Here is a 123,275-nt window from a genome sequence, read left to right as displayed (position 1 = left end):
ATTTATCTGGATACATATAGACAGATGTGAATCGTTTGTAATATGGTTAGTTCTTGATTGAAGATAATTTATCATAAATCTAACCTCCATAGTGTAGCTTCTAACAATAGAGAATGCAGGAACCTTTTGAATAAACTAACATCATTCTTCAACTTGTTTGGATAGAAGATTATTAATCCATTTTAAACTTCTGAAAAAAACTGCAATCATTGCAAAATCTTCATGGAGCTTTAACGCCTTTTACGGACAGTAAGTGGAAAAAGTCAAGGATCGTAAAACGATAAGTATTCAGACTGAGTAAAGTACCTACTTAAGACGCAAACACAGAAAGTACTAAAAATATTTGTTCAGACATTTATTCCCTTGTCTACAGGAGATCCCGCCGCATAAATTATTAAAAGCTTGTAAATAATTTTTAATAAATATAAATATTCATGCGTTTTTATATTTATTAAAACAACATCATGTACGGTTCCACGAGCGAAGAAGACGGCGGTTTATTCTCCGCTGGTTTTCCGTTTATGACCGTGCCGTACAACCAGTTAATAATTTTCACAAGTCAAAACGCCACCAAACGAAATATGGCCGACCGTGTTGCTTGTCATACAACGATTTTACTACATGGGCATTAATGCTGTTTATGTTATCGACAGCCGGCATGCAGGCTTCATCAATATCTCATCTACTTGCTGACTAATATCTCCTCTACCTAAAACACCATGCTGCTATAACACAAACAACCAGAAATTAACTTTAATCTTCCAGGAATATATAGACCCTTACCGTTAATGAAGTTAAATCTAGTACATGGTGGGTACTCGAAACTTGTTTGTCCCAACTAGTTTGGAAGCTATTAGAGTTCAGATGTATTATGTGCAACAATACGTAAAATTTAGGGTAAAACAGGTGGTAACGGTTAAACTTCCTCCATTGTTGCGGTTACATTATTGAGTTGGGCACATTTTAATGGGAAAATTATTGCCCGGTCACTCCTGTTGCAACCTCCTACGGATAATCCATAAAAAAAGTCATTTTTCGCAACACTAGCAGGACGTCTGAGGGTTTTGGGTCGGGCTTCTGCTGAGCCGTCTCATCTCCCGCAGTCATTAGACTGCGTGTTTTTTCAACGTTTTATTAACTTGCCTTACCAATTCTGATTTTGCATTATTGATTTACTATTGACCGGTCTGTAGTCTGTTATTATTACTTTTATTTTTGGTTTTTAATCGTTGTAGGTCAAAATAAAAAATTGGTCTTCTTTGTGATGTTGCATTCTTTTGTCAAGACCCAAGATCGAGAAAAAATCATATTTGTACAGGGTGCTGCATTTTCGATAGTTTTACGGGGTACAGAGAAAACGATAATAGATAGAAAAAAAGTAGCATACGTGTTCTGATCTCTTTTTCTGAGCTGAGATGACTGGCGAAGAGTGGGCAGCGCAAACTTCTTTTGTTTCAAAGATACGGGGGGCTTTTGAAAATTGGTCATTTTGGAACCTCTTCTGTATTTCATTTGCTATTAGAGTTATCAAAAAAGGAAAAACGGTTTCCGGTAGAAGTTTTGAAGTAGAATCCAATGGCGTAGTCAGTTTTTTTTCTATTACGTTTAGTTTCTGACATATGACAGTAAGTTATATTTTTTTAAATGGAACACCCTATAAATTTTTAGTTCATTTAATTCTGTTGATTTTTACTTTTTTAACGGTGTATTAAAACATATAAGTTTGTAAACGTTAATCTTGGTAATTAGAAAAAAAGCGTGTCCTTAACAAAAAAGTGCTAAATAATATGTATAAAAATACCCACAGTCGAAACAAAATTTGGCTATGTTTATATTAACATGTTACATGTCGTTAATAAACAGTTTTTTCAACTTCTACCTTAAAAATAGTAGATAATAGAAATGGCCACTTTTCTTATTAAAGTGACGGTAGAACTGTTTGTAACTTAGATTTTTAACAAGATTTATTAAAAATATTTAATTTTCTGATGTGTTAGTTTATTTTATTTTCGATTTTGTTTGGTATTTTAGATATCAGCATATTTTTTTAGCTTAGCAAAGGTCTTTTTTTAAAATAACAGGATTAACCTCTACAAACTTATATGAATACACCGTTGAAAAGGTAAAAATCAACAGAATTAAATGACGTAAAAATATATAGGATGTTGGTGGAACAAAAGAAGTTTGCGCCGCCCACTTTTCACCAGTCATCTCAGCTCAGAAAAAGAGATCAGAACACGTATGCTACTTTTTTTCTATCTATTACCGTTTTCTTTGTACCCCGTAAAACCATCGAAAATGTGGCACCCTGTACAATTACAAATATTCCGTTATAGAGACATTCTATCGTCAAAACTAACTCCATAAAAGCACTATCGGAAAGTTATCTGGAGGTCATCGTCAAAGATCTAATCACAGATACGACCCTTTCTCCCGGTCGATTTCGCAAAGTTATAGGAATCCCATCAAGATTCTCCACCTTTAAAATAAGTAAATTTCCCTAGGTTAGTTTAGTAACGACAGCGGCAAGGAAATTGAATCTTTGACACCCAAAATAAATTTGTTCTCGGTGACCCAACTCTCATAGGTCGTTCGTCACTCTACTTTAGGGTCAGGACATTCTGAAATAGATCACCTGGACGATATTAGCACCATAGATCGTTTTTAATGATATTGTTTCACAACTAGTTGATTAAACTAACTTTTTGGAATTCTCTAAAAAATACCAGCTTCCGAATACTGTCAGTATTGTTGCACGTTGACTAGGCTACCGTGTTTTTCTTACATTTACTGCTACTATCGATATTATTGTTCAAGATCTAACCTATAAACTATCCGGGAACAAAGACACATTCCATTTGCATAGTTGCAAAAGCAACTTGGCGACGAGTGATTACGATCAATGCAGCACAAATAAATATAAATGCTCGCAATGTTTCGTGTAAGTCTTTAGTTTTGGCACCTGATGCCTACAGGGTGTAACGAAGCATGTGGCAAGTGTGTATCTACATCGTGCGTTGCACTGGCCCTTTTTTTTGTAACAAGACTTAACTAAATCCGGTTTGTAAAAGCGGATTTTTTAGTTGATTTTGTTAAAACATTTTGAGTGCACTTTTAGTCCGTTCCTCACGTCTTTTAGTGGAACAGAACATTGAAATTGGAAAGATGTTTAGGAAGTTCCATTGTTCGTTTTATCTTTTTAGCAGACATATGCATAATGCAAACGTCGAAAATTGATACTTTTATTTTCTCATTCTCAAAGGCGAGCGCCGGAGATTATGATTCCGGGATTTCGTTTTTCGCATCAAAAAGAGAATCTCAGCCGGAAGCAAAAAATATTTTATTAAAAAGTTCCATCTCGCTGTTCGCGCAAGCAATAATAGAATCTTTTAAAAAGTGGCCCCGGTGCCAGCTTTGTTTCTTTCGGGCTGTTCATTTTTAATAACGATTTATTCTCTTTTAATTTCTTCGCTTGGAAAGTCACTTCATCAGTCACCCCTCTCGCCATGTTGATACATTTTCTTTATGACGGTTTGAAACGTATAATTTCATTCTTTTTGATAATAGCTGAATAGCAATTTGCGGAGCAAATTAACGAGCAGAAACTGTCAAGTTGTCACCGTATTTTCATAAATAGTGACCAAACAACACAACAATTACCCATTAATACTAAATATGGATGTGTCAGAAATAATTAAAGGGGGACCTCATTTCCAGTCGGGCGCGCTTCGGCGCCTGTCGAAACCATGCGGGCGTAACGTATCTGTTATCATGTCACTTAAATCTTATCTCAGAATCTGGTCTCGATTAAATCCGTCCACAGCTGCTGACGAAATTAATTTATATACTTACAGTAACCCAGTATTGTGCGACATCTGATCCTCTTCCACCTTTTTCCTCAACCACCCTTGCCGCGCAGAGGAGAAATATTCAAAATTCGTTACTTATTACTAGAATTCTACTAAATGAAAATTTGTACATTAGAAATATTAAAATTTCATTTATTATGTACAAGGTGTTTGAAATTCTATGGGTATTATTAGTATGTATTTCAGCAATTTGGAAATGTTCAGACAAATAATAATGATTGCAATTTCAATATATTATCTTATTTTTTTGTCGTTTGAAAATTGAGCTCCCTGTAACTCGGTTATTTTTGAGTAAACTAAATCAATTCTGCAGAAGTAATAGTAGCAATAGTATGACCAACCAATCAAAGTTCATATACCGTTAGAAAATCCATTTTGCTAGTTTATTTTTAAAACTTGTATCAATAATCTTATCTAACCTAACCTAACCTAACCTAACCTTCCTCTTTAAATCCTAAATTAACATTCTATTAAAAACATGGTTTACCTATTATTCTTCGCCCTCATTACTGTTGTTTTAGGCGAAAAAAACGCTTCAAACCTGAACATTTTTATGGGACTAGAACATTACTTGATTTAAAAATTCCATGCATTTAAAATAAGTTATTTTTCTACTCCTACACGGATATTAGTTAATTCCTTAACAGTTTAGAGAACGGATAAGTAGACAATTACTCCCGGCTGAACTAACATGGACATCAATTGTTAGATATGAAATAGACTAGTGACAGGCAATTTTCAGCGTGCGATATGAAATCGACCAATTACAGCTAATTTTGAACGTAAACAAAATAATTCTTTTGATTGTCATCCTCATTGACAGTTGGCAGCAGAACATTGCATTTTCGTTTATATTTCAGTTAGTACTCAATTAAAATCGTAAGAAATAGGTTTACACATTTAAATTCAGCAACCATTACTAAGGTTAAGAGAGAAAGGTTTACCTTCCAATTTTGCCTTTTGTACTTCCTTCTTACCTGCAATAGTTTAGGTGGTTCAACCACTTAAAAAAACCGTTATGAGCTCCTCTTTCTAGAGGTGTAAAGTAAAAAATTCTATCTTAAAAAATTCGTACAGTGTGACAAAAATAGTGAACCACCATACTTTTCTTGCGCACCCTGTATACTTGAAGCAAAAACGGTCCTGCAAACTTACGGTGTTAAGGAGTTGATTAGGAACATTTTTGGTCTCTTGCAATTTTTTTGTAACTTTTACCATTTTTGAGTTATTTGGGAATACCTAGTTTGGTGAAACAAATTTGTAAAATTTAAATTAGTAAAATTATGAAATATGAACACTGTTTAAAGGCCAGAATCGCTTGTAAAACCCACTTGAAGTGACCGAATCATGTTTTGAAGCACATTTTTGGAATCCTTATTAAATTTCCTATCTAATGACATAAAAAACACTAGAAATTTGAGTAATGTCAGGGAGAAAAACGCTATCAAAGTTTGAATTGCCAAAAACACAGTTTGACAGGACAGTTAAGAACAAAATCGTTTGTAAATACCGAGAAAATGACTGTTTTAAGCATATTTTGGAATCCTCATTAAATTTTCTATCCAATAATCTGAAAAAATGCACATAGTAAAAATTTGAACTGCCAGAAACACAGTAGTTGTAATTTACCGGTAAAATTTTCTTGGTAGAGTAAAAAATTGTGGGTCGGTAGTAACTGGCAACAACGTATTCGTAGATTTAATTGAACACCTTCAGCAAAAGCTTATCACTAATTAAAAAGCGCCGTTGCCACTGTTCGTTGCAATATCTCGAAGAAATCCCGCTGATTCAGTAGCACTAAATTTAATTTCATGTTACTAGGTAAACGCGTGGCTTTAAATTGCGTTGGGATAGGGATTATTGATTGCATTAGAGGCAGAAAGGCATTTATCAACAAACGGTCAGCAAGCGGTAATTTAATTCTGCTAAACCAGTTATTTGGCTTATATGCCAACCATCGACATTGGTCCTTCACAAACATGTGTTAATGTACAAAGTGATTTTGAATACGCTTAACACCATTACAAATAAATATTTTGATTTGGTAAGTTGTTTGTAAAAACCGTGAAATGTGATTTCTCTTCCACATTGTGTTTAGTTTATTTTTTCAGTAAACTTTCAATATGACCATCACCCAACTTTTCTCGTAACCAAGCTAATTGATAAACAATGACTGAATTAGGACAAAATAAAATTAACCTGATCGTGCTTATTACAAATTTGTGGTTTTAATATACGAGAGCAACAACCCATTATTCGAAATTGTGTGTAGATGATATCTCGATCACATTACTCGATCCGATTAGATGGATTTGGAAACTGTATAGTGCTTTAGGTACGTGATTAACAACGTTTTTTTTATGAAAATAAGTTACTTACGTGTGGTACCCTTGTTTATTAATGCTACACAACAAAAACATCCATTAAAGTACTTAGTTCATAGATCAAGGTCCCCATCTCGGCCAGAATATCGCAAAAACCAAACACCGACCGGGCAAAACGAGAAAAGTTCGTATTTCCCTTCGTATCGCAGCAATTCATAATTCTCACGTCTGACACTCACGTGAAATATTTAATGGCGCCCATAAGAGTATAATATTTTAGCAATATTTTTTCACCCGGGAATATGGGGGAGGCAATTTTTAAGAGTCCTTTTTAAGGATGATACATCAAACTTGTATATTCGAAGCGAGTCGCTTCGATAGCAGAAAGTGCAGCTTTTTGTATGATATATTAATCACTTTGTTTTACTTTTTATAGATTATAGTCAAAAACAAACCAACAAAGCATCCAAAAGAAAATTTCAATTTAAAATTTCTTATGGTAGTGTAATGGAAAATTTGATTCATAACACATTTTACAGTGGTTCTCCAGAAAGTGATAACAAAACAAAATATTGCGTTTCTTCCATTAGAAATACGTCCTGATATCTGGCCCTGTAGATTGGCTGCCGGCAAAATATGGAAGGGGTGAAATTCAATTTCCTATACCGTGTGTGCAAAATCGATAGCATGATTGATTCATATTCGGGGGGCAATGCTGGTCGGCGATAAGGCAAACTGACCCATATTTTGCAGCAAAATTCGCATGCAAATGGTTCTTCTGGGGGGATTTTAATAAATAAAAAGCTAGCGGAAACGTTGCAAATAAATAAATAACAGCGATTCAGTAGTGGGATCGGAGATTCTCGCTACTTAGGAAATTGCTTCGTTACTAACCGCCCTACTTTAAAGTTATTATTTCACTACAATATTGATGAAGTTTTATTTTTGACTTCTGAAAACAGTCGCGGAACACTCGTGGTAAGCGCGTGGAAAATTAAAATGTAAATTTCCAGTTTCTGAGCGGGACAAATTGCTCCCTTTTTTGAATTTATAGAGTTCATTTCGCTTGAGCGGAAAATATTTTTTCTTGTGCGGAAACTCGGTTTTTTAGTCTTATTTTCATATGTAATTTCACCTGGTTATTCACTTTATAGTAGCGTTTGCTGAAATGGAAGATAAATTTAGCTTTTACAGGTTGGTTTAACCAAACTTTGTGGTAATCCTCTTGAGCACGTTGCGATACACCTACAAAATATTCTTTTCAGATAAGAACCGAATAGTTTGTGGTTAACGGCCTGCACGCAGGAGTTTATTGAATTAGGTTCCCCTCAACATTGTTCTCTACACACGCGAGATTTTAGCTTAAACACCTTATTAACCTGAAACCTGACAATCGGATCATGCAAATGAGTTTGACGACTGAAACGCAAACCATTTCGTTACATTACCAAAACCAAATATTACTGTCATGATGTGGTTAAAAGTAATGGGAAACTTACCACAAGGACATTCGGTTTAATATTGTATTTGACATTTTTCTTCAAGGAATATTTAAGATGAAAACCCTTGTAAAGAATTTCACATCAATAAATCCATAATTATTATCAACTTACTGAAATCAAATTAGGAAAATGTTTATCCAGTCACCTACTACAGTAACTAACTTATCCTCTTAACCTAACTTTTACAGTATTTAGCAAGATGACGATTTCTTACTTTCAGTTACACCAGCGGAATGGATATTCCGCTTTTAAAGAAGGACAAAGAACTCAAATTGAATAGAACTGAAATTAAATAATTATACTTAATTAGATTTGCAACAAGCAAACCAATCAAGATGCGATAATCCTAAAATTGCAAGCCTTCCCCCAAACGTTTTATAAATCTCGAATTGACCCAAGAATGGTGTACAATCAAAAAAAAAAAGATTGCAGTACCCGTAATGGACTTACAGAAAGCAAGTCAATCAACTCAGCCCCTGTGAAAAATTATCTCAGCTTCTCTCTTTGAAAATTTGTCATTCCCCCGCAGAAGGGAAACGCCGTATTATCACGTCGAATCTAAGGCCGATGTATAAATTTCTTTTTGCCGTTGCAATTTGTTTCCTTCGGTAATTTAGGAGGGGTGTTTCGTTCGAAGAACAGATTGACACGGATATTCCATTTTTGTCTGTGTTTTTTCCACTAAAATCCACATTCGAAAATAATCAGTATTTCAAACCATTGGGCCGGACCAAATTGCATTCGTTATTAAATATCATGCTCGTGGATGTAAACTGCCACGTTTGCAACTTTGTAGGGTTCATGTTAAATGCTACCAAAAGAAGCTGAACCGCAAAAACTTTTTAATGGAATATTCTTGATCGTTATTAAAGCGTCCATTGATGGGTGGTCAAATGCATCCCATCCGATTGTCATCTGCGCCAAGGAAAAACGACGAGCAGGGAGAACGTAACAAAGAGTTGCCCATTAAGCACCGTACTGCTTTTGTGTTGGACCGGGACCGTGTCAGGAATTAAAAATGACGCTTATTGTTTGAAGGGACACCGGCGATGTTTCGCTTACTGTGGCTTTTTTGGACACCTGTTTTGATAAGTCAATGCCTTCGGTCATAATGGGCGGAATTAAGTTGTCTTTATGTAACTTGAACAATAGCGGCACTGTTTCAAACAAGTGACGAACAGTTGGATTTTAGCTACAATATTTCGCCTCCTTAATGCCTTTAGAACCCTTTTTAATAAATTATAAATAAGGAAGTTTATCATAAATCACCTGCTACCTTAATATTGGATGGCGTGTCTGTATCTTGACGGTTAACTGGTTATATTCGTTTAACAGCTACAGGGCTGGATTGGGGATGACGTTTAACAATGCTATCATTTACTTTTTACTAGCAAAATGCAGATATATAGAAATAAAAATAAATTAGAGTTAAATAACAGTCTTATCTATCTCCAAAGCCTGGAGCATACTTTACTTTACTATACAATAATTTGGTTTAACTGATGTTAGGCAGATCGCCTAGTATGACTTCCAATGTAATTATTTGTAACAAAATACAACCCACAAACCTCTCTCCTCTTCTTGTTTCTTCTGAAATGTTTTCTCTTTGGTAGTAAGTTACCTAAATTTACATTAATTTATCCTTTTAATTTAAAACAAATTTTCTTCCAGTTGATAGCCGCGAAACCAAATGATCCATCCCTGATCATCGTAAAACACCCGAGGTAAGTCGCTTCTCTCTTAATGCCCATAAAACTAATGTTCCTTAAACAGATTACTTCATTAATTTTAAACGTTATAAATGGAAGAAGGTATGCGTGAGCATTAACTTTTTAGACGGGGTGTGAAAAGAACCATTTGTCAAGTATACGCCATATACGGGTGTGTAACCCGACCCTTCGGTTATGTTAACAGACACCGGGATTCCCTGAATTTTACGGTATTTAGATACACTTATAGGATATAGTATTTATTCATTGAAATCTGATATGTTAATCGATCCTATAGTCCGGTTTGATGTTTGAAAACAGTAGCAATCGGATAATATGCTGATGACACCCTTATTGTCGTTCATCAAAGTACTACAGAGATACAAATCAACTTTGTTGAATTGTTGTTCATTAATAATTATTTCCATATTATAACACTTTTTAAACACGAGGACAAACTAATTGAATTATACGGTATTAAAAGACTGATAAACTTTATAGTTTTGTGATTAAAATCGTCAAACCTGAACGAGTCTCAAAGCAATTAAAGTATTAAACAGTCTCACCCCAGTGGAGTTCCAAGCTAAAATAATTTCCACTTATTAATTCTTTATGGGCCGTTTGAACCCTCCCTTTATATCGGCCATTGATGTGTGAGAAAGCCTCGTCGCGATATTTCCAAAATGAACATACACACGTACACGTGTTGAGGATTTACTATGTCATAGTCCCTAAATAGTCTACGGGATGAGTATCAAATGAAGTGTCCGCAATTTTTCATTTCTACCTCGACGAGCTCTTTGTACGTTATTTGATAAGTGAGTACGGAAAAAACGTGCATTAGGGGTGTTGGAACTAAATTTTCTGGTGAACAACGGTACAAACTATTAAAACAAAAAGGAGTCGTTTGCATTATTTATCCATTGTCCACTACTTTACTTCATACAGCTTTTATGTATTATTTACTGCTTTTAAAAAATAATAGTTACAAATTGACCCAAATGTGTTTTTTATTACAAAACCAATTTTAAACTGGTATTACTTTCAAATTTAAATTGTGAAAGCAATACCTTTTTGAGAGAAGCTAGTTAAATGAGCTCTAAGAGAATCCTCGTGGGCGCTGTTTATAAATCCATTCTGGATAAGCTATAACTTAAAGCTGTCTTTTTTTTTCTGAAAGCTTTATGCAAATGTTAGCAGAATGCTTTACAGGTTAAAATATGCAATTTAAAAGTTTGGATGTAATTTAAATGAAACCCGTAATAGTTTTTTTGTTTTGTGTGCAATGCTAACTTAACTTCTAGAAAGTGGACCAGGTTGTGGTTGTTTCAAACTTAAGTTACTACAAAGTGGAGAAATCAAAGCTCAGGTGACAGGAAAAAGGTTCACCTGTAACTCGTTTTTTTTAAATGTTAGTTTCTTTCAACTCGATCTAATTGTTTAAACCTTGTGACTGTCCTAAAACGTCAGTTTTATTCCTTATCCCCCAAATAATCTATGAGCCGCATAAATATTATGGTTCCATTGTTAGTTTCTCAATATTTAAATTCGAGTTGGTATGACAGTTTTGAAAAATTAGTTTAGAGAAAAGACAAACGAGGGCACCCCCGTCTAGTCGTAGAACTGATTGAAAATTTCAGGTTCTCAGACAGAAAGATGACTGTTTATTAACTTAACCCTTGTATAACCCGATTAGCATACACCCACGGCGTTGCAGTCGTATGATTTATCTGATGTTCGTTAAAGGATTTGTACATGGACATTAACATGGTTATTTCTATTTATGCCTTTCCATAATCTTTTATGGACATCAACACTCAAGGGACCGGCGCGCCTTTGGTTGGATTTTGAAAAATTTACGTAGAAAATTAATTGCCTCATTACTGGTGATGTATGCTTACTAACTACTTGGTGTATTTGAGTATTAAAGTTGGTGGGTGTCCATTTATATGCGGCATTATATTGCAGTATGGTGAATCATATTTTGTCGACGACATCCTCAAGGAAGACTATTAAAACTTTGTGTACGAAGGCGGAACATAAAACTTGCAATGTAACTACTAACAATGCAACTACCTAATCCTTAGCGATAATAATTATTACTAGAATGTTCGTATTTTAATTTAATAAAAACGTACAAGTATTTTTATTCCGTAAAACAATATAATATTAATCTAAAAAGGTTCGCTTGGGTTAGAATACTAAATATGGCATCACATTTGCCTAAGCCGCGTTTTGCGGGTAAATTAAGCAAAAACCCGAATCCTCTTTATAGCAAAGCAGCTGGTCTTTAATAACTCACCCCAAATTAGCCCGATTTCGGGGGGGATAAAAATTCCCTTTAAGCCTCGAGGATTCATTTCGAAAGGTTAATTTTAATAAAAGAAATTCTTTACAGGTAAATTAAAATTTTCCTCATTCGGACAAGCCGTTAAAAACCAGGGATCCATTAACGTATTTTCGTTTCATCGGATTTAGTATTGGTACGGGTATTAAAGCCGTGAAAGAATGTCAACTGTCTTTGGTACTAAACTAACATGTAAGATTAGGGAGTGGTCTTTTGGACTGGAGGATTATACCGTATTTGTACTTAAGGCACTGACGTTGGTTTATTGATTTATTTGTGATAACCAGAAGATTACTCAAGTCTAAACTGTAAATTCTTATAAAGCATTTAAGTTTTGTATAAATGATTACTCGCAATTATGAAAATTCTGACTCATATGAAGTAGCAACAGAATTCATTTCCTGAAACATTATTTACGATAATATTAGAGTTAATAAGCTTGAACTATTAACCATCTTACTTAAAATGTGCAACACAAAAGTTCAGAAACTTTTTGGATTCAAGATAGAATTGAATCCATTCCAACCACATTTAAAGCTTAATACGTTTTCTTAAACATCAAGTCAATACTAGACTAACCAACGCATTTTGCCAATTGATTTTAAAATAAACCGTGCGGTTGAGAAAATTCAAATGTTCAAAAGTCTAATTGCAAACCAGAAGCTGTGTTTTATTTCAAATGGCTAGGCATGGCAAGCGAAAAGCCTGTCTGGTTTCGAAAACTGGAAAACTTTTCGTATAGTTTTGTTTCAGTAAAACAAGCACACAATCCGCAGGAACGGCAGGAACGGGGCATGTACCTTTGTTTTTGTGATGCTTGCCAGTTAGGGATATTTGGTAACATTTAAATATTTTTGGGTCTCGAAGTTTCTGATGCTGACCCCTCCAGTTGGAAAACTGTAAACAGTAGATTTACGTTTGGAATTGTTTTTTTTTTTTTTGAAAGGCACATATTTCATTTTTCCATTACGCAGATAAACTGGCACGTTTTTGCCGATGCAGTTCAATTTATTTCCGTTGAACTGATAACGTTACAAAGAATTTATTCATTCGCTGAGTTGCAAAAATAGTTAATTGAATCTTTGCTCAGAGCCTCAATTTAAAAATAAAACTGTGTACAGACGTTTTGTAAAAACTGATTGAAGGGCCCCATAGTTCCAATCATGCTTTGGCATTTAAGTGTCAAGACCTGTCTTAAGAATAAAATTCTTTGCAACGTGTCGAAGCAAGTTAAACAGAAGAAAAATTGATTTTGTATTCGGTGGAGCTAAAACACCATACGAATACAAATTAAGCTAACCCAAAGGACTTTGTTTCGACAAGAAACTTATAATTAATGAATCAATTAGAAATCTATGAACGTTTAAGGGTATAGCCTTTTAGCAGGCCCTCTGGTGCTTACACAAGATTACACTGAATAAAGACCTTTTCAAAGGAAATGGCGTGGAAATGCAGATAGAGGACATTACTATAAGACATTATAATCTCATCAAAGATAATCTAATAATACATACTTTTAAAAAGGTATGGATGCTTTTCTTTGCTGAAAAGCTCGAATTAGGATTCATTAAATTTCCAGCAGCATCTAATTGAGACTAGCTGGTGTATATTCGTAATAAGATTTAACTGAATGAAAGTAGTAAATTGTGTTATATCAAACCGAATACCTTTTGATTTTTTGATCAATTTAGTTGCACTCTTGTTATAGTTACAGTAAATGTATACAATTTTTTCAAGATTTGATCAAGAAAATCTGTTTCAGAATATTTTTTTTTATTTTCTCACTTTATAGCGTCTGTTAGCAATCTGACCTGTCGCGCTCCTGGTGCGTATAATCGAAAAATTCTCGAGAGAAACACATTTATTGAATTAAACTCTGCGAGAAGAAAGAATAATAACGAAACTGCGATAACGCGAAAAAAGAGCGCGGCAATTTATGGAGTCGTACACCTTTAAATGAATATTTATTAAAGATATTTATCATCTGACAAAAGTTAACGGCACTCCGTAAATCTGGAGTTAAACTCATTGTTTCGGTTATTCTTAGAATGCACTTGACCCTCGGAATATGTGCGAGGCCGAAGAAAGGGGTTGCGATTATAATGACCTAAGCAGATTACATTAAGCTAGCCCGGTTTGTGGGGTCGACGCGGAAACATAGTGCCATGATCTATGACGGTCATAAAGCACCGCCATAATCAGTGGATGTGGCCTTTTGGTGTCTCTCTGGAAAACTAATTGTCCTGGACCGTTTTGTTCTTTACAGTGGCGCTACTTACCTTCACCTTTTTATTTAAGACAATCCCACTTATTGACATTATAATTAAAATATTCATGTAATACTACACCAGAGCATCACTTTCATCAAGGACTTTGTCAAACCCTATAAAATACGCTAAAAATATTCGAGGGAATAAATCTCCCCCCAAATGAGCTCAATTAATAAAATTTATGTGTCCACCGCATGGCCGGCCATAAATTCAGCTAAAAAAGGAATATCCTATGGCATTAATTTTTTTTCAAGAACCAAATTTACATTTAATATATACGAGAACCAGTGTTTTAAGCCGCTATTAGTCAATGTCCTGTTGGTGGCCAAAAAGTGCACGCCTCTGGATTTCTACACGTTTAATTAGTATAAAATGGTAGTGTGTAATAAGAACGCAGATGGGTAGTTAATAATGCTTTATGCTAGGTGAGTTGAATTTAAAACAACTTTTCTGAGTAAAAAGGAAATTTATAATCTATTATTTTTAAGGATAAATTATAGTCGCGGTAAAATACCTTGTCGACACACAACTTTTCGGTTGGAATGTCGAAAACGTTTGTTAGTCCAGGTGGTCGCTCGTTTTTCGAATTCTTTCGCTTTACAAAAATACTTTTACGCTGCCGTTTGTTAAAGGTTTTCAGAAGTTTATCTTGGTTGAAAATCTTGTATCATCCGAGCTAAGAAGTTTTTACCATTAAGTTTGTGTTCAGATGACACCAAGAACGGTCAGAAGTAATTAGTTGGCAAACCGGAAAAACATCATTATTAATCAATTTAGCAATAAGAGAAGAGTTGGAAAGTAAATATATTGACAAATGGTTTGAATGTCAAAGATACTTTTCCACTAATTTGGTTTTCTGGACCTCCAAAGATTTTTTAGTAATTGGTATCGTCTCCTTACTTTTAAACTTCTTAAGTAATCGTGGGATGAGAAGGTTCACAAAAACACCCAATTTACTGTGGGGCGACGTTTCGTGTCCTAATTGTCACTTTTTCAAACACTGTAATCACACAACAAAACTAAATGTAAAAAACTTACACTTCTGACTGATCAAGACTAATCAACAGTTAAACCTTTAGTATTTTTTATAAAACGATTTTTAAATATGTAAAAAACTGTTTTGGTAGAATTGGCAGAGCTTTTTACTACAGAGCGGTTATAATGCAGCTTTAAAAAGTCTTTCTACCCTTAATATCTAAGTTTATAACTTTTTAGTTTTTAAGAATTTTGTGCTGTTTAAACTAGCAGGTAATAATTTCTTATAAAAATTCTCGCAAACTAACTTCACTAAAATAAATATTACACAGTCCTGGTTCTTGAATATTTGATAAGGGACTGCCTCTTGGGTTTTGCAATTTACTATTGGGTAAAAGTAACGATAAAATACTTGGTTTAAACAGTCTTGAAAGTTCTGACCAAAACACGAAAATGTCAGTTTTACCTTTACATTTATGATACATAAATTATGCACACACTAAAGCTTAAAGTAGAGTAGAGGGTAGTAACAATACGACCTTTCCCAGTTATGTATTTTTTTGATTTTTGTAAGTAATTGGAACACTGTTTCCTATAAATTACATCATATCAGTATAATATCGGTATATCATTTTGCTAAATGACATAGATTCCTATTGCAGATAATTATTAATAGAACATTCACAACAATAGGAAATTATATACTGCCACCTAATTATTCCTTCATTAGACATGCCTTGAAGTTAAAAGCTAATTCCGTATAGGCTTTCTGCAATACAACAGACACATAATATACATTCAAGTTTATATTAGTTTCGTTCGCAAAATGCTGCATAATTGACCACCGGTCGTTTCGGGCAGCATTCCAAAACTGCACCATGTAAATCGTATACATATTTGTTCCTTGTCTGTGTTGTAGTAGACCTAAGACGACTGATTACATACTTGAACAACGACTGCCCGAAGGGCTCCGCAGAAAATTGTGAGAAAGATACGACCTGATTAGGATTCAGAAGACATTAGTGCCCTTACCCGAGGCCAAATACAATAATCCTAAGTAATTTCTTCGAGTTCCTCATACGAGGGTCTAATTTTGGGCGCATTGATGCATTGTCATTCTATTCCAATTAGCACGGACTGCCAGAAACAAAGCCAGAAAATGAATTTCGATGACCGATTTGAAATAGTTCGACTCTGAAATCCCTTAAACCGTAAAACGTTAGATCTGTTTAATTATTGTTGCGTAAACCGGATGTTGCGGGTTTACGCTTCATTCCTGTCGAAAAAACATGTAAAAATTACCAGAAAAGGAAAAAACGATTATTCTAGTTGTTAGTTACTTTCAGTGCTCTGTTAAATTTAATAAGAAACAGGCTTCATAACAATGCATATTTTTTTCAATCAACGGTAGTTGTATGTGTGCAACGAGTTGTATGGCAAATTAATACTTTATCTAGTTTGTAAAATGTGAGGTATAATCATAATTCATCAATTAATTACCCCCTAATTATTTGAAATTGCCGCTACTCTTGGATCGTTAAATCTTGCCTGTATACCTATCGACTAAACGGTTCTTAGCGGTAAACCGCCAATGGAAACTAGCGTCGATCCTCGAAACCAGATTTTCCTAGAGATAACCGGCTTATTATTAAAAAAAATCTCAGAATAGCAGCAATTAAAGCAGTGGGAGGAACTAGCAATTTATCGGGGACATTAACTTCGGTGTAACGCGGCAGCCAGATAAAATCGCGGCCCAACTTCGACGATTCGATATATCGTATCGTCCATACAGTGGACAATTTAGTGGAATTTATGGTCGCCGGAGCAATTAACAGTTATCTTGTATTTTGCAGTCGAACAAAGTTGGATTCAATTATGTCCTCCACAACAACTGGTCGCAATTAGTCTCGTAAGTAACACGGATGCGACGGCATTCACAGAACCGCTGCTGATTATAGCCTTAGTTTATGGTGGTCATCGATCATGGTCAATTAACCGTATTTGCGTTAAAATGGTTTCATTTAATCCGTTTAAGGGTGATTTTTTGCTTGCAAACCGCGGCTTGTATCTGATTTGCTTGAGTGTGACTACTGGACGATTTTTTAACACCGAAACAGCGGTGGAAAAAACAGGAACATTTAAATGTCTCATCTTTGCGTCATCAATTAAAGTTAAATCAACAATAATAATAATCATAAATGACAAAGTTGTCTCATCGCAGGACTGAAAATAAATTTGACCTTCTTTCTACAATTTGTTTTTGCAACTTTATTGTTTTGATTGATGGATCAAATGTGTAACCTGCTATTAAGCCAGTCGAGCTTCTTTGATGTTGACATTTTGAAAAATTACTGATATTTGTGAACCTAGTTATACATATTTTTGGATGGATGGATGGGTAAACTAGATAGTTTGATTTCAAAAGACGAATATTATATGTCGGCCCCAAATCGTCTAAAATGAAAGTTTGTTTGTTCAAGTAAAAGACCGTAATAATAACTTATCTTAAATGAAAAATTAACATCAAGATTAGCTCGATTAAGAGCATTTATGCCTCAACATTGAAAGCTTATATTTCTCCAAATATCCCGATACAAAGCCATTAAAGAGCGCTTCAAAATTATGCTCCAGGTATCTGGATTATGTCTGACATAACGGAATGAACGATTAGAATCTTGTAATCCCCTTCGCACACATGTAGTGTTTAGTGCATCCAGCTTTCCGGGATTCTCTCTAATGGTTACGATCGATTCGGGATTTGCGTCTCTGTAGGAGAAAGAAATCATTATTCACGTTTAATCTAAAAAATCAGTAGCGCAGGGACTATATCAGCTATGATGTTGTGTTTTTTGCATTGTTTGGTGATCCGCCTCTGACTTTAGGTAGGTATGAGTATTTTGAGCTATCAGATGAATAAAATGGAGAAAACGATCAATTCGACGCGATCAAAAATAGGTGGAAAACGAGCTGCAAACACATCCAGTGGTCGCCGAAGTAGCGTTCTTATGATCACATTTATCTTGTAGATAAGGCCCGGTTCTCGGATATGACCTGAGAGTAGGTGCCGAATGGCTATTATTTTCTGGTTACAGACAGAAAAGCGAAAAACGTCTCTTCAACCAATCTCATAAATACAGTGGCGCACACCACTGAATTTCAACACTCGTACAACCCTCACACTCATACATATAAAAAGAAATTAATTAGAAATCAGGGATTTTGGGTGCTGTTTATGAAAATAATGTTCGGTTTAGGCTTAAAGCACAGCAATATCCAGCTTCAATTTACTTTTTTTGCTTGTTGTTCCTGGATCTAAAACGAATAAGCCCCTGACGGCAATAACAGTTTTAAAAATCCGGGATTTAATGAAACCTAAAACGTTTCCAAAACGGTTTTGGGCCGTTAACTTTTAGGAGGATATATTAAATGCCACGTGCATCTTATAGCTGGATGATTTATTTACGAATATATCTGTCGCGGAGCCGTCTTCCTGTATTCGTCTTACCGAATTTTAATAAACATATTTTCCAACAAGAATATGAGACGGGAGGAATTTCTATTTTCGAAAGTGTGTCCCGGCCATACTGCCATCCTTCTACCTGAAAACAAGCCATTTATTAAATTTTTTTACAGATCCAATAAGCGTTTAAATTATCATAATAATTAAGAGCTAAATAGAAATTAGATTTTACCGGAGGCATCAAATAGATTAGTCAAAACATGTGGGCAGGAAAACATATGTTTTTGACCGTCAATTAAAAGAGTCTTTGGGCGATTGAACTCCTTTTATGGGATTGTTTATTATTTTTTTACTGTACCAAATCAAAATAAACTAAAAAGACCACAGCATGCCCAAGGGGTGCCATTAACAAAAAAACTAGATTTTTTACCTGAAATTCATTCCCTAATTATAATGGTAATGAGAAGTACTTATTAAGATGTCGCAGTACCGCCAGACAATGTACGATCCCTATTGTTTCGTGCCTAATTGTTTCTTTGGAGCATTCATTCCATGCACGGACAATGGTGTCCTGTCAAAGGGGTACTAAAAAGGAACGGCTCGTGATTTAAGCATAGCGTGTGCGCCTACAAAGAACGTTTAATTAATTTTGACGTGCCCCAGGTAAGAAACAACCGCGACCAATGTCTGTCTATTAAAGTCCGTTAATTAACGTCGAGTTATTCATTTTTTTTCTTTAAAATTCCATTTAAGGAAGATATATCAATGTCTTCATGACTTTCAATGTTTTGCGCCATTACTAAACTCGGGGGTATACCCGTAGGGAATATTAGCCTTGAAATTCAGCAAAAGAAAGACAAAAATTACTTTGTCGGTATCATGTGGATTTTCGGCACAATAATCTAGAGAACGTGTGACTGAAATAACAACACACAATCAATAAAATCGGAAGAAGACAAACACATACAGGAAACAATTATTAGTAGCAAAAATGTCGTGTTAGTCGTGCCAGAAATCCTTGATTCTTCTTCATGCTCGTCTGTAAGGACTTAATTTATAAATGCTCCAACGTTTGCTTCATTAACTTTCTTAATTAAAATGCTTACACGTTAGGAGGAAATCAAGTAATAACGCGACCGGTTAAAACAAGTTTATAGGCATTTTTCTCGTTGCCCATTTGAATGTTTTTTCGCATTTTTAATTATACATACACGAATGTTACGAGAACTTACATTCTTCTAAGAATAGTGATTAACACAGCCAATGAGCATGTTAGAATAGTTTAAAAAGGATGTTCACATAGTAGAATGTTGAAAATTACTCATTCAAATTGTTGTCATCCTTTGTTTTATTAGCGTGGCGTTTCTACGAAACTTTGAATGCCCCTGTTGGAAAATTGTATTATCAATGCTTACATAACAGTTTTGGAACCACACTCTTATTATTTCTTCTCCTAAAGGCCAAAGTGTTATGCAGAAAGGCTGTGTTTAACTGATAGATTCACTTAATGTTACCAAAGCAACGAATTCAAGAAAATATTAAATCCAACAAGGCTCTAACAGAACTAGCTTAAACTTTTTATTAACAAAATTGTAAGTAAAAAACAGCATAGTCACAAAAATATTTCTGGAATATATATATACAGTGTGGAACAGCCAAATGGAATAAATTCGATAACGAATAAATGAGAGCGTGTTGGGAAAAACGCTTGGACACGTCGATTTGTATTTTTAGATGCGCATTTATTAAAAAAAATAAAAATTATATAGGGTGTGTCATGTGACAGTGGCCGATACCAACTTTCTTATTTTAAATACAACCCCCTGTATATTATAATTTTTTTGGATTCTTCAGAAAATTCTAGACATAATTCATGTACAATGTCCCATACCTATCTTCAACTGTTTCGGAAATATTAAGTGTTTTCAGATGTATTACTAAAATTAATATTAAAAAAAGAAAATTATTTTATTTCACAAATAATGTAAAAAAAAACAAAAAAACATTAATTTCAATGTAAGAGATGTTCAAAATGTTCGTGAAAATAAGTATTGAGTGTAATGTAGCGAATTTGTGAAATAAAATAATTTTCTTTTTTTAATGTTAATTGTTGTAATACATCTGAAAACACTTAATATTTCCGAAACAGTTGAAGATAGGTATGGGACATTGTACATGAATTATGTCTAGAATTTTCTGAAGAATCCAAAAAACTAATAATATACAGGGGGTTGTATTTAAAATAAGAAAGTTGGTATCGGCCACTGTCACATGACACACCCTATATAATTTTTATTTTTTTTTAATAAATGCGCATCTCAAAATACAAATCGACATGTCCAAGCGTTTTTCCCAACACGCTCTCATTTATTCGTTATCGAATTTATTCCATTTGGCTGTTCCACACTGTATATATTTATTTCGTTTACAACGAAACAGGCTATCGACCAGTTTGGTCTTTCTGCCTATGTGATAAGAGATACATACTGTAATATGATTACAGAATAAAGTATAACTTAACTAGGTAAAGTATTTACAAAATAACGTATTTAAAAAAAAGTTAGTTAGTAGGGTAGTTGTAGGAAATAGGAAGCGAGATTGTCTTGTCTGTCTTGTGAGACACAGAGGATTTAGTATGGTCCAGTTATGTGGGTTGTTTTTCCATTTTGTTTGAATTTGTTGTAGTCTTTCTGTTATTCTTGGTAAGTTTGTGCGTTGGTATAGTAACTCATTTGAGAGGTTATGAAGTGGGTTTTGGGAATGTCTTATTCGTGTTATTATTCTTAGTGCGATTTGTTCTGTTGTTTGTAAGTGCCGTTTATTTCGTTCAGTTGTGTTTGTCATAGTTATATGTCCGTAGTCTAACAAAGGTCTGCAGATGGCTTGGTATATTTTTGTGGCGGTTCTTATGCTTATTCCTTTGTCTTTGTATGTTAGTGAGCGAAAATGTTTTGCTCTTTTAGTTATTTCTGTCCGGATGTTTTGTACGTGTTTTGTATATTTAAGTTTTTTTAGTGTTTTTGGTTTTTCGTGTGTAAGTTTTAAGTCTATTATTAACAAAATTGTAAGTAAAAAACAGCATAGTCACAAAAATATTTCTGGAAAGCTTGTAATTTACCCAATTTACTAAAAACAAAGTGTTGAGCCGCGTTCTTAATTTCGATGCACAACAATCGCATTAGCATGTTACCACAAGAGACAAAGTGTCCAGCCAAAAGGTAATTGAAATTACCATGTTACCGCGTACAAAAGCTTAATAACAGACATCACAGTAATCTTTCATGTCCTACAGACGAGCGTTATTTTAAAGCAAAAGCCATCTGCAACGACACGCACCCCAATTTGACTTTCTTTGTTCGAAATGTTTCGCTTTGTGTGTTTTCATTATTGCACCCTCATATTTGGGGCCCACCGACGTGCACAAATAACTAGATATTGCTTAGCGTACCCACATTTGTAATTTTATGCACATAGTTGTCATTTTTCGGTAGTATTATTGTAGTTGTGCAGTTTTTTCTGTCCGGTTCTACTGTTGGAAAAAATCGATTTGTCATAGCTGCCGACTCACGGAATGCGTAATTTTCAACTAATAATGTGCAGTTCAGACGCCTCTATGGGATAATAAATTCCGTATACCAAGAATTTCTAGGCATGAGTATGTCAACAACGCTCGCAGACGTGTATGAGTAATTTAAGTGATTTAATGTGGGTAATAAATTAAGAAATTACTACGAAATTCAGGATTATTTTCAACATTGGTTGCCTTTACCTAAATGTGTTGCTAGTGTCCAGGAATTCTCCAGCATCAACATGTCCAAAAACATAACAATATCATGTTATATATCTGACTAAAATCCAACTTTTTGTCAAATTTAAGATTAATTAAAAGATTACCTGTTTATAAAAGATTCTTCCAATTCTTTCTCTACATCCTTAATAATCTTACGATCTAAAATATGCTAATGGAATGTCCAAAAAGTAGGTAATACATGTGCACCCTTCCCAAAGTAAATTTCTCAAATTCCTCTGTTAGTCAAGCAACTAGTGTAGTTTTTAATTTAGCAGATGTCCCATTCGGCATGATTACACAATCAAAGAAGTAAATTGGCTGACTGCTCCTAAAAGGGAGATTCAAGACAAAACTTTGCCCTTGCGTTTTCAATAAACTTTATGCTCCAAGTTTAATTACAAAAGAAATAGGAGAGAACTTTTCATTAAAGTTTTCGTGTTAGCACACGAGTTCGGGTTGGCATTTATTTCGAGTTCCTTTGCTAATATGTTTTACTACATTGGAACGAAATTAATTTCCATTTCAGCGGTTGCAATTTTATTAGCTAAAACGTGTTTGTTTTTTTATTACTAGTTGGTAAAAGAAAATACAATCGCAGCCTGAACAATAGAACCGCGCAGATAAATCGGAAGCGGAAGCGAAGAAGAATGACATAAATAAATATTACTTCCTAATCCGAAATAAAATCTATCGTTGCAAAAAGGGCCATTTTCTGCGGCCAATATCGTCAACCCCCAGCAATAATTCACGGAAACAAGTAAAAAAATAATTACTTCCGTTATTTATTGGTTATTGTGATAAGGTTTCAATATTTTGGATCGTGGCGCGTTGGATTACGAGATGCTTTTTTATGGGAACATCGTAGATAGGGGAAACGCTATGCAGGGGTGGAAGAATGAAGAGCAATGATAAATGATTTTGAAAATTGACAATTTTGGCCAAGGGATTTGATTTAAAGGGAGTTGCATCTCTTGAACTTTCCTAGCCACATCAAATTTATTTTTTCATACATCACTTTGCTAAAGTTTGACAAATTTTTTTTTAGATTCATATCACTTATTAGACTCGACTACCGAAAAAAACTAAGAAAGTCTCATAAAAGCTCGCCCCTCAAATGGCACAAACATCTGTCAAATGCATAAGGGTTGCGGTCCCACCCAGAGGGCGCAACTATTTTTTCTACCTGTCATATCTTTATAATGGAGCTTGATAATTAAGTGTGAATTTACAATAGTATCTTTTACGTGCCCGCCTCTCAAATTAAAAGCTCTTTTGTGCCTTTGTGCTATTAAAAAGTTAAAATAACAACAGTTGGTGGAGCCGATGCGTTTGTCATTAAAACTCTTTCAAATTTGTCGAGAATGATAGTGTGAATTACAAGGAATAGAAAAATGTTTAGACTTCGATAGTGATTAATGAAGCTTTTGATTCACTGTTCCAGTTAGATAAATCATTTTTTGAGTGATTTTTCTGCTTCAGTTTTAATAAATTGCAACACATTGATAACTGTAGGTATATTTGTTTTTTTTTACAAATTACAGGCACCAGTGTTCTATAGCGACAACAAAATTGACTAAATTTGATTGATCTGTTATATTATCGTTTTTGCAGGCTTTTAAAGGATTACACATAATAATAGAGTCATCATTTCTTGTTAAAATTTGATATTTGTTAAACAGAATAAACAAACTGCCTTTTATGCCAACCCTTGTTGAACCCGCCCACTGGCCGCCCATCGCGGTCCTAGTTCCGCTGTGTACTTCCGGTATTTGCGTCAAATTTAATAAACCCGACTTTGAGATGGGTGGACCGGAACAGACCCATTTCCAATGGTAGGAACCCAGTGCCAACTTGCTTTGATTATTTTATTGTTTAACTAACGAAGACGTGGGAAAATGGCTTCCACAGTGGCGTGCTTAAACGACGACGCAATCATCATAAGTTTGGCATTATCTCGGGGGTAACATTTCACTTTTGAATAGCGCATTATTATGCGCAATACGTCGAGGATTTTTTTCGCTTTTGAGACGAGCGTTAATGCATAAAACGCATTACTTATCGCGGGTTCTTCACTTTATGGGACAAGGGAGCGATACAATAAAGTCATCGTCTTTTGTCACGTGAGTCGTAAAACGGTGGGTACTTAGCTTTATCTTGTTGTACGGTCGTTTTTTTTTGACTGGAGACAGTAATGGTAATGGCGATTTTCACGTGTTTTTCTAATCCAAAATTCTTGGATAAAGTTGGATATGCTTAAGGGGGATTTAACGACATGAGTGCTCGTTAAGAAGCCGATAAATTTAATTATGCTTTTATGTAAAGTAAGCAGTAGTTGAGATTACCCTTTATCTAAATTACTATGGTTGTTTAAGTATTATTATAATATAATGCCTTAGATTCACTTAACAATGTTTTTGCAGTAGATACATCAAATAAGCACACCGTACATCACAAATGCAACTGAATTCTGTCTGAAAGAAAACATTCTTGGGGAATATCTTTTTAAGAATTAAACACTTTCCACCAAATCACATAAATATCAAACGTTTAGCAGTTTAACACTTTAGTAAATCGAATGTCTATAGATAAGAAACCAAACGGTAGAACTTACATGAAAGTAGGATTCAATATAATCAAACTTTGAGACTTTATTGCAGAGATCCATTGATTCGACTAAGTTTAGCGCAATTGCCTAGTAGAGTGGATTGGCAAATAAAAGTCCAATATATCTACTTCTTTAGGATCAAGTAGGATAAAGGGAGAAAGCAATAATCAATGGTTATTCCTCATAAACGTCCAAATACGCTTACAGCTGGTTGACCCTAAAATTGATGAGGTCTTAACATAATTGAACCCAGAGCCAGCATCAACTCGGTGGGGCATATAACTAACCTAACCCCATAATTTATTATTTTTCGTTACAGTGGTAAATTCACCCTCTGTGCAAATCTACAGGGACAGGAACATTCAGACAGGAACAGGACAAGTCTAGTCGTTTCAAATATATTTAAGAAATTACTTGCAGTTTTTGCCCTGCTTTGAATCTGATAAAGCGATTAAACGTGACTTGACAGTACTAGTTGACAATGCACCACGATAGCCTGACAGAGATAACGACTTTTTCAGTCAGATCATAGCCGCTGAATACGGAAATAGAAAACCATTAAAAGACGGCATATTCACTGCTAATTTGCCTTTGTTTCCAAAGGAAACTGTTACAGCTATGTGGGCAGCGGTAATTGATATTTAAACCTGAAAAAAACAGATTACCTATCTAGGAAATTTTGGTAACAATAGTTAAATCACGCTAGACTGAGCAGCAAGATCCTCCCACCGGCCACTCCTTCATCCAGTTGATTTCTAAAGTAACCAACAAATCGTCCTTTCGGAAAAACCATTCCTATTATCTCTCCGGAGTCCGAAATAACAACTGGAACCGCTGCAGGACAAAAACGCCGGAATCCTGCTCCAAGATAAGATAGAACGAGCTCGGACCAGATTACAACGGCTGCCCTCCGGTGACTTATATTGAATTAAATTTACATAACACCATGTTTTTTTCTGTTTATTAGTACGTTTGTCTTCGTTTTTACACCGGTTTCTTTGTCGAGCTATAGTGATTTATACGATTAGGGTGCATTAGTAAGTATCTCAAATGAATCTATTTACGTTAGTTTTATGGTATTGAACATGCAATGTAGATGGCATTCCTCTTAACCTGTTGTGATACAAATTACATACAAGTTGTATTTGTAAACGTAGATAAATAAATTATTACGTTACCTTTACAATAGTAAAAGTGACTGTAATTTTGGACAAAATAAACCTACTGAAATGCACAAAGGAGTTACAAAAAATACACATTTACAAACGTGTTTCCAACTTAGTTTTTTAACATTTATTCACGAAAGTAGTAACAGAATTGATAACAACATTGTATTTAGTAATACAATTATATATTCTCAGAGTTGGGTTAAATTTGCATTGTCCGCATTTGACGTGAGAACTCAGCTTAGTAAGCAATACTGTAAAAATGTGGTTTTATATTTCTACAGTGTCAAATTTGGTGAACAATAACACAAGATTTATAGATGGATTTCGTAGAAAGCAAAATTTTCTAAAATTATTGATTATAGCGTAGGTGCTATGCAGAGCTGTGGATAGTTGGATTACTTTAATTGAAAAATGTAATTTCAAGTAATTGAACTACTATAATTGAATTACTTTTTGTTTGCGCGAATTGTAGTAAATTTAGTTTTACTACTTTCATTTTCACTTTGCTAACTTTACTCCTTCACCAGCATTCATAAGCTTAAAGTTGAATATTGTCTGAGTTTCATTTAAAAACTTGTATTTTCACTTAAATTAGGATATTTCGGTCATTTTAATGTCAATTATTCAGGATTTAATGCTGAATAACAAATCCAAAATTTACTTATGTTTTCACCAGCCTGTGGTTTCAGTTTTAGTTAAAAACTTGCGGTTTTACTTGAATTAAGTTATCGACGCCATTTTTGTTGCAAAGTGTAGGTAATTTAATGCTAAACAACATAACGAAAATCTCTTTACTTCTTTACTAGTTTTCATATGCTTCAACTTGTATATTGTCTAAGCTTTATTGGAAAATTAGGATTTTTACTTGAATTAGGAGGATTCACCAATTTTCGCAAGCTTAAATTGTCTATTGTCTGAGTTTTAGTTGTAAAGTTGCATTTTTATTTGACTTGGGATATTTTCACGAACCAGAACAGTTATCGATGTCATTTTTGTGTGAATTAAAGGAAATTTAATGCTAAATAACATATCCAAAAATTTCTTTGGCAACTTTGCTCCTTTACTAGTTTTCAACGTATCCAAATTTCACTTTGCCATCTTTACTTTTTCACCAGTTTTCATGAACTTAATTATGTACATACACTATTTAACTTATTGTCAACTACTTTATCTATTTCTAAGTGCTTGAATTAATTCGAGTAGTCAACTACTTTACAGAAGTAATTGCAATTGATAATTGAATTATATTCATACATTTTAGAGTTTAATTCTAATTTAATTACTTTTTTTTACTTATTGCGACAGCTCTGGTGTTATGTCACTAATTATACGTATACAAACATTCTTCTGATGTAAAATAATAACATTCACCCCGACAAAAACAAGACTGTATTAATTACTTAGGGAAAATTAATATCACCTTAATGATAATGAAAGGAAACTTTGGTATTCCAGACGTTAAAAGAGGAAATTGGATTTCCCAAATACTTTCCCCCCAAACTATTAGAGGCCCCCCATCGGGCATGCCTGAAATATTGAAATTTCCCTAATAATGTGTGCGAAATACCTTTTCGGAGCAAGGGAATTTGTTAATTGTTTCATAGCGCGACAGCCCTGAGAAGAGTTTAACTCACTTTTAATAACGCTTCGTACATTCTTTGTGGTATATTCATAAAACATTTTTTTAAGCTTATTCTCCTATGTACCTAATTAATACTGTTGCATGGAAGATTACATCGTTTTAACCTTGGATGCCTTTTAACCCACCCAGAACCACACTAAGTCCGATGAAGTGCAAACGTAGCGAAATTTATTACAATCTTGTTTACATTGTATTCTCGAACGCTCATAAGTTATCGAGTATCTTATAATTTCTGCTTTGTACTCTTTATGAAAAAACCTACTGAAAGCGTGTAAATTCATACAATTTTACAAGAAAATACAATACAATAGTCGTTCAATTAGCCACTTACTTTTTTCGGAAGGTGTGTGTTGAATAAACAATGTTAATTAGACCTCACAATGTAAATACTTTCTCAAACTAGTTCAGACAATTTTGATCTATTTTGTATTAAATCACATTTAAATTTCTCACGCTGTACAATCCAAGTAAAAAAACTCTCTGATGATATCTTTTAGAAGCTGCGATGTGCCTAAGGATAGCGTACTTCAAATCGAGCTTTAAACATCACGACTAAGTAATAATATGTGTTTAGAAATTTTCCATCTCGTACATCCTCATATGGCCAAACCGGGAAGTTCTCAAGGATATTTTGATACCCACTTCCTCCATATACCTGTAGATTTAATAGGTGTCTAAAAAGTGAGTGTGTAAAAAGATACTCAGAGGGTGGTTTAATGCTTTTCATATGTCGGGGGTTCAAGCGACGTTTAGAATAACTTGAGAGAATGCAGTTTGTGTTTTTTGTCACGGATATTGTAACTTGAACTGTTGAAGTATCGAGCTAAAATTAGAGGTTTGGTTATTTCCTGATAGGGGATGAGCTCTGTTACTTTTACTAGAGAATTGAAACCCAACACAATACAGTATAATATAGTATAGTTTATTAGCTATAAAAGAATAGTTTCTAACAAATACAGCAAAGTATCATTTTCCTTTACTTGTAACGAAAATAACTAAAACATAAAAAGTTGTTTTTTATGTCATCGAAGCATGCCTTACAAAAATGCGTAGCAATAAAAATTCTTTTGTGATATTTGATATCCATCGGCTGAAAGTGATTTAACTTGTTTCGTGGTCAGCAAACATAACCTCGAACCATTAACCATTTTCGATTTATTACCAACCTACCCATTACGTCCAGGATCATGACGACATAATTTGGTTTGCCATTTTTACTACTGCGACTGGAATAACCAATTTCCTAGAAATAAATTGCTTATCCTGTTTCTCATCGGATTTCCTAAAATAACCCCTTAAAACCGTACAAATGCGTGACTGGTGAATGAAATATTGCTTTTTTATGTTTCGTTCATCAATATTTCTCCTGCAAGAATATTTTCTGATAATATAATCCTCGGAACTAGGGGGGAGATTGAAAACGCAACTGTTAAGAATTATTTTTAAATTGTTTCAGTCCCATGGATGGCGCCTTAACCTAATACGACCCAAATGACGACAGGTTTAGGATTTAACATCTATTTTAGGGTACCACCTCTCATTGATCGTAACTAGACCAAATGTTGTCTCACTTAAGAGCCCTAGGATTTATTTAAGGGTATGTGCTTTATGTCTAGCATGTGTGAGAACGTTCTGGTAGTAGTTCACACGTCGTTAATGCAGGTTTTTGTGAGTTGTTGATGGTTATATACGAACATCTATAAAGCACTTCGGTTAATGATATTAACATTGGTTTATTATGAGTCAAAATAAAGCTAGCAAGCGTGTCTACACAAAGCTTCAAGTACATTTTCTAAATTACATTTCTAGGTGAAAATAGATTTGATTCGGAATAGTGCAATCTCTTAATGGCTCCAACAAAAGAAGGCGTTTTACTTCGCCGTATTAACACTATTTCCGCAAACTTTCCTCGCCCCCAAACTGCCGTTAAAATCTTTCGCAACAATTTTCAAACCCCATACATTCGAAAAATAAAAATGCAATTTTCGCGGGACATTAAAACGAAGCTGGGGGGACCTTTTATTAAAGAAAACGTTGAGGCATGACGATTTCGGTTTCCTACGCCCCGAAATTGGACCATTCAATATATTTGATTAGGTTAAAGGCGGCCGTCAATGTTCGGGGAGGCTAATATAGAAAAGTGTGTGCACTATTGATCATGCATAGAATCGTAGAAATGTGCTGGGGTCTTTATTTTATTAAACCGCAAAATTGAGTTACCCCAAATAGCGGTCATGTCGAATTGGCTTGAATTGTTTGGAAAAACGAACCTTGTGTCAGTATTCCATACCAATTTTATTGACAAACTGTCGTTTCAAGTTAAAAGACGATATGATTTATAATGTATTACACATATGTACAAGGTTTCAAAATTATTTATATACAAATTGGGTATTTTCTGTCATTTAGTTAAACGACAGGTCTGGTGTCCATTGGTTTTTCTTCATTTAAGTTGTTCAGTTTTCATTGTTTTTTAACTCGCATTCTTGTCTGTAATTTATGGAAGAACTGCCAGGCAGTATTTTCTATACTTTACAAGCATTTTATAAAGATACTTTTTAAATATTACCTCATACAGATATATTTTGAAAGACCATTTTATTGGCTATTTCAACTTTTATTACATTTTTGTAGCAAATGATTCAAATAATGTGATACAGAACAAACTACCAATTTAAACCAAACTAGAATTTTAAGCATTTTTCAAGTAGTATAGCCTCCTTATTGAAGCCAATATGCCACTTTGACACAGTACGATTAATTTCTATAATCGAATTTCATCCAAAAGAATTTCACTCAAAAGTTGAAAAGACCACTTTCACTCAAAAGCCATAATCAAAGCCAAATTTAAAAAATTTGAATTTTTTCCGAAAAATTGAGTACAATTTTTAAAACTCTGAAAAATTGGATTTTTGTTTTTTTAAGGTGCATATTTAAAAAATATCAAGTCAAGTTAACTCGTTTTTGCAATACTTTCTTATATTTACAAAAAAAAAATTCACCTTTATCGCCCTCTACCGGTCAAACGATAATACTATAAAGCTCTAGAACGTTCTAGCTAGTTCTAGAAGCTTCTGTAAATGTCTCGAAAGTTTGAAGATTTTTTTAAAGTTTTCAAACTTTGTCAAAGGCCCTTTAACATTCTGACAAGTTCTAAAAGCTTTTGCAAAGGTCTGGAGGGTTTGAGAACGTTGCCAAAGGCTCTAGAACGTTTTGACCAGTTCCAGAAGCTTTATCAAAGATCTGAAAGGTAATGAAACATTGCCAAAGGCTCTACAACATTCTGACAAGTTCTAATAGCTTCTGCAAAGATCTGAAAAGCACAATTTTTTTAAGGTTTTGGAATGTTGCCAAAAGCTGTAGATCGTTCTGGCTAGTTCTAGAAGCTTCATAAACTGAAAGGTTTCGAAACGTTGTCAAAGGCTCTATATTCTGACAAATTCTGGAAACTTCTGCAAATGTCTGGAGGGTTTGGAAACGTTGCCAAAAGCTCTATAATATTCTGACAAGTTCTAGAAGCTTCTGCAAAGGTCTGAAAGATTTAGTAAAGTTGCCAAATTCTCTAGAACGATCTGGGTAGTTCTAGAAGCTTCATCATAGAAATGGAATGCTTTGAACCGTTGCCAAAGGACTCTAAAACGTTCTGACAAGCTTATTGGTTAAGTAATATATTTTTTCATAAATTACACAACTGGTTCTGAGCACTCTTTTTGAAAGTAGTAAAATCTGCTTCTTCCAATTCTTAACAAGTAAAGTTTTTAGTAGTTCTAATTTATTTATTTGTTGAAGTTCCAAAAACCAAACAGAGAAAAGCAGAAAAAGTTAATTTGCTATAATTTGATTAATTAAATAAATACTAGTCTGTCTGAGTAAACAACAGGATAAACGATATTTAGCTTTTTTCTTGTAAAAGAATAATCAAAAAAATAACCTCGGTTACATAAGTTATTTATGGGGTCTTCAGTACAGGAACACGACGGCAAAACAATTAAATAGTTCCAACGAAGCGGCGAAATTCCTGCTTTTCTTTGTCCCCATGTTTCAGTTTTTTCAAAGGGCCGAATCACCGAAAAAGTCCGGAGCTGACTGAAATACCTGCCATGCTTTTCAATGAGACAAACCCGACCTCGAAGGAATGTGTGAATGTTTCGAGGAAGCAAATAAGTTTTTTCCCCCATTAAAACGTTGATCCTGGTAGCAGAAAGTCGACAAAAAATTGGTTCCGAAACCGAGATTAACCTCAAATCTTTTGAGATATTACATGGACGGACTATAAAGAACGCGCTGTAATGAATGAATAGAAAATCAGCGCCGCCAAGGCGGAATTACGACCAGCGAGACCGTTTCTCTCTAATTTATTTTGGGCAAATTAAAAAAAAACCGAGAGGTTTTACTGGAAAATTTATTAAGATTTCGAGCTTTTCAATTTTCCTTTTATGAGCTAACATTCCCGTTGCTGCACGTGTTACATAATGTATTTCCAGCTATTATACTTAAAATTTATCGCCACCGAGGAGCGCAATAAGAAAAAGTTCTCGAAAGTTTTACCCGTCGGTTACTTTAGGCAAATATATGGCTTCATTTGCCAGCTGCAAAACCAAAATTATTACTATAACTTTTGGTTTTTCATTATTTCCTTTTGTTCAAATTTCATTCTTCTATGTGGTTGTATAGTTTTTATTTTTTCCAAACTTTTAAACCATTAGTTTTGGAACACTAAGCAATAGTTGTTCTTCTTTATCACCAAAAAGTCCTGCATTACCTAAAAAAGCAGAAAATTTTTCAATGTTTAATAACAGTTTGTTCAAAAATTTAAAATTGCTAGGTGAATATATTTCTAGTTATTAATTAAAAAAATTAAATTTTTGTTATTAAAATTCTCCCTTTTAGCAAATATCCCCAACTGGTACACCTAATACAATTCATCAATCGACGGCAAAAATATCTCCTTCTCCTTTACAAATATTTGTCAAAGGGTCCGAAATTTATTCATGGAAGAATTAAAGTAAAATATTGAATTTGGATGATAAATGGGTTTCCCTTCCATTATTCCGGACATAATAACCGATGTCATTCACTGAAATTTTGTGTACGCACTAGGTCGATTTTTGCCATTGTGTGGACGTTTACATTATTAAAAATCAAACGTGCACAAAACGTTATTGTTCCGCCACTGTTGCTCAACTTTAATACAGTGCTCGATGATTTAACTGCAAACTTTTCCAGCCTCTCTACATGTACATAATTTTTAAGTACTTTGGAAAGCTCGGCTTCAGCAAGCCATTGTTTTGCAGATGTTTTTTTCTTTTTAAAAAGTTTCCACGTCTTAAGTTTTATTACACGTCACTATGAAGTTGCTTCGGAGAGTTTTGACATAGTTCTTAGGTTTCTTTAGGATACGCTTACTTCAGGTTTCAATTCACACTTTTTCTCTACTACCTACTTTCAGAAACTTTATTTGACAGTATTCAGTTTATATATTAATACCCCCTTCAAGGAAAATTGCTTTAGAGGATTTGATACTTTAAAGTTTACTCCGAGGATAAAATTATTATTCAGCATCGTATTGTTTCTAAACTTGTCTAATTAATAACTTACTTTGAAAGACTTACAAAATACGAGCAACTACTAGAAAACCGTAAATTAATTGATTTCATAACATAGCGTGTCAATACGGCATTCGCCCTTCCTTTCGCTGAACTAATTCGGGGTCTGGAGCGGTAGGTAATGGAACTGCTCCCCATAAAGCTCCCTAATCATACAGAAACTGTATAAAAGTAATTGTATATTGCGGTATATAGAATCCAGGCCAATTACGGGCTCTGTGCCGACGTTATTTTTGTTGAAAACACAGAACCTTAGCCTCAATTTTCTTGCTTTTCTCAATCATTAGGTCGTTAGTAGAGCTTGTACACGTATAAAGTTATAAGCCTGGAACTCGCAAAGAATAAGCAATTTAATCAATATATGATTTTAAAAGAACGCTTTAGATAAATGCTTGGATTTATGAGAGTTTAAAGATTAAGTGTAATCAAAGTTTTTCACTTATGTACTGAATATGAATTAAGGGTCCTCATTGATTGATTGTAGTGCAGACCTTGTTACTGTTTCTAACAAAGACTCTAACACAGAAAGACCATTTCTTGTTACTTTAAGCTTGTCCTGCGGGAATTGTTGCATAGGGGGCGACAATAGGGGATGCAACTAGACAAGTAGGTTACATTCAGTCAAAGTCATGGATGAGAAGTTGAGCCACATGTGAACAACAGAAATAATAATTAACACTTTTACATTATTCTCTTTTTCTGTGACTAAGTTGGCTTTTACCAGGAAAAAAAACAAAAATAAAAGCACATTTAACTTCCTCTCTTGTTTAGTATTGATTATCATTAATGTTGAAGCTTTCGGACTGTTTTTTCCACTCAACCATTGTTTTTCCATTAATACTCTTTTTTCCAGCACTCAAGTTCTACTTACTTTTAACAATATCAGTTATTTAACTGTAAAACATTACACATTTTCTGCACAGTGTGAATAATAAACTAAACACATATTAGTTTACTTCTTACCCAGTAATGTAATGTAAACCATAAAGGTTTAATTATTGTACATTCACAGGACGGCCAGCTATATTAGCAAGATAATCCCTTTAGGGCTTTTGTCCTCTAATGGGCTACCGCGTCACAATACGGCTTAAAACATTTATTAATCAGTTCGTTTGTTCCCAAGATCATCAATAAGATGATTTATTAATCCAACGGTAGGGCAGACCCATAATTTAAAAAAAGAATCGTTCGGACGGAGCACCAACGCAAACTTTATCATCTACATACCAAACAACGACGAATAGTTGTTAATTAACTAGCCTCGATAATTACACACCATATGGGACCCGGGGGCTGGATTTAAGTCGACGGAGCTCTCAATTATTATTTGACTCGTAAAATATTCATTGTTCACCAAATAGTACATGGTTGTTGTTTGGTAAAGTTTATTTTTTTGGAGTAATTAGTGTCGCACTTTCGCCTCTGTGGGAATATTCAAAGGCCGGACATGTGTCACTGTCAAAAGGAATGCTTGATTTACCATTCAAAAGGATTCCGATTGGGGAACATGAAAATTTTATTCCGTTAGTTCTGGGTAAAAGGTATCGAAGTGATTATAGAGCTCTGATACAACAGGGGGGTTCAACTAATGGAAATTTACTTAAATATGCAAATATAAAGATTGATAATGTTAGTGGAGTAAAATGTGTTTGCTCTAAATGAGTTTTAAATTTGTTTAATAGAGCTGCAAAGTGTATAGAATTTGTCACTAAGAAACCGTTGGCAAAAGCATTAATGCTTATCAAATTGAAGAGTCTAATAACTCTAAAACAATGCAAAACCTCCAAAATGAATATTTAGCTTAGTGAGCAAGTATCCTACAATTTGATAACTAAATTTAAATTGTATTAATTATTATTCTATCGAAACGATCCAATGCAAGTATACGCTACCGCAATATCAATATTGTGACACATCCATCTACACCATGCAAACAAAATTGCATATTCATGATGAAACTCAGGTTGGGAGGGATTAAAGTTTGCTCACCTTAATTAGATTAAAATCCGGATTTATACCATTTAGCAGACGCATAATGGAAAATGTCCGGCAATTTTCCACCACTGTCCTGTCCGCCTTTCGGGAAAAGTCAAACAGAGGCGGGCCATTATGGCATTCAAGTTTAATAAGTCTGGCAAAAAGTTGGACGTTTAAAGAGGAAGTTGTCCTGCTTTTGTCCGGTCCTTTCATGAATTTTTAACCATTTGTTTCGCTAATGAACCCGGACAGTTGGCAAAACTAACCCGTGAATAAATAACTTTATAAAATTAATGGTTCTGAAACGGCCAAATAAATCGTCGACATCATACCCATTGTTGAATCTAATAACCTGAATTGGTTATTTTATAATTTAAAGTGGGTTAAATAATCGCATATAAAACAAATAACCGGGTACACACAATTGGCCAGAAGCCTTTATTGTACGCCAGAACCACAAATGAATTTGTATAATAAAGTTTACTAAATATAACTGTAATAATGAAATAAATTTTATATAATAATTTGTTTGCCGAATTGAATATTTCCAAATTACCCTTTGGTTTTTGGGCCGGACCAACTTGTTCTAACGCTTTTCTCTATGCATATTCAGTGTTTCCATAAATTCCAAATTTATCATTAAATCCTCGTTTACAAATTCATGTACAAACAATCAAAACATGTACAGCCTGGAGCAACCAACAAATGCCCAAATACGCATATACGAAAACTGTGGGTAGCCTGCATTTAAAATGTAATATGGAATATGTTTCCCTAGATGAGCGTGAATTAAAATGCGAGGCAAGCAATGCATAGTCCGTGTTCTAGGTATTAAAATGTATACTCTTGCTTATTAGAATAATTAAATTAAATGTATGCATAGTTTTGCATTTTTATGCTTCCATCTAGTCGGGTTTTAGCCGTATTTAAAATTAAGTACTTACATAACTTAATGGGATATGATGGTCATTTTATGAAATTATTCTTTTGTTGCACTTTACGTTTTATGTAATTTTAAATTATGTTTTATTCTTACAGAAGCTTGTCTAAATATATAAAAAGATTTTGTTGTGTTTTGTCAAAGTTTTGACTGTAGTAAACAATCACAGATGATTAATTTGAACTAAAACTCCAATTTCAATTAACTGTAAACCTCATTAGCAAACTGAACAGCTAATGAACGATGAAAGGGACCCTGCGTGCCGTACTGAATTCGGCTCTACTTAAACTTTCAGGGACAAAATCCGAGATAGTGGTTTGATGAATAAACCGACAAAAACGGGAGGTTTGAAAGCAAAGTTGGAAGCTCGAAACTGACCCCACTAATTCCCCGACGGTTTTATTAATCGGTCAGAAAATTCCAAAAGCTGGCGACGCTTTTGCATGATGTTTCAAAGCGCCGCCACATCTAGACCTCGCATTAAAGGCTTAGCGGACGCCATTTTGTTCGAAGTGAAACTTTTACGTCAACTTATGTGTCCATCAGACAATTGGATAAATTTTGAGTGTGAAGTGATTTAATATTGCAATTTTTTAAAGTTTGCAGTTGACATATAAAAATGTTGCACCAGTGACAACTTAAAAAAATTCAAATTATTCACAATGACACTCTGAAAATATTAGCGTCAGTAAAAACAGAAATATTTTAACGGTGGCAAATTGCATAGTTTTTTTAGCCAATATCGCGCGATCAAAGTCACTCAATCACTCGGATCGACAAATTTGCCGTTGGAATGAATATAAATTGGGGATTTGTAGATTTTTAGTTAAACATTTATGGTTTTAATATTGCAGCATACAAGGTGTCCTAGTAAATGATTCCTCTCTAATTGAACAACAACTTTACAATTCCCTTTTCCAACACGTTCGTTTGTGCCAATTTTCAGCTTTGTAGCCTAGCCAAGGCTACTGGCAACATTACTTTTGGGATTGCAATCAATCAGCCGCTTGTTACACCGTTAAAACCAAATTCTATTCCATGTAGTTGCATTGTTGGTTAGATGGAAACTATTTCATGTTTAGAGCTAATTTTTGAATTAATTATCCGCAGCAAAGTTGTGGAAGTATATTGAATTTTAACTTTCATAATGTTTGACTGAACTGTAAATACCTTAAAGGTTTCATAAAACTGAAAACAAGTTTCTGGTCATGCAAAAACAATGCCGTTAAAGTTGTCAAACGCAATCATTTAAAAGTGGACAGGAAAAACGCGGATTTTCGCATATGCATCGACTGTAATGAGGCAGAAAGGCTTAAAATAAAAGAGAAAAAAACCGCAACGCAATTACCAACGGTGATTTATGTCTGTCCGTCTCTTCGGCATCTCTTTACATTTAAAAACGCTAGAGAATATAACCCGATGCCAGCGGGTGGCCTCTATATAAGCTTGCATAATTCTTTTTCTGTTTTTATTGCCGCGCAATTTGGTTTTGTTTTATTTTTCTTGTCCCGTGTTGTACTGCTAAGAAGGTTTATCAGCAATTAACCTGCCTCTGTTAATAAAAATATCGCTGAATTATTACTTATTGATAAATCGAAGCTGATATAGTCAGAAACAATAAAGTTAATGAAGATGTAACGGAGGAAAAAATGTAATTAAGGTTGATTACAATTATTCAGCTTTTGAGATTTCAATCATGTTACAAATGACTATTAAAATACAGACGAGCAAAAGGTGAGTTTAAAGTTCAAGGCTGACCAAAAGCACTACTTGTAATTATTATAAAGGTCCAGTAGATTATGTTACAAATAAACCTGTTTCACAAGGATGCAAGTATGAAATTGAAGCCGCTGAAATCAGATTATTGAATTTTATTAGGTTTGGAACAGAAAACACCCCCATTTAAATAAACCGCTTGCATGTGAAATAGCCTTTATGGGCATAACCTTAACGTTGCGCTTCTTCTTGGGATAATCTCTGGAGTCACCTTAAAGTCTACGATATATGAGAACATTTTCATAATGTTGCCTCGCTGGTCTTATAAATGAGATAGTTACCTAATGTGATGAGATTAAATTTTGTCAGAGCGACATGAAATATTGATTTTTTTTACTTATTTATCTCTATAATTTTCCAATTGGGGCTTGTGTGTCGCTTTAGAAAAAATGAATTATAGCTCTTCTTCTTCTTGAAATAGGCTTTCAGCATGTTTTCCAGCTTTAAAGAGTTCCGTGCGACGTCGACATCCAGCTATCCCTCCACCTCTTTGGTGGTCTGCCTGACGGTCTCCTAGAGTGTGCTTTTCCGTCTCTGCGCAATTTTAGCAATTCTATTGTCTTCTATTCTGTTGATGTGTTGATTCCACTCTCGCCGTCTCTGTCTCGTCAATCTTACAATGACCTGTATGTCGCAGATTCGTCTTATTTCTTGGTTGGGTATTCTGTCACGTAGCGTGTGTCCCGTGATACTACGGAGCGTTCTCATCTCTGCCGTTCGGGTTATGCTCTTGGTTCTGCTGGTGTCTGGCGTGGTTTCTGCGGCATATGTGATTATTAGCCTTACGCATGATTTATATATTCTGGTCTTTGCTTCTATTTTTAGAAACTGGTTTTTCCATATAATGCCTTTCAAACATCCGGCTATTCTAGAGGCTTTCTCTATTTGATTATTTACCTCAGATCTCCTGTCTTGATGGGCGGTTATTTCTACCCCTAAGTATCTGAAGGACATTACCTGTTCTACTATTTCGTCGTTAACAGCTAGTTTGCATCTTCTAGGTTCTTCTGCACAAATTTCAATGATTCTTTATATTTGAGAATTTCTTTTTCTGCACGATCAATGTTGCCCTCAAAAATTAATTCAGTCATCCAATTTAGAAGCTTCTTGTGAATATAGTTTTCAGTACGTGTTAATATCAACTTCTTCGCATAAATGAAGGAAGAAAGTGCCATGGAACAGATTGATGAGACTGCAAGAAAGGCCACATTAGGCCTACTACCAAAGATTGTTGATGTATGTAATAACATTATTTTTTATGTGTAAACCAGGTGGATCGAAAATAAATTACCAGTCGTTTATTATGTTTGAAGTCATAACTACTCGTACCTATACTACCTTATTGTTAGAGACTATAAGCAATCAATATTTCAACTAAATCATTTATTAAAAGTTTGATAAGATTCTGATAAATGGTTGAAAATAAAATAGTATACAAACCACGGTGGAAAGTTTAATTTCTGTCTCGAGATACTACCTAATTTTTCGACAGAAATCAACAAGCACTTTCCACCTGACAATGTAATATACTATTAATTAATTGTCTAATTTCAGCAGTAGTGCTTTAAAACGCTTCTGCACTAGTGCCTTAAAACGCTATTTTTAATAGTTAAGTTAAGTTAAATTTTTAATGCGTTTGTTGAATAAACATGTTAAAGTGTTTATACTGGCTCGTTCCAGTAAGTGAGGCAATAAAATAAAACAACAAAAAATATAATATTGCTAGAAGATACTGTAGTTTATTTATAAAATATATTACACAAGATATCTACACTGTACAGGGTTTCATTGTCAGTTCAACAGCACAATTAATAAATTAGATACAATTATACATTATACAAAAAAAGTTAAACTCATCATAGCACCAGTCTAACCAAATATACACATAAATTTACAAAAGGAACAGTAGTTGTCATACTCTAATAATATAGACAATTTACTTGGTATACATTTAACTATAATAGGAGTTCGTATTTGTCAGACTGATATTGCAACTCACAGAATGTGGCAGCCGGTGCAACAAAGTTGACATGATTGTGCTCGCCTGGTAAAGTCTGACACAGAAATTACACAAATTTTTCTAACAGTAATAATAGCCGACTATCTCAAAGTAGTGGTATTTACAGAAACGTAAAAATACAGTTTATACAAATAAAATTTACTAATAATTAAATCACAGACCGTACGCGGCAATTTTTTATAATTCTGTCCAATGCCGCAAAAAATCGGCTCAGGCCAAGCGTTCCTTGTTTCGGTTTTTTTCCGCGTTCAGGTTTCCCAATATGGAAATGGAAATTAAAAATGTCCACAGCCGATGGAAGTGGATTTGACGCGTCAGTTGCAAAAAATAAGTGCTTTTTACTTTATGAAAAGCCGTTTTTAACTTGCGTTGACGCGCAATTAATTTGTGTTTATTCCGGATTGAGTTTTACGTTTCGATAGGCGCTTTGTTCCAGTACTTTCATCTCTGAGTATATTTGTTTGGAAAATCGTGTCCATGAATGTGATTATTAAAGTCACTACTAAAAATTTTCAATTTAATATCAGAGCAGAATATTTAAAGCTTACTAATGACACATAGAGATAATGAAAGTACAGTCAAAAAGGTATATCATAACTTCATTAAAATGTATGTGTTAGATGCGTCCTATGGGGGCTACTACGTTGATGAACTAGCATCCAAAACGTACATCAAAGATATTGGATCAATGAAGCCACCGCTAGCGTGCAAAATTAAAATTCTCCATTACGGTTTCAGTCTCTGCGTAAACCTGATTAGTTTTAACCGCAGATTCACAGTCAAAAATGAAATTTTAATTGAGCTCTCCCGCTGAAATTAGCTAACAGTCGAGTGTAATCTAGGGCCTTCGCCACTTCAAAGCGGGCATTAGTTCATCTGGCCTTGCAACCCCGACACCGCAGCCAAATAATGGCGACCACACAGGGACCGATTTAATCCTTAAAGTGATTGTCATCGCATTCAAAACCAAGAAAAACAAACGGCCGTTGACTTTAACGCCCGATTAATTCTCCTAACCGGAGTGCTATTTAACCGAATTAATTCCTTCTCTTTTGGTCGGAGATTAATGAACACCTCAACTGCGCGCCAGTTTGACAAATAACCGAAAAAGGAACGCTTTGACCCAAATCGTAACAAACATCACTTTCATACACCTGCTGGCCGAACGGACTAGTATAGACATGACTCGTACTGAACTGTACAAAAAGCTCAATTCACAGTCAACGATTGAACCACATTAACAGCACTGAAACAGTCAACAGTACCACTTTTGACGTAAAGCTGCGGGATGGTGCCGAATTGAATCTGCTCAAACCAAGCGATTCTTCATGCGCAGGACTGCTACTGCGCGATACCTTACTGCGTGTCACACCCTCTATATGATTGCCATCCACCTCAACGATTTGCGTACCACCCGGCCACCCTTCGGTGCTAAATCTGCGATAGTTGCACTGGTCTCCGGTATTCCGCACGTAGGGTTTCGATATGTTGGGGTAATGCGATTCTTTGTCCGTGCCCTGCAACAATAGAAAAGAACGGATGAGGGACGTGCTTTATGGACGAGTGCTTACTTTAAACCAGCTATTCAGACTTTTATCTAACGTAAAATTTGGTTATGTTCATGTTCAAGTTCACTTACGCTTGTACTAATAAACGCATAAAAGCTGATGTTAAAAGGGTCGGTTACGTGAGTACAAGCCATGAAACTATATGCTGAAACAAGCATTTGCTTTAGAAATTACGCTCATAATGATATTACCCAGGTTATTTTAACTGTAAATTACTAACTAAATGTGGAGAATGTTGACTAAATACTGAAACAACAAAATCAGTTTTGGTTGACTCATATTTCCAACAATTAGCTTCTAGAAGTCTACTATGGTAAAATGTCAATTACAAGTTACAAATAATTATAAACAATATTATTGTCAGAAAAGCAGCTATTTAGAAAATTCCAAAATTATCCGAAATATCTTAGTTATCATTTACTTTGCGGAGATATCAACAGTCAATTAGATCACAATCGCTATCTCTTGTTTTGTGGTCATCTAAAAATTGTTTAGCTTAGCTGCTGTTTTTTAATAAAATGTTAAAGTCAGTCACAATAACTATCATCTCTACGATCAGTATCCTACTTAACACTACTTTCATATTTAAGTAAACTTCCAACATTTATTTAGATCAAGTTGGGTTTAGGTTAAGCCTAGATTAACCTAAAATACCTTGCGTTTACATCTTTAATCCAAGTAAGTTACAAACGATACTTATCGTTCAATGACATATGTACTCGATCATACTTTTTTATAAAACGATACTTTAAACAAGAGTTTGATGTTTTAATATAATTAATACCTCTTTCATAAGGATTATTTCATTTTTCGATTAAAAAAGTCGTTGTAAAACCAACCAGCATTCAGAAATTAACGCTCAACCTAGTTTTATCTCAATTGTATGCTAAATTACATAGAAAACTATGTAATAATTTGACCCCTACATTGCGTACCTATTGACACAAAGACAAATAGAATTTGGTCTATTATCCGGGCTGGATAATGGCAACGTTACATGCCACTAATTGATTTTTAATTCGTACATTTCAACAATGGTTACTTGTTTCAGTGTTCATGTTCACAAAAATCATAACGCATTTTAGAATTAATTCCAATGGAAAAAAATCAGTTGATTTAATTAGAAGACTGGTGATTACAGCACGTAGAATTGTTAAAACTCGTAGTGGCAATTTCGCTATTTTAAAGACATAATTTAGTGGATAATCAAGATTTCCTCTAGCCAACTATTTACGATTGGTTACGGTTATTACCGGTAAAATGGAAGTTATTGAAGTCCATGCGGTTTTGCTTGAACTTTTAGACTCTGAAATGCAGAATAGTGAAGCTAAACATCAAGATTTACGTTTGAAATAATTTGCAGACAGTCTGAAAAGTGTTCATTTTAGTCCAATATTTTTAATGTACTTGAACAATCCTGTGATTTTCTCTCATAAAAAATAGCCTAAACTTAATATTTGCATCATGTATCAGCAATATGTAACCCAAATAACGACTATTAAAAACCAAATATCCGCAGGCTGCTTTTGCCATCCATAAAATCCGATAAATTCAAAAGTTTGTAGTTTTTAGTTTATAACGTTAATCGGAAAAAATGGGATGGAAAAGTCGTGTCAGCAAAAGTCAAATATTTAACTATGCAAACTCTGTCCGAATATTTGAATGTGATGCAAAATTGTATCAAAAAAGATGGTTCGTTTTGACTGAGACCACACTGTTAGCCAAAAAAGGGTACTTCCCCTCATAATAGACGAAGACAGGTGATGCCACCAAGCATTTAGGGTCGTATTGTGAGGGATGGATTGAATGCATGATGCGTGCTTCTCGTAATGAATATTTTCGGGACGTGTCTGAAATTGAAAATGGGATAGACAGATGGGGGAGTCGCAAATAATTTTTTTCTTTTGTAGAGAACCCCTTGATGCATGTTCGCAAACCTTGAGTATGTATCAAAATATGTGCTTTTCCTGAATAACTACACGATCAAATTTTAATATATTTTTTAAGAGAATTAGCTGTAAAAAATGTAAGCCATGTTGTGGGTCTAAAGACATAATTCAGCAGGAATTAATAATTTAACGGGACATAATGATGGAAAAAGCAGCAGGCTGCCACAGATCCGAGGATTAAGTCGGTAAGCGCAACATTTAAGCCTTGTGTACTACAGAAAGCCATTTCATGCTGAAAATGATGGACTCGCTAAAACCTAATAAAACTTTACTCTCTATAGCTCCTCTGTTGCCATTCATAAAAGAAAAATGTTGCCACAGTCCGCGGTTATTTCAAATAAAACATCACCAAAAAGTGGTGAAAGGTAAATATTAAATTCTCTCGTGATTTTAGATTCATTATTAATGTTTCAGCAAGCAATCAGAATGCTATTAGAGTGAAACCTATTCTGTGTCAGAGCCTGACAACGGCGGTGCACGAAAACGTAATACAGCCGCCAACAAAAATTAAATTTTAAACTGAAGCCCACGGATTCTATTTTGCATAAATGCAGTTAGAACCGTTTTAGTTCGGTGTCTCGTTTAATCTTTCTCGGGGGAAATAAATGGAGCTGCTGTCTGGCAATGTGATGCAATTGTTATGTTAGAAGTAGGATTTTCCTTTAAACCTCATTTTCCTTGCTTTATTGCTGCCTGCCAATTAGTTTTCAGTGCAGATGACTCGTCAAAAGAAAAAAGTTTCTTTTGTGCCGCCAACTTTATAATATCAATATTGCCTCGGTTAGGCCCGGGCGTAATTTTAACTTTTAAAAAGCCAAGGCACCGGCAAAGAAACTCGCTAATACTTATTGACGTTAAAAACGAACTTCGACGAAAAAGTTCTTGGAAAACTTTTGCCGAAGTTCAGCGGTTAGCAGAATTTATTTTAGACTTTCGGTCTAAACGAGTGAAGGATTATTATCGTTGCCGGGCCATTGGCTTTTCCTTGTCTAACTTTATCATTTAAATTATCGCTCTACGGTCATCCATCACTATCAATTAAACCTTGTTCTTAAACAATGTATCTCGTTGTGGTCGTTGACTAATTAAACGAGCGTTCCACAACTAGCAAGTATTTATTTAAAAAGGGGCGACAACTACATACATAATATCATGAAACTTGAGTCAATTGATATTTATTATTTGGCCTAGTTGCTTTCGGTTTAATTGGCTGTTTAAATTCTTTTGATCTGCGAAAGGTTAACGATCTGAAATGTGCTTAAAAGTGCTAAAAACCAAAAAAATGCTTGTAAACTTTCTATTTTTTCTTCGTTACTTGTGTGCAATTATTGCTTCTAAAATTTTCTCCTTATACTTAAATTTCATTTTTACACAACAAACTTTTAAGTTAACCGATAAAATTCTACAGTTACAGAGTGAAAAAGCAATTTAAAGTCACTTACCGGCAACAAAGTCATTTGCGACGTCCAACATATCGGTTTAAAAGAGCCCCGCATCGTAGCCTCCTGGAAACTCCGGAACTGATTGTCCCAATCATAGGACACTAGTCTCGTTTCCAAGGTCATTCCGGCTAATTCCGGGGGCGCCGCTATTTTCACCGGATTCGAACCACTGCAAAGAAAAGCCTTTGTTAATAGTGCTTCGGGTAGCAATCAAGGATTTTGTTCGATTATCGTGACGATGTGCTGCGTATTGGACGAGTTGCTACTCGAAATTGTTTCGGGTCTATGGGAATTGAAAGTAGCAGTCTATTTATCAGATCAAAGTCCTAGGAAATTGGATTTTCTTTGAACGGAACAAAAAAAACTCAAATTGCATGAGTGCTGACCGGTCTTTCAAAACAAACATCCATTTACATTGGTCTTGGAAAAATCGTGTAGAGAGTGCACGGTTAAGTGAGCAAACAAAATGATGTTAGATGGAAAATTACTGAACTGGTATGGTTAGTAGGAGAAATAGTCGACTGAATGCATTTAAAATACATTAAAATGAACCTCTGCAACATGCAATGATTGTATGGAATGACGTTTAAATACTGCATAATTAACCAGAGTGCAGCTTAATTGGGCACTAAAGCTAAAGATAGTAATCGATTTTATTATAATCTGGCATTTTGACGATCTAAAAAATTTTTAAATTAATTAGCACAAAGGTAATTCTATTGATAGGCGTCCTGTATTTTCCTTTGTACTTGTATGTCACATGGATACTAAAAACTTTGTATGAATAAAATATAAAGAGGTGGAAAATTTTAATCAGCTTTATAATGTGTAAAAAAAAACTTTCAGTGTAAACAATTAATAATTCATGTTATTACATTAATGCCTTCTCTGTCCTCGAAATTGCTTACCCAAAAAACACTAATGCGTTATTTAAAACATTTTTAGTTATTTTAGTATTCGACAAATTAAATTTGGAGTAAAGTAAATCCTGTAAAAAGTGCGTTTTACAGCGTTGGTTTTATTATAAATTCAGTTTGAAAATGCACTGGCTACATGAAAAAACCGTTATGTTTTACAAAAAAGACAGTTCTTCAGTTTACAAGAAATTATCAGACAGTGTGTAGTTACAAACAAGAAATTTAGCTGGCCCTAAATTCTTGAAACGAGGGAAGAGAGTTCATCAAGAGAAAGGAATACATAATTTGACAGAAACCTGCCATTGCCAAACAGTTCTGCCACAATCTATCGGCAATTCTACTCCCTGCGTTCAAGAATTAGGGCCCTGGGTGCGTATTCTTGAAACGAGGGAAGGGAATTATAAAGAGAAAGACCTGTAGAATGCGACAGGAACTCGCCATTGTCAGCTTCTTCTGTCACATTCTACCAACACTTCTCTTGAGAATTCCGTTCGCTGCCTTCAAGAATAGGCCCCCAGATGTCTTGTTTTAGAATATTCAATACAGTGACAGTTGACATTTGGGACATACTGTAAATGTCAGTAACAGAAAAAAATTGCCAGACTAAAAAATCGTTCTATTGAAAATAATTTTCTAGATAAAATTCATAACTAAAATACTACACGATCAACTCGAAACAATTTATAGCAAATCCACGATTCTGCTCGCGTTCGACTTCCTAAACGGCTCAAATAGATTCAATTCATCTCTTATTTCATCGAGTGTCTGTTTCAATCCAAATTGGCTAGAAATTTATTCCAATTGTCTAATAGTTTCGCTTTATCATTGCACGACGAAGAGATAATACAGTTTCGAATCGTCATTCCGTTAGTCAGCTCTTTTGTTCTTTATTCTACCTCTCGGTTTAAGTTTCTTAACTCCCATAAATACGTTTCAGTGGGAGTTTCCGTACTAGAATTTATATCACTCGCGACTGCTCTCGAGCATAAGCGATCCTGCATCACAATGATATGTGTCTGAAGTTTAAGTTAATCACGATAATTTTCATGCACATATAAACTTCATTATGTTGGAGTTTTAATAATGAGGGCGTTTCGGGAAACTTTCCTTTTCCCGTTTAAGCGGGATAGAGTTATTTCTAATTTGAAATCCTTTGATATTAGGGAACTGAATTGAGAATCAGCAGCGTTTAAACTGCCAAATCTACATTGCTTGTAAATCTTAGGTTTGATAAGGCTGCAGCTAATTTTAGACGGAGTTTAGGGCGAATTTACAGCTTGTGGACGAATGGGGAATAACTGATAAGCCATGAAGGATCCGACGTAAGGGAAGCTAAAGATTATACTGTTGCCATTCTCGAATATTATATTTTAAGATAACAATAAAGTTTAGATTAGAAACTAGCAAGTTTGTCTACTTACGGGCTTAATTCCTGAATCCCTAGAGAATGCAAGACTGTGGGTAGACTGGGTAAACTATGGCAAGCAGCCAGTGACTTTTGCCTGGGATAATACAACCCCATTACTAAGCAAGTCTCCTCCCTACTTGTCAACCCTCCTAAAGTTATCGCACTTCTACCCGAACTATTGTAGGTGCACTCGGTTATCAAATGATCACCCGGTAGAATCCTTACAGGCACTCCGAGTTTACGGTATTCTTGATAGTCCGAATCAACATTATCGTCACTAGCAACAGGAGGTAACTCTACACTTCCTCTCAAATGCTTCAAAGCCACTTGTTTTCCGATTTTATGAGTTTTCATTACCACAGCAAACATATTGATGCCTCCATGACCGAAAGCTTGTTTAGTACAGTCCGAAACACAATGTCCAGAAGAAACCACTCTATTTTGTCCCGGAGGTATGATATGTCTCCAATTCGGATCCATACCTATGGAGAGCACTCCAGCATCATGTCTCCGTAACTCCAGTGTATAAAACAATCTTAAACCAGAACCATCAATTGAGCCCACATTTCCGTCCATGGGTACGGTATAGTGAGTTTCCATGAGGTAGTATTTGTTGGTAGAATCCAAAGGGTAACCGGCTTCTGGTGGGAAGCTAAAACCTTCCGAACCTTTAGCCCAACTAGCCACAACTGTATTGCACATGAAAGGTTGAGCACGAGAATCGTGGCATTGTCTTCCAGGTGTGTCTGCCAGTTTTTCTATGGCGGGACTGTCCTGGCATTCGTAGAGCACTACGTGTTGTAGACCGTTAGTACCACTAACGCTTTGAAGAGGTTCATACTGAAACAAAAAATTGAAATAAAAATTTTGTGAAGTAAGAAAATGAAATGATTTTTATTCAAATAGCGACCAATTAAAGACTCATGTTCTATTATTTGTGATTATAGTACACAATCTGGTAACGTATATATCTCAGCTAGTCTGTCTAATTATACTTCAAACAATGATACTACTAGCATAAACCTGATCAACAAATAAAATCTACTTTAGTGTATGTATCATGTACAACATGAGTAATAAAAAAAGTGGTAGATTGCGTTTTTCATGAGAAGTTTATGTGACGTGACAGGTTTGATGGATAGATTACAAAAACTGCTGGAAATCGGATCTTGAAAGCTTTTTAAAACAAGGCTTTGTAGTATTATGTGATTATGTTAACATCTTTCTTGGAATGATGATAAAATGCTAAACGGTAAATTACATTTAAACAATTTCTGTGACTGACGAAAGCTACTGTATCACTTAAACTAGCGGTTTTGTGCTGTCAAAATACCAGTAGAAATATAAATAATAGCTGGCTTTTTCGGCTTACCATCGCAAAAGCTCAATTCAAAGGATTTTCCAAGTCAAAACTTAAAACAAGCAAACTTCATTTAAAGTAAATAACGAAAAATAGAACGATTCGCGCAACAAAACCCAACTTCGTTCCAAGGTAAACCTATTAAATAAACAAGTGTTATTTGCTTTTCCGTTAGCAAAGGAGCCATTTCTTATTTAATTTTACAAACCGCTTCGTTTTCGTTTTGTTTTGGTGTTGTATTTAGTGTTGCAAACACAACAAACGCACCTATGTTTCTAAACAACTGGGAAAGCTGTATTGAGCCGTTAATTTGCATTCACATTAGTTAAATAAACCGAAATAGATAATGACAAACGTAATATCTGATGTGAATTGAATTTGAAATAAAGTTCGATTCAGAGTTGATAATGTTTTTGAAAGGTGGTTTCACGTTATGAAATTGAAACTGGAAATCCAATTTTATATTCAATCAAGGTATTGTCCTAGGGAAGTCGTATAGAACGACGTGCCGAAAGTCCGTTCGGAACGATCGATTCCCCCAGGAGTCCGAGCCGTGGAGACAAAGCATAAAACTTCCAAGCTGGAAGGCGATTTTATTATTTTATGGAATCTATTTTTAACGTCCTGGTTTGATAAATTCAGCCTTGTCGTCGGTTTTCAACGGTGAAAAGCCCCGGCCATTAAGACATTTTCAACGTTACATTAAAACTCATTCCGCTGATGCTCTAACGGCGCTGTTGCAACCCCGTTCCGGGACATTAGCTAGATTAAATACACTAGACTATTTGTTTTACGTACTCCAGTAGCTTTATTAAGTTATACACTTTTAGTAGTTTGTAAACATTTGAGTTTTAGCTTTAACAGGCAAAGCGGCAGCTCCGTTGAATTTCTCCGGGCTCTCTTTCAGTTATTCCTATACTACCACCTTATTTGCATACCTAGGCACTGAACAAATAGTGTCAAAAATTCATTTACTCAGCACTTCACCACAGGTTTTGTACTTTCAATTAAATCTTTGGCAGTTCACTCATATTAGCACAACAAGAAGACTCATATTATATACAAACCATAAAGACATGTTAGTGCATCTGATAGAGCAATTCATACTCGCTTATATTGCATAAATGGAGTAATTTTCATTGTGGCATGATTGTCTTGATGAATTTAATGGTAATACAGGGATGGAGAAGATAAAAATAGTTTGAATACATTTGTAAGTGATTCAAAGTAAATACGATTTTCTTTTAAGCAGAAAGGGTGAGTGAGAAAGTGGCTTTTAGTGGTTAGGAAAGTTGTTTTTAGAGAAAAATCTATTTTTTTTAGGTTTAGCAAGACAATTAAACTTTCTGACAATAAGTTTAAAATAGAAATCCATAATCTCTTAGTGAAGGTGAAAAAAATACAAAATAAAAAAAACGTTTTGTGACAACTGTGATTTTGTCAAAATTACCAGTAGTATAGTAAAAAAAACTACAATAAAGAAAGAGAAACGAGCAACAAAAATTGCAAAGAAAAAAGAACAGAAGAAGAAACCAACGAAAAAAAAAACAAAAGCAGAACGTAGAGCTTAAAAATACGCCAAAGCTATGAAAAAGCTATGGAGAAAGTTCAACACAAAAGTTAAAAAAAGTGTAAGCTAAGCCTAAAGAAAAACAAAGAAACAGCTGAAGAAAAACGGAAACAAAGTATAAGAAGAACCAAAAGCGCAGCAAGAGAAGATAGAACTTAAGAAGAAGAGTCGAAAAGGAGAATGAAGCAAAGACCAAGAAAAGAATCAAAGAAGCAGAGCGCAAATAATAGGTACTGCTATTATCCTATCAGTTTAAGAGTTAGGTCAGATTAGTTACATTGCCCATATGACTTTCAGTGTTATTAATAATTAAAGTGTGAAAAATCAATTTATTAACTTGTAAAAAACCTTATACCAACACAAACATGCATATTTGCAGTATTTTTAGTAAAATGTGAGATCCACAATACTTTGCAAGAAACTAATTACCTATTTACTTTAGCTATTTGTTTTTCGACTGATGCAACGTACCGCAATAACTAAATAGATAATAAATCTCCAGCTTAGAGTTTCGCAAATTTATCGTTCATCTTCTAACCTTTAGTTAAAGGAAAATAATAATTACACAACTTTACGAGTTGCATTTTACACACCCATAAAACACGAAGATTTTACGGTATGCATTTTTAATATCGAAGAGTCGCAAAGTAAAACCATTGATAACCACCGTTTTTTTAACAAAAAATAATTTTCTGTGTTCAGTTACTATGGTAGAATTCTCCTCAAAATAAACTAATACTAATTTTAAACCTTCATTTAAAAGGACCGTTCCATATAAAAGTTGTCCTGTCACCCTGTCTCAGGCTGCGAAAACTTCAATTTAAAGTTGTAACTTGTGACGCCGAACAGTTTTACGCTAAAGTTTTGTGTGCCCCCGAGAGAGTTTACAGTTTCATGGCAAGAAATAATCGTACTTATAAGAAATTTATCCAATTGTCTGTAACTGGACGTTTGTTTTAACCGAAATTGAATGAGCAACATTGAAAAAACACTACAAAAGAGAAAGAAACGGCGAGGGAAATAGAGGTATGTGCATAGATCTACATATTGCGTGAACTTTGTTATTAACCTAAATGTAATTGTGAGCCAAGTTAGAGCGCACTAATAAATTTTACGAAATATTATATTAGCATTTTCTGGCCATTATTCATGTAGATTCGTTGTAATTATGGGATTTCGCTGTTTTAATAAACGGGAATGTTAATGTAAAATTATGTAGGGAGAGCCGCTGGCATTCAATAACTCCATTTGAATTTATACCTGTGCTCGAATTTCGTCTCCCTCTAACGCGTCTAATAATATGGGATTTTTTTTGAGATAGCGTGGCATATCGGGGCCAGCGATTTGCTTTTATAACTTTTCGGAATTTTATGGATACACCGGAATATGATCATTAATCTTCATTTGGTTTTATTCCCTTTTCAAATTCGGTTCTTTTATCGTCGCCACTTCAGGGGTGGTTACGAGCCGAACGAATTTATTTCGCCGGTTGTGTGTTTTTTGAAAGCCGTCAAATTGCTTTATAAAGCTTTTATATTATTCGACAACGTTTGTTAGCCTGTAAAACTGGTCTTTATCAGTCCAGTTATTTTATTTCAAAAGCAACGACTTTCGATTGTATCCAAATTTTCAACGCTCTATTAAATCCTCTTAAAAACAATTCAGTTTGCATAACAAAACCATTCGCATTACGCACGTATCAAACAATAATAAAATAATAACAGACACACACACACATTGAATAGAAAAATGGGGTGCAGAGAACGGCAAGCAAATCAGTTATTTGCATGTCATCTTAGGGGAGTTGAAAGAAGTTTGACGAGAGAAACTCTTTCGATTTCTTCGAAGGGGGTTTTCAAATTGAATGAGCGCGTATGGCGGCAAAATCTGCACTTTTAGGTTTTGAGGCTACACGACCTGAATACGAAATTGGAACGTTATTTGTGCTTATTTTATATATTGGGAAAGAGTTATCTGTTTAGGGTCTGCGAGACGGAAATGCGGATTTTTATTTTCAGAGAATATGAGCTTTTGAAGAACTTTATACGACTTTATGTAGTTCCAGTTTACGAATACATAATGATAGCATAAAGTTGATATTTATTTTTAGGACTGCAATTTTGAATGAATAGTTTGTTTTGAAAACTTATTGATTATGAACAAATTTTTTACTAAATACCCCTTTTTCCAAAAAGGAAATTATATAAGCTGCAGAAATAGTTTCTAAAGCCATTCTCTGAAGGCAAATCCGCAAAAGAGCTTTTGTAAACAGTAGAAAACATTTCAAGAGAATAATATCGACATAGAAGGAGCCAATCCTGAGAAAAAATGATCATCAATTAACTTCTCTAGCAAACTTATTTCCAAGTTCATTTCCTAGGATTTTAAAGGATTTGCAGAAATGTCTACAACATTGGATTATTCATTTTGTTCAATCGTTACTTTGAGAAAAAACCATACTTAAAGACCATAGATTGAGCATGACATAGTCCTTAGCAGATAATAAATGACAATTTAGATTTAATAGTCATTCATAACACGGAACTAAAAACCGCAATGAAAAACATAATTTCCTTTGGAAAAGTGTAATTAAAAACGAAATACACATATCTAAACAATTATAATGAATTAACAGCAATTTAAAATAATTGCATCGTAACGAATTATTGCATTTTAGTTGCCCGGATCGATGACTTTTTCATAATTCACTGGTGATTAATTATGGTGCTGAGATCAGATTATAGAAAGACTGGTACCATGTTTGAGCTACCAGTAAACCAATTAAAACAAAATGGTTACCACTTAAATAAACATGAGATCTTTAATCACCTTGTGACTGCAATACAAAATTAGAAAAAGTAGTTGGCAGTCAAAATGAAGAAAACAAATATGGAAGGTGGGTGAGAAAATTAATGGGGTTAAATGTAATTGAAGAAACTTGAAGTTTGAAAGTCTGCACAGACTATAACAATTTTAATAATTAATTGTGACAGTCAGAGTGAAGCAAATTGTAACCTTGAGCTCATTTGAGTTAGTATTGTTACTTAAGCAAGATGATTGGTACTAAATTGCCGTTGGTTAAGCTGCAAGACTAGATATGATACAACAAAAAACACTTACCCGTATTAAATGATGTTTCTTATTAATACTAGGAGGAATTTTGAACACTCGACACCAGTATAGTGTATCACCAGGTATGGATGGTGGTTCAACTGGTGGATTTCTCATTTCCCATACTCGTACTGTTTCCTCAGGACTGGGACCATCCTGATCGGCCCGTTGGACCAAATAGAGTGATTGTGTACCCCGATTAGCTAATTCGTGGCGCGGCAATGACTTGGGCCCCACTGCGCCGCCTATGGGTTCGTCCTTGTGAAACGCCCAAACAATTCGCATGGTATCGTTCTGAAAGAAATAATAGGGTTTATGACATTTCCAGTGAGGCAAAACAGAGAACGTTATGGTGACGTGGGTTAAAAGCAAAGGTAAAAAAAGCTGAAACCATTAAAGTCAGCCTATCAGACTTTAGAAGAAGTTGAGCCCTAATCCTCGTTTCCGTTCCTCGTATCTGCAAGTCACCGCAAGAATTCGGTAAGTTTTGGCCCTGTCTCGTCAAACAAATGTCGAAAGTCTGACGTGCCGTCGTTCTTTGCCATTCGGCTTTCGAAAGTCGATTCGAAACAGTTTAAGTGGACCCTTTTCCATATTTTGCTAATAGCGTTGCCTATTTCTCAAACCCGATTTGACAGCCCTCAACTTGGCGCATTTATCTTTCCTCCGTAATCTTGTCAGTTGCTAATGATGAATTATGATGTTAAGTTTGGGTTATTAGGTAAAACGAACGGGCGGAATGCTGTTTTATTCGAATTTGGGTTTGAATATTTAATACTTTATTGGAGTTACCGGCGAGGTTAAGACCGTCGGGATTAATTGATTTTTTATTCACGAAGCCGAAAAGTTTAATAAACCCAAATCATTTATTACGCTACTGAAAAGTGTTGAGCTCGAAAAGCAGGACACCATTTAATAAATCCTAAATGTAGGTTGCGCTCTCGCTTGGCTGCAACCGGACGGGAAAACAAAACCAACAAAACTGGCGATTTATGACTCGAAGAAGTTGCGTAGGCTGTTATTACACTTATCAAGAAATATTGTGTATTAATAATTCATTGTTATTTTTTCCGTATTACCAAGGAAATTCTAATAATGCTGCTAATATCAGTGAATTATCGTAATTGCTGCTTTAACATTTCTATAAAACGTGAGTTCCACCTCTACAACCCGTCAGCATGATTATAACAATAATAATTATGTAGTTATGTTTTTTTTTTGCTCTTATCTGATCAAGTTATTAACATTTTAAGGAAAACGGGTCTGAAAAAGTTTTAGTTGATGAGTTTTTTTTTGTATCAAGATTTTTTACTAATATTCCAACATTTTTAATACTACTTTTTAAGAAGCATAATGAATCAGAATACAAACAAACAACATTGTAGTAATTAACAGAAAAATCTCAGTCAGAGACAGTTTAATTTTGTCTACTAAAAAATGTCAAATCTGAAAATCAAATATCTCAATTTCAAGCGTTCACTTTGAGAAATCTACATAAACTCTGTGTTATTTATACGAAACTCTGGAAGAATGGCGCACCATCGGGATAAAGAAAAGATCTCCTTAATTATTCAAAGGCGACGTTTCGCCCGTTGTATGAGATTTGCGCCTTAAAACTTCAACAAGAAACAATGTTTGTTTAAATTGCAAAATATCCATTTCCTTTAGATCCGCGACTCGGCTGTCTTCACAGCCAAGAAAGAACTTAATTGAATTTCACGCGGTAGCGTTTGTGTACAATATAATACAAATAATACAGTCGTTATTATACAATGACATGCCACAATGTGTTGTGCATAGCAATACGCACGATATGTGCATCAGCCGCTCCTTTTATAGCGATAATTAAGCGAGCATAAAACGCTTGATAACGGTGAACCAAATGCAATTAGACGTTTTCCCACGACGAGTTACTACTGTAACTTCCCCGATATGTAAATTCACTATTCTTTACTTATATTGACCGACCAGCTATCCATCTATCCTGTTGGAATCAATTTGATATGATGGAACACCATTTCTGCGTAATTCTACTAAATACTGGTTGTGGTAAGACCGGTTTGCAAAAGATAATTGGTTTTCTATTTGCTACCTTGTCAAAAGTACTTATACTCGAAGAATTCCTTATCCTATGACAGTACAAGTAATTACATAGTGGTCCCATATTATTTGCTAGTAGCAGTGTGGACTTCGCGAACACAAACCACCGGTTTGAGGCAAATAAAACTCCACTATTTAAATTTAACGAGGAAAATTACTAAATTCTTTTATTTTTCTGCAACCTCTCCTTTTTTCCGCCAAAAAAGACACATTATTTTTTTTAGGTTCTCTACCAGTCTGGTTTACACACATGCACTGTCAAATGTCGATCTTTCAATAATGACGTCTTGCCCGATACACACTATACTTTACAAACAGAGTGCGTTCCGAATTGAGGTTAATTATTATTGTAAGTGCGCGACATTCTCCCACCTGAGAAACTTTTGTCAACATAAAAGTTTCTCACAACATAAAAGCAAACTTATAAAATTTCCCCTTTTTTTTTCAACAAAACAAGTCTACAAAAATAAACCTTATTCTAATCTAATAATCTAGACGGCGTCTTTATTAGCCTACCACTCCGCGAAGTTTTCGTTTCGGGTACTCTGCTTTTCACATCACTCCCGCTTTTCGCGAACACCGATTCACTATTTTCACAGTAGTCTTGGGTATCTTCGGCAGCGCCTTCAGCCGGAGTATTCTCGAACTCATCTGTAGCATCCACTTCTAAAGGAAACACTCTCTGGATTGGACGCAGAACATGACCTCCAGAAGTCGCCAGTCGGACTAGTCTAACACGACCATCTCCTCCCGGTAACAATTCAGTGACCCGTCCAAGCGGCCAATTTAGTCGTTTACTACCATCACTGCCAATGAGGACGACCTCCCCGATCTTCACAGGGCGTGACAATTGGTGTTTGTTATATATCACTCGTAATTGTCCCCGATATTCGCTTCGAAATCTCATTCGCAAAGCATCTCTCAGAGTTTGTAACCGCACCACTCTTCGCTGTAATGAAACACGATCAATTTGGTCACAATCGGGAATTCCGCTCTCTGCTTGCTCTCTTAAGTACATAGCCGGTGTTAAAGTGACTAGTTCATTCTTGTCACCAGTCATCTCCGTTAAAGGTCTTGAATTAATGATCGCCTCACAATCACAAAGCAACGTTAACAATTCTTCATAGCTGAGTGAAGCTCGACCTAGTGTTCTTCTGAGAAGTGATTTCATAATTCCTATCATCCTCTCCCAAAAGCCTCCCCACCATGGGGCAGCAGGGGGGTTGAACCGCCATATGATACGATCAATAGCAGTTTTCTCCACGATTTCATCCCAATTCAGGCTTTGCATCAGGTTATTCGCCCCAGAAAGTTTGTCCCGTTGTCCGAGTAAATAGTTTTTGGTCGACCACGTCTCGCAATAAAACGCCTCAAAGCGCGTAGAAAACAAGGTGTAGACAAAGAGGTGGCTAGCTCCAAGTGAACAGCTCGGAAAATAGCACAGGTAAAGAGACAAACCCACACTTTATCGCCATTTTTTAGATGAAGGGGGCCCGCAAAGTCAACACCAACAATCTCGAAGGCAACAGCATCTCTTACTCGGTCGAGCGGCAAAGGTGGCACTAATGTATTTAATGGTTTACCTCCATGCCTCTTACATGTCACGCATTTTGCTAAAACAGAACGTATGTATTTTCGACCACTCAAAATCCAATATTTCTCTCTCAAAACGCTCATTAACATTTGAACACCGGCATGACACTCTCTCACATGTAAGTCGAATATTAGCTTATCCACTACTGGCTGTCTTGAAGGTAGGATAATCGGCAACCGAAACCATTCCGTGTCGTCCCTGTTAATAATAGGCGTCTTCAATCGAATAAGACCTAAATCGTCGACAAAAATATTGAGAGGTTTTAATCTTGGGTCATCCAATGGTAAGTTGGATTGCTGCAATGTCTTTAGAACAAACGTTTCAGCGTCGTTTAGTTCTTTGGCAGTTATACCTCCTTCTTGCTTGCTTGTAGGATGACGTGCATTATGGCAAAATCTGAAAATCCAAGCAATCATTCGAATAGTTTTTATATATTTTGAAAAATAGTTAAGATGCCATTCATCTATTGAATCAATATGGGCGTTAACTAAGGCAACCACAGTTTTTCTCCTTTCTTTGAAAATCTCCTCGTCAGAACAAGGCGGTTCTGATTTAGGCCAATTCTTTTCGTCCTCATAAAGCCAACTTGGTCCCTCCCACCATTTTGATTCGTATAATTTTCTTGCGTAGCATCCTCGAGAAGGCAAGTCCGCCGAATTTAGACGACCAGGCACGTGATTCCAGGATGACACTGAGGTTAATTCACGGATCTCATTAACTCTGTTTCGAACAAAGGTAGACCATTCTTCTTTCCTTCGTATCCATGAAAGAACAGTCGTAGAATCCGTCCAAAAATAGCTACGCATCTTCACATCAAAATTGGACTGCACAGTGGTATACAACCTTGCTGCAATTGTAGTACCTAGCAGTTCGAGCCGTGGTATGGTTATCGCCTTCAAAGGTGCAACTCTTGCTTTAGACGCCAGCAAACTGATTGATACTTCTTTGGTTTGTTCAACTCTTAAAAAAATTACACAAGCGTAAGCCTTTGCACTTGCGTCACAGAAGACATGTAACGAGTAAGTTTCTTGGCAATCAGGTCTTAAATTCACCCATCGTGGGATCTCTAACTCGTGCAAATATTTTAATTCACTGACCCATACCCTAAACTCATTGGCAATCTCTGCTGAAATTTCCAATTCCCTTCTACTTTTGTCTCTGCTGGGTTCAGTTATGCCTAATATATCCAACTCCCACAAATTGGCAATAACTTGATCATTAAGATACAAATTTATGGTTGAAGTAGCCAGATGGTCCTTCCAATACTCATTTTGCAATTTGCCCATCAAAGTCCACCCAAGTAGTGTTTCTACAGCCACCAGTCCACAGTCAAGTAGATGTTTCCTTCCAGTAATTAAGTAACCTGCCGCATCTGCCCCTATCATTACCTCAATGGCAGAATTTTCCGCAGTATCTGCAAGCTCTATGCCTAGGCTATGCAACTCATCAATCCAGAGTCCTGGAGGTACAGGAATCACTTCATTGCATATGGTAGGTTGGCTCAAAACTTCTAATTTGCATCTATGACCCTTGTATACTAGTTCTACCTCAAAACGACTGTGGGTCTGTTCCACTAAACGACCTCCAAATAAACAGTGCAGTATTTTATGTCGAGATAATTCAACTAACTTTAATTTTTGAACAGTAGACTGCAAAACATAAGAACGTTGCGATCCTGTGTCTATTAGAGCACGAACACTACAGGAACCATTAGGGGCAGCCATCTCAACGCGTAAAGTTTGCATAAAAACTCGAGAAGCAATACCAAGGCTAACACAGTTAGTTGCTACCAAATCTTCCTGGTGAATTGAGTGTTGAGCTTCAATAGGTTGTTCACTGGCAGTTGGTGTATTCCTATTTGATTTTATCTCAGGACACATCAAAGTGACATGACTCTTTTCACACACCAAACATTTTACATGACCTCTACACTTTCTAGCTTGATGTCCTTTCCTTAAACAAGAGAAACATGCTCTTTTATCATTAACAATTTGCTTCTTTTTCTCTAAAGGTAATTTTGTTGCCTTGAAACAATTTACACTTTCATGACCACCTTCACAAAAGAGACACTTAACAACTGTAGTATTATTAAGCAAGTCAGCTGCAGTTGATGGATATTCTAGTGACACCTTTTTCCTCTGTTCTACATGGCCACCTGGAGTATCCGAGCGATTTCCTACACTACATAGTCCAAAACCTTCAGCAGCAAGACTGATTCGTTGCTCATTTTGTACTTCACTTTGCAAAAATGTCATTAAAGCTTTAAGTCGACTTTCTAAGCTGTTGTTACAACCACTTGGTACACTATTAGAATTTTCTTCATATTCCCCATTTTCTTTCAAATGTCCCACAGTGCTACGTTGCCATACTCTTAGTAATTCCTCAGGAAGACAAGATTCAATTAATGGGTAAAGAATGGCAGCATACTTATCAGCTGTAATTCCTAAAGTTTGAAGTGACCTTAACTGAGTTTCGAGACTATCATAAAGGTTAAACAACTCAATTTTTGTCTTGGCTAGGGCGTTGTTTAAAATTAACTTCAATAGTTCCCTGACATATACTTCAATTTGTAGGTCTTCCCTACCAAACCTACTTCTTAAACTATCTACAATTTGTACATAATTTACTCCTATAGCAGGAAAACTTTCAACAACTCGCCTAGCCCTACTACCTGGCACAGTAGACTGAATAAGATATTCGATCTTGTCAGCAGGGTCCATCTCAATATCTTCATGGATTTTCTTAAATTGTGCCCAAAAGGAAAGCCAATCTTTTATGTTTCCATCAAACTTTTTAAATTGTATTACAGGCAATTTAAACTTCCTCTTACCTGTAATAGCAGCAACGGAACTAGCACTTTCATTTAAGTCATCAATTTGAGGACTGTCCACTTTACGTAGCTTCAAATAGCACAATTCAAGGGTTTTTTCACGTTTTAAGTATGTATCACACATGTCTTTCTCTTTAATTAAGTCCTCTTCTTCAACATCACACACTAACATAGCTTCAAATATCTCGGCGTCTTTCACCTGCAGTTCTGCTAACTTCCCAGTTAATAACTCCTGCAACACTTGTGCCTTCTGTAACTGGTCTTTAGTTGGCTCTGCTAATACAGTCTCTAACTCTGTACAGCACCTTGTAAAGGATGCCCGAAGAACTTTACGGCCTTTTTTCTTGATTTCGAGATCCATCTTTCCACAGACTGTAACTTTACACAAATGAAATCTCCCTAAACTTTGGACCTGAAGTCTCCAACACAATAGTCAATTTTCCCCGTCCTGTCACGGTCGCCAAATGTGGACTTCGCGAACACAAACCACCGGTTTGAGGCAAATAAAACTCCACTATTTAAATTTAACGAGGAAAATTACTAAATTCTTTTATTTTTCTGCAACCTCTCCTTTTTTCCGCCAAAAAAGACACATTATTTTTTTTAGGTTCTCTACCAGTCTGGTTTACACACATGCACTGTCAAATGTCGATCTTTCAATAATGACGTCTTGCCCGATACACACTATACTTTACAAACAGAGTGCGTTCCGAATTGAGGTTAATTATTATTGTAAGTGCGCGACAAGCAGATTAATAGAGGAAGTCGCCTTTGGTCTTGGCGCTCGTTTTCTTCTCTCGCAAACCGTAATCCTTTAGAATCGAATTTCCCACACATACACACACTTGACAGTTTAAAGCAAGCCTTCAGAAAAAAAACAAAAGACCTATTAAAAGTCATCACTAATAATGAATTAAAGCCGTTTTTTTTGTGAGCGTTTCCAATTTAGGCAAAAGCAATTAACGGAATAGTTAAATGTGGAGTGGGCAATTAGACAGGCCACAAAACTAAACGTTCGGCAACGTCATAAATCACCAAATTGACAGCAAAGAATTCTCGCTTCGTTCCAACAGGCTGCGAGATTCTTAGGATGTTTTGTGCGTGCTACGTTTTCCACTTTAAAACCGCTATTAGAAGTTCAAACTTGTAAGGCAAATAGACTTCAAAAAGTAAAACGTGATTAAAATAGGCGGATTAGTAGGAAATTAAAATCGAATATTAGCAAAAAGTTTGATTACAGTTTTGACCTAAATGTCGAGAATGTTTTCTGTTATCTAGTGCTTGCTATGTAAAAGTTTGCCATATTTGTGGAATAAATCTTTTTATCTCTTCATCTTCTTAGCTAGTTGCCTCACATCCAAACGTTTCATGACGTTTAAGTGCTTATTTCATATAATTTAAACTCCGTGCGTATTGGAACCTTTCTGGAGCAAAACAATAAAATTAGATTAATTAAGAAAACATTACATACAAAAATAACAGGTGTTTTAACCCTGTTTTTGTTCGAAAGTAGTCATAAAAAATCACACCTTTTAAAGTATACCCCAGTGGTGTCATTACCCCAGATACATACCATAAATAGTTGCCTTTGTTGGAAATGTAATCATTAAAACCAAATTAACCGAAATAAGCCCATAATTTACATATCCCCAAACGCATTTTTTCGTATACTAAATATAAATTACCCAACACTTGGTCAAAAACCCACAATTTATTACACGTGAAGAACCGGACGGTAATGATGCCTTTCAGGTATGGCGATCTAAACACTTTTTAGGCTATTGATTACGTTGTGAGTTAAGCCTAATTTATTTTAAAACGGTGTTCTGTCATTTGTTTAGTTTTTTTTGGTGAGTAAATGCTCTAAAGTGTTGTATAAAATTCAGTAGAACAAGAAACGAAATAACGTGAGACTGTTGAATAATAAATGAGCTTCTTCTCTGTTGATATCGCTACCACTTCTGGGCAAGCTTCGACGTAAATAAGACAGTATTTATGTAAATTCTAAAGTGAAGGCCTAAAAGTAATCTGGCTCGAGTAACGAAATGCCGGACTATTGTCTTGCAAGATTTAAAATGCTTTACATACGATTGAATTTAAATGGTGAGACTCGTGACAACCGGCAATCAATATTGTTTTGCCTAAGGTATGTGACTAATTTCTTTATAAAATCACTCAAACAGTCCTAAAATATCGATTCAAACCAAAAAAATGGCACTCCAACCGCATCATTCTTCAATTATTCAGTCTTAACTTCCACTCCAACTGGCAAGGGGAGAGTTAAAATTGCAAATTTCGCATTTAAACTTTTACCCCCTGATATTAATCGAATTATTCCTTCACATTTTATCGAAGAAAATTTGCCACTTCTTTCACGGCTTTTTGCAGGCGCAAATGGCAAAGTTGGTAGCCGCTTACGTTTAAAAGTTTTCTTTCACAATCGTGGAATTTCATTTTAGAGCCATTGTAACGTCCAAATTTTTGCTTACCGTAATTGGGATGTCGTGATGATCGCAAGTGTCTAATCTTCTACGAAATCTCAATACAGTGTGAGTACTATTTTCGTAGCCTAAGAGAAGTTGATAGTCTTGGCTGGGGTCTACTTCTGGTTCTCGATCCAATGCACTTCCTGGAGAATCTTTAACATGTCGGTCCTGTAATAAAAAAATATAATTTAGTTAATATAAGTCACATGTTGATACTTTTAATAAATTATGCGTTTGCTAGTCTGGGAAATAATTAGTAAACATAATATTCTTATTCGTGTATTAGTTTAACTACTGCGAGTAGATTATCAGGAGTAATTGATAGAAAAGTAGTTTTGTGTTCAGAAACGATTTAACCTTCAATTTCTGTAAAATGTGTAAAATTTACGGTTAGTGAAGCTAAATGTATAAAAAGAATGGAAAAGAAGACCTAATGAGAATTCGTGGATTTCCTCAGAGAAGACATGTTACACTGTTCTGTCTGTATTAAGCTGATACCATGATGGATGGTCGTTACGTCTTATTTTTCCATTCTTTTTCTATATTAAGAATACATTATTGTTCTTAAAGGTTGATGAGCAAGAAGTTAGATCGAAACTTTACAGAGGCTTTTATTTCAATTTGCTTGCAAAAAAATTGAATATCAATAAGCTGAAACTAGTTGAAAAAACCACTATAACAAAATTAGTTAAAAGCCGAAAGATGGTCAATAGAAATTCACCACACATTACAGATGCGTATCTCAGGATTTTTTTTATTTTTGATTTAATAAAAAAAAATCGTATTTTGTATACATCATCCGCCAGAAATCCTTTGGTGTGTAAACATAAGAAAAATATTTCATACATACATACAATGATTAAAGTCGACTGATATAAATATGCTCCGACATAAACATAGAAAGTCACTTTAGTAAAAAGCGAACAAAAATGGTTTCGCGTATAGAATATGTGGGAAAGCGTCTGGAAAGCCCCTTTTCCTATAAATAATTCACCTCAATTGAAATTGCCTTTGTTACGCTAGTTCCTCCGACCGCATATGAATAAAAAATTATTATTTTTTTTTTGAGTGGAATGCATCCGAATAATGCTCATACACGGGAAAAATCCTTTAACACTGATGTGGCTGTTTTAATAAGTAATGGGTTTTGTTTAAAAAATAGGCTGGAACCTTTAAGGGGTGATTAATAGAGGGACTACCGTCATTAGTTCTCTTTCAGTACACATTCGAGGTTTTTGTTTCAGTTTAATGACATCCAAAACATCTGTCTTAACCTTAACAATCCAATTAGGATCATAAAAACCAGTCAGAGACAAAATTGTGCTACGGCGATTAACGAACCAAAAACGAAGTGGGAAAACGAGGTAATCCGTCTCTGTGCAGAGCCTACCTCACGACTTCCTAATGCTCCCAGAGGTGATTTAAAACAAGAAACATAAGTGATAAACGCGCTGTCATTGCTTCCAGAGATATATCGCCCATTCCGAGGAGTAATTAAGCGATTTTAAGGGGCCCTTATCGAGGCAGATAAAGCCGCAAGCTGCACGGCACTTCTGACACCAAAGGGTTGACTCCATTCGCCCTTCGAGATAAACGCAGCCCTTGATAAATTATTAGATGCACCTTTAATTGGTCGACCAACTTTTATTCAAATTTATCTTCGGATAGGTAATTAAAACCTTCAAGTTTCCAACGATAAATTTTGGGTGAGGCGTAGATATGATCACTCCAAGTCGCTCCGAGCTGTAACCGCCAATGTTAATACGTCGATGAACCTTAGAGACACGTTTAGCATATCTAGCTTTCGTTTTTTCGTGGGGGGACAACATTATGCAGACTCCACACAACACTTTAACCTTTTTATTTGAGGATTAATGTGCATCATTGAGTGTTAAAGACCAGTTCGCCCATGTTGAATTTAAATAAATTCGCAGTTTCGAGCTTGATCGTCAGCCTAGATGGCTCGTCTGATAGGCCCAGTTATTTATGTGGCTTCTAAGCTGGTATGCTGCGACCTCGTGTTCGTTTATGTTTTCTCCTTTAATTGAGGTTTTTATTGAGTTATCTGATTCATTGTAACAACGCATAAACGGTTTTATTAGGCTTGCTCCATCAAAGTTTTATTATCTGTCTCGTGCATTAAAGCACAAAACACTTAAGCAGTAAATTGCAAATACGTGGAAACTGTTCTCAGTTTTGCTTCTATCAAATTCATTTTTATATAGCAGAGATAAGTTTGTTACCAGCAACAAACTGTCTAAAAATGTTGGCTTTTATAAGCGTGCAATAAGATTCTTTTGCTTTATTTAAATAACGTTACATATTGCGTATTCAGTTTCATGTTGTACTGTATGTGAAATTCCAACTTTATACTCATTGTTACTACACGCTCTCTAAGATCCCAGATTGCTTCATGTGACTGCTCGTGACAATTAATGTTGAAACTACAGTATCGTTTCACTTTTTATTTACATTTCTGGAACCTTTTTGCCCTGTATAATGTATATCCTTATAGCAGAGTTTAATAGAAACGTAGTTCATATGGAATGATTTGTTTTAAGGATCATAACATTTGATTTTATTACATTCAGTGTATAACAATATCATATAAACGAATAAAGTGTGAAATGATGTCGTTAAGCATGTTGGATGGAGCAAAATGTTTGCATTTTGACTTCCACAGATTGGTTTACAGCAGTAGAAGTTTTACCAAGAGTTTTACAGCATAGCAGAATCTATGATTTTCCTTGTCATTCCATTATCTCATCATATCATATTATGTAGGTATGTTTTCACTTTCTTATTATTATTTCCTAAACCGTTCTTATTGCAGATACTTTCCATACCAAACATTCCGACATCCCATAAAATTGCAAAACTGATAATTTGTCAACTTAAACATAGTTTTATTCCGAGTTTCACAACGACAATCAGTGCACCTTAAATGACGTTTTTTCTTGGAAACTGCATCAATTTGATTGATATATCCCTTTTTAAAGTTTTTTATACTATTTTTACTTGTAACTGTGAAATTTCAGTGGAATTGATAGTCGGGAATAATGGCCAACCTGTTATTATTTGGGATCTCACCGTATCCCAGAGACATCAACAGTCAACTAGCTCAAAAACGTCTGTTAGGATATTTACATTAATTGAGCAAAATTAAAGTCAAAATTGCAATTGTCAAGATATGGTATTGTTCTTTTCGTAACTTGACGAGCATTATCATCTAAACAGACTAAATAAATAAATTAAATAGGGGGCGAAGTTTTTGCAATCTTTTCAGTTTTAGTTTTTTAGAAACTAGTTTCAGAATTTAGAATTACGTTAAACTGATTAACCTACTAGGAGTAAATGCAATAAAACGACTACTTCCTAGAGTTAAGAAAAATCCATTAAATCAAACAGTACAAAAGATTTGAAAGTAGTTATGTTTAAAACTAATGCACCTGCTGAACCTTTCTATGCAATCTACAAAAATTAGTCCATAATTGATTTTTGTATGGTAAATAGTTTGGAAAGGGCAAATTTACTTCTGCTGCATACACATGCACGTATTTAACAGATGTTTTTTTAATGTTTTGTAATTGTCCATAGCTCTTTTAATTGTTGAGCAACAAACTAATTGAGTTCTTTAGTACTTAACGATATCTAATTACACATTACAGTTTAAAATTATACAGTTGTTCTCTTTGAGTGTCTTCATCCAATAATTTTTAGTTACTAATTGCTTTTATGGGTCTCTCTTTAAGAATCTTTTTAATATCCATCGCTATATTAATAGGTGTCAGTGTGGTAGTTTTTATTGTGCTAGGCATTACGTTAACCTCAGTTATAGGACCATATGTTTTAGTAATATAACATTAACAACAAAAATCCAATCAGAAAATGTTTGACACTTGTTGAACATTAAGTGAAAACTAATTAAACAAAAAGATTTATGATATAATTTATTAGTTTCTAAATGTCTGAAATAGGTTGTTTGGTTATATAAATGCTAATCAGATGTGGTAGGTATTCTTAATTATATGGAAACAAAGCGAATATATGGTTCCTTGGAACTTAATCACTTAATTAAGGACCTGCCTGAATTAAAACAAAAACCCATTTAAATTACACCCGTTTTCTGCTTTTAAGGAGCCTAAAAGAAACAAAAACGGTCCAACCAAATAAAACTCCTTCGGGAAGCATTAACTTTAGTTTCGCATGCATAACATCGAAACCACCGGGCTATGCTCGACCGCAAAAGCCATTTAAATGTTGATTCTCCTTTCCGGACGATTTTCCAGAATTAGTTCCTTTCTCAATTCCGTTATTTGCTTAATAATCTCTTTGCACGTCATTTGTTTTTAGGGGTAAAATGTAATTTAACCTTAATAGATACGAAACTGATACGGGTCGTACATCAGACACCTGAAGGGCGATTATCGATCTAGCGATAATGATCACCAAAAGCGCCTAATCATGTAATAGTTAATAGCCGACAATAAAAGTCCTTTTATGGACAATACACGAGAAATTTAAGTATATAATGTGAGGCCAATAAAGCTAATCGTTAAAACCGGATAAAAGCTTTATGGCCCTCATTTGGGAGTTTCCTTAAATAATGTTGTAGTTTTACGACGCCCTATTTATTTCCTCCAGTATTTAGACCGTAATTTATTCACACACTAACAAATTGAGCTTTTTCCACTGCACAAAACAACGATAAAGGTAGTATAAAAACGAGTGTGTAATTCTGTGAGGTCCTTTAATAATCTACGTTGCCCGAAAGCTGCGTTCCAAATTCATTAAAGCTTGAAATAGCGTTAAAAACCGTCTTCATTAGAAGCAACCCAATTCCATTAGGACGTTCCTAAAAAATTGATGGTAAATTGATTCGTACCCCGTTTGGTCGAGTGGATCACATATTGGGCTCACCCATTTATTAATGATTACCAAAAATAACCGTCGGCTTTCTTTAACGTATATCCATCTAGAGGAACAATTTAGAAAAAAATGCCACGTCACGGACATGTAATTAAATTTTACTAAGGAGTGATGCGTGTAGTGTGGCCCCCATTTTCGAAGACTTCAAAGAGTCATCTTGTATACATTGCTCGGGCTCCGGAGGGCTTAACTTTTCACCATTAAGCTTGCACTGAAACACAGCAACCGGAAAACAGGAAACGAGTTCTAAATATTAATTTAGGGCAGGTTTTTTTAACGGTTTTCGTGACTACTTGAAATAAAAAAACAAGCCTAAAACAAGGAAGTTCGCATGTAACCAAGCTATAAAACGATTTGGCTCCGTTTCCTCCTTGTTATAAAATATAAACACTGACTGCAAAAATATTTTTTATGTCTCTTTCGTATGCGAAGCGCACGACGAGGTTTTTACCAAAAAAAGGAAATTATTCCAGTGCGGAAGAGTCGTATGGAACAGGTGAGAGCTTTCCACCAGGGAATTTTATTGGTTACATACCGAGCTTTGTAGGTTATACAAAAATACTGGATTCGTAAATAGGAAAACGTCTTTTGTGTTTAAATGTTTCTCAAACACTCAATTTAGAATAATGGCATTAGTTTAAATAACAGATTCTGCCAACTTCTTCTAATATCTAATAACAGATTAAAAACGTTTTTTTTAGAAAAATTCAAATGTCTGAAGGTGAAACGGTTATTGACAGTAATTTCTGATGTTTCTGAATCATCAAATTCGCTAGAAGTTTGTTAACAGTCTTATAATTCCAAACTCGCATTTTCAATTTGATCTAAAAGTTGCTGATATTCTGTTATTTCAATACTTTCCAAATTTCTGTCATTTTCTAGGAGGGTTAGAGTTCTTTTGCTTCAGTCTTTTGGTTTCCAAACCAAAAATTTGTATGCAAATTTAGATAGGGGCTTATTTCACAAATTCAATTTTGGGAGTAACCAGTAAATTTGTAGTTACTTAACGTGTCATGAAGTGACAAGTCTATCCTTGTAATAACAGGTAAATTTTTAAAACTTTACAAGTGAAGAAATTGTAAAAAACTAAAAATTTACTCATAACTAACAAGTGTAGGTAATAAAGTTGCATCTGACACTTGTTATCAACTAAAATTCTTCCAGAACTTTACAGGGTAGGTTAGGTTAGGCTTTACTAAAATTCTGGAAGAGAAGATCTTTTTTCAGAACTTTAGTATAACCTAACCTAAGCAAAAAAGGCTAAATAGTATTACAGGTTTTAAATATTCCTTCACAAAGCTGCAACAAATAACTGAAATAAAATATGTGTTTCATTCTTGATTAGAATTTAATAGACGTTTCAAATGACTTCTGTCCAAATGATCCAGGAATTTGAAAAAACAATTGTCCAGCAATTTTTGTAGGTTTTATTATAATTTTGTTCCCACAATTTCTGTTAAAGACAATACACAAAGTGTAACAGGCAAATTTAATTTTCTACAAACAAGTTTTGTAACTATCTATGAAACGCCTGTATCTAACAACTTGTGAAAGTGGTTCTTTCCTACAATTATTGTTAACAAGTATGTTTGTGAATTAGGTCCCTAATGATGTTGAAGTGTTAACTCTCTATTCAATCATTCACAAGCAAACACGATATTTACTGTCCTTTCAATTTAAATAATTAAAAAATGTCATTCTCAAACAGGTGCAACAGATTTTTCTAGAAATTTTATCGACCATGTCGTACAGCGTGTCTTACAACCCAGTTATTTACCGAAGAATGCCTTTTAATTGCCCCCTTTTCAGGTAATTACAAAACACGCCTAACAGCGGCCATAATAGACGTCGTAATGTAATGAACTCAAATAAGGGAAATAATAATTTCCTTTTTACATTGCCCCCATAAATAAAGCGGCTAAAGAAGCTTTTACACGTCTATGAATATGCATGATCAGTGGCGTCGCGTTTTACGGTTGCGGTTCCGGTGTGTCATTCCCATCATTTAGATGAGCATGTAGAACGTTGTTCTAGGAATGTTAACGTAATTAAGGTTGAAGTGTCGTAATGAAAAGAACGGGATAAATATGTGGTGCGGCGACAACGCCACTTTACGTAATTAAAGAAGTTAGTACAGGCCGACAAACCTAGATACCGTTTTAAAGATGTTTATCAAAATTATACGTTAACCTTTATGTGGGAGAGCGACATCCAAGAACTGACAACTTTAAAAATGAAGCAATGAACAACCTCCATTTAACCATATAAAGACAAGGATATAAAACAATTGTGAATGTTTATGGTCGGTCCAATTAAAGCGCGCCTGCGTATCGTCAAACCATCTGAAAACGTGTGCGGTCTACCTTAATTTACCATCGGCTTGGCACCATCTCTCCTTTAATTGACGTGCCGTTTTATATGATCTTATTGGTATAGTCATTAGAGCCTTTCTGGTAGGTATACAGGGTGTTACGGAATACGTAATACAACTTTATAGGCGCAAAAATGAGCAGAAACTGTTTAGTAAACGTGTATGTTGTTGGAGCTTGAACCACTGAGATTGAAGTAAAATTATAAAGCAGGATTTACACCGCGCTTTGATGTCAAAGAATTTTATGTCAAATTTTTTACCGAATAGGACAGGTTCTATTTTCATCCAACTTACTTGATCAAACGAAAAAGTGAGAGTGAGAACGGCAGAATTCAATACATAAACACAGTATTCAGGATGAGTATGAAATTTAAAAAAAATATATCAAAAATACCAGAAAAACAAGTAGGAATGATCTGTAATTATTACCACCTAAACACTAATAATTTACTTGGTTTGGTTGGTCAAATTGTTTTCATTGACAGCTTTGACATAAAAGTGTAAGTACAAATCACTTTTATGCTTCAAGAAGTTTATAAATTTATTTGAGGCATAAAATAAAATAAATGTTTCCATTTTCTTTGACATAAAACTTTTGGTGTAAAACCTGCTTAAGAAACTTTCTTCTAAAAATATTAATCATCAACATAACAAACTAGTAATTTGGTAAAATAATATGAAAGTGACCGGTGATTAACTCGAATCCGTACATGAAACCAACTGACTCCAAGAAGGAAAAACCCAGTTTCGACTCATCAACGGCACCATACGGGGTGCGCGCAAAGTGCTAATTAATTTCCTTTTTACGTCGGGGAGAACGGAAAATGTGCGCTAAATGACCACAAACCTGTCTAGTTGTTTCCCAGAAAAAGTCGTAGCGCGAGCAATTTCATTCGACTTGAATTATGGCGAGGTCTTTTTCATTTCGACGTCTTCATTATTATTGGCTATTGGATCCGGGTGGTTAATGTACGTTCACACGATAACCAGTTTAGAATTTTTTCGGTTTTAGATGAACAATTTTAGAGCTTAAACTGTAACCACTCTAAAACGAAAATAGTGAGAAAAACCTCTAATAGATATTAATTATAAATCTCATCAACGAAATTATAGGATTGCTGCAAGAGGCAAGGGATTATAAATTATCCCGAAGAATTTATGGTTACGCCTGACACTACAGTAAAAAATGACATTTGGTTTCCAACCGTAGAGAAATATTTTTCTGAGAAAAAGGCTTAATTTATAGCTCACGTGTTTGACAGTCGTGGATCCATAAAGTTACCAATTACGCGAACCCCAACAGTGTAAATAACATTTTTCGTTCGTTATCTTTACACTACAATTCCGACAGTTTGCCAAAAGTTCATCGCTTCTGGAAACCGTACGTTTGTTTTGAATTAAAACAAAGGGTTTATTTCATCTCGTTATTTCTGCCGAGGTGATAGGCTTTTCAAGGGCTGATTTAGTTAACAAAGTCTGCAAAGTTTCAACATGAAAGTATGATGTAATTGAATGTCTACACAAGAGCTTAAAAAATTAAACAATGCTTAATCAATGAACACATTATAAACACACTGCGAACCGCTACTTAGCTAAATAATTACCTTTAGCAACGCAACTGCAATAAAATGCAACGAGAAATGAATCAAATTGACGGAGATATTACAGAATCATTAAGTTTCAGATAATTTGCGCAACCTTTCCTCAAACAGTAGAAAACATAACTTTTCTTAAAGCTTTATATCGTTATAAATTGTTTTACTTTGTCGTAGTCTAGAAATCAGAAAAGATTGAGATGATCTCCCAGGATATTTATGTTGATATTATGCAGCAATACCAAAATCGAATCCAAGTAGCTCCTGCACACACAAAACGAAAAATTTGTCTGGTTTTCCTTGTAAACAGCAATATTAATCACCCACTAGAAAACATGTTGTATCACAACCTAATCACTCGCAGTGTTTACAAAACCCTAATGGTTTCGCTACATAGCAAAAACATGACTGATTTAGCGTGGACAAAGCGAACAGAGCATATATTTCATGTCGGGAATGTTTGCTGTCCATTATTAAAAGCTGAGTTAGGTGGACGAAAAAAATCGACGCCGAGCGCCATTTGCTAGTGCTACATTCCGAGACAAGTTGATTTATGCTTCTCCAAAATATACAGGACCTGATCATAAATCAAGTTCAGAGACAAATTACTTTGCCAGTCAACTAATCGAAGTTTGTAAAAATATGGTGTTTCTGTGGCGACAGGAAAAATTCACTACCTACCACTAACTAAAACTCTAGTTGAAAAAGAAAAATGTTTTTACAGAAGTTTAAAAGAAGTGTAAGAAACTTTCCAAAAGAAAAATAATAATAAACAGGATGTATAATATTAATTAATCCATTGTTATATTCAATAAAGTAAAAGTAATGGTCCTGCACTAAAATATTAATATTTTAAGACTAGAAAATGATGTAAATTAACAGTGGTGTCTTATCAAAATTAAAAATAAAAAGTTGCTATTTCTCAAATAGAACCAACACAAAAGAGTTTATCATCTTTTCTTTTTAAGATTTACCCAAAAGATCTTTTTAACTTGTGCACTATCAAAATTTGTTTTTGTCGATCCACCCACTTTTAACAGGAAATCATAATTTACCAAACTAATAGCTCAACTAATTGGTATTTTTTTGCACTCATCAGTAGGAAATTGTTCTAATTTTCCATTTATTACGTGTGCAAATTAATTTCCTGAACTCACGGTTATTGCATAACTTTAATAACTAGTCGGGAAGCAAGTTTTGCGAAAAGATTGTTGAATAATCGTTTAATTAACGCTCTTTAATTGGTTGGACGATTTTATTAAACTATCGTGAAATCTCGTACAAGATATAGTGTTAATTTCAGTGTTGTAAATGATTCAAACTGATTTACCTATCATTTGATTAAAGTATAACAAGGACAATTAATTGACATTTTAATTGGTACAGCTTGGTATCGATGTGGGAATGTTAATTTCAACTTACTAGGTCCTTTTAAATTTTAGAGATATAATCAACCCGGGCGCAAATTGAGCAGATCCCATTCAACAAATAAAATTACTATTATTTGTGCCGGAAGAATTATTTCTTAAAGATAACGATTTAATTTGTTAAGTAAGCATATAGTAATTTGGTCTCGGACCTTGTTGGTGGGACAATTACATGTAAGGAATAACAATAACAATCGAAAAAGTGAACGGACAACCTCTAATTTGCAGGTGTAACATTGTAATTTAAATTGTGTTGGTTGGTCCTAATTTGAATTTAAATTATTTTTGTGCTCTAGCTAGGTTTAACAATAGATGTATGTTGTAACGTTGTAACGGTGATTTGATCTTAGAATCTAGTTGCATCAACTGGGTATAGATAAATTTTATTTTAAAAAAATAATGAAACTGAACTGAAATCCAAACTCCAGGAATATCATTTTCAAATACAACAATTTTAAAACTGCACTTCGCTTTTATAAACAGGAATGTTGTGCTTTTAGTTAAACAAACAAGAGAGAAATTGTAGTCGCCTCCGGACTACAATTTATCTAACTGCAATCCCAATCAGAACCTGAAACGCTCAAATTCCAGGTTTTCCAGGTATTAATCAGGGATCTGATTTATATTCTTGGTCTTGCAACATCGCTTAAAATGTTTGCAGAAAAGTCATTAAGAAGACGACGCCCTACACAAAAGGTTTTAAATTCTTCTTCAGGCAGGCCATTACCGCCGCTATATTGGCGGCTCTTTTATTTCGCGAACAAGCCGTCAATAATAAATGGCCATTTTTTTTTCTCTTCTGATCATAACGGGATTTGTGTTAGGAGCTTTTTGTGGGGGTCTTTGTGAAAAGAGTTGTTTTTCACTGCGCGATAGGAGTTATGGGCACTTAAAAGACGATTGCGTCTTTCAATCCTTAAAGGATGAAGACTGAAGAGAATATAACTTGCATGGGTTGCAATAACTTGTTGAAGGAGTTTAATTTTGAATTTTATTGCTGCTGAGGTATTTTAAATTCAAGATATTTGCCACTAAATTCAATTACGAATGTTTAATTACGGAAGCTTTAAAGTTTCACACAAAACTAAAATGCCATTTCGCTGAGGAATAAAGCCGGCGGGCAGGTATAAAATAAGTAATGCCAGTTTAATTACGCTCCACCGGCTATTCTAATCCTATTTTAATTAAACTTTCAATTGGCTTTAAATTTTTTGTATCAACTAAACAAAAGAATTGGCTTCAATTTTAATCTTTGCGCCCTTCCAAAAAACTCCATTACGTATTCAATAGACTCGTTTTACCATCCTGTGTGTATTTACGCCGTTAAAATTCTAATGTTCAAAAATATTTAACCCGAAGCCAGTTAGCGGCTATTCATAAGCCTAATCTTCATATAAAGGAAGATGCCTCGCTGCATTATACATGTCCGTGTAAAAGGAATATCAATGTTTAAGAGCCGCATAAATCCACGCTTTTATAATAAACTTCCTTAAGGCTTTTTTAAACTAAGCTGCCACCTTCAACCTCGGCTCTGAGGTCATTTTAATATTTAATATCTTTGCTGCACGTCTGAATTACCCATTGTGAAGGGATTTTCTAAACCCCTGAATATACGTACATTTTTAATGCTAATTTGTGTGGATTATGTTATTACGTCCACACTATAACTGTTCTTAAGCTTCTATTCGACTCGTATCGGTATAAAGTAAAAGATTTCTAATGCTCAATTTTATAGGTTGTCGTTAAGCATGAGGTTTTGTCAGGTTGTATATGCCATAATAATTTCTTGACTAGAGTTTATATTATTTTTCCTGAAGCTAAATCACATCTTTATAGAACGTGTGTATCACCATAAGAAAGAATTTGAAACTGCTACAACAAAATCATTTTTATGTACCCACAGATTGAATGGCCCAATAATTTGATTTTCAAAATTCTGAATGTCTTGTCTATTAATTTTGTATACAACTAACTGTCTTGAAGCAATTACACGAGTGTTTAATATGCACTCAAAGAAGAGGTTTTTCTATTTACTTCTACTATTTAAGTAGTATCACTTACCTTTACAAACTTGAGTAAAACCTCTTAAAAGTTCCTTTGAAAAGAAAATTTCTAACCATTCACCCCCTTCGACTCATTTTAATTCAAAACATGGAACATAAAGGAAATATTTTAAACAAACGGCATTTTGCAATAATAAAATATTCTTGGAAATTATTAATTTTATTCACCTGGGACCAGAATTTGATGGCACCGGATGTAAAGTTTGGGTGGCAACAATGGTTGGACATCTAATTATCATTTGAGGGACTGTTGTAATTTTTGTCACGGACAGATTTCTCGCAAGCGGTTCAGATAATGTAATGCCATATAGATGGCTTAATTTTTTTGATAGTGCGGATTCACTGTAGTCAAGATAATATGTAAAATAAGGTATAATCTGTGTCAAAAATTGCAGCTGCAGCTGCATAAAAGACATTTCTTGACAAATGTTAACCAGAAATGCCAATAAAATTTTCTACGGTTTCAACCAACATAACCTGGTTAGGTTACTCAATTTCTAAGTACACAAATGAAAACCTTTTATTTTTGGTAAGTAAAACGTCAATTTTTGGCATAAAAAATGGTACAAATTTATTAGTTAGTGTAACGTCACACATCCTTTTGTAACCAAGCCACACCAGCTCAAACTATACTAAAAAGTACTATTAAATCATTTTAGAATTAAAAAAAACAAATGAAATAAGCTCAGGGTTTTATACTAGTCCATTAGCAAAAGAAAAAACTTTTTGTGAAATTAGTAATTTACGACAGTAAAAACGCATCAAGCATAAATTAAACCTACATCGTTATTAAATAAATCAAGAGTAGTTGAAATGATGCATTTATTTAGGATTCTAAGTCCTTCGGATACTACATTGTAGTATGCAAATTTTGTTTAAGTTCCTCTCGACGAGACGTAGAACAGATTATACAAATGAAAAGGAGGTGTTACAGTGCAACAATAAGCCCTTTCTAGTTAACCTAGGCAATTAAGCCGCCTCGGGAGATTGTAGTGTACAGAGAGAATTGCAAAGTTGGGAAAATAAGATTTTTCTTTTAATAAGTAGAGCAAGGTCGAGTTCAACTTATAAATATCAGAAAAGGAAAAATTAGAGAGCAAGCAGAAGCCAAATTAATGAAGGAAAATTAAAGGGAGAAAATATGTGAGGCCGCCTAAACCAGACCGGAACTATCTATTTTCCGGATTACTTTTAATGCCGCTCATCTATTTTAGTGTAGTGAAATACACCTCTCGAGCTTTGCAGAGCTTTATGGAGAAACTTTTAAACAAATAAAGGCCGACGTGAACCCCGGCAACAACCCGGCTTCAAAGGTTTTTGAAGATAATTTGATAATTTTATTACATTGTCTACAGTGGCGTGCGTTTATACGAAAAAGCCACACTGACTTCAGACGACTATATTGAAACAGACATCTAAACAAGCATAAATCTTTCCACGTACCCATTTCCATATATTTTGCATGATCGTTTTAGACATGTCTATTATGCATCGATATAAATCGTGCTTGGGGAAGAGGATGCTGCAAATTTTAGGCGCATTTGTAGCTGTCGCTATAAATCTTTGACGTCGGTGCAGGCCCTTATAAAGGATTACGCCTTAAGGGCTCCGACCAGCTGCTCTTGATTGCAGAAAACAGTGGCTGACGTTTTTTCGCTTTGTAATTTATAATAAAAACCCCAGCAGTCCCTACGGTTATGACCTGGGGCCTTTAGGCGACAATCAGAAGTTGTTATACACGCTCTGATGCCTCGTCCTAACCAGGTGACATTCTTTCTTGTTACAGTTGGTCATAAGTTGGTAAAGTGGGAAAAAAGTTTTATTTCAAAATTAGAACAAATAAATATGTTGACAAGATACTTTGAATGGAGGATTGTACATGGAACCCTTCTGTAGTGCGTATTTTTGCAAGAAAGGGCTTTTTCTACAATTTATAGCTTTATAATGCTGCCAAGAAGCACAGACAGAAAGCAAAGTAGATAACTTCACAGCCAGCAAAAGATCACTGACCGTTGGATGCTGTGGTCACACAACTGACCTCGGTGGGTGTACATAATGCAACCTAAATAGATGCGTGCGTATGAACCTGCCTAAAACGACCACGGTGGGCACGTTTTTTTTCTACAGATAAATCTCCTCCGTGAATGGGACATAAATAACCAGAAACTCAACCTCCCGAGCGGTCAGGGAGGATAACCGGGGCTCAGGGTATTATCATAACGAGTTTTACTTTACTATATCATCTCTCTGTCATCTAAAACCCTATGCTAATATTTCCGTTCGGTCGCGAATACGCTTTGTTTGAAGTATCGTTGTGTGTATCAGCGGGTTATAAATGGTACCGAGATGGTACTATAGGGGGACCGCCGCGTAACTCGGACGCACCGTGCCTTGTCAGTGGAATCTTTATTAGGAATAAATGATATAAATTGAAAACTGGTTCTACTACTTCAAGTAGAAGGAAAAGCTCGTGGAGAGGCTATTTTTAAACATACAAAAGATTATCCATATTAGCCCATAATGTGCAGTATCTGGCTTTTGTATAACGTTCTTGCTCTCCAATATTCCAACAAAAACATCCTTATTTTACTGAAAATTATGTGTTAAAAATAATTGGATATTTGACACTCTGTATACCTGAGCGAGTCCATTGATGACGGTTTTTTTTAGAATAGGATTTTTGATGTTGTGGGGATCGAATGTCTTAATAACTACATTTTTCTTTAACAGTCTTGACATCAAACTACACTTACACTATACTCTATACTTAATATTAAAATTTAATTTGAGTAAATAAATACGTTACTAAAATAACTTCCACTGAAACTATAGCCAACTGCCTAACAATGAAAACTAATTAACCAAAACCAATCATCATTTTGTTTGTAGGTACTAAAATCTGGCAAACATTTTTTTTGGAAATTAATAGATTAAAGACAAGATAAAGCACTAAAACTTTCCATTTATATTCCGCAAACGAAAACTCACGAAATGCGGCCATTCAATCATATTTTCGTGATCAGCAGCAGTTACGATTTGATTTGGGATGGTTAATAGATGATTTCTGGAACTTGTGCATGATTAGGTTATTTTTCTTTGCCGTTTCCAATGCAGGATTATTGATATAAAACAGAAAATTGATGGATGAGGGAAAATAATGTGATTGATAAAAATGGTGTTGTTCAACTGTAAAAAATTTAATCCTGTTAATGCGATTAAATTGATTGAAATGTAAGACGTTTTGTGATTTTCATAATGGATAGTAAATTGATGTAAGAAGTTATAAAAAATGTACCACTTTTTGTATAATCTGAATTGTATTTATAGTAGTCTAATTGATTTGAATGTAAATAAATATTGACTAGCGCATTAAATACATGTGTTTTGCATCTGATTAACTTTAAATGGTAATAGAATGTAATTTATTAAAACACAGATTGAGCTGATAAAAATTAACGAGCAACATAATTTGCCGGCTTTTGGGTTAACTGTTATAATCCCGGTAATTAAGAATACATTAGAATTTTATGTCATTATTTAGTTTCAAATTGAAACTGATCAAATATCCAATTATTTAGTTTGTAATTAGAACTTTAAATATAACCCGTCAAATTATGTAATCGTTACAATTACTGCTGAACAAAGTGAAAGTCAATATTAATATTACAAAGTCGCTGAATATTAATTAACTATAGCCAGAGCGTTAATTATAACTCACAAAATTCTTTGTGGAAAGAATTCGTGTTTAGTCGATGTAGGTAGTGGATATGATACAAGAAGCAACCAAAAACCGTGCGGGTCCTTCAAAAGAAATAGCACCGCCGATTTAGATCTAAACGTTCCACATTAACATGCAGCAGCTATAAAATACTAACTTGGTCCCCGTACCTGACGAGAAGGGTTCCAAGATTCACTCGATCGCGATAGGGAAATTATAGCAGTTTACAGTTCCCATGGGCCCCACGTGTGTTACGTAACCGCTTTTTTTTCCAAACGCGCTCAGGAATTAAAAAGCCATTTTGCGTACCCTAACCCGCGACTGCAGGCAGTTTATTCAATCCTCCCCGAAGATTTAGGGGCAGAAATCCGGAAAACGCAAGTTAAATAAAAATCTCGGAGAAGCCAGAGATGAGAGTTTTCCAGCGAGATTTAATAAGCGGAAAGCGTAAAGCAAAGATAATTTGCTGCGACAGTAAACTGAAAATTCTATATGGTGCACCTGCAAGTTTGTTTTGCAGACAAATTGTTAAAGAGATTTCCTAATAGCAAATTTCAGTTAGGTTAGATGAATAAATCTTCAAGTACGTAACTCATTTTGAGAAGATTCAAACATATAAATCTGTTCCTAAAAGTCTGTCCGTTTGAAAAAGGCTTTTCATCATTTCCAGCCAACAGATCGCAGATAGAGGTGAGACAAAGAAGGCCTCCGTCAAACCACTGCATATATCATCGGTGTTCGCAAGTGGAACTAGACACTCGGTCTTTTTGCAATTTAAAGTCCGCACTTGGGGAACGGAGTCATGCATAATGCCCCTGTGCAGGCACTAAAAAGATCGATTGTCGGTCGGGAACATGGGGAACTTCTTTCCGGAGAGAATTCATTTGTTTGAGTGTCAATTTTCGAGTAATTTTTGGCGAAAGGGTCCTAAATTTCCTCGCAAAATCCAGGTTTCCATGGGAGTTTCTAGGCTACACATCTGCTATAGCCGTACGTTTGAATTTATGGATGATTGAATGTGTTTACCTATTACCCTTTCAAAAAAAGCTTCGTTAAACTGACCTAATTTTAACTTCGACTGGCACTATACATCGTGTTTATGCCAAGAATTCAATTTGCTAAAAGACAATAAAACGCAATTACACTGATAATAAATTAACACAAAAGAATAAATTCAAGTGAAATCAAGGAATATTGTTATGCTCTAATAAAAATGAGTGTCAGAAAATTGCTTTCAGATCTACCAGTTCAAAAGAGAAATTAAACAATCATTATTAGCACCAATTCGGTGTGAAAACACACAAGTACTTCCTCAATTACAGGTTATATTGCCGTGATAATTCGGCGTGCTTCTACATCGAATAAAAAGAACTATGTATCCGGTCGTTACATTACGTTTGTTTCTACTTTCAGTTTCAAAACTTTTTTTAAAATTTACTGGGGTAAAAGCGAGATTTAACACACTAATCTAAGAGAAAAGTGGCAATGAGTAAAAATACAAAGCTGAAGGTTTGAGATTGTAAAGATTGCTTTAAAATCATTCTTGCTGGGCTTTGGCGTAGGAAGACTTCAAGTTGTTCACTAAATAACTAATACAAAAGTACCTTAAAGTAAAAGTACTATACATACTTACTAGTGATACACAAAATCTCACACTGGAATTCTCAGATTAGTTTTAATTACAAGGTAGACTTCATTGTGCGTGATGATTGTAGACATAAAGGTTATAACCTCGCAGCACGCAGGTATTGAAGTTATTAAGGTTTGGTGTGGATGTCCTGATTCTCAGATGAAATAAAATACACTTATCACGGAAAAATTATCAACATTTCTTCTCGATTTACACAGTTGGTTGTTTTGGAATTACCTATTATTTTCTTTTAATCTTGCCTAGATCTAAGATGATTTGAATCTCTCAATAGATAGTTGTTGTAGTAGTACTTTTCAGTGTAAAACAACAGAAATGACTTACCTGAAAATACACCTGACCATGATCGACCCAACCAACAACCATATCCGATCCAGCCATTCTGCCATCTTTCGAAAATCCCAACCCCACATATCCCGGAGTTTTAACCTGAACCTCAAAAGTGATATCCTGTGGTCCAGGTCCTAGAGACCACAACAATCGATATTCTGGACTCAAATATGTGGAATGGGACCATCGTGCGGTCTTAACCAAACTCGCGAAGCACAACAACACACTGAGCACTGTCAAAAGCCTTTGATAGGTCTCCATTGTAGTTCAGGTTCACCAGACCTTTTACTGCTTTAACGTCATTTGATGGTGGTAATCTGCAATAGAAGAACGAGTTAATAAAGTTAAATAATAAGCGTAATTTTAAGGCGCGGTAATTTGTTACTTGTTTAATACGCGTTAAGAGAGGTTTCACGGAGTTTTCAATTGAATGTACCGTGCCATGCATATCGAATCTTCGATTATCCATGGCGGCTTTTGTGTGTAAACAAATCGGAACCGTATTTACTCGGTTTCGTTTTCAAGTAAAGATTCCTAAACAAATATCTTTTGTTTGTCTGTCGTACCGTCTGCAGGCCTAAGGCCAGGTCAATAATAATTTTAGGGACATCTGTATGCGCTCCGTAATCCTGCCAAAACAAACATAAATTCCCAGAGAACAAGACGGACTTTTTTACTGACACGGTGTCCCAATAACGTTTCGTTTCTACAACATGGTCAGCCATTAGACACGCAATTGGGCACTTAATTATATAGCAGTCTTCTTGTTTCCGTCTAATTGCATGTCGATTTCGAAGATATTTCATATGAAAAGGTTGCATTTACCGCTAGCCGACGTAATATGAATGAAAATAATTGCACGAGCTTGTAAGGGCACTCGGCTGCGTCGATCCAAAATCGATTTAAATTTCTTTAGTTAAGCTTGTATTGGCGCATTTTAGTGCAACTGCAACTAGTAAGGGTTCTAATCCTATTGAATGCAGCCTATGGCAGGTAAGGTTACGTTTCGGTTCTTGCAAAGCTTCGTTTTACGACACAAAAACGTCCCAAACAATGACTTAAAAAGCAATTTATTTGCAAGTTGGATAGGATCGTCCAAAAGATTGATTACACATACAACATAATACCAGAGAGTGCAAAAGGTATTACATGACGGGGCATCCGCAACATCCTGTGCCTGTTTGGAATAATTATTAAGTTCGTCACGCTGTTATTGATGATCATATGCAACAGCCGGGTTCGTTTGCATCGCTGCCGGGCTCATTACGCCCCTTATAATTCGTTTCTCGGTAAATTATTTGCTATTGTACTTTAAGTGTTGAGCTATTTATCTCCGTTATTGTAAAGTGTTTACAATGGCTGTGACCCACAAACTGTCCGTGTTAATTCCGTTTTAATTCCGCGACGCGATTCATCAAGCAGATGGTACCCTGTACGGCATTTTTTGTCTTGTCAAAACTCACTCAGACTAAATAAAGAAAACTAAAACGGATTGCACTTGATGCCCCCAGATACCAATGAACCAGTACTGTTTTGGGTCATGCTCTCAACCTAAACGGCCCCCACGTGAACCCTGCTAAATATAGGTTAACAACTTCCTCACGAATCTCGGTTGCAAAAGTCGCTCATGCAACTACTTTACTGGCGGAGATTCAGATGATGTTGCGGATAAGAACGCTTTTAGTGCACTTTATCTGCGTTTATAAACAGACATTTAGCGATGTCTAGTGGTTTTTGTTTAATGTGTGCGCCACAGTGTCGGTTTTCGACTCTACTTACCGGGAACTCGGATGGGTTTTGTAACGTCTTTTTGCGCAACAAGTTTCATTACGAATTTATTACTTGAGGAAATTAGACTACAAGCTAGGCTTCAAAGAAATTGGTTAAAATCGTCTCCAGAAAAGATTCTGCATTATCAAGTGCAACGTTGGCATTATGGAGCAAGTTGGCATAAGAATCTGCAGAACAACGTCACTGGCCTGTTTCACAAAAAGTCCCAAATAGTTACATAAAGAACTACCTAACGTTCAGATTTAATAAATTCAAAATATAACTTTTGTCATAATTACGTATTTACCTGGTAAGAAGACAAAAGACTTGTAAAAATCGTAAAAACAAACAACCCTGTCGGAAAACGCTTGAAAGAATACTGGACATCAACGTCCGAAGAGGCATAATAGGATAAAACAGGCATTAGCCTACCTATATAGAAAGCGAGAGGAAGAAGATATAATATATTTACCTTATTAGTGGATAAATTAAAAACATCTACTAAGATATGTCAGTGTAATGTATTTTGCAAGCATATCTGCTAATAAACTACTAATTTTATTCAGCATTCCAAGAAGTACACACGTTTTAAAAAGATGATACATAAATTATTATTATCTTAATTAAAAATCAGTTATTATAAAATAAAATATTCTCTGCTAAGATAATTCAGAAACCTCAACAACTCTAAACAGTATTCGATAAAACTTTCACTATCAAACTTGTACGAAAACTTAAATTGTGCAAGTATCTTAGTGAGTCAGCGTAAAATATACTCAATTATTAAAAATCTAATCAGATCAAGCTTGAATACAATAAAAGCAAGAGATTTATGCCGTATTAATCAAAGCTAATTGTATTTCATAGAATGTATAAATGTATTATTGCATTTCAATTGATAACCCAACCTAATAAGACTTATAGTAAAATGAATAACACACCTTGAAGAATGAAATTCGCTGTCATTATACACTTTTTTCGTTCTCCTGATTTATTAGTCTATGTCGTTTACCAACTGAAAAACATCTTGATTTTGCCCGGATTGGATTTGTCTCCGACCATTAAGCAATTCAGCAAGTTTCTAGAAGCCTCCGGCTTCTTAGTGCGTTATTTTTTACGACTTTGCCAATTTCTGAACCATTTAGCTTTTATTTTAGTGTTATAGAGCCCCGAAGGGGCATAGCACCAATAGGCAGATAGGAGGGCTAAGTTGGGGCCGCTTCGACAACTAATAAAAAAGAGTACTTCCAGATTTGTACTCAGCAAGAAGAAGGATAATTTACCTGAAAGCTGCGTTTTATGGATGTTGTTGTAGTCACGGCCCAGTTGCTTTTAGAGCTTTGTTTTTTCTTTCCCCCGAATGGTATACAGAACGTAAAGTCTTAAAAAAGAAGTTTTACGGTTAGAAGCTCATAAAGTCTATAATAATGTAATCCTATACGTGAATGTCTTAAGGGTGTTTTAATGAGTTGCTAGCACACTTCACACCAAATTTAACTTTTAGATTTGTCTCAGTTAGTTCCACTTTGGGACGTTAAAAAGGGCAGGTGGTTTTTTTTTGTTTAATAGAACTCTTGCACTAATCATCGGGACCTGAACAAATCTTAAAAAGATTCGGAGAAAACGTTTTTCTTTTATAGGTTAACATCCGTGAAATGAGGAGGTTTTTATTACACTGACTGGGGTCCTATTGTTTGCGAGGTGCTATCAATATTATTGCGATGTATCTCATTAGGGTATAAAGTGAGTTTTTTTATTCGGCTGACTTGGATTTTTAACCGTGTAGAAGTTGGAATGCGCTTTAACAAAACTGATTGATTTGTTCACATTGTCGTGATGAGTCTTAATTAAAACCCTAAAGTTATTTCACAGAACACACGGTTTGTAGCGGCTAGACTTTTTTTTAACTGGAATTTTTTGGGTTCCCATGGTAGACTGATGTAGTCAAGCAGCAATCGTCATTAAATTTTTTCTTCGGCTGGTTTGCGCTTCATTAATCTTCAAACCAGAAGTGTCGCATGAAATCGTCGTCTTCTCCAACACGATTCGAGATTCGATCAACCGTTAGTCCGTTCATTATAAAACTAACGCCTCCTCGTTAAAAGATCGCGTTTCAATTAAGCAGTAAAAGTGTCGAATGTCATTTTCCGAAGTGTGAACAGTACACAAAGGGTTGCCCAGATGTCGTACAACACAAAAAAAATCGTCCTAGTCACCGTATTACATGCTAAAGCTTTTAACGCGTCTCCTCCTCGGAGACATGTAGGAAAATGATTAATGAAGTTAAGTTTCAACGCATTGTCGTAGGAAGTATATGTGTGTTTTGGCTGTGTCTATCATGTCCTGGGCTGCAAGTCGTTAAAAATACTTTCAGTGTTTCGACATTTGATAAGGAAGTGACAAAGGCTATTAATATCTAGACATTTACTTAGCCGGTCCTTTAGGGATTTAACCAATTCAACCCTTTAACGATAAATAAAAATGTAGACATAATAGCTCAGACTAAAATAAACTGTTTTAACCATGACACGTAGGAATTCTATTTAAAAAAACTGCCACAATATACAATTATTAATAACCCTATTACATGTAGCAGGAAATGGCTAATGTTGCTGGTTTTGATCTCAACTAGGCATCAAAGTAAACTGTATGAGGGTAGTAATTGTTACATTTCAGCTTGAACTCTTATACATGCAAACTTAAATTTATGAAATGCCATAAATAGTTAACATTTTTCAGGTTTTTCTTTGATTCGTTGGGTTGGAAGACGTTTAGTATTTGGTTGTTTGCCTTTAATTGAACTTTTAGTAAAATACAGACTTTCCAGTCAAGAAAAACTCATTGCGATTATAAAACTGTTACTAACAGGAACTTGATTTACTTCAATTTACTAAGCCATAAAGCTTTGGGTTCCTATTTCCTAACCTACATCTCCACTTTTTACCTCTTTTCCGTCTTTACATTAATTAATACAATTAACCTAGAAAATGTACCCTGGAAATTATTGTGTTTTGCTAGGAAGCTAGTGGGTATTACTCTGCACGTTATGATTATTCAGTTTTTATAATATCCGTTAATAGGTTTCTAAATTATTCAAATATAAGAGTAAATTTGCTTTGCTATTGTACTTTAGGAAATCACTTTAAAAATACTTTAATGACGTAACTGAGTTTAAAAAAAAATTGGACATTACTAGGAAATTACTGTTAAAGCAAAGTATACCATTTGCTTTCCATCAATTACTTTGATGCACTTTTAACTCACATAATACTAAAAACTTGATCAGAACAATGCATTAATTTATGTCAATGTGGAAAAGCTAAAATCACGCTCAGTAGAAGCGTTTAAGAATCCTTTAAACAACTACATCCAAATATGAAATCCAGTCTAAAAGCGCTGTGCTCTAAAACAAACAAAACTCGCTGTTTCCCCCAAAAGCTTAAAGAACAACTTTATGGGGGGAGTGTATCTCCATCGCGTAGCAGCAATAACTCTCCCTGCTTTAGTGTACACGATAAGGGCTGACTTCATATTTGAAAGTGCTCTCCTCGGTTCCAACTTGAAAATTAGTGTTTCGTGATAGCATTTACTTTTTAAACTGGAACAGTCCACTTCAGGATTGTTATCGACGTGATTGCTTCAATTGTTAGAAAAGAACGCTTCAGGAAAACTTGTTGGTTATTTTCCATTTTAGATTGAGTTTAGGTATGTAAAGTGGTGTAAAAGCAAAACAACGCGGAACTAATAACAGCAGCTAATAAGGAAGAACTCATTTTATGGATTAAGTATTCGGTTGACTGCGAACTCCGAAGAAGCTATTAAGGTTGAGTCTTTTTTAGGGATTAAATAGCCAAACAAAGCCCCGAGCGGCCTGTAGATATTTAAAAGCCGAAATATCATTAAGCGAAGATCTTTAGCGATAATAATTACTAATCGTCCGAGTTCCATTATCCTCCAAGAAGCATTTTGCCGTGCTTTTGTGTCGCTCAGATTAACATTAAAGTGTAACAAATTGAGAAATTCATGGGATTTCTGTGCACTTTACACGAATAATTGCCTAGAAGCTCTCACAACAGACTCGCTAAAGTATTCATTTCACACTTGACGTCTTTAAACTGGAGCCGGCAATTGAAAACATGTTCGTTAGGCTACCGTTTTACTTTAAACTTGACAGTTAATTTCTATTTTCCTGACAATGTATTAGTAGGGTTTATTAATAAGATTCTTCCAAGGGATAGGTTTTTTCACCTTTCAATTACCAAACACAATGCAAAATCATCGGTTTGCTTACAACTTCATTGTGGTGGCATTACAAGCTGAACAACAAAAGAACTTTTGCATAACATGGCTACGGCAATTTGTAAATCGTTTCTCGCCTTAGAATTGTTATGTTAGAATTAGTAATTATTATTCAATCTAACGTAACTGACGGCCTATGTGGCGGAATTAGAATAGGAATAATAACCGACCTAAAAACATTAAAGAAAGCCGCAAAAGTCAAGGACTTGCGCCGCTGAGATCTGATACAATGGATCCGATTGTCGTAGATTACAATGCCGAAATTTAAAGATCAGATGATAGGCGCGTTTCAGATAGAGTACATTAACTCCTCTATACGAACCTACATAACATACAGTTTAAGTAACATAATCGGACATAATATTCAACACCACTCAACCCGTCGTCAAAACCTCTACGATCAGGTGTAATTCAATATTCCGCCACGTCATCCCACTATTGACAGACATCTATTAGCCCATTAAGTACAACATTATATAAATGGCGTTTCAATTATTAGTTATTTACATGCGACATGTTATCCCGAAACTGTGTTATGGAGCTTTTTAATAATTTAATGCATCTATGATTGTTATCGAAGATAGGCGGTTTTCTTTTTGTCCTTTCTGATCCCGCTCATTTTGATTATATTTAATTGAAATCTTGTAATTAAGATTAATCCTAGAGTCGCAGTTAAAGTAGTGTTGGTTGATTTCAGAATTAAATATCAAATTATAGACTATGTTTCAAGCAATTTTTAGCCTTTGTCGTCCAATTTTACGGTATTCTATAAAAATATAAAACTTCTTTAAATGACAGGCTTAAATGACTTGTTACATATTTTACACAACTGACATTTACAACCAATTAACATAAGAGAAAACAAAACATAGGATTCTAGATAATTATCTAGAACTATTCACCAACAAAGTCATGACATCGAACATAAATATGTTGTGGCCAGTGTCCCGACCAAGCCCACTCTGGAAATTAATTAAACTTCCTTGTTGAATGTTAGCTTTGGTATTAAGGGCAAAGACATCTAATTTGAACTAATCAAATTTTAAACTGTCCTGGTTTATGTTTCGGAGCCAGAAACTAAAGGGACCATTCGAGGTTTCCACTTTAAATTGGTCATAAACTAAGCTCAGTAAGTTTTGAGAGTCTGATTGGAGTTTTGTCGTAAAAGTCTATTCAATAGGTTTATGGACTGTTTTTGTGTATTAACACGAGTAAAACATCAATAGGATTAACATTAAAGCCTTAGGTTTGAAGAGGTTACAACATACGTTGAAAGTCTAAAACTGTGAGACTTCATTAATCATCTGCTGAAAGCCTTACCATGTTGTTGTGATGTTTTTCTTTTAGTTTATCTGATTGTACTCAGTTTGTTATAAACTTTTGTTTGATTGTTAAACTTGACAGTAAAATCCTGTTTACTGTTATTCAATAAATTTCAAAGAAGTTCTCGTTAATTATTTCATGGGATACCAAAGAATTCCCCGCTCAAAAGATAACACAAATTCAACTAATTTATTATTTAACTCTACAAACAAAACAGTCCCTTTCAGCTTGATAAGGAATGTATAAAATCGGCACACTTCCAAATCTGATTAGTCAAAATTGGATGTTTTAACTCTTAATGGCAAAGCCAACACACAACAACGAAGTTTAATTAATTTCTAGAAGAGGACTTGCTCAGGGTTTTGAGCATACAAAACTGTAAACTGTTGTAGAATTGCCTTTGTTTGAGAGTGTGCCAGTCTTGTAGACAATAGACTCTTATGAGGAAGCTAGGATTGTATTTCGAAACTGAGATGTAGTTATGTAGGAGTTTGCCCTTTCATTCACTAGTTAAGTTTTCAACTTTGCAAATACGTCCGATATTGTGTTTCACATCTTAATTAGTCAGTTTACTAACTTAAAAAATAGTGGAGAATAAATCCTTATTTTCATATCGTAGAGTTGAGATTTATATTAATAGATTTTCTTGCGGGACTCGCAAAGGTCGGTCCCGGGCAGCAGCGATAACTTCCAGAAACAAAAGATCGACGTAACAAATGAACTTTTCCTTCCTTACAAATGGCGCTGGCGGGCAAAAAGCGAGTTCACATTTTCAATTTGTGTTTCACGTCGTCGGTTATGAGGAAAGAGGGGCGATTTATTGAACGGCGCCCCTTAATCAATCAAAGAAAAAAACCGCACCTATAAGTCTGAACAAAGACCCTTAAAAAAAGGTGCGGTTCTGGTGACAATTTCTCCCTACTTTAAACTATCCCCTAAAAATTTAAGTGAATCAGAAAATTACTATTAGTTAAACTCTGGGTTAAACTAGACTAATTCCAGCCTCACACGCTACTAATTTACCGGGCTTTATTAATCTAATCTACTTGGTTACTTAATTTATCAAGTTATAATGAATATTCATATTTTAAATTTATTATGAAACATTCTTGAATGTGACTGATTTTATGTATAATCAGGTCGAATGCTGCAATACTGCTAAATTGCTTTGCTTTTGTTTTTGGTGGTGATTATGAGGTCAAACTGCCGAATCTTGCTAATAATCCAAGACAATGGTATTATTTTGCGTCATTACTCGTTTGGCTGAAAAAAGGTCAAACTGCTTAGCATTAGTTTTAACATGTCAACTTAATTAACCAAACTTGTATGACAATGTAGTACTTAATAATTGTCTGAATAGAGAGAGGTTAACTATACAAAAATACTAGAGTAATAAGTCCCAAATAACTTAACTTTGACTTGCCTAACATCTTGGTTAGAAATGCTATCAAACAAAACTACAACATAAATATTTTCCTCTATTAAACAAGTTGAAAAGTGAGCAACTTATTTTATTAAACGTTATCCCAAGTTATGCAAACTTAAACAATGACTTCTAGAAAAGCAAGCAAAAATTATACCTTACCGCAAACTCAAACAATCCAGGAATTCCATTTTATAGAAACTGTATAAGAAGTCTTTAGCCAGAGAACAAAATGCCTGAAGCAGCACTAAAACTTTCGAATTGATGCACATAATCCAGGTACTTTGTCAATATCGTAACTTAATTAGGTGCTGGAGCCAAAAGACATGTTGAACTCTGCTAGGATGACTACAAACTAAATTCCCGTAAAAATAAAAGCTTCCTGGGTCAAAGTAGCAAACGTGTTTTATGAGGTGTATCTCCCGTGTAGCTGTAATAACTCTCCTATTTTAGTGTAATGGTTCGAGACAACACGATACCAGGGCAACTTCATATTCGGAAGTGCACTCCACGGTTTCGGCTCGGAAATTAGTGTTTGACGTTAATATTTCAAGTTGAACACAAAAACTCGGCTTTAAATCCTGATCTCGAAAGCTCGAACGTGCTCCGCTTCGATTGCCTCGAAACTGAAAGTCATTTCAAATAAATAACCATCAATTGATTGTTGTTCCGTACCCGCGTCAGGTTTTAAACAATCACTTTTATCAGAATCTTTAGTACTAATAGATTTGTCAATAGAATTTTTTGTCTTTTGCTTCATAATTATGAGATGAATAATTCAACAAACATGAGAATACTAACCCATCATCGATCCTGTTTTCTGTTGGCCTTTATTAAAATGCTCAGTACAATTTAGAATTGGAGTGACGTTGCATTAAAGCAGTCAAATCGTACTTGTTGAAACGTCAAGCGATGCAACAAGTTGTTCTTGAAGTCCCGTATAAGGCGCCACTGATTAAAATGCGTTTGATTCCGTTGCAATTTCATTTCGTTTGAGAAAAGGCTTTTTGCACACGAAATTTATTGTTGTACGGTCGGCAGTCAGTGTTTTATGGATTTAGCGTAGCTAGCTGGCTGTCAGCTGACGTAGAGCTGCGCCGGAGGTTTAATACATGGAGGTCCATTAAAAAGCGAAACACAAATCCAGGATGCTTTTTTTCCGCTACAATGAGCAAAAGAACTGTCGGATAATGAAGTTTTGGCATTTTTGATACTGTTGCTCAGTACGGGCAGTTTATAATTGACCGTCCAGTTAACTGGCAGACACAAACCTAAATTAAATTGCGTCTGCATTATAAACGTTCTGTCCATGTCCTGATCAAACTGTAAAGGAAACAGAATCAAAACATTACGTCGACCCTTGAAAGACGAGCAGCATAATGCCTAAAGAAATTATTCATAAGTTTACAGCTAGGTTTACATTAAGGCCGTTCGACCGAGCATTATTAATGAACCGAAATCTCTCTAAGTTATTATACAAATTTCTCGAACACTTGTCTTTAAGGCTGTATTGATACGGGTAACAGTGCCTAAACTAGGCAGTGTAAAAACTGTTCGGTGTTTTACGACACGCTAAAGCTTTTAACACATTGGTGCTCAAAGACACCTCTACCAAATGATTAATGAAGTCTGATTTTAACGCATTGTCTCCGGAGGTGCGATCGTGTTTCTAGCTTTATCTATTTTTGTACCTTGGCAGGAAAGCTTAAAACTACTCCCATGTACTCGTTAAGTTGTTTTGTTTAAGTTAATTTTTTAGACAAATTAATACACCTGCCACAAATAAGTTTGGGCAATGACATTTAAATGGCGCAAGCTAACGATGGCTCTTGGACGCAGCCAACATTCATAAAGCGACTAATAATAAATTAAATTTACGTCCCTCGTGCATAACAAGACAAAGTTTAAAAAGAAAAGTTTTCAACTCCGCGAATTTTGGCGCCCTGAGTCCTTAAACACAGCGTCGCCATTATCTTTTTAGAATACTAATTTTGGTATATAAGTGAAACCGCCATCCTTGTAATCAGTTTGTGCATTTTTAAAAGGGGATATTCAAATTTAAACGATTCATGAATTTTGTTCGGTGGTCCGATGAAGACTGGATGATTTTACAGAGGCGTAGCAATTTTGATGATGTTACGCAGCAATTTTCTTTCATCTTTAATACGTGAATAAATATTAATTTTAATCAAAAAAAATTTTCTTTGAAGAAATACAGTGTTTCACATTTTGCTCCATACTAATCATTAAAATATCTTATCTGGCCCTATGAGTCCTCCAAGTTTCTATTTGATTCAAGTTTTAAGTAAAATCATTTTTAGAAGATTCTACTAGTTCAAGTAATTTTTCCTAATTTTGCCTTAACAGATCAAGGTTTTCCATCAGAATCTTCTTTTGGAGTGTTTTACCGGCTGTTAAAATTTCATAACCTTTTACAAACTCTAAATGCCTCGTTTCTATTTTTTTTAACGTTTTTAACTCAACAAGTTATACACAGGATTTCCATGACAAGAAAACTATTGCAAATCAATGCTCTAGACACAGATGAAGATAAACTTTGTGACATGCGTCAGTCACCAAAACGGATGTAACGTCATTTGACATCAGACACGTGACCAACTATTGAAAAACGCCACAGCTCTTTTGGCACATTGACACATGTCACTTGCAAAGTTATGATACTTCATTTTCTCTAGAGCATTGGCCACATTCATAATAACAAATCGATTAGCAATCGAAAAATCGGATTTTGAATTCGATGGACAAATTATCAATTTATTTCAGTGCATTCATAAGAAAATTATCTAGCGAATACTACTCGATGGGTTCTTATGAATGCGGCCATTGATTTGTAATCGAGTTTGTAATAGTTCGCTCTTCTTGTAGTATTTCTACTTATAATTTTGAAATTTCAAAACTTGCATATGTTTTCAAACCTTTTTGACATCTTATTAAAGGATTTTCAGATTACGCACTTTCTTGAATCCCAATAAGTCTTTAAACGAATTTTGAAATTCCAAAGTACCGTGTCCAAAACTAAATTAAAATCAACGATCCTTTGCCAAATCCACCTTTTAGCCATCCACCAAAAAGCTGTGCTAAAACATAGCAAAAAATGAGATGAGTAAGTAAAAAAATAAATGAGTAATTAAAAAAAGATTAAGTTTCAATTCACCATCCTACGCCATAATATAATTTAATTAAAGTTACATTGTTAAGTGAGTGGGTTCTCTAATAGTTTTATAATTTGTAATTACCAAATATTACCGACCGACAATACATTTTTCTTCATTTAGTACTGCTGCGTGTCATAAAAAAACAATATGTATGATCACTGATCATCTTTAAACATAAATTAGGATCGATCTGAATTTACCATAGGCCACGTTTGCTGTCCCTCATTGCAGGAGCTTAACGAGACAAGTACCAAAGACAATCTCCAATCAATCTTGCCCCATGCAGGGGTCCCACGTTCAGAACTACACATTTCCTTGCGTGCTCCATCTTAATGTTTCATTGCCCATCAAGATTTCTGGTACTTGAAACCGATTTGTCATTCCACCGTTAGGTCGCAACGTGTAGGTACGACCTGGAGTCCGAGATAAGCCGCGGTCACTTGTTCATCGGGTAAAGTTCGACTCGCCAGTACCACAACCATCGATACGGTACCGGAATTCTTAGGTAAGAGCGGAACGTTTGGTGGAACTCTGGTAGAGCTCGAATCAGCTAAGAAAAGGCCACAGGCGTCATCAAACGATGATGTCACGATCTCTGTACGTCTCGCTTTAAATATTGCTGCTCTCGTTACTTTCCAAGTTGTTGCAGCCAGTCAGTGGCGTGCTATTATTTTATCAGTAAAATGAAACATTTTCGTCGTTTTTAATAAAGAAAATAAAAGACAACAAGTTTTTCAAAGGAATGGAAACTCCTTCTGCTTCTTTCTTCATAAATTGTAAGACGTTACTGACGATTTCACGGCCTTGGCTGTATATGATAACACCTTTCTTTCCAACCTTTTTGAAAGACATTTTGACAAAATAACGTTTTTTATTCATAACACTATGTGAACTTCAACTGCGACCATCAACAATACAACCAAAACACCAGACTAAAACGGAACCTAACCTAACCCCCTAAGTCTCCCTGTCCGCCACTACATTTTTTTAAACTTGGCAACACCGTTTAGAGTGCCGGCTAGTAAAAGCATATAAAAAGGTCCAAATGTCCCTGGCCGCTGCCGCATCTGTTTTAATTGTGTCCAAGTAAAAACCGTACTACGTTGCCAAGTGGCTTTTTGACCGCTTAACAATATATTTTCGGGAATATTTTAATAGGACGCCTCTGATTATATCTAATGCGACGGCAACTGTAGAAGGAGAAAGAAATAGTTTTAAAAACTGCGTCATTGATGATGCGGTGGCCTTTTCTCATCTGATTCGAGCTCTATAGACGATGATGAGAAACATTAAAGTCTAATGGTGCGTCCCACAAAGGCCTTATTGTCTTATGACAAGCCGGGTAATGAAATTTGAAGCCTGGTAACTGACCGACTGGGGATCGTGACTATTCAGTTAAGCTTCGATACGTACAGGACAAGGTTTGTTGCTGTCAGATTGAAAGACTGTATTTTTTGTCCAAAGGAATTTAGTTGATTATGGTCAGGTCAGGAATTCTCATTAGCTACAGTCGGCTTATATGTCTTACAAAGGTTGGGAATTCTTTTTAACTCAGCTCACGAACTTTATGCCTTTTTATATTCTCACTAATACTAACTGTCTTCACGTCAATCACCGTTATTATTTCATAGCCGATTTATTCTGATGTTTGTTTGTCACATATTTTTAATTAGCTACCAGATCAATGGAGAAATCAAAATCATATTAATTATCTTATCCATACTAGTTCTTCCTCTGGTTTGTAAATATGATATTCCACTAGATTGGATGTGATGATGATATTGCACTGGATAATTTTCAAGTAGATTATTCTTGATTTTGTTATCTGTGGTGCTCTCTTTGTTTATTTGAATATCTATCGGAATCTTTCTTTAATTGCTTTCAATTTTTTATTCTTATTAACAAGTTTTATAACCTGCAGCTTTGTGCTGGCCTGTTTCTTGTACAATGTTCCTAAAGTACCCACATATCGCTTCTGAATATACAGCTAGCTTTTTCTACAGGTTCTGTCATACTTAAAATATAAATATTAGCGACATATCTTAAAACACACATAATCTTTCTGACTTTTACTTCAATGATTCCACAAGAAAACAGAATGAGTGTGCTTAGCAGCAGGATCATTCCCAAGACCATTCTACTCTTGTCCAGATATTTGGAAAAGAAGAAGAAGTGCACTAGGGTGGAAAAATGGTGCATAAAATGGAAGAGTGACTCAAACGTGCTTAAAATGCAAATCATCAAAGACCAATAATAAAATACAAAATTGCATTTTGTAAAGTAACAAATAATGATCTGGATCAACATTTTTCAGGAAAGAAGACCAAGCAAAGAGTGTCAAAATGCTGACTGTGATCTGCAGAAAAATTATATTTCTATTAATCTATCAGATCAACATCAAACTAGCATTTCTGACTCGATTTTTGATCACATATTTTGCAACTAAACAATGTATTTTTCCGTTTCACTCCAATATCGGTTGACATACCGCACACACGTGGTTGAAGTGTTTTTCCGGTTTTTGAAATGTAAATAAACCTTTCCACAATTCAACTTTAACAATAACTGGACAAAAATAATTAAAATCCCAAACTGAAATCAACTAGTTTCAGACTATTAGTACAATGGTCATTAACGGTTTTTCCGCACAACAATAGCCACCCAATCTGACTAATCCCATGACTGTAAAGTTCTAAGTGGTTACCAAACCTCAACAGTCACAGTCATTTGGTAACTCATCAAACTCGGAATAGTGAGTTTGTAGTTTTGTAATTGAGAAACCCCAGGGACTGACTGTGTTCTAACCACAAAACCCATTTTTTTTACAAAAGGATATTTGATAGTTTGTTTTTTTTTAAGACCCACATAATAGAACGATAAGGTGGTCTCATGGAATGATCAAATATCAAAATGAATCATTATCTGATTAATAAAACAATTCAAAACGTGCTTTGCAATTTTATGGTAATTTAAATCATTAACATTCCAGATTTACTATGAACTTTAGATTATTTCATCATATTGAAAGAGGACTCCAACGCCCTTTACTTTCAATCTATTCTGGTAAAAATGCAAAGATTGTGAGAATCACTTAGTTTAATGAAAGTTTTGCTTTGTGAGTTTGATCAAGTTTCTGCAAATCCTAGATTGTTATAAGTTAAATTTATTTGTAGCCTTGCATAACATGCAATAAGGTTACACTATTAAATATTACTCATTTGCCAATATGAATAACCCTAAATTCCCCGAATATAGTTTGTGTTGTTTTTTGGAACTTGTGCCATCATATGTACACAAATTATGAAATTTACTTTAGATAAGGTATAACACTGATAAGCATGATACTGTGTAGCAACTAGTAAAGGAATGCATTAGTGAAGACTCACCAAAGTAAACTTTGAACTAATGTTCCAAATTTAAGAGTTTTCATTCACGAGAACCTCCACTGAAACTCCTTTAATCCACAAGTATATCTTTTGCGTTAATGAACTAAGTTTACACTGAGTAAAGCTGACCGTCCGTAATCACACAAAGGGTTGTTCTCAATGAACATCCCGCCGATCACTGACACATACGTAAAGAAACCGTCGAATTTATCGTGGATGTAGACACCGAACGTTCGAAACAATCGTGCAGGCGTTAGATAACGGACGTGCGCGTACGTGCAACCGAACTAAAGTCTGCGTACGAACTGAAAGCTGAAAGCTCTGGTTTGAACGTTGAACTGAGTTGCTACCGGGGGCCCCAGAGATGCGTCGTGCCCCACCACAAAAGCTTTTTGAATAAAATGTCCCTTTACCTGTACGTGTACACAACGAGCGGCGAGCTTATTCTTATTGGTTTGGATTGGGAGGGACGTTTTTGGGCGACGAGGGATTTTTCTTTGTACCGGAAATGAGCGAGAAGTGCTGTCGAAGTGCACGTCACAACATCACAATTATCGTTTCAAAGGTCGGTGATCAAGTGACGAACGGACGCCCAGGTGTGTCCCGGGATGGTAACTTGACTCTGCTGGTTTCGGGACGGCAGTCGTTTCCGTTTCTTTTTGACGAAATTGTTACTGAAGTTGCAAAAGCTACAACTTGGAACCTTTTATAACTTGTAACAAAATCTCAATTAAATTCAGGTTTGACTTTTATTACACCGCTCACATCTTTTGCTATTTACTTTATTGCTTCTGATTCTGTTGTATGATTCTTGAAACCTTATTTAATGCACCTCAAGTTATGATGATGAGAAGATATTCTTAAAGAATATTACTATTTGTATTCTCAGAAATTCTAGTTTCAGATTATTGTGTATTGTTGTTCATAACAGCATTGCTATGCCTCAGTAATGCAGCTCTTTGATAATAATTTATCATTTTGTTAATAACTGTATTACTACATAGAAATAATCCAATAGACAACTTTTTCTAATCTTAAAACTACATTAGCAGCAATTTTATCAATATTTCTGTTTACAGGTGTATCAATTTAGAGATAACGTATTCGCGAAAGTCAATGCGAATGTATTGCGACTAGTTACTAACTAGACTAACGTTACTAACGACATTTTACATAAACCAATACTTATTGAGTCAAATACTTATAACGCTTAACGTAATACAAACGATAACTACTCGAAATAAGAAGCTTAATGTGGTAAGGAACAACTTTTACTAAAAACCGAATATATAGTATACAGGGTGGTCCAGTTTTGTTAATTATTGGTCAATAATTCACCAATATATAGCCAATTAAAAAATAAGTTGACATTCATTATGTCATTTTCCTGAAAAGTGCTTCCTAAGGAAAATACAGTCCTTCCATTTCTGTTTAAAAAATCGTTTTTTTTTTGTCATAACTGTCAGACCGTTGGAGCAATATTGATCAAATTTAGAACAAGCACTTTATTACACGTTATTACGGTCAAAGACCCAAAACTAATCCAACCCAACTTAAAAATTGTCTTGAAAACGGAAAATTCCCTTAAGAAGTTTAAAAAATATTATTGTAGCCAGTTTTATAGTTTCCAGATAAACTAAAAGACTTTAGTTTTGAAAATTGAATTAGAAAAGATAAACATTTCAGAAGCTTAAAAATTGTGTTTGTAACCAGTTTTCATGCAAATCGAGAGACTTTAATACTAAAAATTGACTTGTAGACATAAAAACTACTTTTTCAAGAATTTGTTACTACGAATTAATACATTTAAACCTTAAAAATTGACTTGAACCCCAAAATGTGACTGAACTAATGAAAAGTGACATCAGAAGCTTAAAATTTGCATTTGAAGTAAGTTTTCATAATTTTAAGACAAATTTCAATATTTTAGTCTTCAAAATAGTCTTAGATGCAGGACATTGACATTAGATTCATAAAAATTGTCTTGAAAACGAACTTTTCGTGCTTTTTACTTTGCTTTTCATTTTCTTCGAATTCTGGACTATTTTTAGTGCTTCAAAACTGCTTTCAGCTTGGAAAATCGAGTTTCAAGACTATCTTCACCAAGTTATTGACATAGCACTTAAAAAACAATTTTTACATTCTTCTTAAAATGGCATTCCAAGCTTTGTCACTATTAAATCGACTTCTAGACACCTCAGTGCTAGAAGTCGACAGCTGCTAAAAATTCGGGTATTTCTTAATAAACTAGACTGTTTTTAGTGTTTTAAGGCTGTTTTTAGTGCCTCAAATCGAGTTTCAAGACTATCTTTACAAAGTTGTTGACTTATCAGGCCTAAAAGCCAGTGTGTCCACTGACCATAGTCTTGAAAATGTTACTTCAAGCTTCTTCACTATTAAATTGACTTCTACACTCATAGGTGCAATAAATTGTAGCATCTCTAAGAAGTTCAGACTGTTTTTAATGCTTTTTAAGACTGAAAAATCGAGTTTAAGACTATTTCCAAAAGTCAAGTTTCTTCAGTAATAAAAGTAAAAAATTTTGGTACCAAATGCTACAATAATAATCTTGAGAACTAATTTTAAGAAATAAAAGAGTCCGAAAATTTAATTTACTTCTAGACTTGTTGTCCAGTCCAGAAAATTGAGTTGTACACCAATTAAAGTCTTGAAAATATACTTTTGGACTCTCTTTAGTCCTAGTAAAGTCAGTTCGAGCATTAACAGTCAACTTTTATATTATTTTTAGTAATAAAAAATGAGTTTCATGCACAATACAATCTTTGTCTTGATTTTCGGACTTTTTTTAGTTCTTGAATGCCAGTTTCAGACTCAACCAGGATGGCAGTCTGAGAAAGCGAATCATAAAACCATTCCTAGTAGTAAAAAGCAAGTTTCTAGACTATTCAGTACAAATTTGGACTTTCACAAGTCTTGGATGTTCAGTTTTAAACTATAAAACGATTTTTTAAATTGAAATTTGGAAGACTGTATCTTCCTTAGGAAACGTTTTTCAGAAAAATGACATAATGCAAGTCAACTTAGTTTTTGATTGGCTATCAAATGGTGAATTATTGACACTTAAAACTGGACCACCCTGTATATCATAACTAGGATCAGATAAATAGTTGTATTGGATTTTGATAAGGCATAAATTTGGCACAAACCAAAGAAATATAATATGTATCATGCAAACAACTCGGAAAATAAACTTAATTCCCAGACAAAAGACCATATAAAGACTTTCATTTTTAGAACGCACTTTCTTATCTTGTAAAGTCGTCGAACTTGGCTTATCCCAAATGCAAATACACTAAAGAATTATCAATATCCCACGTTTACTTATCTATGAGTCTAGTGGTAGGTTAGCAACCTCCACTGTAGTTACAAGTATTAGTTTTAGTATAGATATTCATGACAAAAGCTATTTTTAGTGATAGTATCTTAAAAGCTCCAGAAACAGGATGGATTTTTTTAAATAGACTATTGTTATTGATCTTGTCGTGGAATATTTTAATATTCTATCCACTATGATGCCCAGGTAGAAATCCTATAGTAGAGGATTTTGCTTGCAGCTATCACTGCCAAGCCAAAAAAGAAAAAGCTTTGTTATTTTTATAAGCATGTCGAACCTCAATCTTGCAATGAAATTCGAATTGGTTTCGAAAGGATTGCTGCACAGGCTTTTCGGTAGAGAAAAGAGTTCGTTTTGGATCGGTGGAATAATGATTTGTTTCCTCTCCAGTTATAAAGAGCACAAAGGGCTTGTTTATGGTACCATGGGGTGTTATTGAACAGGAACAACCAGATAAAATTACTGGGTTTTAAACACAACCTGCAATTATAAAAATGCTCTCGTACTAAAATCCATCACACATAAATTAAATAACATCAAACTATAAATAAACAATATGAAGCGAAGCCCGGAAAACAGGAAACAAAGCGTATTATGAATGTGTTTGAACTATTCTAAATAAACAAATTTTAGGTTGAATATACAGAGGATGATTTAACCTACCGCAAGTTTTATTGTTTTGAGTTTTACTGTTTGCAGCATCATTATTGAGCTCGTTATTTGTATTGGTAACTGAATATTCCGACGTTGCAATGGGAGTCGATTGAAAAGAGCTGATTTCCCATATGCATACACACTCAACGAAGTATTACGCCACGAATGTTAGGCGGTTATTAACATAACAATGAAGCAACAAAAAAAACGGAAAATTTCATGGGTAATTAGAACACAAAGTATGACTAAGTAATTAAAACCGCTTCTACCAAGTATCATTAAGCTGCACTAGCTTGTAATTCTTCAGAATGAAGTTATAAAACCGATTGTTTCACAGATAAAAATTTACATTTACAGGTCTTGTCACTCCTTTATGGATTAAGTAGCATTTTTTTTTGCTAGGTATGTATAATGATGTGTAAAGCTAATATTTAATTTGTGAGTGTAATGTAATTATTTATAACTCAGAATAAAGAACACAGGAATTTGTATTTCGATCAAATTCAATTTTACACGAGTTTTCATAGTAACAACGGTCTGTTAAACGAATTAACTAGATGACATATTGGTGAATATTGTTGTTTACTGTAATGATAACAATAATCAGCTGCTAAACTTATCGAACACATCAGAAAGAGTAACGCCGCCACTGTTGTTCTTCCATAACGCTCATCTCATCCACGAAACAAAAACGTTAAGACATTATAGTTTCTATTTCCAAGCATCCATTCTGCTACCTAGAAAGATAAAAAATGCAAGAAAAACTCATTTTTCCTGCCGGAAACCAGCTGAAAGCATTTCCTTTTTCCACGATACTTTCCTGCAGACTTCCGGTTTATTTACCGCGTAAAGCAGAAATAAAGTTAACGGCGATTGTTGTTTGAGACGGGCACACTCAAAACTAAAAATTTGCCAATTTACCATTAGCCAAGTGGATATTGATCATAATTTCATTTCAATTTAACTGTAGAACCGTACAGGCAATGCATAAACTATTTGAATAGATTCATTAAAACAGGGGAAAATCGAAAGCTACTTTGACAGTTTCGAATGCATTTAGGTAATTCCAAATAGTGGTTTAATCAATAAACCAAGTTATGAATGCAATAAACATAAAACTGTACAGGCACTACGTCAACATTGAGGTCGTTAAGCACTAAAATAAATTCGAGAGTTAATTAAAAGGCCTCATATAACACGCATTAGCGTTATCGCCTCTATTATGACAACTGTAGCACTTTACACTCGAATTTACGTTATTTCTGGGAAACGTCAATAAAACACTCTATCTCTCGATAAAAATCCCATAAACTGACCGTCGTAACTTGGTAATGTGGGGTCATATGGTAACACAGGTCTAAAGGTCTTTAAAACATTGTTGTGTCGTTGATCTTGAAATGTTAATAAAATATTATTTACATCAAGCTACATCGTTGGTCTACTAATATACAATTAATTTATTATTAATTGATCGAATCCGCTTCCTTTAACTAAGCACTGGTGCAGAAAAACAGATAAATTTATTAAAATAACCATATTAATGGTATTGATAAGCAATGAATATGTAAATTGTTCTACTATGTTTCATTACAGTGGATGCGTTTATGATTGTACAAGTTTTGCATTAACGATCATTTTCTTAATGGATTTGAAACTGGTTTAATTCGAAAAGTCAGTATTCTGATTACTTCAGTTGTTTTTACCCTATACAGGGTCTTTCAAATAAAGTTGGACTTGAAATGTAGCAGCAAAACTATCAAGTGGTTTACATAATACCATTAACCCACCAGATTGTATTTATTGATAGTAAATATTCCGCAACAGGGTTGCTCACTAAGGGTAGTCAAACCTAACCATGCTGGTACCGACAGGGGGTTACTTCCCACAAATTTTATTAACACAAAAGACTTATATAAGGCTTAAAATTTGGGTTGACCATCTCTATTTAGTGCCTTTATTAGTGAAAGAGGTAATCCCATAACAAATTTTTGACTGTTTAACCAGACTTTTTAGCTATTTTTGATTCAACACGTATATTGCATGACATTCTTTTACGTTTCCTTTGTATATCAGCTATCGGATAATATTGAATATGCTAGCAATACACGTTTTACTGACTGCCTTTTATCTGTAGATCGTATCCTAAGATGGGGCATTGGATAATTCCAGTAAAACTAATAAAACTTAATATGTATAGGTCATATAAATTGAAAGCTTGAGATAAAACCCACATGATAGGCGTTCATACAGTTAGCTTCCGTTCAAACATAAACCATGACATGTCTCTTGAATATTTCATAATGGCTGCCACCGAATACAATATATCCATTCGTGCATGTTTTCAATAATCTGGGAGATAACCGCGACACGAAATTCCTCTTGAAGATAATTCCTAAAACGTTCCGGGTTCCTGTGCATAGGCCCACCTCAGGATCGGACTCGGCTAAACTAACAAAGTATTGTGTAAAATGTAAATTGCGAAATTAGCTAAAATAACATTAATCAGTCATGGAATGAATACCCGGTTACCGGCCACTGTAAAATGTGAATTTTTCATGGCGGTTATCTTTGAAAAACATTCGTTGAAATATTATATAAATATTAACTTTAAATTAAATAAAACATTTGTGGACGACTTGCCTGCAGTTGAAAAATAGATAGGGTTACCCGAGCGGGTATATTCGTTGATGAGAATTTATCAGCTGCTTTATACTGAATTTTATTAACTAAAAATATACCTTCTCAACATAAAATTACATATTATTACTGTTGGAAAGGTAATCAGTCAATAAATTGGTTTTAGAGTTCAAAATGTTTAAAAAATTTAGTGGTATTGTCGTGTGTGAAATGTGTCCATAATATTCCAGGGTATAATCAGAACTTATTCTTTCTCTAAAAATTTACTTTTGAATTACATTTTGTGATCAATTTTGTCAAAGTTATTTGCAATTGTCATATGAACATTTTTGTGATAGACACTATAAACATTCTGGTGAATATTGACGCCAAAATTCTGTCAAAATCTGTTATTTTAAGATCCATGTTAAAAGTCAGCCCAAATTCGAAATTGTCAAAACCCTGTCTTTAACCTGTCATTTTGATTTGGTAACCGTCAAAACTGTCTGAAGTTGTTAGTTTTGTGATTGAATTGGTCAAAATTGTTTTGAATCTGCAAAAAAAAGTCAAGGAATAGTAACGGCCGTATACACGGACAGTCATTTTAAAGAATTGAACATTCACAATCTAAACTTAAATTAAGTTTAAACCTTGAAAACGACTGCTGGTGCATACGGATGTTAGATTACAGTATTATTGTCAATTTACTTTTGATAAACTAATCTACAAAATCTAATTCGCAATTATCTCTAAATTCTAAATTGCAATATTCTCTGAAATGCCCCTGGACCTACTGTGTCGAAAAGCTTACATTAAGTTCTGTTATCAGCATGTTTAGAAAAGACCAGAATTTCATGCTCTCCATGTGGCTTTTATCTACCAATTTTTACTAAACAGTAGTTAAACTGGTTACCTGCTTGAACCAGTTTAGTTCCATGAAACAAGAGCAAGCGTCGTGATTTACAAGGTCCTCAATACCGAGTGACCCAATTACACAAAGACCCTTTTTTAAAAAGGCAATAAGTCTGTCACCGTGTCCCAATATGACAACTTAACTGTAGGTTTTCTAAAGCCACTTTCCAACTATGTTCGGAGGGTGTCGATTATCTTTGACAGACAAAAGACTTTGCGGAACCAACCATTTATTATTAGGGCTTCCAGTTGATCTACCGCTGTTTTAGAAAGTGGGTCACCGATGGATGAGACTTACTTGGAAAAAATCTGAGTTTTATCAGGACCGGCTCACGTTACTTGCAACTTGTTAATGAGCATTTTTCCGGACGATTTTGAATAAAAATGCCTTCCTCGAAGCTATTGAATAGATTTTTAAGGCCGTTAGTTTTGTGTCTATTGTTAGTAAATAGGGAGGGGTCGACCACACATCGGCCCCATTCTTTGGTGCGCAACTGACCGTATCTTTCGAGCAGCTTTTGAGCCATCTTTGTAAAAGAATCTATTAAGAAATTTTGACAAGGTATATTAACTGGCGTTCAGAAGGTAGGGAAACATCATATTTTATTAATATAATGATTTTAATCCTCGAGTGTCCATTTAACCTCTGTATTGTTATGCTAAATTTAATGTTAATACAAAATTTTTATAGCTCAATCCTTCAGCTTTTAGGAGTTACATTTCCTGTTTTCAGTAGCATTATAAAGGCTTTAAATGTTTTTTTCTTGATTTCCTATTTACAAATTTAAAATAGTTGATTGTTGAACTAAAACAGTTTAAAGTTCTTCATTGAGAATATAAGCAGTAACAATTCATTTTGCTGTCATAAATCAATGCTTTCGTCCGAACTAGAAAACTTTAGTAAGCGGTGTAATACCGCTACTAAAAGCAAACAATTAGCGAACGTGCTTCGCTCTAAAATAGATAATTACCGGAAACAAGCGGCGTTGCTATAATAATAATTCCACCAGGGCCATATCGGCCTTAATTGAGAACGATATATCATGTAACTAAGTTGGCAAATACATAAAATTTCGACGTAGATCATCGTTATTGCCGCATTGGGGGCTAGGAAAATTTATATCCCAACTTTTCCATCAGGCTTCACATATCCTGCCATATGACCAATTTTTTCATTTATTTAACAGAAAGATTATGGCAGGACATTTCTATGACTCCTGTCAACGTACATAGGTTTCGAGTTGTTTAAAAAACAACAGGATTTCGGCACCATCTGCTAAGAAGGGACACCCAGAAATGAGCTAACATATGGTCCTCGTTATGTGAAAGATGGATATATTTACTTTGGATTGAAAATGATTTACGGTCTGTAGATTAACAAAAGCGACACACATACTTTACTTTTAGCCTTTGACCGCGCTTTGGAGACATTCTTTCACTCGTTAGTAGATATTTAATCGCATTAATCAAACATATAAGTTTCAGTCACGGTGCCCACATATCACTTTTCTCAAGGATTTAGTTAGCAATATCTTATTTGAGACTTCTAATAGTTATAATAATAATAGTAATGGTTTATAGCTTGGGTGAGTAAATGCACTACGCCTACGATCCATTATCACTTCAGGTGTGTTGGGAATGAGTGATTTATGGCGGTACCGAGCTTTGTCTTCGCTTCGGTATTGCACAAGGCGATAATCGTAGACGATGAGTAAACGGTGACTTAGTGAAAACATGCCTAAGGAATGCCGGCGTATACCTGAGAGGTTATTGAGTAAATTTAAATGTAAATATTACACTTGAATTACGGAAATTTGTTGGCTATTCTACTTTAAAGTTGTTTGAACTTCTTGCGAAACAACTCTAAAATATCCCGTGTTACACATATCATAAGGATCTCCCCTTTAGTGAAACATTTAAGTTAACATAACAGACATGTTAAAAGATAACAATCAAATTCATTTATTAACTTTGATGCTATCACCATTGTTTCGGTAAGTGTATCATCATAAAAATGATTAACAGCTACCAACTTTAATTATTTCAATTAATTTGCAGGATACAACTAGCAAAGTGAACAGTACACTTAGAGTGCAGTCAAAATGATATGAATTATTCGTTTTACCTGCTTTATCGATTTCCTTCTCAGTATAGTAGCGGGGTTTAATTTCCCCTCGACCTGGTGGAATTTTCTAAAAGTTTCTCCAGTTTTATGAATTTAAATCAGCCAAGAAGTGCGCACTTGAATCTTAAATAGTGGGGCAAGTGCCTTGTGCACTTCAATTTTCCTGGTTTTTGCCTTTTAAGTACGATATGCCACATCATTTGCCAACATACCACAAGGGATAACTTGAATAAACAATCGCCTTAGCTAAACAGAGTTTCCAGCGGCGGGTAACAATATACCTCGTTAACACAAGAAGGAGTGTGCACATGAAAAGCTATACCTAACCTACTTTATCTAGTATGCATTTTAATATTCTTAAACCCGCTTCCACGAGAAAACATAGTATAATTTTCAGCTGAACATTGAGTTGTATTATTGAATATTGATGCAACATTTTACACCAAAATGAGATTTCTTGATTGGGAAACTTGTTTAGCAGATCAATATTTTGCTTTAGCGTTGGAGTGTTATTAAGGCCAAGGGATGTTGCCTATTATGCCGAATCCCATCAAACTTTGGAACGACCTAATTACAAAATTAACCTTTCATCGACCCGACTGTGACATTTTTCGTCTTAACATTTCAGAAAACTGGTTGACATTCAAGACTCATTAGCCACTAACAAAATCCTTTGACATTCTTAATATAATGGGAACTTGCTAATTCCTTAGGGCATTGATATAATATATTTTGAACAAAGGATTAATTATTAGTTTAATTGCTAATCACAAGGCAGAATCATCTCGAGGTTTTGCTACTACTCTAGCATAGCTCTGTTATAATAAAATTAACTAACAACAAAACATTTTAACTGAATATATAGTTTCGAGTGAGAACTATACCAATATTATTCGTCGCAAACTATTCCAGCCAATAACAAATTGCCATTAACTATCGAAATTTATCTTCACAGAACCAACAGTCTAGTCCTAACTACTATTGTATTACGCCAATTCAGTTTACTAAACCAACTAGAACTGACACTTTGTCTTGCAGCTTATTGCTCCATGACGTTTCCAGAGTTTCATATTGTTATGGAAAATTATTCATAGATTGTTAGGCAAACCTGTTGAGTTGATTAGACGAAATTTTGCTTCGGAACGAATCGCACCCCTAACTGGTTTACGTCACCTGTATAATAGAGTTGATTCGCGAACAGTTTTATGGAAGAATGCGAAAGAGGGGCACATCTGTATTTTAATTCGGCTATGGGCCCCTAAGGAAAATTTCCATATGAATTTCAAGTACGTGCCACTGTTCTAAGAGGAATTTGCTATGATATTTATATTGAGGGTAGATCGAACAAATTTTGCGATGAGACGGCTGAAGGGTAAGTAGAAATTTTTTTCTTTCAGAGCTGTATTTTGCTTTTTTTTTAAATCAACTTTTTACCTATTTTACACTCACATATTATTGTATAACAAACTGCCTCCAGAAATGTACTGCTAAAATAGGAATTTGTATTATTCTTTCGTGGAATTAAATTGAAATCACATAAAAAGAAGTTTTAATACGGACCTGTAGTTGATGAGGCGCTTAACTTTAAATTGGGTTGCCTATCTCGAGCTTGTCCTATAAATGAATGGATTAGAACGTTTCCTTGAGGGACTACCTCGTTTGCATATACAAGAGATGCGCCTTTCAATCAACATTTCATTGCAAATAAAATACCTACTTTTTCCTGGCAAACTTTTTGTACATTAATATAAGTTCGATATGGACCAAAGTCCTGCACCCCGGACGTATCAATTACTAACAAAAGACCGTTTCTTTCCTATACTACAATAGAAGCGAAGGTATTCTAATACTTATTATACGCCAACAAACACAGGCTATTCATCGTGAAATTCGATCCCACCAGAGGCAGAACACAAAAGGGCTTTGCTAAGCTCATGCCCCAGAAAATGTCAAGCCATACGATCCGTGTTGATGGTGTCGATTTTGGATGTTCTTTTAGCGGGGCCAAAGTCGTTTCTTCTTAAGAAAGGTCTCAGCATTTCTGCACGATTTAAACTTAATGCTCGATTTCTTCGAGTTAGGCTGGGTCTGCTGAAAAACGCATTATAATTGCGCGGGCAATTAATATCAAATAAAAATATTTATAATGTCGACTAACGACCAATAAAAATACCATTGCGACTACGCAAAGCAAGACCGCGAGCAATAATTGTGTCCGCAGGAAAATTGACATTCGGATTGATATTTCTGCAATGTCGATGCGATGGAAGATTTTTATACAATGTTCGCCTTTGGAATGCAACGCTGTTACCGTCTTCTTGACCAATAAAATTCTTTCTGACAAAACTTGCTTTGACGATATAACAAACCATAAAATGAGCCTCCAGTTAAATAAATGTTGCTATGTAACTGAATACTTTTTCTATGAGAGACAATACGAGTTTCCTTTTTACTGTAAAATTTAAATTGCAATACATAAAAGAAACCTACGTATAATATACACATAAACCTTAAGCTAAAAATTGCATATTATAAAGCCAATACGCGCCAGACGACCCACCTTCTCATATCCATTTCTGTCAGTGCAAAATTTTCCATATATTGCAAATAAGCTCCCCGAATTTATATCTTGAAAATAAGCGGCCTTATATCCCTAACACAAGGGTGATTTTCCTTTTTTAACATAAAACTACCCTTTAGACTGGAAGTAAACCATTTCACTTCTACAGGGACGACAATAGTGCCTATAGGTGACCAGAAATGTTTGTTGTTTGTTATTTTATTGATGTTGCTACTGTTCCTCAAATTTCCATGATTTGATCGTGAGTGCGACATATTTTCCAGTCTCGGTAAGACCGCAAAAATCTGCGGAAAATATATGGAACATTACTGCCGAGTTTCGACCTACAATATGTCTCAACGAGCGCTTTTCCTCATATGAACCCGGAAAATACGAGCGGAATCCTCAAAACCGCCATTTTCTCACCGCTTTTACGAGGAAAGAATTTTGTTTTTTTGCCGGTAAACTAGTCCTTTGCTTTATACCAAGCAACTACAAACACTTCAGGGAGGATGCGTTTAGAAATTAGAAATTGCATAGGGGCTAAGGACACGTATGTGTGCAGCTGGGCGTGGGGATTAGTAGGCCCTTAAACGTGCTTAAACATATTGCTGGAAGATCAGTTAAAGACAAAATTTCCGCTTTTGGGGATCAGAAATCGATACGGCGACGTCCGTTCGTTAAACCTGTTATAACAAGTGAGGAATTCGATGAAGAATTGAAACGTAAATATTCGCTAAAAAACCGCTGACAGAAGAAAGAAGATTCGGAAAGACAATAGCCAGCCCTCATCAAGGATGATGGATTTGTCTCGTCTACTTCTTGGATATTTCACGTTTAATTCGTCTACTGACGTTCTCCAACAGTGGCGTAGACGACATGGAATTTTTTTGGTTAACAATTTCAATTAATTCAAACGCCCTAAAGCACACAAGTTTGATAGGCATTATAGATCAAAACAAATTCAACTACACATGATTTTAATATAATGGATCATTTAAATACAGTTGTACAATAGTCTGTCGACAAAGCTGTTGTGGGTGTCCAATTGAAGCAATACTGACTCACAACCATGTAACCCGACGTCATTACCCTTGACACATTCAATACGAACACAAATAATCTGATTGTTATGATTATTTATTAGATTACATAGAGGCGGTATATTTTTGAATACCATTAAACCGCCTCCTGTTAACTGGATGACAAAGAATTCCCGCTGCTGAAACGACGTTTATTTGCAACACTGTCCTGCCAACATGCTTATCGGCTTTAAAGTCGCCAAAGTAACGCGAGAACTTTTATGCACACGTGACACTTGTATGGTTATCCTGCCGCATTACCTTTGAATGGACGATTATCTTCACCTTTACCAGAAAACGATGATAATTTATCGATGCGTCTGAACAAGGTTCCTATTTAGATATGCAAAAAAAAGTTAATTGCCTAAAAGGGCAGTCACGAAATCATCCTAATAACATCGTCAACATTTTGCTGACTCACATTGTGGACATTACACGGCAGGGTTTTCTTTTGGAATTAATAAAACTTTCAATGGAGTGACAAGTTACCATATTATTGATTGTCGAACGGCCAAGCGATGACTCGTCCATTTTCAACGATTAATTATCTTTTATTGGCTCTTGCTTGTTTTTAATAATAACATCCATTTTTGATTGTTACCGACTACATTAATGAATACTAGATCGAAATTGACGTTCTTCCAGTCTTCAGGTCATCCAGCAGGAAATCAAAATATTGACTTGGCTACGAATACATTACTACTTGTTCACTGTGATGTTTGATAGGCAAATATTTGAAATGGTTGACGTTTTTTTCTGTTTCAAGCAAAACAAACAAAAAACATCGAATTAATTATGAAAAGAACTATAATGATGAAACTTCTAACAAAGAAATACTAATGACCGAGCTGGAATACTTTTTTGCGTGCCCACTGTAAATGTGCTTCCATGTTCATCTTCGTGTTGCAAACACACGTTTGTCCATTTATCGCCCTGAGCATCCAAACCGGAGGGCTCACTTTCCCTTAATTATCCTGTTAGGACAGCCCACCCCCCATTTCTGTTATTAGAAGAGATATTTATGGGAAGCGTTCGTATCTCTTAACGATGTTTACGCACGTTTGTCAAATGTTTGTTCTAGCTGTGTGATTCACATCTAACGTTGCCGAAAAAATATTTCTTTTAACTGGTAATTTCCAGTGCTCCGTCAACGAACTCATCAATAATTTGAGGCATTTTATGGGGTGCAATTTAACTCGAGCAAAATTGCCGTAACTTTATTAAAAGGGTTTTTTAACGCTACAAGGGGGGTAGCACCAATAAAGCCATCGATATGATTTATTTACCAACCGCATTGCTTTTATGATCTAATTTCAGCTCTTGCTCGGGCATATTGGCGGAACAACCTTCGAGTTTTATAGTTCAAAGCTGAAGTTGTTTGACTTCTTGGCTTTGTTATACCTGACGTCGTAAAATAATACAAACAGTCACTCAACATTCTGCTGAAATTTAGACTTTATATTGTTCTAGTTCCTAACAGATCATAATGATGTTGTTTGCATGGCAATTTCAAATTTATATCGTAAACAATTTCTAGCTCACACTCATTTATGGAATATGTGGCAATTAATGGTATAACGCAAACAGAATTGGGTCGATTGCATTCCGAAATAAATAGCCAAAATTACTGTCTCGATTATTAATTTCAAATCGGACCCTAAGGCTAGAAGTCGATATTTCTATAGATTTAGTTTGTAAAATCAAATTTAGATAGATAATGGCAAATATTACCGTTATTTGACTAACTAGTGTGTTATTTAGTATTAATTATTACAGAAACAATTTACTTGAATTCAATACATAAATCTGCTATAGCAAAAGTGCGGTTTGGCCATTTAACATCAAACCACTGTAAAGAGTGATATTTTGAGGTTTTAAACCACCAATATTAATCAATGTTGGTAATATTGTATCTATACAATAGGATATTAATTAACTGTTTATAAATGAACATTGTTATTGTTTAGTTACTTTAAAGAAGATGATAATGGAAAGATGAAAATATTGACTTGGAATGTCACATCTCAAAGACATTTAAAAAAAAACAAGAAAATTGTTTTCTTTTAATTTGTTACGTCCATCTTTTACAACTACACGCATATTAATTAATATAAAATATTTAATCAGGTTAACAGGACAGTGTTTTGACATTATAATGTAAATACGAAGCAAACAAGTCGCTTAAAGCAAAAATTAATTAAAACTACGGGTGGTTATTGTTTAATATTCAAACAATCCTTTGAAGCACCCTAGCTTGTTTATTCAACAAAAAATTTCTTTTATATTTATTCAAATTTCTATCTTGGAATTTCCAGCTTGTTTACAAAAGCTCGTAGCGCCACTAGACTTGAACAAATAATACAACAAAAACAAATTGTCATGAAATAAACCGCTTTTGAGGTTACATTTCAGAACTTGTTTGCAAACTCCCACTTAAGTCTAAGAACATCCACAACTTATTTCCAGTTTTAGCTGGAGCTTATACGTTAAAGCTGTGCAAACGATCGTTAATAACATTTATTTCAGTGCAAATGTAACAGAGAGAGTTTTCACAAAATTTCATTCATTTAAATTAATCAGGTAAGATTCATGGTAAAATAGATAATTTCCGGGGTTTTCAAATCCCTAGATTACTGAAAAACACTGTAAATACATAGAACACGTGTAGGCTGTAATTTTGTTTTAAGCTGCTGTTTTGCCAATCACGGTCGACACTTGTTAAAATTTATGTTAACTTTCATACTACATAATTAATTTCTTCAAATCACGCTGCCAATAATTACAGCCTTGACTGTTAAGGACTCGTTTAAATCCCAGAAGCGTTAAACAGCATTTTAGCACCCGTCTTGTTAAAACCAATTTTTTATGCGTCGGTACAATATTTCAATTTGTTCCAACTTGATTTGCTCGTTATTAGCATTAATTAATTGAACACAGATTTTATGAATAAATAAATTTAAAATGTCAATACCCTCATGAACGAACCACCAACCTCATGAGGCCCTTAAGGCCCAGATACCAATAATAGTACCGCGTGCGTTGCCAAGTAACTGTACGCTCTATTAAGGCGGAGGTAATTAAGGTACTCCAAACGTTTTTAAATAAGCCCTTCGGGTTGGTTGGATAACTAATTTCCATAATGGAAATTCTAATGGATTTGTTAGTTCAAATTATTGTTGGGTGATGCCCGTTGGGTAACAGCGGTTGACGTCACTGTAAAGGCGGTACAGGAAGTACCACTTATGTCGTTTTTACCAAATTAAGCAGTTCCTCTTCTACTTTTCTCCACTCATTATGTTCGTAATTTTCTGACGTTTATAGCAATTTAAAATTGTAGTTATGTAACAACGTTGGTGTCATGTTAATTTAGTTTGATTTGCCTTATTTCCATCAAACTTAATAAGTGAGAGAAAAAATACAATGCACAGCAACCCTGTGCCTTTAGAATATATGATAATTTTGCAGTTTCCTCGCCTGACGATACCTCGACGCCCCGGAGCACTCTTCGAATTTCCTATTCCTCCAAAGCCAACAGAGATATAATCTTAGATTCGCAAGTAGTTTAACTCAACACATCCTACATTAAATAACATTCCTGTGCAAATTTGATGTAGTGTAATAGTTAGTACTCGCTTAAGCACATAATATATACGTCTTGGGGTAATGAACTCTTAGAATAGCGGCCCAAGGCGCGAGGAACAAACAGGCACGCTAGGAAGACGATCCCCAGGCATCAAGGGTTGGTCAAAGGGCATCCGAAGTAGTCGTTAAGCTAGGAATCATACCTGGGGCTTATTGCAAATTATTGACTTCGAGGTGTCTTTGTTTAGTTCTTATACATATACTGAGTAGAATAGAGCAAACAACAGATGATAAAGTAACGATAACTAAAGCATTTATTACAGAAGAGAAGTTGCAAGTTTGTCTTTTTCCCTCCCAGAAGAATGTTATGTATTATGAATTAATTTTTCAAATAAAATGGTTTTTTACTGAAAAACAATTAAAATTCCTTAAAAGATGGGAATAGAGGTCTATAAGATATTACTTAGCAATTCGACCCTTTGAACCTCTTCGTTTAATACCAAAATACAGAAAACTTCTAGCTTCTTGCCTTACAATAACATGCATAATTAGAGATTTCAATTCCTCAATGGTGGTAATGGAGAAAACTACTAAGGTGATGAATTTTACCCCATACCAGAAGAGGTATTTAGGGTCTTTTAAATCAAAAAGACGGGTGTGCAACGTGCTTTGTAAAAAAAATGTAAGCTTTTGCAAGTAATGCCAGCTTGCCCAAGGTGTCACAATAGTTAATGGGACATGCAAGCATATTGTCCACTTCAAAATGGACCTTATCTGAAAAATCAGGTAGAAGATTATTTGGTTAAGTTTGTAGATATTATACAACAGTAAATCAAGGAAACCACAAATCCTCAGATTTTATAAGGAGTTACAATGATATGTATTTGATTAAGAGCTTATGTCAAATTCAAAGACATTCTGCAACTTTAAGTTGGTAAAATAATTTACTTTGTACGACGTAATTTAAAAGAAACTGAACGTGATATCTTAAGTTGTCATAGAAAACAGTCACGTTTACCAGCAAAGTTGGCATTAACGAAGTTAAATGGAAAAATGTTCAAGAACAACAATTTTCGGAAAAAGTTCCGCCAATAATGCAAATCCCCCGTTTGCATCAGTCAATTTTAATAGATTTAGTGCTTTATTATAGAGGGAGTTCGGTCTGCCTGAAAGATGCGCTTTAAATTAAATTAGGCAATGGTTGCAGCCAGTTTGACAGTGATTTATTTAACCCGAGAGACAAACTTCGCCTGCAACCGAACTACATTTCGTATTATTTTTTTTTGTGCTAAAGGCGAATGAAGTATTAAAGAGGGGCATTAATAACTTCCAAATTCCAGATGTGGCTTCCAAAGGAAGTCTAAAATATATCACTGTCTTTTGACTGGTGAAATGGAAGTCAAGCGTAGTTGCACTTATTCGGATTTGATTTGCTCTTTTTGTGGTTTTTATGTGATGTTTTGTCCAAGAACGGTAATGGACGAACCTCTGAATAAGCCAACTATAGCAACAGCATTCCGAACACACATAACAATTCCACCGTGCCAAGATTCTCGGCGAATAATTGCATACGGTACATGCCTAGGGTTATTGCAATTGAATTTTCCTGTAGAATGGAGAAAATGCCATCATGTCGATTCGACTGAGAACACAGACATTTCTATTATTCTGACCATGAAGGGTTATAGGCAAATTGGATAATGCTAAAACGCCAAAACTATTCTTATTTCAGGTTTCGTTAATACGAATGTAAAACTGACCGAAACTAAACGAACTAATTTCGGTTTGGGTGTGCGTTAATTAAGCCCTATCGGTGCAAAGCAGTTTCAGCTACAATGAAACCAGCTTCACTTACAATAGCTTTGCTAACTTTTTAATTAGAAAAACTTCGGGGTCTCATCGCTCCACGATTTTTATCGTGCTCTAAGTTTCACTTGATGTCCTCTAAGTTGGTTCGCTCGAACTTGGATAGTGCTAATTATCGCGACGGTCTCGGACTAGTAATTTGAAGTTTTCAGTCAGAACGAGCCAAAAGTATAATATCAAGAAATTATTAACAGGAAAACAAGTTATAGCTTATCTCGTTTCGGTTGCGTCTTTTTTAACATTTTTGCAATTAAATTTTTTTTAATGTTTTGGCAAACTTTTTTTTTACTTTAAGCTTTAAGCAAACTTTCTGCTCACGGAATAGATCGACACAGCAAATTTACAACCAGTAAACTTTTAGGATCGATTTATTTTATTAAAATCAGTTATGGTAACTTAGAAAAAAACACCCCATAATTTCTGTTGTAGGCCAAAAATTGAAAAACCCCCAAACATGTCCAGAGATATCAGCCCCATGAAATGACATAAGAAAGAATGTTCTAAAATTATGTCAGCTATTAAATGCACTGTGTTAGAACCACTTTTGAGGCAAAATGAATGACGGCTCTGATTCTAGAAGAAAAGGCCTTTCTAATCATTTTTTGTGTTTTAAATTTGGCTTAGGAATTTTGGAGATACAGGTCGTTAAAAATGGCCAAAAATTTTGCTGTATCGATCTTTTCCGTGAGGAGATTTATGGAATTAATTCAAAGTATCCCTTGCAACTGCAAAAGCTGGCACGTTAATGTCCAGTACTCTAGTTCAGTACAGTAAACTCTTTTTTCACAAATATTTTACTTTTCAATATTTCTTGATATTTTATTTAGCTAAGAACTAGAACTTTCACATCCAGATAAATTTATTCAGAGTTGTAAGGTATATGATATTTCTACTATACAGAGTGTCACAAATTTACAAAACTTACCTATACAGTACTTTTTCTTATATCGATCGATGATGTCTTTCGTCGTGGAACACCCTCTATACTTTACTTTTTGTTATACTTTTATATTTTATTTACAAAAATAGTCCTAACCAGATGTGATAATATGTCTACTATGCTTACGTAAATGTCCAACAAATTTTTATTCCATTAGTTATCATCATAAATGTGTTGGTTAAAAGTTAAAGTAATTTTAATAATGTTTTAAACCGTAAATTATTCAACTTATAGCAGGGTAAATTACACTTCTCAATTATTCGTACAGCTTTTAATAATTTATTTTGTAACGGTAATTTGCTACTAAGCGCTAATTGGTGTTTCGAACTGGTTTATGGCAAACTAAAGTTAACACACGTTACATTTGTTTACATTAAATTACAGCCCTTAAGCAACAGTTACATGCAAACCAATGGCATAGAGCAAATTATGATAAATATAAATTATACAATATACAAGATGTCCCAGTGTTTCCGGTCAAAACTAGTTGGTAAGAAAAATTAATTGTACCTACTGAAAAAAATGGTACAGAAGATGGTTAAAATATGGTAGTTTTTTTTTCAGTTTTTACACCTAAATTCCTGTAATCATAAAAACTGGGACACCCTGTACAAAACAATAATAAACCAACAAAACACCCTCTTCTTCAATTTATACATCAGCCCTCTCTAGCGTACCTCATTAAGCATTCTACAGTGGTCACCCTGCGTCAGCACATGCAGTAACTTTAGTTCCCCACATAAAAGAGGTTGAGGTTAGGATGTGACAATTGTTCGAAATTCACAGACTACTTTATATTTCTGTCTAAGAAAAATTGGTCGTTTTTCCCCCAACACATTATTTTCGTTAAAATAATAGTCATATTCAACTGAAACCTTCACGAAATTGATCTTTCGGTGGGGGCCCTTAATATTTTATACTTAAATCGGGCATTCGCGTGACCCTTTTCGGGGTTACGTCAAAGCCTGAGGGGAAAATTAAACGCGGTTATGAATGGTGTTTAATCACGATTAATCAGAGAGGAAAAGAATGATTATTGTCACCTGAAACAATGGATTTCCGTTCTGCGTAAGTAAGAAATGTTGTTCGTAATAATAATCGTAGGTAATTACTACCGCCACGTAAAACTGGATTGCCGACCATAAATTAAATATTTTCTTATACGTTAATCGTGTCGAAGTCGCCAAAGACATTCCCGGAGCCGGTTTTGTTTTTATCTGATTATTAAATCGGTAATCGGCAAACATCAACTCCCAACAAGGCGTATAAAGTAAACTGCCATTAAATAAAACTCCGACAAAGTTTGCCGGGCCAATAACTACCATCCCACCAATTGAATTTGCTTTAATCAAATCAGCTTCTCGGATTCATCTGAGAACTTTGTAGTTGATAAACTCCACGCTTAACTAGATTAGGTTTAGATGGCAAAATCTCTTTGGAGATGAGTTTCCTAAAAAGCTTATAGGCAAGTTTTAAAATTTTTATTGCAAAACCGCAAAACAACGGATGCTGATTATGAAAATTTAAATTTGTGTATGGGTAAAGTTTTAATGAAATTGAATTTGGGAAAAACACAAGCAACGTCAATGACCTCCCTGTTTAACGAATCAACCCCCTTTCTGCCTCATTGTAACTTTAATAACAATGTCCACCCCATTATTCATTTTATTCACGGGGCTCAATTAATTAAATACGCAATAAAACATTTTAATAAGACTGCAATGTCATATAAATTTTCATGGGACAGAGTCGTATGGGGCAAAGCGGGTGCTGGGGAGAGGTCGTAGGCAAATAGACGCTGGTAAGAGTAAATTGGAGGGTAGTAATACGTTTGATACATGGATAATTTGATATGCTCTTGGATGGACCGTTTTAATTAAACGTCGCGATTATGGGTATTAAAACTGTTCCATGAAGCTCTGCGGAAAGCCAAATATTAGTGGAAGGGTCCGTGTTTCTATTATACATGGGAGTACAATATTAATTTCTACCAACTAAAATTGCAGTCAAGTTTAACTAGGGCCTAAACCTAGGAATTACAATTCTTCTTGTTCTGCATTCGACTACGAAAGATGGAAATAAAGAATTTAAAAATAAAGAAACAATTTAATAAAAAATGTATTACTTACTTTTGTTTGAATTGTAAAAATCTAAAATTATTGTCGGGGGTAATATCCCTAGTGCATTTAATTTTTCCACAGGAAAAATTAGATGCACGAGGCATATTTGGTAAGATTATTTCCTGAGTTAAATAAACATTTTATTTTAATTAAAACAATAAGAACAATAACTTTCAAGCTAGAAAGGGTAACACTATTCTTTATGTTGCTGTGAGGAGTGTGAAATTTTTTCGAATTTTTTTCCGGAAAAACTGCTGACAGCTAAGTTGACAGTTGTCAAGTGATTTTTCCACTTAAAATTTACCTTTGTTATACTAATTCTTGATAGCGATTGGTCAAAATTGATAGGAAGGAAATAATCAGTGAAATAACACTGCAAAATGCCTTCTAAGTTCAGTTAAGTAAACAACTGGTTAGTAACAGTTTTTTCCAATCTAATTTTTCTTAACTAATACTGTATCATTGATTTGATTCGTGTCGAGATTTCAGTGAATGTCCATTACCGTTTTCAGACTATTTGCATAATTTTTTTCACAATGCAATATTTATTTTACTGTAAATGGCTAGGATTTGACACAGTGAAATCACTAAATAGTAAAAAAAACTAAATAGCGCAAGGTGTTTCTATGAATGACTCTAATTCAGTCCTGCTGCAATGGAATTTCTATAGTAAGAAAGTAAATGTTTCTTTTGCTTTTACAGAAACATTTACTAATTTCTTGGAAATACTAAGTAATACTATTTAGATGCATAGAGTCTTAAGACAATCATTTCATAAGGAATTATTGTCGGTGGCATTTTTTAATGCAAACTTTTCTTTTTATGTAAGACACTCAAATCAAGTTAAAAAACCGAAAAATCTCTGTTTCTGTAAAACTAGAAGCCACAACAGAATGCAGAAATTAAACCGTATTGTTTGAATATTTGCAACGCTAGTCGATCTAAGTAAATCTCAAATTTTGTAATAAAATTGGATAATTGCGGTTATGGAGATTCAATTTAACTTATGTAAATAACCTGGACAATTGCAGAAATTTTCTTTAGTAATACAACAAACGGTATTTTCTTCCACGTGAAAAAAATCAAAGTGTTAAAACGAGGCGGTGAATTTTAATCATTTGCAATTCCCATGAATAAATTCAGTGCCAGCGTGCAGAATACTTAAAAACTTAGAATCCATCTGAAATATAATAATTAATATTTCCTCCAAGGCGTATCAGCTCAAAACTCTTAACACGGCAGCTTAATTTTCATTTCAGCATTTTAATCGTCTTTACCGCACCTGCCTTATTTGCGTTTATACAAATTTTAAAAGAAGTGTTCCGTCGTAATTTTGGAAGATTAGCTGCGTGAATAATTAAAATGGGCACATTTTTCACTCCCTACATTAAACTTAATGCTCGTTAAAGCTTATTTTTAACTTCAGGATGATTGAGCAAGGTTAAAGCACTTGCTTCTGTATAGATAACGAGGCAACTTTATTTATTTATGTTTGATTAGATATTTATTTAAGTGATTAATTTCCTTAAACCTCAAACAGTTGCATTAAATATTCAGATCACGTTGTTTCATAAAATTACTGATAATAGTAAAATATCCGAGATTTACCACCGATAATTTGGAATTGAGCAGTTTACACAAGCAACTATCGTTGCTTCCACCCTAAGACATAAAACTGGCTATGTATCCGTTTCTTAATGTGTTTTCCTTCAGAAGAATCTGCGGTTTATGGCAGGTCGTAATCGCGCTCCAATCGAACGATTTTTGCAAACTAATGCGATCAAATCCCCTTCGGCAACGATCCGTATCATTTGTACGAAGAAATTTGGAAATTAGACATATTGGCTCATTATTCTGCTTTCTCGGTTCCCACACAGTTTGCTTGAATTTTGTAATCAAAGTCGGATTACTCTCGCTTATACGGAAAGTGCTAGCGGTATTCAGATCGCAGACCCATGTGTGGAAGAACAATATTAATAATTTATTAATCTATATCGGATTACGAGACATAAATAAGCGGAGCCAACAATCCACGTCGCTTCCAATATTGCCTTGTGAAGGCAAACAGTAAGAAGAAATAACGAAATTACCAATATTAGTTCCATTATATTCCAATTTCGTTGTTTGTTTCTGACGTTCAATTGTACATTTGATGTTTCAATATCAACTTGAAAAGTAATGTTCCCTGATATTGATTTTTCTCCAGTATTGTATCAAAACGAAAGTAATTTCTACTTTCTACAACAACTTTGCTGACAATTGCAGGACAAAATAATAACATTAAAGGTTTTCCAACTATATTTAAACGACACATACTAATGGCCCTTTACAGTCTGAATTACGAGTTTTATTTAAACGGTTTCAGATCGGTCTCCTTAGCTTTAAGAGCTTCTGCAAATATGGAAAGAGAGGTGCTTAATGGTTCATTTTGAAGCCCAAACGCCGTACATAAGATCAAATAAAAATGGGGCTACGATAGTAAGTATTCTCGTATGGCACACTAAATGCATTTGAAGTTTTACTCTAAAAATACTTTTTATGAGAAGAATAACATCACAACAGTTTTGTACAGTTCAATCATCATCCAAAAATGCTAAAACTGACAAAGAGCTTTGTTATGGCATGCTAAAAGACTTTGATTTTGAAGAAGGCTTTACACCACAAGTTTTCATAATGATATTTGATGTTTCTGCTGTATTTAATTAAAGCTTTTTGGGACCTGGGGGTCCCTGTAGATGGGAACTTCCTGTAGATGTGCCAGAATCACTTTTTTCGTTTTTAAGTGTTGGCAACGGAGAAATCAGCAAGTTTGATGAAAGTAGAACCAGTTTTATTACCTACTTTAAATTATTTAAAGGTAAATTAAAATTTCTTTTCCACCATGGTCTTAAAAAAGAACCATATTTTTTGAAATAATTCTTCAGGAGTTTTAAACAAGTTTTGTAATTTTCTATATCCTTTAACCATATTACTTTAAGAATCCAAGGTAAATTATTGCTATGGGTATTCGAGTTTAAAAAGGAAAGTAACAGTATCTCATGCATTCACTCGGAAATAAAATATGCCCGTTTTTCAGTGCGAAAAGTTAAAATATAACTTATCCGACCAGTCTAGACTACAAAGCTCTGACTGGAATAAGACTTTTTGTGACTAATCTGCGTCCTATAAAGCTGACTTTTATTCAGCATCAAATCTCGTTCGGTCTTCCGGATTCGACGTCGACGAATCTCCGTTTTTTGTCGATAAATCATCCCTTTTTTTCGGCTGTTTTATGATGGAACACGTCGACCAGAACGTCGCCGCGTAGATTTATTACGGTTTAAGTGTTTTGAAGTTTACTTACCGAAAAATTCACAATTTTGGGGGAAAACTTTGCTTTGGTACAAGACGAAATTTCGACGTCGCTTCAAGTGTCGTGTCTCACCCTTGTCTTAAGCGGGCTTTTCGAGTGTCGTTTCGTACACGGGAACGTGTTCAAGATCGTATCCTATGGCGGTTTGTTTGGGCTCTATGTCATGTATCGATATCACCGGATAAGGTAAAGGGAAAATGACAAGACGATGCTAAGGACGTTCGTCCAGGTATTTTACAGCTAAAAGCGTTTACTATTTTATCCCGTCATCTGCGAGCATATCAGAGTCCTTTACTGGAACCTTGTTATTTCACCTGAACGTGGGGTTGTTATTTTAGGCTAAGTGAAGAGGACATTATTTATAAAATGCCAATCTTATAATAATATTGACCAAAGACTTCAGTGCCGAAATTGCGCCATTCACTGTGTCCATCTAGTATATTTACATTTCGTTACCTATACTTACATAGGTAAGAAAACGTGTAAAATCGTCAGGAGCGCAGCTTTAAAGGGTCGTCAAAAGTAACGACACAAAAAACCGCCTGTAATATAAGGAAAACAAGTTTCTCACGGACTTGATCGATTTTCTTTGCTCAGCTGAACCTTTGATCAGCTTATTCACGGCCCGTAATGCTACGATGTGTTCTCATTAAGAGATCAATTTGAAACCAGAAAGTCATTTATTATCGATAAAACCTCCACAAAACGCCAGTATTGGATCTATTTTCGTCGCCGCATTGTTCGCTAAGAATAAATTTAGACCTATCTTCTCAGTCCTCACCAAAAACAGCTCATTTAAAAGCGCTTTTAATATGATTTTCTCGTTGATAATACGTGCCCGTTATCAGCCAGATTGGTTTCGGGTTCGTGTTAACCATGAGATTTTTTTTATTTTTGAGCGTGGTGTTTTCACGGTTTCGATCAGATTTATGCTCTTAATTTAGATAGCTCACATTGGCTCCGATTGCGTTATTTTTCATTGTACCCAACATGTGTATCGAGTAATAATCGATTTTATAATCAATTATCAACACCTGGATACATAATATAAACTAGAATGTCCCACACACATTGACTTGGCAAATTTAGATGACAGAAAATCTTATATTTTTTGGTAAGCCTAGTTGTTTGTAGTACACAAGTGATTTTTGTTACAATTTACAGTTTTTGTACTAAAGAGCTTACTAGTAGGTACTGAAAAAATAGAGAATCGAAAGGAAAGAAGAAAAGGCACCAAAATTTGAGAATATGATTTTTCGCGCCAAAAATGTTTTTTCTAGCATACTGAAAAAAGAATAAAGAATGGAAGGCAGAGAAGAAAAGAAGAAAAATAGCTGCAAAAATTAAAGGATATGATTTTATGAAAAAAATTGTGTTCTGACAGCTTAAAAAAGGAATAATTAAAATGGAGAGAAAAAGAAAAGATACCAAAAATGTTTTTTTTATAAGACAAAAAGAAGAAGACTTGAAAACAGAGAAGAAGAGAGGAATCAAAGCTGCCAAAATCAGAAGATATGATTTCGTGACAAAAATTGTATTTTGACAGCTTAAAAGAACAAGAATTAAATGGAGAGAAGAATAGGCGCCAAAATTTGACCACGTGGTGTTTGCACCAAAAATATTTTTTTCTAGCAGACTGACAGAAGAAGAATGGGCTCATCCCATATAACGTAAAACTGCGTTTCAATGCATATAAATCGAGAAGCTTAATCTATGGCTGTCGGATAGTTGACAGCATCTTCCGATCAGCTGATTTATAACCTCAAAGTCAAATCAATGTTGCCAAATAACACGTTTTATAGAATGACACGACAACTTTTTTATTTTACTGGACAAAAAGTAATTTGATTTCAATTTGACGTAATGGTTTTAGTCTAGTGTTATTGTTATAAACTTAACAACTGTAAACACTGAGATGTTTACGTCTTTTATCGTTTCTAATTTGTCAAGATTAATTTGAATCGGCAAAAGTCTACAAACTGGCAACACGACAGCGGATCTAGAAAAAGCTCTGTGGCTCATCGCACCTAATTGGTTGAAAACCGTCTACGTCATATCTACAGCGAGTTTTAAATGTTACTATAAATTTTTTATTTAATTCTTGTTATGTTAGTATTTTGAAAAATAATAAAATACGTATTTCAATTTTTTTTGCGTCCTAATCAAATATGAAGTTAAAAAAATATGTGGGATGAGCCCAATAAAAGCAGAGAAGAAAAAAATATACTTAAAGTAGATGATATAAATTTGTAACAAAAATCATGAGAAGTATTGGAAATCTGATCACAAATTGAAGCTTGATCACATTTCGAAAAGTGGAATTTAAATGTTAAAAAA

At 34.8% G+C, this 123,275-nt stretch overlaps 1 protein-coding gene and 2 long non-coding RNA genes across 3 annotated transcripts; 1 reads left to right on the top strand and 2 right to left on the bottom strand.

Annotated features, from left to right (window-relative positions):
• Nucleotides 1-18,116: 18,116 nt before the first annotated feature.
• On the bottom strand, nucleotides 18,117-25,295 carry LOC145728241 (uncharacterized). Its single transcript, XR_014178029.1, has 3 exons — nucleotides 25,139-25,295; nucleotides 24,858-25,068; nucleotides 18,117-18,595 (listed from the first exon to the last, which is right to left on the bottom strand). It is a non-coding gene; the product is annotated as an uncharacterized LOC145728241 (long non-coding RNA).
• A 65-nt stretch (nucleotides 25,296-25,360) lies between these two features.
• Nucleotides 25,361-25,800, top strand: LOC145728243 (uncharacterized). Its single transcript, XR_014178030.1, has 2 exons — nucleotides 25,361-25,481; nucleotides 25,544-25,800. It is a non-coding gene; the product is annotated as an uncharacterized LOC145728243 (long non-coding RNA).
• A 13,873-nt stretch (nucleotides 25,801-39,673) lies between these two features.
• Nucleotides 39,674-96,130, bottom strand: olf413 (DBH like monooxygenase olf413). The gene is made up of 7 exons (XM_081977104.1): nucleotides 95,775-96,130; nucleotides 80,392-80,714; nucleotides 62,320-62,484; nucleotides 53,316-53,600; nucleotides 47,279-48,105; nucleotides 44,941-45,109; nucleotides 39,674-41,498 (listed from the first exon to the last, which is right to left on the bottom strand). The coding sequence occupies exons 2-7, from the start codon at nucleotides 80,656-80,658 to the stop codon at nucleotides 41,202-41,204; spliced, it is 2,010 nt and encodes a 669-aa protein (XP_081833230.1). The 5' UTR covers nucleotides 80,659-80,714; nucleotides 95,775-96,130; the 3' UTR covers nucleotides 39,674-41,201.
• Nucleotides 96,131-123,275: the final 27,145 nt, after the last annotated feature.

The sequence above is a fragment of the Ips typographus genome, linkage group LG4, assembly GCF_016097725.1.
Source record: "Ips typographus isolate SLU linkage group LG4, UJ_Ityp_2.0, whole genome shotgun sequence".
In the NCBI taxonomy this organism is placed as follows: domain Eukaryota; kingdom Metazoa; phylum Arthropoda; class Insecta; order Coleoptera; family Curculionidae; genus Ips; species Ips typographus.
This window is presented reverse-complemented; position numbering and strand designations above follow the sequence as displayed.

Bases quoted from the DNA above. Each gene is read 5' to 3' on its own strand.
- olf413 (XM_081977104.1), bottom strand. From the start codon at position 80,658: ATGGAGACCTATCAAAGGCTTTTGACAGTGCTCAGTGTGTTGTTGTGC. The intron at 48,106-53,315 runs GTAAGTGTTTTT...TTTTTGTTTCAG, and splicing joins AGAAACATCATTTAATACGG to TATGAACCTCTTCAAAGCGT. The intron at 41,499-44,940 runs GTAAGTGACTTT...CTATTGTTGCAG, and splicing joins CGCAAATGACTTTGTTGCCG to GGCACGGACAAAGAATCGCA.